Source organism: Megalobrama amblycephala, linkage group LG2 (assembly GCF_018812025.1).
Source record: "Megalobrama amblycephala isolate DHTTF-2021 linkage group LG2, ASM1881202v1, whole genome shotgun sequence".
Taxonomy (NCBI): Eukaryota; Metazoa; Chordata; class Actinopteri; order Cypriniformes; family Xenocyprididae; genus Megalobrama; species Megalobrama amblycephala.
This window is the reverse complement of record NC_063045.1, coordinates 47,663,498-47,777,464: the sequence shown is the minus strand read 5'-3', so window position 1 is coordinate 47,777,464 and position 113,967 is coordinate 47,663,498. Positions and strand designations below refer to the sequence as shown.

At 37.3% G+C, this 113,967-nt stretch overlaps 5 protein-coding genes across 26 annotated transcripts in view; 2 read left to right on the top strand and 3 right to left on the bottom strand.

Annotated features, from left to right (window-relative positions):
- Nucleotides 1–5,134: 5,134 nt before the first annotated feature.
- Nucleotides 5,135–18,543, top strand: rfc3 (replication factor C (activator 1) 3). Of its 4 annotated transcripts, none has more exons than XM_048181631.1 (10): nucleotides 5,135–5,314; nucleotides 5,997–6,089; nucleotides 14,446–14,583; nucleotides 14,668–14,735; nucleotides 14,819–14,916; nucleotides 15,055–15,236; nucleotides 15,678–15,814; nucleotides 15,947–16,045; nucleotides 17,814–17,883; nucleotides 18,277–18,543. In XM_048181631.1, the coding sequence occupies exons 2-10, from the start codon at nucleotides 6,042–6,044 to the stop codon at nucleotides 18,466–18,468; spliced, it is 1,032 nt and encodes a 343-aa protein (XP_048037588.1). In that variant the 5' UTR covers nucleotides 5,135–5,314; nucleotides 5,997–6,041; the 3' UTR covers nucleotides 18,469–18,543. The 4 variants fall into 4 exon arrangements, with proteins under 4 accessions (XP_048037588.1, XP_048037589.1, XP_048037587.1 ...); XM_048181630.1 differs by lacking the exons at nucleotides 5,135–5,314; nucleotides 5,997–6,089 and adding exons at nucleotides 13,758–13,830; nucleotides 13,975–14,170; XM_048181632.1 differs by lacking the exon at nucleotides 5,997–6,089 and having other exon boundaries at nucleotides 5,138–5,314.
- Nucleotides 18,544–18,668: 125 nt separating this feature from the next.
- kl (klotho) lies at nucleotides 18,669–29,069 on the bottom strand. 3 transcript variants are annotated; one of them, XM_048181572.1, is made up of 8 exons: nucleotides 28,934–29,069; nucleotides 26,966–27,102; nucleotides 25,584–25,747; nucleotides 24,801–25,485; nucleotides 22,236–22,746; nucleotides 21,807–22,075; nucleotides 20,056–21,181; nucleotides 18,669–19,335 (listed from the first exon to the last, which is right to left on the bottom strand). In XM_048181572.1, the coding sequence occupies exons 3-8, from the start codon at nucleotides 25,628–25,630 to the stop codon at nucleotides 18,995–18,997; spliced, it is 2,979 nt and encodes a 992-aa protein (XP_048037529.1). In that variant the 5' UTR covers nucleotides 25,631–25,747; nucleotides 26,966–27,102; nucleotides 28,934–29,069; the 3' UTR covers nucleotides 18,669–18,994. The 3 variants fall into 3 exon arrangements, with proteins under 3 accessions (XP_048037529.1, XP_048037531.1, XP_048037530.1); XM_048181574.1 differs by having other exon boundaries at nucleotides 24,801–25,519; nucleotides 25,584–27,102; XM_048181573.1 differs by having other exon boundaries at nucleotides 25,584–27,102.
- On the top strand, nucleotides 29,059–30,954 carry zar1l (zygote arrest 1-like). The gene is made up of 4 exons (XM_048181641.1): nucleotides 29,059–29,690; nucleotides 30,034–30,126; nucleotides 30,539–30,613; nucleotides 30,684–30,954. Exons 1-4 carry the CDS (start codon nucleotides 29,076–29,078, stop codon nucleotides 30,825–30,827), a joined length of 927 nt encoding a protein of 308 aa, XP_048037598.1. The 5' UTR covers nucleotides 29,059–29,075; the 3' UTR covers nucleotides 30,828–30,954.
- Nucleotides 30,955–31,340: 386 nt separating this feature from the next.
- Nucleotides 31,341–100,116, bottom strand: fryb (furry homolog b (Drosophila)). Of its 15 annotated transcripts, none has more exons than XM_048181533.1 (64): nucleotides 99,821–100,116; nucleotides 99,041–99,100; nucleotides 76,652–76,842; nucleotides 74,339–74,392; nucleotides 73,190–73,329; nucleotides 71,869–71,959; nucleotides 71,497–71,576; nucleotides 71,218–71,298; nucleotides 68,064–68,232; nucleotides 67,638–67,730; nucleotides 67,320–67,418; nucleotides 65,478–65,579; nucleotides 64,192–64,295; nucleotides 63,898–64,006; nucleotides 63,648–63,734; nucleotides 63,253–63,424; nucleotides 63,011–63,143; nucleotides 62,675–62,782; nucleotides 62,337–62,571; nucleotides 62,015–62,200; nucleotides 61,107–61,193; nucleotides 60,641–60,900; nucleotides 60,321–60,510; nucleotides 60,110–60,234; nucleotides 58,494–58,551; nucleotides 58,239–58,330; nucleotides 57,887–58,059; nucleotides 56,175–56,335; nucleotides 55,485–55,595; nucleotides 54,963–55,117; nucleotides 54,774–54,873; nucleotides 54,332–54,503; nucleotides 53,844–54,100; nucleotides 53,422–53,568; nucleotides 53,161–53,329; nucleotides 52,599–52,689; nucleotides 52,330–52,412; nucleotides 51,185–51,335; nucleotides 49,926–50,029; nucleotides 47,920–48,105; nucleotides 46,727–46,928; nucleotides 46,043–46,194; nucleotides 45,745–45,932; nucleotides 45,526–45,620; nucleotides 43,641–44,254; nucleotides 43,249–43,346; nucleotides 42,569–42,745; nucleotides 42,309–42,449; nucleotides 42,032–42,214; nucleotides 40,759–40,923; nucleotides 40,508–40,582; nucleotides 40,019–40,186; nucleotides 39,255–39,263; nucleotides 38,533–38,730; nucleotides 38,247–38,393; nucleotides 37,911–38,071; nucleotides 37,606–37,816; nucleotides 36,859–37,008; nucleotides 36,668–36,766; nucleotides 36,226–36,309; nucleotides 35,431–35,460; nucleotides 34,825–34,935; nucleotides 34,322–34,524; nucleotides 31,341–32,778 (listed from the first exon to the last, which is right to left on the bottom strand). In XM_048181533.1, the coding sequence occupies exons 1-64, from the start codon at nucleotides 99,882–99,884 to the stop codon at nucleotides 32,520–32,522; spliced, it is 9,150 nt and encodes a 3,049-aa protein (XP_048037490.1). In that variant the 5' UTR covers nucleotides 99,885–100,116; the 3' UTR covers nucleotides 31,341–32,519. The 15 variants fall into 15 exon arrangements, with proteins under 15 accessions (XP_048037490.1, XP_048037494.1, XP_048037496.1 ...); XM_048181537.1 differs by lacking the exon at nucleotides 99,821–100,116 and adding an exon at nucleotides 99,643–99,793; XM_048181539.1 differs by lacking the exons at nucleotides 99,041–99,100; nucleotides 99,821–100,116 and adding exons at nucleotides 77,133–77,305; nucleotides 78,374–78,728.
- Nucleotides 100,117–102,441: 2,325 nt separating this feature from the next.
- The window catches only part of LOC125262735 (relaxin receptor 2-like), a 22,050-nt gene continuing 10,524 nt past the window's right edge, over nucleotides 102,442–113,967 (bottom strand). For all 3 annotated transcript variants that reach the window (XM_048181601.1, XM_048181603.1, XM_048181602.1), the window contains exons 3-10: nucleotides 112,554–112,625; nucleotides 112,327–112,398; nucleotides 111,678–111,749; nucleotides 111,504–111,575; nucleotides 111,180–111,409; nucleotides 107,755–108,165; nucleotides 105,604–105,822; nucleotides 102,442–103,499 (exon numbers count right to left, since the gene is read on the bottom strand). In XM_048181601.1, the coding sequence (XP_048037558.1) occupies nucleotides 103,234–103,499; nucleotides 105,604–105,822; nucleotides 107,755–108,165; nucleotides 111,180–111,409; nucleotides 111,504–111,575; nucleotides 111,678–111,749; nucleotides 112,327–112,398; nucleotides 112,554–112,625 (1,414 nt within the window). In that variant the 3' untranslated portion in view covers nucleotides 102,442–103,233. The remainder of the gene's footprint in view (nucleotides 103,500–105,603; nucleotides 105,823–107,754; nucleotides 108,166–111,179; nucleotides 111,410–111,503; nucleotides 111,576–111,677; nucleotides 111,750–112,326; nucleotides 112,399–112,553; nucleotides 112,626–113,967) is intronic.

The window sequence follows — 113,967 nt, the reverse complement described above, 5'->3', positions numbered from 1 at the left end:
ATGGTCCCCCGAGAAAATTTTGATTTCCTTGGTGTACATATATGCATTTTAAGACGTTTTAAGGCCAACAAATTGGATAACAATAGCTTTAAAACCACGTCAACAAATACATACATGCATGCACAAATTTGAGGCAGCTTTAATCGCATGTTTGGTAATTTCATGACTTCATTTACATTTTACGACGGTGCATGCCCGTAGTTTCTTTAGCGCTTTATTTAAGCTATAATAAAGTAATATGCAGCGCGCGCCGGCGCATTTGCTCGAGCAATTCTTGGGTTCATGCTTCGAGCGCAGTAGGCTATAGCCTAACGGCTGATTGGAGTTTTACTGGCATAGCCTGACAACATCTCATCTGACCACAGTTCACTGTTGCTCAACTGAAGAAACCTTTTCCGCGCTCGTTTGACTTGCGCCTGGCGCTGAGGCGAAGTCGGAATGCGCGTCTGAAAAGTGTCCTGTTTGTTGTGGTCGTAAAAAGAGACAGTTCTATATAAACTAAGCGTTTGACTTGGCGATGTTTTAAAAAATATTTTTATTTTTGGTATTTTTTATGCTCTGTTAGTGGTTTGTGGAGTAGCATCACCTGAGGGGGATTAGACAAATGCTGAATTAGAGACGGTAAAAGTGAGTGAGTCCAATATCATTGGTCTTAAAAAGTGGGTGGGTCTTGTCCCACCCATACAATGGTTCCGACGCCCATGTACAGACATAGGCTAACACTCTCACATAGGCATCGTAAATCAATATACTAATTATTCCAGATAATTTACCTCAAGCGGTCTGCTTTGAAGTTCTCAGAGGAATAAGACGCGCACCGAAGCATTTCCATTGGCTCCAGTCTGCCGGTATTGGCCAATCACAAAAGTCGATATTGCACAGCCAATATCACTGAATATCCCACTATGTTTTATTATTATAATTACGCTACGTTTATATGGCTATTATATTGTAGACTATTGAGTGGATAAAATATAGAAATCCTTTTAATTAAAACAATATATATATATATATATAACCCCTACCACATCATTCAGAGGCGATGCTTCTTCACCGTTGCTTTGAAAAAGTGTATTGCGAGAACTCTCTCTGAACTGCACGCGCGGCACACACACACGTCCAGCTACAATAATGTATCATATTAATTTGAAACAGCAACCCAGAATATTTGTCACAAGAATTGATTAAAACAATGATGACAATAATCACATTAAAAAAAAAAAAAAAAAAAAAAAAAATTCTGGACCTTTGGCAGTGAGGGGGGGTTCGTTCGAACCACCCGAACCCCCCCTGCCTACGGGCATGTGTATATACAGTGAAGGAGGTAGTTGGTGTTGACAAATTTTAACTCACCTGAAGTCTCTGAAATCTTGACGCGTGCCGTTTTCAGTGGTATGGTGGTGTAACTTTGCACAAACCTAGAAAACCAAAAACACACAAGTGTATAACCAACAGTGGATGAAGAAAAGAGAAAGTCAAGTCTGAGTGCAGTTATCTGAGGAGACATCACGCAACTTGCATTTCAACTCAACTGAAGTTACGTTAAGTGTTGAAGCTCACTCTTCAGTAAGTATCCTTCAGTAAATATTCAGCCTGCAAATAAAGAAAGATTGAAAAAGTTTACTAATCGTAGTTAAAGCTACTGCTAGTTTATTCACAGGTTCTCAAACCTGTCCTGGAGGAGCAGCAGCCCTGAACTTGTATGTCTCCCTATATCTGACACTTCCAGTCTCTAGAAATGAGCTCATGAGTTGAATCAGGTGTGATAGATATAAATTAGATATTAAAGGAATATAAATATATTTATATTTTACTTTAATTTTTTTTGGTAGCTGCTTTTGCCATTGATCATTTTTTAATGATCTTTGGCCACGTAGGCTACACACTACAGCTAAATTCGGTTGTCAGTTCACCTTTTAGTGCTTAATCGCGTTCTGTACACACACAGTTCAGTAAAATACGAGAGTGACATCCGCATTCTACAACCGTATTAACTCCCGAAAAATACAGGTAGTGACAACCGCATTTACAGAAATTCTATGCAGTGTATACGGAACCAAACTGACCAACTAGTTGTTAATGACGTTTACGTGCACCGGTAACGCGTGTCTCTCGTGTATGCGCGGCGAATCACAGGGAAAGCACAAGCCTATCCAAATGCTTTATGCTGAAAATCGCGATTCATGTTTGCTCACTTTAATAACTCCATAAACCCGTTTGCTTTATGAGACGAGCTTAAACAACAAGCCCAAAAACGCTTATAGTGAGTGACCATGGCAACACAGAAAGAGCGCGCGCTGTGTGAAACAGGCTGTCCAAGCATAAAACACGACGCCTCCGTCGACAGTGTTAGTGTGTTTAAATTGCTGAAAATAACGAGTGTTTTGTCACTTTAATATTACTTTGGTCACGAATGAAATGAAAAGAATGAACACAGAATGAAAGCCGCGCACTGTGTTAAAGTTAGCCTATAAAAGCATAAACAAAACACGACGCCTCCGTCGACTGTGTTAGTGTGTTTAATTTGCTGAAAATAACGAGTGTTTTGTCACTTTAATATTACTTTGGTCACGATAACAGATACCAAACACGAGAGACGCCAGAACGTCACTATGGTTTCCAAGCTGTCAATCATCGCATTTTCGAGAGTGAGTCGTGTTCCGTACACACATGTAATGATAATTTAGGGGATTCACTCCCGCATTTAAATGCGGTTGTCACTCCTGAAACATACAGTGTGTACGTGGCCTTTAATGCCAGGCATTTCCCCCCCTTTTTTTTAGGTTTATTTTTTTACAGTGTACATTGTCTCAGTAAACAAGATGCTGCAAAGAACAGAATAAGAACCAAATCCTTTGCACACCTTCCCAGAAATTATGATATTTATGTCTATAAGGCCCTGTACACACTGTAAGTTTCAGTGACAACCGCATTTAAATGCAGGAGTGAATCCCCTAAATTATCAGTACATGTGTGTACGGAACACGACTCACTCTCGAAAATGCGATGATTGACAGCTTGGAAACCATAGTGACGTTCTGGCGTCTCTCGTGTTTGGTATCTGTTATCGTGACCAAAGTAATATTACAGTGACAAAACACTCGTTATTTTCAGCAAATTAAGGCATCTTTACACAGAAAAAGCGGCACAGAAACCAACTCTGAAGCGGCATAAAATCACAAAAATGTGCATTTACAGACTGTTTAATGCTCCTCTGAGGCGGCATAAATGCATTTACACAGGAATTAAAATCGCGGGAAACAATGCTTTGAACATAAGTATTTCAAAACTAACAGTTTTAACAAAATTAATTTAAAAATAATTAAATAATAAACAATGAAATATAACTCGAAATAAAAATAAAAAAAAACGAAAATTTAAAGTAGTAGGCTAAACTGCGTGCTATATCTCACGCTTTGATGTTTGTCATAATAAAAATTGTTACAGTTGGAACATGCAACAAAAAATTATTCATTATTACACCGGGTAGTTCACAACGGGATTAAAAGAGGTCGAACAATTTTTTTTCAAAGAGACAGAAACAACAAATGATGCTAGCATTTGCGTGTATCAGGCAGCAGCAGATCACCAGACCGTCGTGTGTGGGTGAAATATCGTCCTCAAGGAGATGATTTTTGGAAGATAATATAACAGTACACAATCAAAGTGACGCCGATTGTGTTAAGCATTTATCTTATCTGAGAGAAATGTAGCAGCGCGTTGATCTGACAGTCTCTTCATAGGAAGATTACAAACGGCGAAAGCCAATTTATGACACACGACGATTCTCTGCTGTTATTTTGGTGGTTTGCTTCACAATGTGAGTACAGGACTCTTTTACTTCAATGCCCTTGTTGGAAGACATTATTTTTATTATTTGCCCTAAGTTATATGTTTCATCTCCTGCTTCTTGAATCTCGCGCTGCCTAAACTGACTGGAATGCTTTTGGTTGTCATGACAATGACGTAGTTTAGAGCGGCTATATTTCGCGTTCATTTACACTGAACCAGAACAGTATCAGACTCGCCTTTGATACCAGGGGCTGAGGTGGGTCAGACCCGGCGTATTTTAGGTCTTCTTTAACACGGCATTGCCTCTTTACACTGAATTCTGAGCAGATACAGACCCGCTTCAGAGCAGCCATAAATCGGCTGTGTAAAAATGCCTTTAAACACACTAACACAGTCGACTGGAACGGGTGTTTTGTTTATGCTTGTACAGCCTGTTTCACACAGAGCGCGCTCTATCTGTGTTGCCATGGTCACTCATAAGCGTTTTTGGGCTTGTTTAAGCTCGTCTCATAAAGCAAACGGGTTTGTTGAGTCATTAAAGTGGGCAGAAACGATTCGCGGTATTTTGGTCTTATTTTAAGCATAAAGCATTTGGATTTATTTAGGTTTATTATGGGCTTATTCTTGTTCGCTGATTTTTCTAGCAAGATCTGGCAACTCGAATGAGAAAAGGCTCGCGCTTTCCCTGCGATTCACCGCGCATACAGAAGAGAGACACATCTCCGATGAAGGTTAAAAAACGTACACACTGCATTGAATTTCTGTAAATGTGGTTGTCACTACCTGCATTTTTCGGGAGTTAATTCGGTTGTAGGATTTCACTCCAGTATTTTTCTGAACTGTGTGCACAGAACGAGATTAAGCACTAAAAGGTGAACTGACACTAAAAGGTGAACTGTACGTGGCCTCAAATGACTTCTTAAGAAAAAAAAATGTAGGGCGGCACTTGATTTTGTGCATCAGGAATTGATTGGATTGTTGTTAGGTTGTGGTTTGCTATTGCTGTGAGATCATTTGAGCAACAGGTTGTCCTGCCCTCGCATCAGTAAACAAATCCGAAGAGAAGAGATGTTGCTGCAAAAGGAAGGGGAATTTATTTTGATTAAAGATTACGAGGGCACATGAATTTTAAAAAATTGATGTAGGCTAATGATGCAGATGAATAAATCATTTACACTTTGGACAAAAGTGTTAATTAATTGATAATTGACTTCAGGTAATCAGACCCATTGCCACAGGTGTATGGAATCAAGCACCTAGCCATGCAGTCTGCATTTACAAACATTTGTGAAAAAAGGGTTGTTCTGAAGTGCTCATTGAATTCAAATATGGTCCTGTGATAGGATGTCACCTTTGCAATAAGTCAGTTATTCATTCCTGAAATTTCATCCCTGCTAGATATTTTAAGGTCAACTGTAAGTGAAATTATTGGAAAGTGGAAGTGTTTAGGAGCAGCAGCAACTCAGCCACAAAGGAGAAGACCACGTAAAGTCACGGAGAGTTTTGGCATTCCATTGACTTTGTAAGTAGAATCTTTTTATGTTCTAAATAAAAGTCCAAAATGTACACAACACGAAATAAATAACAATGTAAATAAATCACAAGGTCATGAAAACTCATTCCATGTAAGCTCTCACCACAGTTTTTGAGCTGATATTAGTGTGTGCTTTAAAAAATGTATTTAGTTACCACTTGTAGCATGCTATGGGTTCAGATGTATTTTAAATGGTATCTAAATACATTTTTTAAATGCAGAGATAGTATATTAAAAGCACATTTTAGTTCATATTTCATGGTGTCTCAAAATAGCACAGTTGAGCACACAAAACTGAGATGTTTTTAAGATTATCTTAAGAAGTACTAAAGAATATTTTTTTAGTATATAAAGTACAAAATTAGTGTGCAAAAAAACTTTAAGTACATTATAGAAATTTACTTTTTTTCACCTGGGGTACCAACATATTCATAAACCAGCTTGAAGTTCCAATGGGCCAGTATAATACTGTGCACAATCAGACCACTTCGTGGTCGACTCAGAGGGTACTTTACAGCTAAACATGCATGGTTTATACTGGTGACAATGGACTAATTTAAAATCTTGAACAGTTTTATAATAGCCGAGAAAAAAAAGTGGAAGCATTTCTGTTGTGTTGTGGCTTGATTCCACAGTGTTGTTGATTTATATTTGCTTTTTTTAATTTTAGTCGTGTTGTGCAAAACTGGTCCACCTTTCTGTTATTTCTGCTATTATGAGTGCCTCGACCATGCATAGGCGAAGACTCAAAAGTTTGGGATCGGTAAGATTTTTAATGTTTTTAAAAGAAGTTTTGTCCGCTCACCAAGGGTGCATTTACTTAATTAAAAATACAGTAAAAACTGTAATATTGTGAAATATTATTACAATTTAAAATGACTTTTCTATTTGGAAAATATTTTAAAATGTAATTTATTCTTGTGTTGGCAAAGCTGAATTTTCTGCATCGTTAGTCCAGTCTTCAGTGTCACATCCTTCAGAAATTATTCTAATATGTCAATTTGCTGCTCAAAAAACATTTATTGTTTACAATTGTACAAAATATTTGTGTACAATATATATATATTTTTTTCAGGATTCTTTGATGAATAGAAAGTTCAAAAGAACAGTGTTTATTTGAAATCTAACCTTTTGTAACATATGAATGTCTTTACTGTCACTTTTGATTGATTTAATGCATCCTTGCTGAATAAAAGTATTAATTTCTTTTCAAAAAAATAAAAATTCTTACTGACCCCAAACTTTTGAATGGTAGTGTAAAATGTTACAAAAGCTTTGTATTTTAGATAAATTCTGTTCTTTTGAACTTTCTATTCATCAAGGAATCCTGAAAGAAAAAAAAGTACACAACTGTTTTCAACATTGATGATGATAATAATAACAAATATTTCTTGAGGAACTAATCATCATATTAGAATGATTTCTGAAGGATCATGTGACACTGAAGACTGGTGTAATGATGCTGAAAATTCAGCTTTGCCAACACGAGAATAAATTACTTGTATATAAATCAGAAATGTGTGAACTTCATTTGGTGACAGTACAGTGTATTACAGTGAAGTTATTGAATTTAATTTCCATAATAGTCAAGTTATGGAATTATTTTCATATAAAAAAAAAAAAAAAAAAATAAGTGTTGTAGTTTTACTATCAGGGCATCAGTGATGTGAGAGCTGAATTTGGTGACGGTACAGTGTATTACAGTGAAGTTATTGACTGTTTTTGTAGTATTCGCTTTTCGGGTTTTGCACTTTGCAGATGGTCCCTTGGAATCTGTCTCTCAGCCGTCCGCACATAGAGACTTATGTATTTTGTCCACCGAGGAGGAAAGCTGATTTTGAGGAAAATTGGTTTGTAGCTGCCTCTCTACATTACTACGATAGAAAAGAGGCGTTATTGTGTAGTAACAGCGTTTAGCTCAGAAGTTATTGAATCTGTGAATATGCGGCCAACTTTACTTAAGTCTTCAACTTGTAGACAACACCATCAGCTTCTCTTTCCACAACAAACACAGTCACAGCTGCCAAAGTACAACTAAAGGCCTGGGACACACTGACTAGACTATTTTCAAATCTTAACACATTTTAAAACTGTGGGAGACCACAGACATGACAGTTTCAGCCGATTTTTTTTTTTAGCATTATAATCCTCTGAACGAACACTAGATGATTCAACCGGACCGCCACACCACACACCTGTTGATCGCGAGATCAAACGTGACTTAGAAGAAAAACAAATGGAGGACAAACGTTGTTGTCAGCACGCTTCTGTAACACGTTGTGCTTTACAATGAAAAATAAAATAACATGGGTGGTTTTCTTTCTCAATACTACACTTTCGTGGAATGTTTGTGGCTGCCAAGCACGCAACATCCGGTAGGTGACGCTTGCTCTCATTGGCTATCGTGGTTATCACGTCAGCGGCAGCCCGCTCATTTTGAGATCTGGGACGTTCAGTCTCTTTTGGGAGCATAGTAGTGACATCACACAATAGAGGATTTTTTTTGGACAAAAAATCGTTTGCGATAAGCCTCGAATCTAGCCATTCGAGGTATGCAATATTCATAATGTAATATATCACATTATATTTTGCAGTACATATTCCCTTATATTTTTGCGACATACGAGGTCTATGAAGCCCTGCATACCCACTGAAGCTAAGCAGGTTTGAGCCCGGTCTATATCTGGGTGGGAGACCTCCCCCAAACTGGGCTCATAAAATCTTCATGTGCGTGGATAGGCATGCGCGAGGCGAGTGCTCTGTAAAAGAATGTGTATATGCGCATGCGCATATAGTCTTTCTTTACAAAGTGACATCGCCAACTACTTCTCTGGCATGCGTAATACAGAATTTTAGTCGTTTGCATGGATCCATGTGAATGGGGATTTTTGATAATGTTGTCATCTGTACAAAGAAAAAACAGTTTTTAGTACATAGTTGTCGTGTAAACATACCTTTAGTGTTAGTTTTTCTCTTGCTGCTGAAATTGTGTTAACTGTGGCACAAATAGCAAGGGAAAAAGTAATGTTGACAAGATGATGATGAAGAGGTTGTCATCTAGTCATCTCATCTTACAGTGTTTTTTTTTTTTTTTTTAATTTTTTTTTTTTTTTTATGTAGATGTAATGCAGTTAATTTCAACTTAATAATAGTCTGTTATAGAATACATCACAGCATCAAGCATGTCACCATTGTTGAGATTTGTATTCAACGTAAGCGGTTATAATAGAGTTGGAAAAGCTGTTTGAGCAGCCTTGCAGCGGTCAACCTGAAGCTTTCTGCACACCCACTGAAGCTAAGCAGGGTTGAGCCCAGTCTCTATCTGGGTAGCTGCAGGAAGAGGTGTTAGAAAGGCCAGCAGGTCTGATCAACCTGTAGGCTGAGTGGGTCCTAATGCCCCGGTACAGTCGCAATAAGCTGTACTGTATAAAGGGTGTCACCCTGGTGTAAAATAGTCCACACATCACATACTGCCCAAAGCCCCCGTACAGTCGCCATAAACTGTACTGATAAAAGGGTTAAAATAAACCCCAGAAAATAAGGGGTGTAACCCTGGGGCACAAAATCCCTACATTATTTTTATATCACAAATAGTTCTTACAACTTACATGGAAGCCCTATATATATTTTCTTTCATTACTACTTTTAATGATTTTGAAAGAACTCTCATATGCTCATCAAGCCTAGATTTATTTGACTAAAAATACAGAAAAAAAGTAATATTGTGAAATATTATTACAATTTAAAATAAAGTTTTTCTTTTTTAATATACTTTAAAATACTTTAGAATTTTCAGAAAAGCTGAATTTTAATCAGCCATTACTCCAGTGTCACATGATCCTTCAGAAATCATTCTAATATGCTGATTTATTACCAGTGCTGGAAACACTTGTGCTGTTTAATATTTTTTGGAACCTGTGATAATTTTTTTTCAGGATTTGTATTTATTTTTTTGTAGGAGGAGTAGGTTTTGTATGGTAGGAAATGGCAAATTTGGTATTTTAGAACCCTGCATAAGCCAACAAATCTAACAATGTGTTAAATGACAATATGCTGAATTTTTCATATGCTATAAGCATTTTCATCATTTTCATTATATCTCTTAATCACTAGGGTGTTATGTGCTATACAAGAACGGATTGGCCGATCATATATTTTAATAACTTTTTGCCTGGAGTGGGAGTAGATGCTACATAGCAAATTTTGTGCAAATTGGACAAACGCTCTAGAAGTTAGAAAAAGTAGTTTTTTTGGAAAATTCAAAATGGTAGAAAATTTTTAATGATGGAAATGACATCATAGCATTCAAATCAGCATGAGCCATGGAATCAGAGGAAAAAATAATTTTGTTTCTAGGAATTAACGCGTCAAAAGCATAAACATGAGTGAATCTTTGAACTGTTGGTGGCGCTAGAGGGTTTGAGGTAGAGACTCCAAATTTGCTATGGTAACATTTCAGACTGTCCTCTATCTGTGGCCTTTTTTTAAAAAAAAAAAAAAATTACCATTGTTCTATGGGCTGCCATAGACTCAAGAGCGGAAGAATAATATTAAGAAAACTAACAATTTAGTCCCTTCGGTGCTTGACCTCTAATTATAATAATAAAACACTAATCCTCACATTACTAAAAGTGTATATGTGTATTTGATTGTCAAAATATTTGGTATTTGAACAAAATCTCATGGAGATATATTCACATTTCATTTTCACAACACATTTTACAAAAAGACATTCAGAGATTATCATTTTTTCTGTTGTAAGTATAAACCCTCTGGGTTCTACTCGCACACCCTCTTGAACCCAGCATGGGCCCCTGCTCCTTTGATCGCTACAGTGAAAGCGCCCTTTATGGTCCAGTCGCGGTGCCCCCGTTTGTTGAAAACTGTTCACACTGCGCAGACATTCCACGACCCGACAAACACTGATTAAACAAGTTCAGTTGGGTGAAAACAGACTCCGACCAACGCCAACAGGGGTATTCCAGCTAACAGGAACGTTTCCATAACTTTCACTAACGTTATATAACAGTTTTGTAAATGTTAGAAAAACATTTCTAAAATAATGTTTCAGGAACATTGTTATAATATTTTCATAGTTAATAGTTAGATAATGTTGAGAGGAAACATTCTTAGAACAACATTGTTGGAACGTTCTTACCATGTTATTTGTACTTGACTGATGTTCTCATAATGCAAAACGTTGCAAAAACGTTACTCATAACAACGTTCTTGAAACGTCTTTATCATGTTATTTGTACTTGACTGATGTTTTTGTAATGTTGAGCAAAAATGTTACTCATAACAACGTTCTTGAAACGTCTTTAAATTTGTACCCTTGAGATTTGTACCTTAAGAGACCAGTTTTGTACCTTTATTTAACAGTACAAAAATGGACCCTTCAAAAAGGGTACAAAATTGGCTTTGACGGTACAATCGTTGAAATATTCCGTAAAATAAATGTCTCTTAAAAATACAGTAATTTTCTGTTAATAAAATACAATTCATAACCGTAATTTTACATAAAATCTTCTGTATTTTCTTTAGCTTTTTAATACAAATAACCAGTCTTAACTGCAAAAGAATGTTTATTATTAGTTTTTTTATTTGATAAAAAGCCAAAAACAGTTTTAAAACTAGTAATGGTTTCAATTGCAGCAGTATACTTAATATAACAATACATCAACATTACAAATGAAAAAAAAAAAAGTTAGTTGAATAATAATTAAACAGTCTGCCTTCAAAACCTGACCATTGGTCGACAGATGAATTACAAGGAGTCATTAAAAAACAAACAATTAAACAAAGCAGGAAAAAGGTACATACATGTACCTTGAGGTCCAATAATAAGCCCTATGGGGTATGTTAGTGTAGATTGTACCTTGGGGGACAGAAATGGACTCCTACTGTACCCCTATTTCTGACAGTGTACTCCATAGGGCTTATTATTGGACCTCAAGGTACATGTTTGTACCTTTTTGAGGGTCAAAAAGGTACATATATGTTCCCAAGCATTAAAAGGTACATATATGTACCGTTTCTTTTAAAGGTTAAGGTACAATATCAAGAGACAGCCTCTGCTAAGCCATTTTTTTTTTTTTTTTTTTTTTTTAAAGTTGTTGTTTAAAGATTTTATTGATATATAAATTATATAAATGATATATAAATGAGATATACCATTAAAGATTTTAATGATATATAAAGTTGTTGTTTAAAGATTTTAATGATATATCAAAAAAGAAAAAGAAAAAGGCTTAGCAGAGGCTGTCCATCTTGCCGGGTGTTAAAAAGTAACACTGAAGCGGTGTTAAAGTTAATGAGATAATTGATTGATGATTGAGTGATGATTGACAATTAGTGGTGACACCTTTTGTTAATAAGCAGAATCATTGAAGGAAAGAGAGAAAAAAGGTGTTAATTAATGTTTTATAGAATGTTTCATTTCAGAGGTCAGCGTTTGCTTTAGTTGGGCTCTTGATTCTTTACCTTTTATTAATAATTTTTCTCTGGCTGCTCCAATTTTGTGTTTGTAAAGTACATTTGTTATGGCTAGAGAAAATATGATCTGGTCACAATATAATTTGATGATGATTTTATCATCATGCAATGGCCTGATGTCATTTAGAGTCTGAAACTCTGACTGTGTGCTTGATGTGTAGCTTTAGTATTAATGATTGGAGTCCTCTGATTTTACAGCTTAAGATCCAACAGCTGTATGACTTTTTCTTTTTTTTAAGAATAATACATTATGCACTGAAGCTTCAGTGTTTAAACACACACAGACATCAAGAATCAGCATATGATTCTCAAGAACGGTGACGATAAATAAATACAAAATACTGACAAACAGATCAACTCTGAACATCACAAAACAAGCTACAACAAAACAACAGAAAAATAAAAGCAAACATGAACAATCTACGAAAATTACAGGACAATTCAGCTGCATAATTTATTCATGCAGCAATGCATGATGGGAGCCATAGATGAGTTTTGATTGGTGGCTCACTGCAACATGAAGCACTTTGTTTGATTGTCACCATTGTTGAGGGTCATAAGCTGATTCTTGATGTCTGTGTGTGTTTCCAAAAAAAAAAAAAAAAAAAAAAAACCTTCAGATTATAAAAACTCTGCTGGATCTCAAGCGGAAACAGAGATTTACTATAAAGAAATAATATAACATCTATATCACCAGTTAATGCTGGGTGTCACCAATGAATCTGGCCAATTCACAATGAGAAAACACAACCATTATGACTGTGCTACCCAAAGCATTATAAACTTAAATTGATCAACTTTGGCTCACAACACTTTTGGGAAACACAGCTCAGATCATAGTTTCTAGTCATAACAAATGTGCTCTACAAACACAAAGTTGGAGCAGCCAGAAATAAATTAATGTTAATAAATAGAGTCAAGAGCCCAACTAAAGGAAATGCTTTTCACCATCATGGTGACTTCAAATTAAACTTTCATTAAAACATTAACATCTAAACATCTGTTAATTCTCAAGAACTTTTGTTGATGTATGACAGAAATAAAATCAAACTGGTTAATATTAAAGTGTAATAATGTTTAATGGCTGGAAGTCAGTTGTAGTTGTTGTGTCTCTCTTTTTCTCTTGTTGTTTCTTCAGCGATTCTGCTTATTAACATCAGGTGTCACCACTAATTGTCAATCACCACTCAATCATCAATCAATAATCTCATTAATTTTTAACACCCGGCAAGATGGACTCCTATGGAATGTTTAAAAATGTTTAAAATGAAATGTTGTAAAATGTGAAAATGAAAAGGATTTAATAAATTCTGATTTTAATTCAGCGTGTGTGGGTGTGTGTAAAATATATATGTCATTATAGTCAACAATTGTACCCTGTCAAAGCCAATTTTGTACCCTTTTTGAAGGGTCAATTTTTGCACTGTTAAATAAAGGTACAAAATTGTCATCAAAGGTACAAAACTGGTCTCTTAAGGTACAAATTTGTACCCTTGAGGGTACAGCCCCAGTGACAAGCCATTGTACCCCTAAAGGTACAATTATGTACTTTATTTTCTGAGAGTGTATAGTGCATGGCAGTTGAGTGCATTAGAAGCAAGGAGTGAACAAAATGAAGTGAAGGATTCAGACAGTGGTGAATCACGTCAGAGGATTTCAACACTATCTGATCATCTTTTAACTTTGCTTGTATGGTTGGTTTTAATGCAGTTATAACTGTCCAAACAAAATCTAATATTAAAAAGTCAATGGTCAAGAGCTCAACTAAAACAAACCCTGACCTCGATGATGGTAACTTAAAAATTGTGATTTTCTCCTTTGGGGATTCTACTTGTTATCATCAGGTGTCTTCAATAATGGTCAATCATCACTCAATTAATCACTTATTTATCTCATTAATGCTTCAGTGGGTGGAATAAAAATATGGCAGGACCCCTGCACTACCCACCTCTGACCATATCATTACGGGCATCATTATAAAGCTCATGAGATATTGTCAACATTTTAAAGTATATCCATACCAATCCAATGTGTCACATAATTCTTGAAGGATTTATGTCGTGAATTCGTTTGTTCTACACTGTAAAAAGAGCGCAGCAATGTATTGAGGTTTACGAAACGCGAAATCACTTGTCCTTCTTTGCTCCCTGTAGTTGCCGTTCTGACAGCGCGCTGCGCGGGTTTATGCTTCGCGGGAGCAGCCAGGAGGCTCACAATAACATCTCATTTTCTCAACGATATTCTCATCATTCAGATTGAAAAATGAGTTTATGGGTGGATAAATACAGACCAACGTCCTTGGCCAAACTCGATTACCACAAGGAGCAAGCAAACCATCTGAAAAATCTGGTAAAATAGCATAAACTATATAGAAAGCGAACTGGTGTTTATGACAGACTCAAATCACGTCAAACAACTAAACGTGAATTATATTTTACCAACATGTGCATCATTGCGCTCTCTAGCTGAATAAATCATTTAACGTTAATTTGCTTCTATATAATTGCAGTAACAATAGTTTACAATAGCGGTGATATGAACTGAAGTGCGCTTCACATATTAATAATGTTGTCTAAAATAATTAATTAGATAATATAATGGTCCCTCACGGTTTCATTATACAGGTCCAGTGTGGGGATTTTCCACACTTGTTGGTTTATGGACCGTCTGGTGCTGGTAAGAAAACACGGATCATGTGTCTGCTCAGAGAGTTGTATGGACCCGGTGTCGAGAAACTCAGGATTGAACACCAGTCCATCACGGTATTAAAAAACAAAAGATGCTTTGAAAACCTACTAATTATATAGTTTACTACAGTATTAACTGTTCATGTTTTTCTCTTGTAGACTCCATCTAAAAAGAAGCTTGAAATCAACACTATTGCCAGCAACTATCATCTAGAGGTGAATCCAAGGTAAAAAAAAAAAAAAAAAAAATCCACTTTGTATGTTTGGAGTCTTCACTAGCAGATCCTCATGTCTGATCTGTTTTCCTCAGTGATGCTGGGAACAGTGACCGTGTGGTCATTCAGGAGCTGATAAAAACTGTCGCCCAGTCTCAGCAGATTCAGTCCAGTGCTCAGAGGGAGTTCAAAGGTTCGGCTTTGTTCTTTTTGGGTTAGATCATTAATCTGAATCAGCTGAACGGCTAAAAGCTGAGTTTGGATATGATAACCTTTTATTAATGATCCCGCACATTTACAACAATCATGGCAATGATAAATCTATTCACAGTGGTGCTGCTGACGGAGGTGGACCGTCTCACTAAAGATGCCCAGCATGCCTTGCGGCGCACGATGGAGAAGTACATGTCCACTTGTCGACTGATCCTTTGCTGTAACTCCACCTCAAAAGTGATTGGCCCCATCAGGAGCAGGTGTCTGGCTGTGAGAGTCCCCCTGCCAAGTGTGGAAGAGGTGAGATTGCAGAAAGATTTTTTTTTTTTTTTTTGAAAGGAAATTAATACTTTTATTCAGCAAGGATGCATTAAGTTGATCAAAAGTGACAGTAAAGATGTTTACAATGTTATTCTATATAAATGCTGTTTATATTGATCTAAGAATCCTGGAAAAATGTATCAAGGTTTCCACAAAAATATTAAGCAGCTCAGCTCTTTTATGTTACTTGAGCACCAAATCAGCACATTAGAATGTTTTCTGAAGGATCATGTGACACTGAAGACTGGAGTAATAATGCTGAAAATTCTGTTTTGCCATCATAGGAATAAATTAACTTTAAAACATTTGTCATATTGTGAAGTAATATTACTGTTTTTACTGTATTTTTGATCATATATTTTAAATTAAATGGGTTTTGCCTTACATCTGAAAACAACCCAACCTTCTTTATCTTCTCAGGTGTGCAGTGTTCTGTCAGGCGTTTGCAGGAAGGAGGGGCTGCTGCTTCCTCCTGAACTGGCCAGACAGATCGCTGAGAAATCTGGCCGTAACCTCCGTAAAGCCCTGCTGATGTGTGAAGCCTGCAGAGTTCAACAGTGAGAGTCTTCGCTTTAACCAGAATAAAGATACTGTGATATTTACCAGTGATAAATAAAACGTGAAGAATTGTAATTCACCTGAAGTGCATGCATTGTATTTTATCTGTTCCCGAATTTACTTTCCTGCAGGTATCCATTCTCTCCAGACCAGGACATCCCTGAGACAGACTGGGAGGTGTACCTCAGAGAGACCGCTAATGCTATAGTCAGCCAGCAAAGCCCTCAAAGGTCACAACATGCATAAATACAAGCAAAATTTTCTGCCAGTGCTGATGAAAACACAGGACCTAAAAAGCAATATAAAGTCAAACCAAAAATTCAGACACTAGATATAATTTTTTTATATATATTTTTTTACTAGTGGGTGCAGGACACTATAGTTAATTTATGTGAGGATAGCAAAATAAACTGTGACACATTATACCCAAAAATTCTTCATACAGTGGACTACTAGTAAAATTGATAAAGATTTGGGACCAAAAATTCAGACACTTCAGACACTTCTTAAAGGTGTTATAGAGGATGTTTTCGACGACTGAGAAACCAAAGACTGTTAGTGAGTTTCTGAAATGAGCGCATGCGTAAGAACAGCCCCCCTCCTTCACAGCTCATTTCGAGGGAACGCCTCCCAAAACTCGTGCACGAGTATTGGAACACGAGTGTTTACCACCGGCATTCACTGCGTTGTGTTAGTGGATTCATTATGTCGGACTCACCGCAGGTAACTCATAATCTGCAGTTGTTACTCCCGTCTGCTGACAAAAACATTGCATGCGGCACCTGTGGAAAGTTACTGGAACGCGCACGTCTCTCACAAGGAACGTCACGGCAGTGATTGACAAGCCAGAGGGCCAATCGTTTACGCGATCATCGATTGGCTGATGTTTTTAAGGCCCTACCTCGTGCACAGATGATGTATATTAATATTATTCCTTTCAGTGCACCTAATAAATAGTCTTTTATCAGTTAGTAAAGACAGTTTCAAGTAATATTGCAAAAATGTATAAAACCATCCTCTATAACACCTTTTAAGTGTTATCTGACATTATCAAAGTTTAATTTTTTTCTGACACAGTTCAACTCTGAGTTCTTGTCATGTTTTATTACCATTTTTTTTTAACTATAGCAAATAAACTGATAATGTGTCAAATGTTGAAGGTGTCTGAATAAGGTTTGGTTTGACTGTATGTTAAAGGTGCTAAAGAGGATGTTTTGTTTTATACATTTTTGCAATATTACTTGAAACTGTGTTTACTAACTGATAAAAGACTTTATTAGGTGCACTGAAAGGAATAATATATATATATCATCTGTGCACGAGGTAAGGCCTTAAAAACATCAGCCAATCGTTTAGGCTTGTCAATCACTGCCGTGACATTCCTTGTGAGAGACGTGCGCGGATTGGCCCTCTGGCTTGTCAATCACTGCCATGACATTCCTTGTGAGAGACGAGCGTGGCTGTGCGCTCCAGTAACTTTCCACACTCCACAGGTGGCGCACATACAATGTTTTTGTCAGGAGACAGGAGTAACAACTGCAGATTATGAGTTACCTGCGGTGAGTCCGACATAATGAATCCACTAACACAACACAGCGAATGCCGGTGGTAAACACTCGTGTTCCAATACGAGTGTTTACGAGTTTTGGGAGGCGTTCCCTCGAAAGAGGGGGGGTGTTCTTACGCATGCGCTCATTTCAAAAACTCAGTAACAGTCTTTGGTTTCTCAGTCGACGAAAAGATCCTCTTTAGCACCTTTAATAACTATCAACATTCATCTTTGTGAGCATGACTTGTCAAAGTCCTTTTTAGGGTTAAGAAAAGAAAATCATTCACTTCTTTGGTAATTCAGCTATTTGATTTCTTTACATCATGATAACTTAATAATTAACTTACCGGGCTACATAAACCTAAGTTTTAATTTTTTATTTTTTATTCTAAGCAGGATAATTGAGATGTTTGCAAATGGCTAAAAACTAAACTGTTTTAATTTTGCAGACTTTTGGAGGTTCGGGCACGATTGTATGAACTTCTAACTCACTGCATCCCACCAGAAGTCATCATGAAGGTACAGCTGCTTATTTTCAGCATTTAAAAACATTAACATGAACTAACAATGAGCAATACATTTGTTACTGTATTTACTAATCTTTGTTAACGTTAGTTAATGAAAACAGTTGTTCATTGTTTTCATGTTAGTTCACAGTGCATTAACTAATGTTAACAAGATTTTAATAACGTATTAGTAAATGCTGAAATTAACATTAACAAAGATTAATAAATGCTATTTATTAATTTAGTTATTCATTATTAGTTCATGTTAACTAATGTAGTTAACTAATGAACCTTTATTGTAAAGTGTTATCAAAAATATTTTATACTGCGAAATCTATGCTAAATTACAGCTTGATTTGGTGCACAATCACTGCATCAACACTGTTTCTTTGCATTGGTATTCCAGGGCCTGGTGACAGAGTTGCTAAGTAACTGTGATGGACACCTGAAGGCAGAGGTGGCTCAGATGGCGGCGTACTACGAGCACAGACTGCAGCTAGGCAGCAAAGCAATCTACCACCTGGAGGCTTTTGTAGCTAAATTCATGGCCATCTACAAGAAGTTTATGGAAGATGGACTTGACAACTTTATGTTCTGAGCTATTGTAGCCTAAAATGAATAAGATATATTAGACAACTGTTTGTTTTTCATAATAAAAGCTATTTAAAATGTTTTGGGACTGTTATTGTTATTTTCTGTACCTCTTTGGGGAACTTAGAACTGTATGAAATTAGCAGAAAATTGACAACAAAGCAAAAATATAAAGAAAACTGCACATGAATATTACAAAGCTCCAAAGATTTTTGAATTGCAACATTTATTTAATATATCTGACAATGACATCACCTATACTAAACATAGTAACGTTCTCTTTAACTTTTTTTTTTTTAACCTGCGTGCAAAAAAACTTGACTGAATAATGCAAATATCTTACTTTTTACAAATAAATAGAGTTTTTACATGATAATGCTGAAATTAAATAATTGGCTAGGTCTTCCTGGCTCATGTAGTGTTCATTGAGAAATACCAGAGAGTGAAAAGCAGTGATACACTATAGGCTGTCATAAACGAACCATTAAGACAAATAAATTAAAAGAATAAGAGTCCACTGGAACCATTTTCCTTCACTTTTTGGTGGCTATTTTGTGCCTCTTGACTGCGTAGTAGATAATAAGGCACACTGTGATCAGCATGCAAGAGCTCACTAGAGAGAGAAAGCCAACGACAGGCTGCTTGGTGAGGATATAACGGCCAGAGCTGTGCACTGGAGCATGGGGACACTGTTGCTGAGATGTGCTTGTGGCAGGGAAGCCATTGTGGCGGATGATGTTTTTGTAATGGGCCAGTGAAGATTTCAGAATGACTTCCTCCTGCACGTGACCATACATGCCAAAGCCTGGGTCCCACTGGTCGCTGAACGCGTATGCAAAATAGCCTTTCAGATTGACTCCATCTAGCGTATATGCTAAAAAACAAATCAGAGGTTAGAATACGAGTAAAGTGAATTCATGACGTAACTATAAAGCGAATTCAGATGACAAGGTAAATAAGGCCTTGCCAGTGTTTTGAGAATAGTAAACAAATATTTTTCCAAATCTCAGATGAAGAGCGGCTCGCTAGTTTTCCTAAGGTAAGCAAACTGTTTCCCTAGTTTTCTGTTTAATAATTAAGCTGCTGCATGTGGATGTGTGTGTACAGCCTGAGCTTTGTGCCTCTAAATAGAAACGGCATAGATTTGAGTCATCAGAACTTATCCAAGTGGGTTACTGTACTAGGAAACTTAAACTAATCAAACAATTAGATGTTGAAAAATTCGACATCTACGACACCCAACCGATATTTTAAAAATGTATGAAATATATAATCTATAAAATGACACTGAATAATACAAATAATGAGTTTGATTACACTTAATATAATTAATATTAATGATTCACATTTCCTTTGATTATAATTTTAATAAAATGTATATGCAATTTATAATAAAAGCACAACCTAATTAGGAATAAATTATTAATTTTAAAATTCATTATAATACAATATTTCTGTGCTTGTTTCTTTGATCAGTTAATCAATGTACAGTATTTGAATATCATTTTAATTCAGTTAAGTGACTGAGAGACAATCAAGATCTGTATGAGCCACCCTATTGAAAGCCAACACATAACATTATATGGTTTCTTACCTTTCAAGGCCTCATTAATGTAGTTGTAAAGGTAGTAGACACGCAAGCTATCCTTAAACCTAGCAGTGTCCTCTTGAACGCCATTGGCCATCACATAAATGGGAACCCCTTTGTATCGAGAGTTAACCCAGTTCAGTGCCTTGCGAAGACCCCAGGGGACCACAGGAGAGTTGCGTCTTGGAGACATGATCCAGGTCACATCAGATATCAGCTGAACCTGCAACTTGTCCTTGAAGGTGTATTTGTCTTCCACTCCATCATATACCATTGAGGTAGTAAAATGGCTGATGGCGAAGAAATCGTAGGTTCCTTTTACCAACAGTTGATCCTCTTTGCTGAACGTCGGTAAGTGGTAGTTGAAGAGATCGATATTGTTTCGCTGTTGGAGCCAGCTACGCATCACCTCTGGGTAATCACCTCTACCGAAGATGGGCTCCGCAAACCAGCCGACTCTAAAGTCCAGGACTCGGTTTGCAGGTGCTACATCCTCCTTGCTGAATGAAAACGCAGGTTCGACCCAGTCCATATGAAGAACCAGTGACGCGTTACCGCCTTGGGTTCTGCGAAACTCTCTATCGTAGACGTGCCAAGCTAACGCGTGTGCACGAAGCAGCTGGTGGCCCACGGCGTATTCAAGATCCTCTTCGTTAGGCTCATTCAGGGTGATCCACAGTTTGACATGAGTTCCTAGTCGCTGGAAACACAACCTGGCATAGTCTGCAAAGGCCTGGACTGTCTCCTCGCTCTGCCAGCCCCCACCAGCCTCCATGGATGCCGGTAGACTGGATAGTTTCCCTGTGTGGTGCCAAAGGGTCACAACAGGGGTTACGTTAACCTTTTGTAGCTCACTGACAAAGCAATGGTAGTATCTTAGCAGTGTTTCGTTAGCATCAGACACCCGGCCTGTTGGGATGATGGAGGACCAGTTGAGGGAGAAGTGGAAGTGTGAGACTTGCATACGGCGCACATCAGACACCTGCTGGAGGATGCTGCCGTAGTCGGCGCAGTGACGTGTCCTGTGCATAGGGGGCGCCTGCACACCAGGGACCTTTTTCAACTCTCCGTTACCAGAAATGTTCCATATATAAACGCTAGGGTCAGCAAACTGGGTAGGTGTAGTGTCGACCTTAAAACAGGATCAGAAGACATCCAGATGATATTAGATACAAAATTGTAAAAGTAAAAAAAAAGAATAAATGCAAATGATGTTTATCAATGTCTGGCAAAGGTCAAAGGCTAAAGCTAAATGCATCATATGATCTACACAGAATCTAAGTTCTGTAAAATTGACCTTTGAATGGGACAAACAAGAACAATCAAGTAAGATTGATTTGCTGGGCTGCACTTTACAAAGTAAGGCCATTTTCTACTTTTTGATGAAATGTGTGCAGTTATTTGTAATCTGAAGTTAACTATCACAATTTGTTTATTTAAAAATGGACTATGTGCATTAATAAACATTCAAATAAATGAAAATGTACCCAAGTTAGCAAAAGAAGCTAATATATACACACACACATACATATATATGTGTGTATTTGTGTGTGTATTAATAATATAAATAATATGAAATATTACTATAAAATACAAATTTTATATATAGCATGCATATACACACACATATATACAATTATTAATAGTTTTATTTCATATTATATAATATGTAATCTAATAAAAATCTGTAATTTAGATAAATACATAAAAAATAAATAAATAATTGTTTAAACATGACAACCAAGGGCAAGCTGTACCTGTATGGAGTTGGCAGCAACTCCCCAGGCAAAGTCACATGGAAAGACGCCCTGTGCAGGGCGGTTCTCGGGAAGCTGAGGAAAGCCATTCTTCTCTATTAGTTTGCTATAGAAAGTGGCAGATGTTTTCGGCTCTCTCTTAAGATCAGGAGTGTTGAAATCCACAAAGAATAGCCCCCGTCGTATTCCATATTCACGGTACCACTCGTACCCATCCAGCAGAGACCAGGCTGTGTAGCCAATCACATTTACTCTATCAAAGCGGATTGCTATAAAGAGAAGAAGACTGTTGAAAATAGCAGTGCTAAATGATAGTTGGAACACAATGTAAATGTTTCTTTGAAAATTAAAGTTATTATAATCTCAAAATGGCTATATGGTACAGTATACTGATTGATATGTTCCATTATCCTCAGTTTATGCATGTACCTTTCAGAGTCTCCATAATAAAGCGCTTCAGGTAATACATATGCTTGGCATCCTTTGTTTTCATGTTGCCACTTCCATACCATCCGCTTTCCACTACAAAAATTGGAGGATTGTTGTACTCGGCACGGACCCAGTACAGCAGCATCCTTAAACCTAGATCTTCTGTCTGGCCAAAGCGCAGACTGTCGTTGATCAGCTGAAAACTAAGAGCGGGTCCGTGAGACAGGGCAAAGAAGTCCGCTGTTCCATTAACATACATGCTCTCAGCCTCTGTGAAGGATGGCAGTCTATGGGTCAAATTGTGTTTCATGCAGGGTGGATAGTCTCCATCCACAAATAACGGACGGGCGAACCAGCCGAGCACGAAGTCCAGAGAACACTGGCAGGCTCTGCGGTTCTCCTGCCTGGTTCTGCTAGGCTTGATCCAATGGGAGGCCAGAGCCATAGACACTAGCCCACCCTGACTGGAACGATACCGCTCGTCATACAAGTGCCAGGCTGCAGCATGAGCCTAGACGGCAACACAGGCCCAAAAGAAAATATATGGCTATACATTATATTTGAAAAACATATACTGTATACAGCACTTTGAACTTCACTGCGTTCCAAATTATTATGCAAGAGACAAATCAGTAAGATTTCTGTACAATAAACATTCAGATTTTAGTTTTTCTAAGAAAATGTTTGTTCGTTTATTTATCCATGTCTTTTTAGATAACTGGAATCAATCTCAGACAAAATAATTTGCCAGATCTATGGAAACCCTACTTAGAGGTTGTTCCACATTATTAAGCAAGTCACAGTTCTCATGCAATATGGGAAGGAAGAAAGATCTTTCTGAAGATGAAAAGCATGAAATGGTCCAATTTTGTGCAAAAGGCATGAAAACATCTAATATTGTGTGAAACTGAATGGAGATTATCGAATTATCATAAGATTTGTGAGTGATTTAGAGCACAGCAGAACTCGGTCAGATAAAGGCTTATTAATGAAAGTTCCTGTAAAAAAAAATTAATTGTATTAAAAGGGCAGCTATAAAAAAGCCAGTGTTGAGCAGCAAACAGGTATTTGAAGCTTCTGGTGTCTCTGGAGTCTTGAGAACCTCACCATGCAGGCTGGCAGTTGTGCGTAAAGATGCATTTCAGCCACTCCAAACCAAACCTCACAAAGAGAAACATTTACAGTGGGTTTAGAAATACATGAAGACTCATTTTTAAATAGTTTTATATACTGACTAATGCCGTACTACAATGCATGGTCTAAATGGATGGATTTCTGGATGGTTGGTGAATGGCCACCACGTTCCAACAAGACTGCGACGTCAGCAAGGAGCTGGTGATTTGGGCTGGAATACTGGGAAGTGAAATGGAGGGTATTAAAATGACTTTTTCAAGATATGTGGAGTTCATAACTGGCCATTTTCAGCTATGGTATAAAAAGGAGGATAGTGCATAGTACAATGCACTATTGCACAATGCACTACGCACTATCCCATGCTGCAATAAAACACCACAGCAATAAAACTGTTTGAAAATGTATTTCTACACCCACTGTAAATGTTTCTCTTTGTTAGGTTTGGTTAGTGGTGTCTAAAAAGCATCTTTACACACAACTGCCAGTCTGCATGGTGAGGTTCTCAAGACTCCAGAGACACCAGCAGCTTCAAATACCTGTTTGCTGCTCAACACTGGCTTTTTTTATAGCTGCCCTTTTAATACAATTAATTTTGACAGGAACTTTCCTCAATAAGCCGTTATCTGACCGAGTTCTGCTGTGCTCTAAATCACTCACAAATCTTATGATAATTCGATAATCTCCATTCAGTTTCACACAATATTAGATGTTTTCATGCCTTTTGCACAAAATTGGACCATTTCATGCTTTTCATCTTCAGAAAGATCTTTCTTCCTTCCCATATTGCATGAGAACTGTGACTTGCTTAATAATGTGGAACAACCTCTAAGTAGGGTTTCCATAGATCTGGCAAATTATTTTGTCTGAGATTCATTCCAGTTATCTAAAAAGACATGGATAAATAAACAAACAAACATTTTCTTAGAAAAACTAAAATCTGAATGTTTATTGTACTGAAATCTTACTGATATGTCAATTGCATAATAATTTGGAACGCAGTCTACATAAATTGAACCAACATAATAATAAAAAAAAGTTAACAATATCATCCTAGCTTTGAACAGTTACCAGATCTCAATCCAATAGCGCACCTCTGCAATACAGACCACAATTTCTGAGGAGTGTTTCCAGCACCTTGCTAAATCTATGCTACAAATGAAGGCAAATATGAAGGCAAAAGGGGGTCCAAGGTGTAGCTAATAAAGTGGCCTTGAGTGTGTGTGTGTGTGTGTGTATATATTTCTGAAAATATGTGAATTGTTGAACGTGATGCTAATATATATATATATATATACACACACACACACACACAGACATAAAATTATACATATATAGATGTGTGCAATTTTGTCTGCACTCATTTTTGTATCTATACATTTGTTTATTAGATAAATAAATAACTTAAACATTTGAATATGTGGCTCTAATTACCTTCAGAAGATTGTGTCCCACTCTGAAAGGCAAATCGGAGTCATTTTTGATACCAGGTGCCACAACCCCAGTTCCATATCCATGCCAGGCCACAACAAAAGGATTGTCAATGGTAATCCAAAATTTCACATCTGATCCAAATGTTTTAAAACAAAAATCTGCATATTCTCTGAATAGTTCCACCATAACCGAATTGCTCCAGCCTCCAAAGAGGGTTTGCAAACTGTCTGGCAGGTCCCAATGATATAAAGTCACAACAGGCTGCACTTTAATATCCTTCAAACCTCGAATTAGACTTTTATAATATTCCACACCTTTTTCATTGTAACTTTCTTTGGTGCCGTTGGAGAAAATGCGTGGCCAGGACAGAGAAAACCGGTAGTGACTGACTCCAAGTTGCTGCAGGGCTCGGAGGTCTCCCGGGATGTTGTGATAACTGTCACTGCCTACGTCGCCTCTGGACACACGGGTCCCTCCGCGAGTAAAAGTGTCCCAGATAGACTTACCCTTCCCGTCTTTTTCCCAGGCTCCCTCAACTGAATATGCAGCGGTGCCGACAGCCCACATAAACTTGTCGGGGAAAATGTCATAAAGGAAGGCTTTGTCACCGGGATATGGAAGTTTGCTAAATCTATCCCATGTGTGCAGTCCTGCGCCTGGATCGGCTGTTGTCCACTGTAGCTGACTGAACAATACGAGCACCAAAACAATCCATGCAACTGTCATGGTGTCAGAGAACTGGACAACTTTCCAAATGTTAAACAAGTGAGTCGTGTCCCTTACCTCACTCCGAGTTGCTTGCAACTGCGGTATAACGCACCTGGCCCCATCTGGTCCCGTTTTTGTCCTCTCAGGAAATCTATCAATTATTACCCAGGCACTTGACGGGTAAATAGGTATCCAAGCGCTGCGCAATTCCAGCCTCCATAATAACACATTTCCTCCTGCTAGTGTATGATAGGGCAAATATGATTATAAAAACAACAAAAAAACAATTTGATTTCTCCAGTGGCTCTAAATGACAAATGAATATCTTTTAAGACTGAAAAACCTATATGAATGAATCATATATTACAGGAATACTGATCACCTAGTTATCCATTAATCCAAATAGGTTATTCAATGACTTTCAATGACAAACAATTTATGAATGAAATACATCTACAGTACATTACATTAATGTTAACAGCCCATACTTTGTACAATGTATTAGAAAATACATAAGCAGAATTTTTAAAATACTTCAGACAGTCAGTTCTCATCTATATAATTTTGTTTTGGATGCTTTTGCACAGATTGAACTGCATGTTGTGGGAGTGCTTCAAACAGGTGTGTTTTTAATAGCTAGACCTTGATTACGTAATATAATGTAATATGTAGTAGGAAACAGATTTGTGCATTTAATTGAATTACATGTGTAATATATCAGAATGCATACATGAAAAAAGTCTCTCCATCTGGAAGGCTAATGGTAATGTCCTGAACGGACCCAGAAGGAAAAATTGCCATTGTAATACATTAATGCCAATAATATGTTCCCCCGAGATTGTTTTATTAGCTTTAAACCAGCCATTGGGGTCTCTGAAGGGGCCATGTTCACTTTATATGGGCTATTTGCCTGTCTGACTCAAGCAAAACATCAATATTACAGTAGCATTGACCACATTGAATTCATTGAAATAATTTATTACTTCGATAAGCATGAAATTATTTTTATTGCAACTATCTGCTGCTCTCTATAATCACAATATTATTTTTCGATACCTAAATATAACAAAATGTTATTTCTCAACACCTATTCTACCTCATCACACCCATGTGAGGGGAAAATCAGTGGTGTGAGTCTTGTGTTTCCCCGCAGGGCTTGTTTGTCAGTCACCTGTTAAAGGTCAGTTTTATTTGAATTTATGTTGAATGGCGACGCATGATGTATTTTCCATTTCAGAGTGAATTGCAATAGTGTGTTCCACTGTCATTAAAGTTCTGAAAGGTTATATAAAAATATTTCATCCCATATAGATGAATTATAAATAGAGATTGGTTAGAAAGAGAAGACAGAAGAGGAGAAGGAGGGCAAACAAATCCAAACAATGCAATATATGATGTAAATGTATGATGCTTTCAGCTGGAGTAAAAACAATACACCCACTGAGCATTGAACTTACTTAAATATGGAAGAGTGAATGTTCGTGTATAAAATGTGTCAGGTCTTCCTCTGTACGGGGTGGTGGTAATCCAAATGGGATCAATGGGATCACTTTTGTGCCTAGATCAAGGGCAAGTTGATCCAACAGGACTGTCCCTGAAATAAAAGTTGCTTTGGTTGAGACAATGTCTGCTAAATGGCTACTACTACTAACAGTGCTTGAAGACATCCCAGTTATATTTTTATCGTAAATCACATCATTTTACACTGTGCAGCAAACAAGCGATCCATACTTTCTTTCATTTAATAATAAAATGAAAAGGTTCTTGACAAAAAAACTGAACAATCTAAAACAGAACAAAATCCTCAGCATAAGAAACACACTTATGTTGCATTAGACCAGTAATGCAAACTAGACTGAACAGCTTAAACTATAGTGAACCTAGAATTTAAGACCTTTAGTAAACCTTTAGTTTAGTTCTCGTTGTTTGCCTTTCATAAACTGAAGCATAACAGAGGCTTTTATAACCCTCCACTTATTTGAATGCCTAGCAACATACCTCACAAATTATTTCTGCTCTTCAAATCTCGACTCACAGTCAGTAAAAGAAAAGACTATTCTGTACTCGGTTTGACAATTATAATCACCTTAGTTTTTAATAAAATATATTTTTATAAACATATATTCATAGTTTTATAAACATTTATTCATAGATAATATTTTAATTTATTCATTACTTCACAAACATTTATATTTTTGTGATAAATTTTTAAAAGTGCAAATATTCAGAGGTGTCTCAATTATTATGAGGTCATAAAAATGGCATAACATATATACAATGATTTAAAAACAAAAATAAAATGAATGAAATAGTAAATTTGTGTTACATTCTAATGGTTGTCTCCATTTAAAGCTGCAGTCCACGATTTTTCCTCTTTGTCGCCATCTCTGTTTGAAACTTGCAATTGCAGTCATATGTGGAACAGTTATCTGTACGTGCAGATAACCACAGCTTGTCAGCGCGGATGAATCTAATGCTTGCTGTCAGTCACCGCACCGGTGTGGATACTGTACTTCAGAATCACAGATTCTACATCTTGAAAGTATGACCAATATAAGAATTTTCACTGGAAAATATCATCTGAACAAGTAAGTAACATTTCTGCCACTTTTGTTCTGACCAACTGAGGAAAAAAGCATTAGGCCTACAATAAATCACGCAGCCAATGATGATTAAATCTAACGATCGCTTAGCTCGGATCATGCCAAACCGTGCAAATTATTATTACTGTTATATTGTTCTCAAATTGTTAATGTTAACAACATCAGCATTGCGTGACTATGTGTATTTAGTGTATATTAGCGTTACCTGTAGATTTCAATTTCTGTATCCACTCCACAGTCCAAAGTCTTTTGCTTTTTGACTAGGGGTGAATCTCCAATTGTCACTGATGATTGTCATTTGGATCTTTCTGGATTACAATCCGCCATCAAAATGATAAGTTTAATTATTTCAGATGCTGTGAGAACAGGCTATAAATGATCCACTACCAGCAGCATCCTCACATGATAAAACCGACTAGCCTGGACTCCTTTTTTCTGTTTACGGACGTAACGTAATGACGCAAAGATGAAATGCTGCATGCTCGAATTTCCCGCGGAAATCCACCATGTTGCTTTTATTATAAAACATTATTACAAGCTTACCATTGTGAATTGAGCTAAGATAATGAGATAGTTTTGAACACTGGCTGGTTATGTACTTGCTCAAAAAATTATTATGGATCATTTTTAACCAAAAAAAAGTTAGGGACTGCAGCTTTAATTTCAATGTAAAAACCTTGCTATTTTAAAAATAATGGCAGGTGAAATTGTGGAACCTGTGTTGTCATTGCTTGACTTATCATGTAAACTACTGTACACAACTGCATTTTCAACTCGTGCTAAATATAAATATAAAAGGGGGGAAAGAGATCATTACCTTACCTTATGCTAATGCATCACATCCGTACCGTTTTGCTAAGCCACGCCCACACGTGATCGATGCTAATTAGGTCGCGCCAATTAAGGCGTGAACTAAGGGAGATCATAAATATTCAGCAAGGCCTTTGCTAATGATCATACCACAATGGAAGAGTTTCTCATCCCACCTTACAACTGTGGAGGGTATCCTGGCTATTTCCCCTTTTATCCCGGCACCGCGAAATTTAAACACCAAAACTGGAATAAAAAGGGAAACAATTTGTATGTTGCGCCAGATGCCCCCGATTATTTTGATGTTTACAAACGCGCGCAGTTAAAAGCCATATTATCTCAGGTTAACCCGAACCTGACCCCGCGCCTCCGCAAGGCCAACACTAGAGAGTTCGGTGTGCAGGTAAACCCAAAGGTAGATGCCATTGTCCAGTGCTCACTTGGCCCCAAAACGTTGTTTTATCGCGGTGATAAATGGGACTCACCGAGGACGCCGTCCATCAGCCCTCTGAAAGACACTCTGCCCAGCACACCTGTCAACTCCGTACGCTTCTCCCGCCCCGTCGCCATCTACTCCCCCGTCTTCGACCGCAGGATTTTCTCCTTATCCACGACTGCCGGTGAAAGTAAGGACGATGGAGGGGATGAGAGCAATAAGACGGACAGTGAGACGGACGACGACGAGAAGTGTGAACAGGATGAAACCACGCGCAACGAATCACGGCAGGAGAAGTCGTTGATTCAGCGAAATAAACGGTCTAACTTTCAGGTGTGTTAAGGGGGGGAAAGCTTTACCATGGCAACCACAGTTTCTGCAGTGAGGTTAGGTGACTTTTAGGTTAGTAATTAATTGTAGGTAGTCTTAAATTTTTTTTATTTTTTTTTTCCAACTTGAAACTTGCAAAAGCGAATAAAATGCGGTTCTTCACAATATTTAAAAGTTTTCCTTTACGAACCACCCCTCCTTCCTTTATGGAACAAATGAATATGTAATGAGGTTAACGCTGAAGCAATTTGATTGGTTGTCGGTTTCTTAATTGGGGTGTGTGTGTGGAGATTTTTTATTTTTTATTTTTTTATTTATTAATAATTTCTAACTTATTCTTATTTAGTTTCTGGAGCAGAAATACGGATTTTATCACTGCAGTAAGTGCAATATTCGATGGGAAAGTGCATTTGTGTGGTGCATCTCGGGAACCTCCAAGGTAAATTGCAGTGACTTTTTTTTTTTTTTTTTTTTTTTTTAAATAAACCTTTTAAAGGGATCGTTCACACAAATGAATTCTGCCGCTTACTCACCCTCAAGTATTTCTAAACCTGTATGAATTTCTTTTGTTCTGCTGAACACAAAGGAAGACATTTGGAAGAATGTCAGTAACCAAACAGATCTTGCCATAGTATTTTTCTTCCTATGGTAGTCAATGGGGGGCGAGATCTGTCTGATTACTGACATTCTTCCAAATGTTTTCCTTTGTATTCAGCAGAACAATTTTTATACAGGTTTGAAACTACTTGAGGTTGAGTGGATCAGAAGAAGAGTAGAACAGAATTTTAACTTTTGGGTGAACTATCCCTTTAAACTTGAGGTTTAAACCTAATTTGCCATCATTCCCACAGGTGTACTTCAAACAGCACTGCAGGAAGTGCCAGGCTGGACTGAATCCATATAGGGTGGAATCCATTCAGTGCCAGGTGTGAGTTGTTGATAGTAATAGTGCATTTTTAAAGCCGTTTGTGCAGTTTGACAGAGTTGTTTCACCAGGTTTGCTGCAAGACTCGCTGCTGCTGTGAACGGAAGCAGAGGCACATTGACCTGCGCCGTCCTCACCGTCAGGATCTGTGTGGCCGCTGCAAGGGCAAAGGCCTTTCCTGTGACACCATCTACAGTTTCAAGTACATAGTCTAAATGTTCAGGTGTATAATGTGTTTTAGAATCTACATTGGTGGCCCAAGTGATGTATTGGGTGGGATGTTATATTTTTGTATTCCTATGAATGTGTAAATTTATAAACTAATAAAGTATTGCAGCAGAATACCAGTGTCTGTGTGACTGTTTCTGCTTTGTGAATGACTTGGTTCACCCCAAAATTAAAATGGTTATATACTTGTTCTCATTTTGTTCCAAACTTGTATAATGTTCTTCTGCAGAACACAAGATATGACCAATGTTTCAACCGTTTTTTGCCATGCAATGATAGTCATTGGGTCCAAAACACCACTTTCACTCTTCACACAAATTTTTTTTTTTTTTTTTTTTTTTTGGCAATTTTTGCACAAGATTATGCATGTCTGAAACCCTACAGTATGAATAAGTGGCCTATGCAAGCATTAAGTGTTGTGTGTGTGTGTGTTTTTTTTTTTTTTTTTTTTTTTTTTTTTTTTTCTCTTTATTGAAATGAACAGCAAACTGGAGAATCTCAACATGAAGAAAGCACAATTTATTTCACAAAAGCTTTAAGTATTTACATAGTGGAAGGGGGGGGGGGGGATTCTCAAAGATACTTTACAATGTGCAATCTGTCTAGGCATGCACTAGTGACAGACTAATCTCCATGTGATGCATCCCTTTTCCACTTTATACAAATATCATTTTAATAAAATACAACTTTCAATAAATACAACTCAAAAGTAAATACAATGATGCATGCTTGGCAACTTGAATCGACAAAGAACAATTTCAAAAACTATGTTCAACACACTGATTTCTTAAATACAAATTTAGTCTTAAGGTGAGCCTGTGTATGGCCGAGCGCAGGATGACGATTGAAAAACAGCCAAACAATCTTGTATCAGCACTTGAAGTAGAATCAGCTTCAGCAGTAGCTTGGTTGTATGAACAAATCACTGAATGTCAGCCTGTTTGCGTGTGTCTGTGCAGGTGCGGAGGCTGATATTTAGCGGTACGCAGGTGATGGACAGGTTCACAAAGACACAACCTCTCAGCTTTAAACAGTTACAAATATTGTGATAAAGACAGAAGACGTACACATAGTATCCTTTGTCTTTTCTTCAGTTGTGCGGCATGTCCTGTTCGCTTTTAAGGACATTCTTGAACAGTTACAGTAGAAAGGCATCCGTTTCAATGATCCATCATTGCACATTCCCCATGTTAACAAACAAACCAAGCAGAAGTTCTCACTCGGGTGCTTCCTTTCCAAAAATGCAGCATTTCTCAGTAGCAAACAGGATTTTTTTTTTCTCCTCATGATTTACGACACGAAACGTCTACGTAGTGCAATAATTAAAAGATGCGTTTGAGTGACTCAATCTAAGGAATCTCGCAGGAGCAGCTCCGTTTCTCCGTTATTGCTGCACATTTGAGGACCTGAGGACACGTTCACTCTCAGGAGCCCCTTCCTATTTAGTACAGTCAAGGATGCTCGTGCAAGTTTCCCTAAGAAGGGCACAAGTTTATGAGTTACACCCTCAAAAGGGCGGCAGCACTCCCAAACGTCACACTGGATCTGGCCTGGAGCGGGTGGCAGGAGTGGAGGATTGTGGGATGAGGGCTGGTGCAGGAGAGGTTGGGTGACTATGGAGGGATCCAGTGGTCGGGGGGTCCAGGCCAGGGCTGGTCTGGGGTGCCGCAGGCTTCCTGTCAGAGACTCACGCCGGACACGCTGGAGTCTAGGAGGCTGGATGAGATCACCTGGTACCCCTGAGCGCGGCGGATCATGTCCCGGATCTCTCCGTTGAGCTCCATGATCTTTGTGCAGACCTCGGACATGTCCTTGTTTGAGCCAACCAGTGCGAAGGTGCCAGTCTGGCCCAGAGTCTGGTGCCGGAAGTAGACGTTGAGGAGAGTCTGGATCTCGTCCTCTGAGCCGCCCCCGAAAATGTCATTCGGCCACATTCGTCTAAAAACGAGAGGAAAGTTATGTAACAGTACTAAAATTTCAATACCAGTAAAATGTCATGCTTCTCAACTTACATGCTAATATACACGCCAGTGCTATTGTTAGTGAAAATGAAAACATTTTCAGTAACTGAAATAAAAATACATACTAAACTAAATACATTTTCATGACTCCAAATCTAACTACTAAAATAAAATTAAAATGGCCACAAATAAATTTGTTTTTGATACATGGCATATGAAAATTAAAACAATTACAACCCACCCAATTTTAACATTGTTAAAATTAAAAATATTTTTATAAATGCTACCAGTTTGTGCATTAACTTCATTTTCAGTATTTTAAGATTGATGAACTAAAATACAAACTTAAAACTAATGATGGAGTGAAAACTAACTAAAACTAAATTGAAAAGACACAGTGACTACGTTTACATGGACAGCAGTAATCCGATATTAACACGATTAAGACAATACTCTGATTAAGAAAGGACCATGTAAACAGCAATGTTTTATTACCTTAATCCGACTAAAGTCATACTCGAAGTAAACACAAATCGAATTAAGACAGGTGGAGTATTCCTATTTTAGTCGCATTATTGGAGTGCATTGTAGACATGTACACACCTTAATCACACTATTAACGTCATGTGGCAGTTTTCGCCGCACTTTGCTACAGGACACATACCGTTTTGACGGCAAACGAGAGCAAGCTTCAAGCAAGAAGCCACAAATCAAATTCCTCTCACCTCATCTCTCATCCAGAACCTCTGAGTTTGTCGTGGTGGCATGAATGAAAGTTGCCGAATTAAAGTACAGGAGGCCTGTTGCTGGAGAATTTGTATGAGAGGGAAAATAAATAGTAGCCTAGGCTAAATCGTGCGAACGGTTTACTAATTTGTTCCCTCAATTTATAAATCATGCGCATATCATTTATAAATCGAGGGAATTTAATTAGTAAATCGTGCACACAATTTATTTATTTTTTCTTGCATGTCATGTGCAGGGCTCCGTATCTATTTGCACGTATATTGCATGTCAAATAATTAACTGCACTTGAAGCTTTTGTAAGATTCAAAATGAAACACCCAAAACTGTATATAGCACAAACTGTGTGGTGATAAATGAAATTCTGTAGAGAACGTCGGACGGCGTGCCGTGGGGACGTAATGACGTTTGCCCTTAATCGATCTATGTTATATAACATGTAAAACGGGAACATGAAAGGAATATTTTAAAGGCAACTCATGTAAACACCTTAATCATAATATTGTCTTAATCAGAATAAGGTCAGTAATTAGATTACTGCTGTCCATGTAAACGTAGTCATTGATAAATAGTATAGAAGTAAAACTAAGTTAAAAATTCTAAACTATAATAATCTTGGAACACACTCTATTAATATTAAGCATCTGAAAAATGCACATAACCATATGTTTTTATTGTTGGGTGTGTGCAAAGTATTTTAGATTTTATTTCTTCATGCTTGTCTTTACTACCTAATTAACAGAGTTTTGTCTCTCCCTAGCGGTGACATAGCTCACCTGCACTCTTGAGTGTAGCGAATGGCCATAGAGAACTCGTTGTTGTTCAAGCACTCCAGGATGGCCTGTACAGCTGCCTCTGAGCTGGGGAAGATGGGCTGGGAGCCGTGCCTTTGCCGGTCCTCTAGATCACCAGCTAATGAGGCTTCAGCTAGCCGCAGGCAATTTTTCAGATCGCTCAATTCCCGAGACATGTTCCACAGCTACAGAATGAGAGCGCATGATCAACATTAACATTACAAGTCAACCAGCTAGTGGCTCATTTATTATATATATATATATATATATATATATATATATATATATATAACATAAATTGTTTGTTTTGCTGGCCGATACGATTTGATTTACTATTTAAATTCTACAAAGTTTGTTTAGATTTAATTCAGGCTCATTTAAATAATGCTCACATTACAGAACATATTAGAATCAATTCTAATTCAAATTAAATCAAGCAAAAAGAGAAATGATCATGAGGTGTATCAGTGGGGTCACAGGTGTACCTCTGGCACAGAGCTGATGGTGTTCACTTGTCCTATGAGTTTACAATAGGACTGAAACAGCAGAAGGAGCTGGAAGTGAAGTTTGTACAGTCGCTGACACAACTCCAATTGCTGTGGACGATACAAATACATTGGTAACATGATATAATAAAGGAATCACACATATGAACAGCCACAGAGAAGAAAAACAAACAAACAAAAAAACAACAACTCAAACTTTCATCACTGAGTGTGTTTACATGCACAAAAAATGCTCATAACAATCAAAAATTAATTTGTTTTAAGAAAACCACGTGTACATTTTTAAATGATTTATTACTTCTGCTGTCTTGAAGAACACTTTACATGATCTTAAAAGTGTTCTTACTAAGCATAAGCTTAAGTAACATCATGCATGTAAACACTCGCTGGCAGGTAAACTGAACTGAATGCATGTCCTAAACTATAAAGCTGTAAACACAGATCACTCACTCTAACAGATGAACAAGAAAGAGAACAGTTCTTAGTTTCAAAACTTACAGCCAGAGTTTCCATTTGCTGCAGAGTAAGCATGTCATAAAAGAGGAAAGAGTTGAGAAGGGAGAAACAGACAGCATTAATACCCACCATGCAAACTGTGAGACTGAATATGCGCCACTGTGCTCAGAAATCCCATCCACATAATTAGAAGATTAGTGCCAGTCGCATTCAACCCAACAACCCAACCCATAGAAATCATGCAGAGGATGACAAGAAGAAGACGCACAGAGTGAGGAAATATTACATAAATGTTGCATTGCATACACTACCGTTTAAAAGTTTGGGGTCAGTACAATTTTTAAAAGAAACGAATGCTTCTATTCAGCAAGGATGCATTAAATAGACCAAAAGTGACAGTAAAGACATTTATAATGTTACAAAAGACTTATTTTTCACATAAATGACGTTTTTGAACTTTTGAGCTTTCTATTCATCAAAGAATCCAGGGGGAAAAAATGTATCATAGTTTACACAAAAATATTAAGCAGCACAACTGTTTACAACATTGATAATAAAAATAAATGTGTTTTTTTTAAGCAGCAAATCAACATATTATAATGATGCCAACAGAAGAATAAATTACATTTCAAAACATATTAAAACAGAAAACAGTTCTTTTGAATTGTAATATTTCACAATATCCCTGTTTTTACTGTATGTAGCCTTGGTGACCACAAGAGACTTATTTCAAACACATTCAAAAATAATACCACCCCTAAAGTCTTGAACATATATGGGCGTATATGGTCACAAGACCCACTGAACAACATAACATGTACAGGTCTAGCAGAAATGATTGTGTACATATTATGAAAGTGGTTTCATGTAAACAGTGGCATGATGAAAGATCTCATTTTAAAGAGCACAGACGGCTGTTTTTACCTTCTCCTCAGAGTCTCCAGGCTGACAGGTGATCACACCATCATCAGGATACCTCGGAAATGTGGCCTTACAGTTCTGCAACCACTGTTGAAAGAGGAGAGGAAGCGGATGTTCTTGACTAAATTCAAAACAGCTGACTCACAATCAAAATGCAAGTAGATTTGTACAAAACCCGTCACCATGATGCTGTGGTGCCAAGCAGTTCTTCATGATTTTAAGTATATCACTAAGCTGTTACTAAGATCTTTAGGTACCTCTTTACATGTAAATTGATGGGATTTTTTCCCCCCGGTTCATAATGCATCATGCGAAAATTGTAAGTATTGGGAAACCTCTACTCAATAAGTCTCATTCACATCTGTAGCACAAACGATTTTAGAAACTCTATGAAGCTGCTTTTAGTGCTTCTGCATGAGTAGCTTGGTGGGTTAGAATGACTTACTGAGACAGCGGCTTCCTCCCGGGTGTTATACGTGTCCAGATACTCCTGAAGCTCAAGAACACTGAACTTCATCTTTTCTAGAAGCCCATATGAAACAATCTACAAGAGGACAGAAGGTATAAAAGACAACATGGTATAAACATACTTTCTGACTAATTTAAAAGTGCACTCAACTTGGAATATTCACTGACCGTTTCTGCGTCAACATACAGTGTGGGACAGTCTGAGCATAAGGCCAACATCTCTGATGACCGGACAAATTTTGACCCAATTCCCCTCAGGCTGTCTCCAAGGTAACTGGCAGCATCGTTGGTCAGGGAGCAGAACTTATTTTGAATGTTCTGTAGAGGGAAATGCATTTTAACAATGCTAATTGTTATAAATACTTCTGGACTTCTAATTAACTAGTGTTTCCAGTTAATTACCTAGACTCTGGTGGCCTGTCACAATCTAATCTGTCCCGTCACAGATTCATAATGAACTGTAAATATTTTTCTACTTCTTATAATAACATAAAAGGTCTGTAAGATTGTGTTTTCCACCAAAATAAAAGCTTGAGGGTTTAACTCTTGCAAGTGAGAAATTAAGACAAAAGTATCGCAATTTTTCTACTGTAAAGTAAAAGAATAACATATTACAAAAATTACTTTTAATTTAAATGTATTTTACAGTGCAGTTGTATTACAAAAGTAATATATTACTTTTTTGGTATCATAATAATGATAATATAATGGTATTATTATTATTATTATTATATCCTAATAGTTTGGCTTCCTATAACACCAGTGCGAATATAACGTGAACTCAGACGCTGAAAAGAAGGACAGAGGTCCACCCCCTCCAAGTCTTACAAAATCATGTGGGAAACACTGAATTAGCTATTATGAACCAAAATGTTCAAACAGGACTGCTTTGTGTACGTATAAGGGTGACGTTACCTGAAACATTGCAGAGAAAATGTGGAAAGTGTAGACGGCGCAAGACCCATCTGTATCACACATCAGCTGGTTAATGTGACTCCGCCAGGCTTCTTCGGCATCGTCACACACCGTGGGCTGAAATGCTGCCAAGATGGCAGAGAAAAATGGGGAGGGTGGAGGAGGAAAGCCCAGCTCATCCAGATCATCTCGGTCCTCCCCAAAATGGTAGCTAAGGAATCCAGAAGAAAGGATGTTACCCTTAAATAACCATGCCAGTTAGCAGTTGTCTAATGCTATAAAACTGCACTGTAATCAGTATTAACCTGGGCAGGGAGTTTGGGTTCTGGTTTATTCCAGCTCGGTTTTGTTCTGCAGGAAGGTCCAGATTAGTGCTAGAGCCGCAGTCAAACCTCATTGGCAGCTCATTCACACTGAATGGCAGGTCGTCCTCTTGGACATTTGACTCCTCGTCTTCTGGTAAAACCTGTGAAGATGGGAGAAGATCATTATTGATCTTCATTATTAATCAGTAATTCAGTCTCACAAATGTGCCAGCAATAATTGTAAACTGCATGCTGAAGCAGATTTCATTTCGCTTAAAGGTTTGGTGCTATTTGGACTCTTTGAAGAAGTTTTGATGGGCTAAATTTTAAACATACAGGTGGCATGATGTGGTCATCTGGTAGCGATGTTCCCAAGCAGGGTGTTGCTGCGTTGAGGGAATTTGGGTCAGCTGATGTGGTGTCATAGGAAGTGGACAGAGAGTCTGTATGATTGGTGTCCTCTGAGGGGGAAAGGTTCATGGTCTGAAATCAGAAAATTCCCAGCTTTAGAAAACTACCATTAGGCTAAAACAAAAACATAGATAGATAGATAGATAGATAGATAGATAGATAGATAGATAGATAGATAGATAGATAGATAGATAGAAACTGTAGTACATACTAGTTGAGAGTGGGATAGGCTTTGGCTGGTGGAATTGGACTCTTCCTCTGAGGAGTCATCAGAGTCTTGCTGGGGGTCGTGTAGGCCGATGCAGGGGGTAATGTCGGAGTGCTGGCTCTCCTCCAGGAGCTCAGTCAGGTCTGTGCTGTCCAGAGAGCGTCGACGCACTCCCCAGTTAAAGTTATCCATACTCTCACCCTATTAAAACAAACACCCAGCACTGATTTAACAGCTTTTTTTTCTAGCATGAGCTGATGTTGGGAATGCACCACTCTGGCCTTCTTTGGCCCCAGGAGTAGACATAACACACTTCTAATTAATCATGCAAAAATGAGCACATGCAGACATACAAAAAATACAATAGAACAATAAAAAAAACACTAGTAACCTCCTTTGTGGTCCAGGTGAAACAAAGCAAAACAAAACACAAAGGAAAGCTGATTTTAAGGATCTTAGACCTGCAGGTTTCAATTATCTGAATTATCTGAATTTTAATAGTTTTCTAACTAATGATTGGAATGAGATGCTGCTAACATGCACTTCAATTGTATGTAATATGACTTTCATGAATTTAACACATAAAAAAACATCTAATCACAGCAGCCTATGACAGATGAGAGTCTACATGACTGACACACATCATTTTCAAAGTGACTCTGAGCAGGTATGAAAACAACATCTCTGCCATTCTCTATGTCACATGCTTACACAGCTGTTCTTACCTGCAGCTCCTATTGGCAGCACAGGAGAGAAAGAGAGAGAGTGTTAGCTACATGGTGAGAAAGTCCAGAGGAAAAGCAATGGGCACATTAGTCAGGCAGACTGTTATCAGAGCAAAAGAGTTATTTCATTATCCAGAGAGAACATGAAAGAAATAACTGAAGGAAAAGGAAAGAAAGTTAAAATGAACTGGGATTTTGTTAGTAGGGAGGGGAATTGTAACTTTGAAATCAACATCTTTTGAGTTCTATATAACTAAAATATATACACACTACACCGTGCAAAAGTTTAGGTTCAGTAAGATCTCTTATGCTCACCAAGGCTGCATTTATTTGATCAAAAATACAGTAAAACAGTAATATTATGAAACAATTTAAAATAACTATTTTCCATTTTAATATATTTTAAAATGTAATTTATTCCTGTGATGGCAAAGCTGAATTTTCAGCAGCCATTGCTCCAGTCTTCAGTGACACATGATCCTTCAGAAATCATTCTAATATTTCTTACTAATATCACAGTTTAAAAAAGTTGTTCTGCTTAATATATAAACATGATGCAATTTTTTTCAGGATTCTTTGATGAATACAAAGTTCAAAAGAACAGCTAACTTTTTTAACGTTATAAATGTCTTTACTGACACTTTTGATCAATTGAATGCAAATAAAAGTGCTCATGTATTATTATTTTTTTTTTTAAATCTTTCAGATCCCAAAACTTTTCAGTGGTAGTGTATGTATTTTTAAAGGAAAAGTGTTCAACTGACCTCTCCATCTTCCAGCTCTACGTCCAGGAAGTCAAAGTCTCTGAAGACTCTGAACTGCTGCTCTGATGTGGTATCATCCAGGGTGTCCTCCCGGGTCCCATCCTCAGAGGACACCTGACTGGGCTGATGCTCCATGAGGTCCAGATCACCACAGGATGAGAAGATCACCTGAAACAAATAAACATGACAGTGGAGTCAGCGTGGAATCTGAGTATGCAATTAAGGCATCATGCAATGGTCCCATTACTAAGATGCCTTATAAGCCTTACAGGCTTATTTCTTCATTTGTTATAACATTATATGCATGATAATTAGGACTTTAATTAATATGAAATAATCACAGATTTAATCTATTATTAATCTATCTAGAATCTATCATTCTATAAGACTAAAGTGATAAGTATCATATAAAGCTTAATCCTTATAATAATAAAAAATGTATGGTTGTCTACATAGAGTGTCTTCCCAGGAATGACAGTGAGGACTTACAGACGGGTTCTTGGTGAGGCCAACTTCCTGTCCGCAGAGTGACAGAACATTCACCAGCTTCTCTCTCGTTCGCTTCTGGGAAACAAAAGGAAATTACCAGCTGAAAAAGCCGACTCTGACAGAAGCATTAAGATCATCAAGATTTTCATAGCATCACAGTAAACATTAAAAGACAAGAACCCAGCCCAAAGAAATAAAAATTTCCCTCCTTCATACCATGACTAATATGAACAGCATAAAATGTTGGTCACCTGTGATGATTGTGGCCGTTTCCAGCTGACTGGCACCAGGACGGTATTTGAGTTGGACCCTGAAGAAGTAGAGGACGTGCTACGGGTCACTGCTATCACACGAGCTTTCCCATCTCTCCCTCCAGATCCCTGCAGGTCATCATATCTGCGGCCAATGACCGGTGTCTGGACACAAACACATGCATAAAATACATATTTCACTTATTAAAAACAAACATATATTACAATAAAGGCTGAACATGGACACATAACTCCGACACAAACATAAGCACACCAGCACAACAACAGGTCCTGAGCAGTTTGGAGACACTCACAGACTTACACTACCCATGAGTCACAGCCTTCCTGTAGATAAAGAAGCACATACGGAAAAACAGCCTAATTGCTGGAGTCCTTATCAGTGTGCACCCACTCCATCTGGACAGGATATCACTGCTTCCATCAGGGTGGACAAGAGGTAAAGACTCAATTCTAGGAACTCAGAGGGTTTCCTGTAGTTGCGCATGAAGCCACAAGAGGGCAATCATACACAAAGTTGGCTCTAAGGAGGTCTTTGTTATAACTGGAGAAACAGCACTTCAGGTGGTTCCTGCGCCAGCTAAACAACTGCATTTGCGATGAATGGGAATGCAAACAGATAGCTTTCTACAGGTATTACAGATTTCCTTGTTTCAGATCAGATGTCATATTAATGTCAAGCAGAATCAGACTCTGAAATTGACCATTATTATTGGACAACCCAAGATTGTTTAAGCTTTAAGTTATTTGACCTATTCAGTGTCAAAATTCACACAAAAAACAGTCACTTTCCCTGAAGTTGTCCTAAAAGATCACTTCCTGACATTAGGTTGCAGAAGAAACCCTCAGAGAGGTGGGGTCTTAATCACATCCACCCTCACTTTATTCTGAGAGGTTATTAATCACAAATGCAGTCAAAACACATCTCTCCGAACTTCCGTTGACTATTATCCCAATATCGCCATCTGAAAGCGAACTGAGAACTTGAGTGACTTCCCTTTAGCCAAAAATGTACCAAAAACAAAAGGAAAACCGGCTGCGCCTTCATGGGATCTGATAACAAACGTATGCTCAAAAACAACAACATGGCCACACCTCAAGAGGTGAATGAGTCAGAGAACCTGTTGCGTGTAACTGCACTGAAAACTGATATTTTCTAAAGCATAAATGCTTTTTGTGCCTGCAGCAAACCAAAAAACCCCATGCATTTCAACAATTGAACAACAAAATATATTGTGCACACTATGTAAAGTACCTCGGATATGTCAAAATGGAATTCCAGTGTCTTTCCTGGCAAGGCTTTAGATGAGCCATCCCACATCATACGGCTAACCTCCAGGTGGGCTAGATCGCCATGGGCGTAGGATGGCAGGGATAGGCTGGCTGAGCGGGAAACGACCAGCTTCAAAATGTTCAGAGCTTCTTTCCAGTGAACCGTCTATAGAGGACACACGCATATTGGTACGACAAATCAGATCGAAATTCTTACCAGATTAATCCTAATTCAAGTGGTTCAGCAGAAAGGATCTCACCTGTACAAATTTCTCAATGGTCTTTAACACCTCTACATTGAAAGGTTTGACCTGAATTCCTGCCAAATCCATGTGGCTAAGCAGACTGTAGATGATCTGCAGCAGGGGCTGTTGCATGCTGGGTAATCCTTTATCTAGCAGCTATGAAGAGAGGTCAGCTGGTTTTAAAATGGTGTTCTTCACATATAGTATAAGCAGCACCATATCTGCCATTTCGTAACTTATACTTGAGGATATTTAAGCCTGTCAGGACAGCTCACCTCAGCCATGTATGTCACCAGACTAAGCGTGATGTCAGAGAAAGCCTCGTGCAGGTAGCGACAGACCACATTAACCCACGAGAAGGGGTCTCTGGTGTAGGAACGAGTCTTATATAGGGTCATTACATGAGCCAGGTGAGATAGTTTAGTGTTCTTGTCTTTCTCCTCTAGACACACCTAGAATACACACCACACCATAAACACATAAATACAGGTGTTATTGTGTTTAAAAAAAAAATATTATTAGTATACACAGACAACTACTGAAATTAGCTCATATATTTCCTTATTTTTATAATGTTTTTGTTTTACTTCATTTTTTATGTATTTAAACATTTGGGAGCTCATGTTATTTTTATACTTGTATGATGTAATATTATTAATAATTAGTTTTTTGTGGCCAATTGTTTATCACATACACACAGAATGTATTCTACTACTGACTGACACTTTGTTGATCAAAATAAGACACTAGAAATATGCACACTAGCTGAGATTTTATAGTAAATACGTAATAGTTTTCCTGTTACAACAAAACAAACACTTATGAATTGGGATATAATGCAGGATTAGGTGTTGAGAATGGATCAAGTTTGTCTTAACATTTAGGTGTAAATGTCAATGAAGTGCGGGGTGTGTTTTATAGTAGGATTGTGTAAAGAAAAGAAGGCAGGGCAGACCTGTGCGATCCTCTCAGCACTTTCTTTACAAAACTGTGTAGGGCTACCGAAGTGTTGCACCAAGTGAGGCAGCAGACAAAGCACATTCAAAGGAAAACCTGAGTAGACAGAAAATAAAACATGCAATTATGTTAAAGATCAGAAAACTTGCTAAATATCACAGACATTTAAAAGAAAAAAAGATCTAGAGGCATATCAGTTTGAGCAGCCTTCATTCAAAATCGTCTTAACCCTTTCACAAGATTTTGATACAAAATTAAGCTTGGGACAAGACACTTTTTTTTGCTCAAACTAGCCTAGTTTAAACACTAATTATTTGTCGTTTAGCAACTTTAGACCTACAGTATATAAAGTTTTAAGATGCTGTCACTACAAATATCCACTCTACCCACCTATAGCCTGTGATGTGTCCACCACTGGCACTCGTGAAACAGGTGTAAGCTGACAGAACAACTGAAGCGTAAGATCATTTGTAGCTGGAGAAGTGAATCCCTTTAGGAGCAGCTGCTGCAACCCGGAAAAGCCACTCCACCTCAGCTGAGCCTGGAGCTTCTCTAGTCTCTCCCTGTTCTCCTGCAGATCCAACGGAACCCGTGCCAGCAGTTTGTGAACCAGCCTCAATGACATCTGGTACTCGAATTCAAAGTCCGACTCCATGAGCGACACCGCCACCCAAAAGATGGTGGCGAGCAGGTTGGCTGGGTGACTGGAGTGGGACGGGTCGGTGATAACACTTGTGTCAGCACGGGTGGAGTTGGAGGACGTGCTGCGGGCCGATCGAGCGAGACCCTGTTGGGTACAGGCTTGGATGCGGTCTAACGTGGCACTGCGAGGAGGGTTGGAGGAAGAGTTTTCCCCGCTTTCGCCAAACTTTTTAGGGACGGAGTAACTGCGCTGGTGCCTGTTCCGCTCATTAGTCCCACCCTCTTGGTGCAGGTTCAGCTGCCCTGTGCTCTTACGGTTTGGGTTAAGTTTCCCGCTCACCAGGAAGTCTGGCGATGAATCTCTGTATTTGGAAGAGACATAGATAAAGAAAAACAGATGGTTAATTTGTTCATGTTTTTTTTCTCTGAATATATTGTTATGTATACTACCATTCAAAAGTTTGGTTTCAGTAAGATTTTTTTAAAGGTCCCATTTTTCGTGTTTTTTTGAAGCTTTGATTGTGTTTATAGTGTGCAATATAACATGTGTTCATGTTTCACGTGTAAAAAAACACAGTATTTTTCACATAATTTACTTATCTGTATACCGCCGTTTCCACTGTCATAAAAACGGGCTGGTGACTTCCTTGTTCTATGAAGTCCCTCCTTCAGAAATACGTAACGAGTTCTGATTGTGCCAGCGGTTCCTGTGTTGTGATTCGACAGCGCACCTTGCCCGGAAAGGTCACGCCTCTTACCATAATGTGGAGATGCATGCGCTCAGTGGATTATAATTTTCGGGAACCGAGTTAAACATAAATTGTAACCATTGATCTCTAAGTACAGCGTCCCTGGGAAGGCCAAACAAAGGTGATTGGACTGCGGGATGAAAATAACAGCGTTTCGACGACATGGTGACAAACACACTCTACAAACGCAACTCTTGCTCTTATCAGTGGGAGCGCAACAAGACCACGCCCCCTTTTTTGTGTATTCCTGTGGGCGGAGGTTAGTCAAAAAACTGTTTTAGTGACGTCATTAAAGAAGGAAGTAGAGGGATGTAGTCCAAACTGGCCGTTCGATGTAGGCGACTTCTGTTAAATAAAATATCTCGCTTGGCATTGAACTTTGAGCTTTAAAATTGTACAGATTTTATTTATACTCTAACAACAACATTACACACTAACTAAAGTTTGAAACATGGGATCACGAAGAACGGGACCTTTAATGTTTTTGAAAGAAATCTCGGCCACCAAAGATGCATTTAATTGATCAAAAATAGAGTTAAACAGTAATATTGTGAAATATTATTACAATTTAAAATAGCTGCTCTGATTTTTTATGGAAACTGTGACATTTTTTCAGAATTCTTTGATTAATAGAAAGTTCAAAAGAACAGCATTTATTAAAAACATTTAGAAAAATTAGCATTTCTGTAACTATGTTAAAGTCTTATGTTCAATTTATTGCATTTAATGCATCTTTGCTGAATAACTGTCTTAATTTCTTTTCTTTTTTTTTTTTTTTTAAAAAAAAACCTTACTAATTATAAACTTTTCAACAGTAGTGTAGTTATAAAATATTTTTAGGTTGAAATAGTAGGAAAGCATAAAGTACACCATGAAATTCTAACCTTGTCAAAGCTGCCATAAGTTCACTGTTGTTCAGACATTCAGCTAAATTATCCACAACAGACTCCAGAGTAAGTAAAATCTCCATGACGTAACCCTGGAAAGCAAAATAACGGTAAAAACTACAGCAATAAGAAAAATAAGAGCATACAGAAATATTTGACCAGCAAATGCATTTATTGCATAGATGTTATTTAACAGTCTGGTTGATGGATACACACCTGAACTTCATCCCCGTGCTCCCCCACAACCTCCACGAGGCGTGAAAGCAGGTCGGACACAGCGTGGGCAGAGAGGGGCTGTCTCAGGGCTCGGAAGATCTGGAACGAGCGTCCAGCGTAATGGCGAGAGGAGCTGCAGAGGGCCGTCTGCAAAGCAACGTCGCTCAGCTGATGCTCTAGATGGAAATCTGACACATGACAGAAACACTTATCAACCGAACACCGTGGCACTGTAATGAATAAGGTATTTCATTCTGTCAACATGAAACATAAATGCACTAAAATGTTTGGTAATTACCTGATTTGGACTCCTTGAACACAGAGACCACATGCCGTAGGAAGTTGGTGAGCTGCTCTGCGCTCTTAGAGTTGGGGTTCTTCGGCGTGATGTCTTCGTGGCACCAAAGCGGTCCGAAAGCCCTGAGTAAGGACAGGACAGTACTCCATGCACTGTACCACCACAACCACCACCAAAATCACAAATACATGAACTACTACTCTCTAACTGCCTGATTTACTGACGCTGGAAAATGCCCAAAAGTTTTGCTGAAGAAAAAATGCAAACAACATGTGAATGACATATTTATCAAAGTGTGTGAATTTAAAATGTAAAATAATTCAAATAAATGTAATTTTTTTTTTAGTAAACTAATTTAAGTAATTAGAATAATTTTAAATATTAATTAATAATTTATAATATTTATAATAAAAAAATTAAATAAATAAAAAAACATTTTCTTCTTTGGCCACTAGGGGATGTGTGAGCTTGTAATATAATAAAATAGTTGATGCACCATCCATTTTTGTCTTGTCATACTGATAAACATATTTATATGCATTCTAGATCAGCGTCTAACTCCTCATTTATATCAGGCTTGTGTGTATTTTTTTTAAAAAAATGTATGGGAAAAAAACTCTGATTTGTGTTTTAATCTATTTTCATCCACGTATATTGAAACAACTGCTATAAATTGCCACATACCTGGTGGTGAGGAACTCAATGAGCTTGTTGGTTTTCTCATCTGATTCTGTGGAGGACTCGTCCAGCTCCTCCAGGTCAGCTGTAATTTGTGGCAGGTTTCCAATGCTTCCTCCCAGGCTCACACTGGAGGAGGTGGAGGACGAGCTTAGACCAGAATCCGCCACTGGTGACGCTTGCCACTCTCGCAGGAAGTCGAACCCCCCTGTTTAGACATGAGTGTGGTTTAGTGATGTAATGCAAGCAGGTTATAAATCGTGTTGCAAAACTGTATGTGCTTAACATGTTTTTGTTTTCCATTTTCTGATTATTGTGCCTGTGGCCTAGTTTCAAAATTGGTTTCACAATTCGCCTGTAGTCTTCGTTGCAGGTCTGTAACATTAGCATATCAACCACACTTATCTAAAAAATGCCAGGTGTATTCCAAGCTTTAATTGTTAGCAGTGACTTTTCACATGTGTGTCTATTCAGATATCAGTTAAAAAAGGTGGGGGGGGCGACATCAGTGACATGCAGGATGAAAGATTAAATGCTATAAAAACCTCAGTCATAATGCAAACTGGGACTTGGCATAGTGTCTGGCCTAATTACCTCCATCTCAGTCTCTTCTATAGTAAGAAAGACAAACAGCTGCCAAAAATACTTTGAATTCTATGCCAAAGAAAGTTAAATCCTAACCCTTGGGGTTTTGTTTGATAATAGTTACCTACTTCCTCATTGTAAATTCAAGCTGTGAAGGAAATGTAGGTGAATCCTATACTCAGTGGTTCACACTGACTGCTCTGTGCTGCAGGTGATGTGACAAAATAGGTCAGTTGAGTTTTAGGTAAGGTTTTTGTGCATTGATTATGCTGTGCAGGTTGGCAGGAATGGAATGTTTTTGTACAGTTGCTGTATTTAAACCAAGGAATAGTGGGTAAAGAAACAATGGCTGCACCCAGGAATATTTCACGGGTTGTTCTTCATAGATCATGTTTGATTTGAGTGTCCACTTTGATTTGAGCACAGTTATCTTTTCTGAAACTGATTTTTTTTTTTCTTATGGGAACCGAAACAAAACTTCTAGCAAGAAATTGGAATTGGTTTTGTTCCATGGTATGAAGAAACTGTCTGTGAAAGTTTATTTCTGTTGGTGGAGTCTTTTTGTGTCATGCTGTATTTAAAGCATGGGATTCTGGGTTGAGAAGTGATTGTACCTGAGTAGGAGTATTCGGGCTGGTAGCTGGATTTAACGGTGAGGGTCTTGTTGTCACCGATCTCTCTGGTTAGTAACAGGACAGAGGCGATGACCTGGAAATTGTTGTTGCAGGAGAGGGCGATGAGGAGATGCAGGAGTAACCTCTTGCTGTGCTCAAACACCTCCGGCCTGTAATGATCCAAACCTGAGAGGACAGAGATGCAAAGGTAAATGAACTGAACTGATTTGAGCTGAATAGTACAGAAGCCAGTGAAGCGGATAGGAATGAAACACATTCTGAACATGAACTAAATTACTTTCAAAGGGTGTTCCCACTGTTGTACGGTTGCATAATGTGGATAACACAACATGTTTCCAAGGAGCAGCACAGAACACAAAACAGGGCTCTGTGCAATAAAGCATACTTGTAATATAGTCTAAGTGTTCAGGAAGTTTTTTAAAATAATGTTTCAGACCTACCATGAGCACAGAAGATATATTTTTCTGTAATTTGTGATTTTAAGTTAATTTTAAAAAATGATGCTTAATTGCCGATTTACATATTAAGAACTACCCCTATCACTACCACAAACACAAACTTCATGATTTGATTCGATTCCGATTCAATACGATTTGATTCAATATTGATTATTTTGGATATATATCAGATACAGTACATGGCAAATTTTCTCAAGGAAAAAAAATCTCTCAAATAATGCTGTAAAGTATGAAATATACATAGAGTCAGTTGGTACTGCAGTACTGTCATATTGAAGGTTAAAATTAACTGATTTGTATACAAACAAATTACAGTCAAGGACGTTTTTATAATAATTAAGTTATAATACTAACTTTACAACTACATAATCATTTCTACAGCATTCTACTTCGTTTTTGAAATATAAACATTTAAATGGTGGCTGTCATAAAAACTTGATTTATTCAAACATGCATTGAGTACTGAAGAACATTATATGGTGAATATATTTAGCAAAGTGCTCTTTTCTCATTTTTCTAGCTGACTAACAAGTTTATGGTTCTTCTGAGATGAATGTGACGTTACGTGACACATTGTTTACAAGCTGTTTTATTGACGTCTTTCCGTGGTTGAAATACTGATTAAGTGATTACATGACACATGATACAGATTTCCATGAGTACTCTATCTTTTAACATATCTTCAGATATTTATTTCGCACTGTAACTGGTATTAAAGTGGAGGAGATGATCAGTTCATGTGCGCCTCGCGCTGCTGCTTCTCTTGAACTGAGGCACTACAGTGATCTGTCACGCCACATTAAATAGCGCCAAAACTGTATTTGTTTTTTGAATTTCGTGATACAATGGAAATAATTTTGACATCTGGGACTTTGTTTCATATTGAAAGTAACAAAGCACAAAGACTATTGTGATTTATTGGATGGGAAGCGTGCTACAATGTTCCGTTCATTCATCAACTGAAAATAGGATAATCAATTCTTGGGATTTAGGAATCAGTATCGGTTCGTAAAAATGAGAATCGATTAAAAGCGAGAAATCTATATTTTTTTACCCAGCCCTGATATATCTGTACACACAGGCCGTGGAGAAAGTGAACAGTCACTATTGTGCTCTATATGGATGAAAAACAAAATATCACAGGCATGCCTCTAGTCAAAAGACATAAAGAGAAAAACGTTGTTGGCAGGAGGTGCTGATGACATCAAGAGTCTAAGAGAGATAAGCCATGAGTAGATGGCATTTCGCCAGCCCTCTCTTTCTTTCCTTCTCCTCCTCATTTTCCATCACAGACATTTTTCACATTTCTGACATTGTTGTGCTGTGTTACCCAGACAGACTGCTGGGGTGAATTATGGTGGAGAATGCGGGCACTATATAGACCAGACAAAAGATGTGCGTTCTCACAGCGAGACACCCAGACACAAACTCACACTCCTAATTTATAGCTAAAAATAGTAAACACTAGATAAGGTGTTCCCCCACATTTTAATAACATTCAAAAAAAGAGATACAAAGAGTGCTTACCTAGGAAGAGAGCATGAAGAAGCAGTGGCAGGTGTAGGGCCCAGTCTTCTCTCACGCTGTGGTCCACCACCATCTCCGTCATGAAGATCACAGCTATATTGCACCTGTCAGCACACGCACACAAGAACACAGCAAGAACAGTGTTAAGACAAAAATCACACTGCACCAACACACAGAGAACGACAGTCACCAGATTACAGTATGTCACATCTCAGATTCCAAGACTGAATCAAACGATTCAACATGTTTAATCAGCAAAAAAGAGAGCTGATAGTCGCCGACAGGGGTAACACACTCATCTGACAAAACTTGATCAAGAATCTGTTGCCATTTGTCGGTGCAGTGTGAATTGGCCTTTACATCCGCTGAGAGATGGACATATTCAATAACTGCAGCCTTCAAATTACTTTTACATTTCACAATCTTTGCAAACAAATATTGTCCACTATTTCCTGTCCTCTCTTCACTATTGCATCTATAAAGATGGTAAAAAGGGCCTAAAATGAAGGTGTATGGGGTCAGGGAGAGCTGTGACTATGACTCACCTAATTAAATTTAAGATTCATTAAATTATAGACTGGTATAGACAGATGGGCTCTTCATTTGGCTAGTGCATAACCAGACAGAATACAGAGATGGTAGTTGCCTTTTTTTAGCAGATATTCCTGTTATGCAATTCTACTCATATTTTCAATAACTCATGAGTTTTGATGTATATCTTCCTGTTCAGATGTCAGCGTGAGTCTACACAGATCTGATTAACTTGACAGGTGGTTTATAAAAATCTCAAACACGTTGATGTACCACCCTCTGATGCATGCCTGCCCGTCCATTCCTCCCTCCTGAAAAATCACTGAACGTCATAAGGATGCTGGTAAGAATCACTGTTGTCATGGTAATGGAACAACAGTTCCTTTCTTGTAAACAAAACAGAGCTGAGGGTGACTGCTGTAAAATGCTAGAGCAAACTAACACAAGTGAGTTTTATGGGATTGGGTAAATAAAATTCATCCACTGGACATGAACAAAAGCTACTCTGTAAGGATGACTTTATTGTGTGAATCATGTATGTCTGTGTAAATGTTTTCCAAGTAATGTATATGTGAGGCGGTTTTGTGGGAGGGTTGTAAAAGTTGAAACACAAAAGGGACAAAATGACCTTGAACATTTAAGACCTTTCATAAATCTTCTGTCTGAATAAGTCTGACTTCATTAAAATGCAAAGGAATCCAAGAGTAGATTAAAAGCTTGGGCAGTACCTGTGAAGGGGTCCCCGTGGTGTGATGGTCTCGGGCAGGTAGTCCACAAGCGGAGCCCAACAGCCTCCATTTACGGGCATGGGAAGAGGCTGAGGTCTGTTACTCTCTAATACACTGATCAGCCAGGCGGCATATGGAGGCAGAGGGTCATCTGTCAACACACACAATTGGCATCAAAAAATCATCTAGAGATCATCGTAACATAAGAGTGTTCAGTGACCCTAACATGAACAGGTAAACACATTTAAATCAGTTTAGCACCACTATACAACATTTGGCCATAGAATGCTGTGATTGACAGAATCAGAAACATTAGTTTTTAATGTGTTTAGTTTCACACAGTGAACATTAAACATGTAGTTGAATAAACTGAATCTGAGTTTCTATAATTAAAATCAATCAGGAAACATATCTAAAATCCATCCTGGAAATTTCTCCTATCATATAGTATTATATAATATTATTTTATCATTATATTCATTTTAAGGAAACGTAATAATTATAAATAAACCAACAATCATTAAAACAATAATAAATAATACATTGATTTTAAATAATAAATTAAAGAGAAATTTCAGTCTGTCACTTCATATGACCATCTGGTGTGAGGAGTCGATTTAAAGCACATCATCCAATCAGCTAATCATTTATCTCCATTAGAGCTGACATGTTGCCTCCCGTCCATCAGCTGTCATGACAGGTATGCAGAGAGGACAAAAGCTGTCGGCTCCCACACCCATATCACAAATGCGCGTGCACAACTTGCTGACATGGCACATACGTGAAAGTACATACAAACAAAGCATGCAATGTGACCTTAATTTCAGTACCGAATTCCTTAATACGGAGGCTTAATGCCCTAGTGAGCATGTATTATTGGTATATACAGTATGTACCAAATGGTAAGTCACATGTACAGATATCAGCTGTTAGAAATCTACAGCTGTAAAACAATGAGTATAAATGTATCCTCAGTTTTATGCGTCAGTGAGTGGATTGACAGCTGTGAACCATCTGTTGCTCTGTTCTTGTAATGTAGGGGATTACTGACAGTAACATATAAAGTCTGAAGGTGCACAGAGGGCTTGTGAATCAAAAAGTCATCCATAACTATGTCCATAATACAGGTCAGATGAAGAACTTACTCTTCTCCTCATCGTAAGAACCTCCCGAGCTGTTGCTGTAACGTGATTCCAGACGGTTATGAGCCCGGGCTGCATTGCTCAACCTGAGTAAACGTGTGGACAAAACACATGTTAGGGAACATAGAATGCACATGCATCCTAAAATGCATATTGTCTTAACATGTGGTCACTGGCTGTTTAACAACCTAGTAGCTACCTACTTTTAAAAAAATCTTAATTAAAAAAAAAAAAAAAAAAAAAAAATCTCAGTTGCATAAAGAAAGATGCACCTCTCTTCGTTCTCTCTGACGATCTTTGCCTCATCCGTCTCCTGGAAGTTTTCTTGCCCGGCCACTACTGTATTACTGCTAGATGTTGTGCCTTTCCAAACAAACAAACAAATAAAATAAAAAAATTACCATTATTAAGTCAGAACCATACATTTGGTTAAGAGATTCACAGCATTGGATACAACCCACAAAGCCACAAAACTGTCACTGCTCAACTGCTAGTCACTGCTAGAACTACATTAATGTTGAAACAAACGTATTTGTTAATTTATAGAATAGTGCATCCAATAATTTATTAATTTATTTTTTTTATTTTTTATAGACCATTATTCTAAAAGTTGCATAGCATTTAAAAATAAGTAATTTCCTGTACACCTGTTCCAAAGTTGTTCTTAAAAATGTGAAGATTTAAAAATTAAATTAAAAATGTCACCAGGCCAAGTAAAAATCGGTACTACTAGCAGACATAAACCCTATTGTTGAGTTTCGTATCCTGTGGATAACCAGTAGTAATGGTAAAATCAACTAGGCATCTCCGAGTTGGGGATCATATGTGCCTCACCTGAGGCCACGACGGAAGTCTTGTTGCTGGCAGCAAAGCGGTAGAACGGTGGGTTGTCACAGTGTAGAACCACTGGGTTTACTGGGTCTGTCTGTTGAAGCTCAAAGAGCAGCTCCTCCATGGTCTGAATGGTGTTATTCCGACACAGATATATCACCACTTTCTTAATCTAAAAACAGTTAGAGACAAATTTAGATCATTAAACAGATCTAATAAAATGACCATGAGGGTTAAGAGTGTCTGTATTTGTGTTTTCCTTACATATGGCAGCAGGGTGGTGTCACTGCTGACTCCGCATAAGCTTATGAGGAACTGCAGCGTTATTCTCAAGTTGTTACTCCACTTGTCATTGGCCACAAGAGCATTCCAGGCGTTCTCCATCTCAGGACCTGGGACTTCGTCTCCATACTGATGAAAAACCAACAACAATAATATCTTAATATCTTAGTTGATTGTCGAACCTTTAAAGGGTACACTTTTACAGCACTGTATTTTTTTCCCAGAGTTATTTTAGGCAACAATTCTGGCATAAAGAATAATCATAATTTAGTTTTCTTTTCCAACTCAACTCCTTGCAGACAAACAATTGAGATATTAAAGAAATCAAATTTGTGACTTTTCTTTCGTATGGATCGAGTCATCACCACAACTGGTATTTACGCAATAGCCGCAGAGCCTCTTACCTTTGCTGTCATGAACATGAGGTTGTTTAGGACCAGTGAGGTAGCCTGCAGAGAGCCCCAGCCATTGCCCTTAAGCCTGTGGGTGATTCCCAGGTTGTCGCCCTGCTCACGGGCCTCTTCCTCCGGGGTGCATGGGCTGGAGGTGGGGGGGAGCAATCCTGTGTCCACCAGCTCTATGTTGTTCAGCCACGGCAGCAGGTAGGTCAGCATAATCTGTCTGCCGTTAGGGTGAGTGGTAGGGAACCTTTGGCTGACCTCTGCATGTGAGAAATGATTGTGGAGAAAAAAATGAGCAGGCAGGTTTAGCACAAGGCCAAAAGTTGAGCTGCAGTACAATAACTGAGCATGCTTGACCAGGCCCATTCTTTTGCACGTAGGTGTTTATTTGCTTTTAGTGGGGCAACAGTTTGGTGACACATCCAAACGTGGCTAAGAGGTATTCCTTGAAAAGCATGAGAAAGTGTGTCACACATACACGCACACCCTACCTGAGAAGAGAGGCAGGGTGAGTTCAGGATACATGCAGGCCAGCTGGTTTGAGAGCTGGAAGAGAGAGACGCTGTATAGCGGCGGTAAAGGACCGTGTGTGCCATACAGGATATTTCCTGTTTTCTGCCCTACAATCCTCTTTGAGTAAACAGACAACTTGGACTCCAGAACCTGAGCAACAAAGAAAATAGAAATAGAAAATACAACTGTATGTCACTGTTTCCCACAAAAATTGTGATTATGAATTAACAGCTTCCATGGGGTTGGTAATTTATTCATTTTTAGAATGAAAACTTGTGTAAACATTACTTTCTAACATATATAAAAATATGCAGCAATAAATAAATAAATACATCTTTCAGCCACTGAAAATACAGGAAACGCGAGTAATAATCTGAACTGTTGGCTTGAATGAACCAGCACAAAAAAGATTAAAAATACCTGCATGAGCTGCATGGATATCTCGTAAATCTCTCTGCTCGTGTCAGATGACTTAAAGAGCACCAGATTCAAAAGGGTCACAATGTCACATGGATAATTCCTGAAAAAGAATTATGATGTGAAATATGACAACAAAATATTTGAAATTTCATTAAGAGTAACCAAGGCAACGATGAATGTTCTAATTACCTGCTACCACACACAGTAGCAATAGCTTTGAAGCATCCTGAAGCAAGCTGGTATGATCCAGTGAAGCAGCGATCTACAGCCCAGTTAAACAGATTCACCTGATCTGGGTTTAGTTCCAGGAGCAAGATGACAACCTCACAGCCAAGCCGGTGCACCTTCAGTCCAGACCAATGATATAAACATTAGTGTTTAAAGTGTGCTTTTCCCATAACCAAATCCGAATTAAAGTTATTCCATCCTGCTAGTAATTTAACTTTAATTGCAGGCCTAAACAAATAAGATTACTCATTATTTGAATAGTTGACAATCCAGAACCAATAAAGTCAACAAAGCAGAAAAGCATATAAATCAAAATATGTCAGGATTGGCGTATGAAGTTTTAACGATAGGCATTAAGCCTGATGCAGGTATTAAAAGCAGCTATAAAATTTAAACAGGAAGTCTGTTCCACATCAACAAGTTAAGACAAGGACTATAGCTGACACCTAACTAGCAATAGAAAAAGAGTGAGTGCATGCATACCCGGAGATCATGGCAGGCTAAGATATTGTCCAGCCACTTGTAGAGGTATCCGTCTGTAGAAAGTCCCACGTTATCGAACACAGGGCCACAACACAATACCGCTGACATAGCCTGAGGACAAGCCGTGTACACACACAAACACAACATTACATCAAAGGAAATCTCATATCAGCACTCAATGATTTGGAGCATGTGCACAAACCACAATTCCGACCCATTTTAACATGAATCGTCATCACGAGAATAAAATTACACAGTTCTCTCAAACTTTATACACAAGCTTCTTCTGTCTAACAGTTCTGTCTAAAAAAAAAAAAAAAAATAGATCAGAGCTTCTAGTACCTGCCAAATTCATGCCTGTTTGGACAAAGAGGGAACAGAGAGCTTGGGGAATTTTCTGTGTACAGTAACTTCTGTATACAGCATACAGGTACTTTCCAGATTGGATTTCAAATGTTTCCACTTGATTTAGTGGCGCTAACATGATTGTATCATTTCTTCCTTCCACTGACTTGAGCCAAAGAGACAAAAGGCACTGAACTGTGATGGCAAATTCTCAACAATTCAAAACGTGATCTGTTCTCTTAAATTACGAGATATTTATATATGCCAAGTATGAGGGAATAAAGTCTTGTTTGATAAAATGACTCTAAGAGACGTCAATAGCAGATTTTTTTTATCAAGGTTTACCTTCAAAGCGCAATACTGGTAGCGTGTAATCTGGTGGTTACGGTCACTGTATCGGTCCAGAGGTGTGAACATGACACTGAAGGGTCCGGCCCACTGGCTGAAGAGAATGAAGAGGTGATGCCTCAAGCTCTGCTGGGGGAACAATAACCGCCTGTTGTGGACTAAAAAGAAAAACACAAATGAGACTTGAGTAACTAATATGCTTTGATGTTTTGTTTGTTTTTTTTTTGCTCTCACACAATAATGAATCTATCCCATCTCAAAACAAAATGTACTTAGATCATAAAATCTGTTTGATCTAATCTACATTTATTTCGAAAATACAGTAAAAACAGTAATATTGTGAAATATTATTACAATTTAAAATAACTGTTAATTTACTTTAAAATGTAATGTATTCCTGTGATGACAAGGCTGAATGAATTTTCAGCAGACAGTCTTTACACCAGTCTTGTGTCACATGATTTTTTTTAGAAATCATTCTAATATGTTGATTTAGTGGTCAAGAAACATTTCTTATGATTATCAATGTTGAAAACAGTTGTGCTGCTTAATTTTGCACATCTGCAAAGTGAAAAAATAGCAAAAAAGTGAAAAGTGTCTTAAAAACAGACCAAAGAGCAGACGTTTCAGCTCACTCTTTCTGAAGAAAGTTGTTTTTAAGACACTTTTCACTTTTTTGAAGTTTTTTTGGTGATTTTTGTGACAGACCCTTGCTTTGGTCTAACTGTATGTTTTTCAGTTTGCGGACAATTTTGGTTTCTTCGATTAATAGAAAGTTAAAAAAAAAGCAGCATTTATTTATTTATTTATTTTTAGCATTTAGAAATCTTTTGTACCAGTACAAATGTCTTTACTCTCACTTTTGGTCAATTTAATGCACCCTTGCTGAATAAAATTGAATGAATTACCTTGATATGGTATCAAATAATGGTAGTTTATGTGTATAATAAATATTGAATTAAATGTAATTATAATTAGTTTAATAAGTTTAATATTAAAGTATAATAACTATTATAATTTATAATAAAAATTTGATTGAATCAACTACATTAAATTACACAAAAAAATTAAGGGTCAAGTAAAAATAGCTCTTTAAAGTATCATCTGTGTACATTTGTCCATTTATTTTGTAAAGGTAAACATAAACTCCCATTTTAACAGGTAAAGACTGTTATATTTATTTATATAAAATGCTAATATTCATCACATATTTTACAGGATGTGAACATACTGAACAGCCCTGCATCACAACCAGCTTTTGATTTGAGAGCTGGCTGTGACGCTGTGTTTTTGGTGGGCTTGCGTAGGCTGCTTGTATGTCAGAGGGGATGTTGTGTTTTACTGGTCTGAGGGTTTTCTTGGTCAGTCAGCACGTATTAATCAGAGCCAGCACAGTTCTATTCATAGCTCTGCTTCTGGGTCTTTAATAAGTGACTCACTCAGTGTTAGAGCCTATTGAGCCTTTGAAAGGGTGGTATGTTTGGATAACCTTAGACACCAAGACCCATGCATCAATGGCTCTATTACATCAGCTAAAATAACTCACCTGCTCTCATTTGGTATTCAGGAGTACACTTTGGAGTATTCTGAGTATTCATTATACATTGGGAATGATCTTTAAGATTCTAATGGAGAAGACTGTTCTGACTAAAACAATAAAACTGGGATATTCAAAGTATATGGTCTATGTTTTTAATGTATAATCTTACCTGGAACACACTGGATGAGGTTGGCCACCATTCCACTGAAATGAGCTCTCATGTCTTTCAAAATATCCAGCTCTTTGTCATTCTCTGCTTCTAAGAGCATCCGGGTCAGATCAACATACTCCAGGAAAAGGGCTCCTAGAGCCAGAGAATCTCGCTCCAACGCCCCATTAGTACTGCAGAGAAGAACAGAGTAAAACAGGTGCACAAGGGATTTTTACAAGACTTTCTCTTTCATCTTTAATTCAACCGAGGTCAAAGACTCGCTTTGTTGTGAAAGAAGATCAGTTTAAAAAGTTAAACCCTGGATTTGATTTCATAAGTCCACAAAACCAGTCAGTGGGACCAAGTTCACCTGTCACTGATGACCCCTGAGTCAGCAAGAAGCTCAAAGATACGCAGCAGCTGCAGCCGGAGCAGATCTCTCCGCTCTCTACGCTTCTTATTCTACAGAAACAGAAATAGAGAAAGACACAGAGAGAGATCTTTTAAATCTAAAAATATAAATACTACTGTGCACGAGCACTGCCAATGCACTATGGTTCCCACAGTACACATTATGTTATCTATGGAGTTTCCAAATTCAGCTGCATTTGGACAGAGCTCTCACCTCAGGCCTCCTCTCCAGAGCTTCTTTCATTAGAGGATGGAGTTCTTCCACCAGCTCCCTAATCAAACACACACACACAGAACAATCATAAGAAACCCACAGAATAAAAGCAACATAAATATTCCTGGAGTAAATAAGACTTTATCCTGCAATAAATGTAATTATGTTGCTATGAATTAATATCTGACATAAAATGTCAAAATTAAAATCCATATGTCTAGGGGTTAAGGCACATTAAATAACCAGTGTTATTTTAGTATTTTTATATACTATTATAGTATTTTTTTAATGTTTTGAATTAGCCTAATGTTTACATTTTATTTCAGCTTTTTTCCAATTACAGAAAATGATTTTAAAGGTGCCATTGAATGAAAAATTTAATTTACCTCGACATAACAAGAGTTCAGTACATGGAAATGACATACAGTGAGTCTCAAACTCCATTGTTTCCTCCTTCTTGTGTAAATCTCATTTGTTTAAAAGACTGTTACGTAACAGTCGGGATCATTAATATGTACGCCCCCAATATTTGCATATGCCAGCCCATGTTCAAGGCATTACACAAGGGCAGCCAGTATTAACGTCTGGATCTGTGCACAGCTGAATCATCAGACTAGGTAAGCAAGCAAGAACAATAGCGAAAAATGGCAGATGGAGCAATAATAACTGACATGATCCATGATATCATGATATTTTTAGTGATATTTGTGAATTGTCTTTCTAAATGTTTCGTTAGCATGTTGCTAATGTACTGTTAAATGTGGTTAAAGTTACCATCGTTTCTTAATGTATTCACGGAGACAAAATAGCCATCGCTATTTTCATTATTAAACACTTGCAGACTGTATAATTCATAAGCACAACTTCATTCTTTATAAATCTCTCCAACAGTGTAGAATTAGCCGTTAGCCACAGAGCACAGCCTCAAACTCATTCAGAATCAAATGTAAACATCCAAATAAATACTCACAGGAATCGATGCATGCATGTAGCATGAATGACGAACACTTTGTAAAGATCCATTTTGAGGGTTATATGAGCTGTGTGAACTTTGTTTATACTGGTTAAGGCAGTCGAGAGCTCGGGGGCGGGGAGCGCGAGATTTAAAGGGGCCGCACACTGAATCGGTGCATATATAATTATGGCTCAAAATAGGCAGTTAAAAAATGAATAAAGAAAAATCTATGGGGTATTTTGAGCTGAAATTTCACAGACACGTTCAGGGGACACCTTAGACTTATATTACATCTTGTTAAAACTGGTTCTAGGGCACCTTTAATAGTTTTAGTTGACAATAATAGCTTCGGTGAACCACTAGTAGTCCTATAGTACCTGTAGATATCTATCCACTTCTAAGTAACGGCACACATCAGAATGGAATGACAGTCATCTCTGCTATTTTGTTTGACACACACATTACTTGCTGCTCTTTTCATTCGCTGTTCTCAAACACCTTGCATTTTTGTGCCAAAACACCAGTGTAGCTGCCAGAGTGCTTTGATAAATCTGCTGTAAAACTGCCCTGGTTTAGAAAATAACCCATGACTCTGAAAATCAGATGTTTTAGGAGTAAAATTATGCTAAATAGCTCATTAAGTATTTATTAAAAACAATACCTGAACACAAGGGAATTTGTTCGCCCAAAGCCGAGGACCAGAGACTCTGTGATCTCTAAACTCTCCGATCTCATGAGGGGAACCAGCTGTTTCAGGAGCCATGCCACTGATGGTGTGCCAATCACCTGATCAGAAACACATACAGGTACTCATGACATCACAGTTTTTTAATTTTCCAAATCACCACTTTCCTACTATGGCCACAACATACCTTGTTATCATACGTAACACTGCCATCAGGTGTAGTAGCCATGATCTCAGGTGTGGAGGCTCTCAGGTGACCCGGACTCATGATGCTGGGTTTGGCAACACCGAGGCACAATATCAGGTAATTCCTCCACAGCGTCACATAGCCATCGGCCGGGCCTGGCGTGCTGGTCTTTTTGGCGTAAACAGGACTGCTGCAAATTTGTACCAGAGAAAGGGACATTTGTGAAAGTCTGTTTTCCCCCCAGTATTCGCGAACAAAATAAAACAAAAACTACTATAAATGGCAAGTTTTAAGAGTAAAGTCGAGATAGAAAAACTCACTTTGGGTCAACAAGTGGCATAAGCAGCTGTAGGCGTGTGAAGGCGTAGGGCCAGGCGTAGCTGAGCGCCGTCGAGCAGTGTTTGGGGAGGTGCTCTGGCCTAAGGAAGCTATAGAGGCAGAGCACCCAGGGATCCTTCACCGACTGGGCGAAGATCCACACGTGAGAGGGACTCTTTACATCATAGTGGCTGTTAACCAGGCGAGCGTTCCACTCTACCAGCCACTGCAGGTCCACGTGATGACTCATGGGCAGTGTGGCCTTCACAGAATACAGACTTTAATAGCTGAACTTGAGCAACATTCATGAGTGTTATGACTCTAAAGACAGACATTTTGCAACTGAATTCTATAAAAGCCTTGTGGCACAAATCAATTTTATGCAAGTAGAGGTCAATACTGAGAATGACACAAATATATGGATACACAAACAGAAACTCATCCGGCGGGTTAATAGGGAATGCTTACAGAGTCAGAGACAGCCACATGGACGAAACTATCCAGCACGCTTGGGGCCAGTTGGTCCATAACGTCAATCATAGACTTATCATCATCCTGAGAGCAGAATCACATGACAGTTATAAAGCTTGTGTTGTACTAACAGGTCTAGTACTGATTAGTATTGCATTTGATATCCACTCCATGTACATGTATGTTTATGATGAATTCTATGGTCACATGACATCAAACTCAATACAATCAGTCAATAAGCTTTACTTCCAACCTAATGTTTGGTTATCATCTGTGTTTAAAATTATATCCAAGTATGAAAGTAATTTCTCCAAATTAGTTCTCTTTCTTTTCTTTTCTTCAATTTTTTTTTTGTAATATATTTTTCCAAGAAATTGTACTCTGTTCAATTCTATCCTTTTCTATTCTGTCTCTTTCTATTCTATTGTATTTGTTCTAATTGTTTTTTTTATTCTGTTGTATTATCTATTTTATTGTCTTTTTCTATTCTATCTTACTCTTTTCTATTGTTTTTTTATTATATGCTATCTTTCTCTTTTCTTTTCTATTATGTTGTCTTCCATTCTATTATATTCTATTTCATTATATTCTGTCTTTTTCTATTTAATATTATTCTATTCTATGCTATTTTCCTCTTTTCTTTACGATTTTGTCTTTTTCTATTCTATGCTCTCCTTTTCTTTACTATTCTGTCTTTTTCTATTCTACCTTTTTCTATTATATTCTGTCTGTTTTCTATTCTATGTTATCTTTTTCTTTATAATTTTGTCAGATAATATTATATTATATTCTGTCTTTTTCTATTATATCTTATTTGCCTCTTCCTTGTTCTACGTAATTCCATTTAGTTTAGTTTAGCTTCTTTTCCTGGCATAATCTGCTATAGTCCCAGCAGCCTGTCTCACCTCGGCTTGTCCGATGGTTGTAAACAGGCAGCGTATCTCTCGGAGGACAGACACAGCCAGTTTTCGAGTGCTGGTCTGGCAGGAGCACAACAGCAGCAGGGCTAGACCCTCCACAGCGTGCAGCACCGTGGAGTGAGGACTGCGCTCGGGCGGCAGTCTGGAGCTCCCGCTGCTCTGAGATCCCATCTGAGGTCAGCAAATATATACACATACACATGATCATGCACACAGCTCCCAAGAGCCATTTACACTGACTAGGTGTATATAGCCAGTAAAGAGAAAAATTTAATGCAAAACATCGAGCGGCACATCATGCTGATACCTCCGCCGAGCGTTTTCCAGGCGCCTGTATCGCCAGCCTCCACTGTGTCAGGAAATGCAGCAGCAGTTTAACGGAAGAGTCCTGCAAGCCCTGCTGCGTGTCCTGCACCTCACGCAGCAGGAAGTTAGTGTACCCGAACAGCACGTCCTCTCGCCAATCGGAGAAGTCCAGCAGCAGACTCTGCAGGGAATTCTGGGCAATGAGTCTGAGTTCATCATCCATGTGGACCGTTAGCCTGCAGAACGCAAAAAGATAAACAATCAATGACATTTACAGCTTCCCTTTCGTTTTTATTGCACAGTGTATTGTTTAGACAAAGGGTACATGGTGAACCTCACCTGGCCAAGAGATCGATGAGCTCAATTTTTGACAGGCCATCTGGCAGGATACGGGGAATGGCCGCAACACACGTCCGGAACAAGTCAATCTTCGGTTTTCTCTCACCCCTGACCCGAGAGAAGGGATGAGTTATGAAAAATAAACAATGAGAGAGACAGAGAAAAGAGAAACACAAGGAAATAGAAAAAAAAAAGAGAATGTCAAACTGTCTAAACAGGGTGTGTGTTTGCTGAACATGACTCATATGTCGTCTGGCTGTGAGCTTTTCCTTCACCCACTCATGTTGCGCTTGAAGATAAATAATAGTTGGAGACAGGCCAGAAAAAGCTGCTTACGTGATCATGTCTTCAGGTTCCTTGTTGAGCATCTGGGCGTTGGTGAGCATCATGCAGCGGCCCACCTCTTTATCCAAGTGCCTCAGGATGTTATCAATGGCTTTCCTGACCTGGGAGTAATATAGTGCCATACCTGCAGGGAACAGCATAAACAACCCAGACTATGAAAAACTGCAAAAAGAACAACACTGACAAATAGAAACACATACAGGCAGGTGTTTGCAATAGCTAATTGCCCTGACCTATAAGTTTTGCTTCCTCCTCAGTTAGAGTTTTGCTGAGGTAGGTTTTTTTCTTCTTCAGTGTGTTCCCAGAAGGCAAAGTAGCCCCTGTGTTTGGCATGGGTGGTTCACCATCTTTCTGCTGCAGGTTATCAGCTATGACGAGGAACGCTCTCAGAGCGATGTTCATTCTCTGGACATACATCAGAAAATAAACAAAATATGTATTTCCTTATCGCAAGATCTTGGGTTGAATGTGCTTGTATGGGTTTACTTGGCAAAACAATTTTTTCAAACACAATTCTATAATTATAATACTTCTTTGTTTGTTTTGTTTAGAGCATTTTAGGTAGTATTTATAATGAGCTTTATATAAAATCATCAGAATATTTGAAGTAAACATGTGTGAGCATTACCTCTGGGTTTAAACTGAAAGCTTTGGCTGATTTTCCAACACTCAGCAAATCACATATTATTTCTTTCATCGCAAAATCCAGTCTTTCCTATAGCCAGAAGAGAAACAAAAATAGTGTTAAATGATAAAGCTATCATTTCTGTGACAACAGTTTAAAAGTGCAGGACCAGAAAAAGGCACAAGAAAACATGTGGAATATTTCTTATATGCGTATCAGATGTCAATAGGTGTATGTGAGAGTAGTGTCAAACCTGGGCAATGAACTGAATTATCTTGACAAAGATATTGAGGGGCATGTCTCTGGGAACAACGCTCCGTGAACCCTTAGGGAACAGTGTTGATATGATTGAGGTGAGGCGGCTGGAATGGATAAAAAGATAAAATGTCTTATTAATGGATGTCAAACATCAGAACCAACATTATTATTTTCTTATTCCTTATCATTACCGTCAGTGCAAAGCATTTGAAATATCCATTATATTTCTTATATTAGAAATATATTTCTTAAATTGTGGTTTGTATGTTTTCATTTTTCAATACGCTACCTTTGTGTTGCAGTGTTGCTTTCACATTTAATTCGGATCATGTAGACCCACAGCAGCCGATAGAGAGATTCAAGTGCCACCCGGGCCATTTTGTGGTCTTTGTTCTGAAAGAAGAACACTTTGTTGTAATTTCCTGTTATGTTCCTGTGATACATCTCATAAATTATGATCACCAAATGTGTGCATTTTGTATACTTCTGTACAATTTCCATTAATTCCACAATTTTCACCAGTTTCTACCAGTTCCAATAAAATTCTCCAATAAAAAATATGTAAACATCTTTAAAACAAGATAAATTTACTTGAGAATATATGAAAATGGTAACTAATAATAATTTCAGTAATTGGCATAAATCTAACAAAAAAAATCTAACAAATTGTAGTGAGGTTTATGCTGAAAACAAGAAAATTCAATAAATATTTTTTACATAAGAAAGAAATATATAATTTATAATTAAAATATATTTATTTATTTTTTATATTTATATTTATTTATAATATTATATATATCTTCTTATAATGATGTTTAGATATTTTTACCGGCAAGACAAACATATTGTTTAAGAAAATGATTTTTCTTTCATGTTTGGTGTTTCTTGGCTTTGGTGTTCAATTTCCTTTGACTCTTGACCAAATGTGGGCACTGCAGGCAAACAGGATCTTTTTCCTACAGGTCAAAACCTTAATTACATAACAAGTCAGCAGCTCTCAGACTGCAGCAGACTGCTGCAAGTACAACATGAAGACTGACTGAGAGATAACAGAAATCAGATAAAGCTGAAATCTCCACAGAGTGATCCTGGATCTTATTAAACATCATTGCCAGAGGGTCTCTCAGTCCTGCACATCATGGTTGTCTTTATTATGCACCTCCTTTCTGTTGCCCAGACTCATTTCATTTATTCTTTCTACCTCTCTCACACCCCCACACAGGTAAAGAGACTGAAGTGCTGAGTACAAAATGTACAATGAGATGTTACAGCTAATGATAAAGGATTCTCCTGTCCTACCGGCCTCCCCTTCAAGCAAACAAAACATTCCTGCAATCTGCTGCCCTCCCTCTGCATTTCACACATTTTTAACCACTATTTGCTTGTAACTGCTGCCACTTTAAATATTTGTGGACTTGACTGATGGGCTCCACTGGTTAAAAGAACTTGCAATCACATGATGCTTACACAACCCCCTTGCACAACAAAAACTGCATTCCTTTTTGCATGTGATCTGCTGTTAAATGCTGATCTATAAATGATATATCATACAAGCTTTGTAGATCTCAGACTCACTTTCAGGTTGGACAAGCAGTTGTTGAGAAAGACGTGCCATCTGTTTAGAAAGATTTGCTTCTGGCTCACACACAGAAGACACGTTACCAACGGATACAGAGCCTAAGAAAGAAAACAAGCAAGTCAATGGTTACATTATATTTGCTTAAAAAGAATTATGTAATTCAATGACTGAACAAAGACAGTGAAACACTCTAGAACAGAAAAATATTCAAACTTTCTTTCCCCATGACCCAGTAAGACATTTTGTGTTTACTCGAGAACATAACCATGCTATATGCTACATTTGCAACATATTTGAGTTAATATCTTTTCTCTTTGTGTATAAAACAATTTCAACACACATATTCTTATATAAATCAATATTATTTTTTTTAAATCAACATTTTAACTAAAATGACCATTTTGACATGCTTATAATCTTGCATGATATGTTCAAAATGATAAAATGTATTCCATGATATTATAAAGCCTGGTAACCACAATTCCAATCAAAAATACCATAGTTCTTTCTTTTTTTTTTTTTTTACTACTAATGAAACTGTGGAAACTTAAAGGATTAGTCCACTTTTAAATACACTTTTCCTGATAAATTTACTCACCCCCATGTCATCCAAGATGTTCATGTCTTTCTTTCGTCAGTCGAAAAGAAATGAAGGTTTTTGAGGAAAACATTCCAGGATTATTCTCCTTACAGTGGATTTCAACGGCTACCAACAGGTTAAAGGTCAAAATTACAGTTTCAGTGCAGCTTCAAGGGCTTTAAACGATACCAGATGAGTAATAAGGGTCTTATCTAGCGAATCGATCGGTCATTTTCAAAAAAAATACCGCCTTGAACGTACTTTCCGCTTCCGCATTCTTCATAACGCTTACGCTGAATGTCCTACGCCTTCCCTATTCAAGTTACGGAAAAAAAACGAAACTGCCGCCACTTTCGTTCCGTAAGTAGAATAGGGAAGGCGTAGAACATTCAGCGTAAGCGTTATGAAGAATGCGGAAGCGGAAAGTACGTTCAAGGCGATATTTTCTTTATAAAGCATAAACGATTGTATTTTTTTCGAAAATGACCGATCGATTCGCTAGATAAGACCCTTATTACTCATCTGGTATTGTTTAAAGCCCTTGAAGCTGCACTGAAACTGTAATTTTGACCTTCAATCTGTTGGTAGCCATTGAAATCCACTATAAGGAGAAAAATCCTGGAAAGTTTTCCTCAAAAACCTTCCTTTCTTTTCGACTGACGAAAGAAAGACATGAACATCTTGGATGACATGGGGTGAGTAAATTTATCAGGAAAAGTGTATTTAAAAGTGGACTAATCCTTTAAGACATAGACGGCTTAAAGGAGATATGCATTTAATATTTTTTATAACGTAAAAATTATTGCAGCTACTGTGTTAGTTTGCAGAAACTATGTTGCTAAGGAAATGCCTGAGCATTTGCTCTTAGTAATTTCATTTAATCTAACTTATTAAAAAATTGCAAATTATATAGGTATTTTGGGGTTGGGACCCAAACCTTAAGAAGCATCGCTCTCAAAAAAAAAAGCACTTTCCTGTCACAATAATTTTGCACTTGAGTTGTTATCTTTCGGCTGGATTGTAAAATATTTATATGGCAAACAAATCAACTGAAATTTTTAACAAGGGCGTCAAAATGCACAACACACACGGCTATTGTGTGCCACTGGTGGGTAATGTGTAAAATCAAAAGTTGTTATGTTAAGTCGTGAAAAATATTTAGAGATGGGGTATTTGAAACATGTCAGCTATGAGCCAATTACTGTAGATGCATCTCCCTCTACTGCTCTCAAGCGTGAAAAATGAGAGCAAGACTTGCCAGAGAGTGTTTCTTCCTGGATGACAGGTCTAAAGTTGTGTCATAGAGGGTTTCCACAAAATTCCTCAAACAGGGCACGTTCACCTCATTCTTCACCGTCTGAAGAGAAACATCACATCAAGAGTGAATTACAGTTTGGACAGGAAACACATTATTACGTTATTTAAATGTATATTTGGCAAACCTTTCTTACTCAAACAAATTACAATTTAGTGAATGAATAAAAATAAACATTTAAATGTTTAAAATATTTAAATATTCAAATTTTATGTTGGCAGTGTTTACTGCAGCAGATCTATCTCAGACACCTGTACTTACTGCGGCTACAGGGACGAGAATCTCTACAAAGAGTCCAGCCAGAGAATGTTTAATGTCCTTATCTTTCACCTCCAAGAAATACTGAGCACACTCCTATAAACATATAACAGTATAAATATTTTTAAATACTAAGAGATTTTTGGTAGCACTTTATTTTACAGTCCTGTTTCACATGTACATACTATATACTTATTGTAGTAATTACAATAACTGAGTAATAACTAGGTACTAGTCCTGAACCTACTCCTAAACCTAATTTTAACCCATGTAGTTCCCTTATATTGTTCAGTACTTTCTTGGAAAGTACACTGCAAGTACATTGAAAGTGCATGTACTGTAAAATAAAGTGCAACCGATTATTTTTATAATTATGTACATTGTTTTTCAAACGAAGTAGAACATTTGAGTAATTGTTGCATTGTGTACCTGCATAAACTGGAAAGATGCTTCGAAATCTTCCACTGGGTACATCTTAATGCGGAAGAACTTGACCCCCATAATGAGGCTGATAGTACTTTGGACCGCATATGGGCTCTGCTCTTTCTGCCTGAGCTCCTTCAACTCTGAGATGAACTTCTTCCTCACTGCAGGAAACCTGGGAAGATTGGGAGAGAGGGATTCATTTTTATAAAAAAAATAATAATAATAAAAATAATTTTTAAAAGATATCACAATACAGCACAGTTTTGGTTTGAATCCCATCATTTTGAACTGGCTTGTGAGATTTAAAGGTGCCCTTGATTCAAAAATTGAATTTACCTTGGCATAGTTAAATAACAAGAGTTCAGTACATGTAAAAGACATACAGTGAGTCTCAAACTCCATTGTTTCCTCCTTCTTATGTAAATCTCATTTGTTTAAAAGACCTCCGAAGAACAGGCGAATCTCAACATAACACCGACTGTTGCGTAACAGTCGGGGCGTACGCCCCAATATTTGCATATGCCAGCCGATGTTCCCAACATTATGAAAGGGATTACATGTCTGGATGTGCACAGCTGAATCATCAGACTAGGTAAGCAAGCAAGAACAATAGCGAAAAATGGCAGATGGAGCGATAATAACTGACATGATTCATGATAACATGATATTTTTAGTGATATTTGTAAATTGTCTTTCTAAATGTTTCGTTAGCATGTTGCTAATGTACTGTTAAATGTGGTTAAAGTTACCATCGTTTCTTACTGTATTCAAGGAGACAAGAGCCGTCGCTATTTTCATTTTTAAACACTTGCAGTCTGTATAATGCATAAATACAACTTCATTCTTTCTAAATCTCTCCAACAGTGTTTAATGTTAGCTTTAGCCACTGAGCACTATCAAACTCATTCATAACCAAATGTAAACATCAAAATAAACACTGTACTTGCGCGATTAGACATGCTGCATGACGAACACTTTGTAAAGATCCATTTTGAGGGTTATATTAGCTGTGTGAACTTTTTTTATGTTGTTTAAGGCAAGCGCGAGCTCTTGGGGTGTGGAGCATGAGATTTAAAGGGCCACACACCCTGAATCGGCTCATTTATAATGATGCCCCAAAATAGGCAGTTAAAAAAATGAATTAAAAAAAATTTTGAGCTGAAACTTCACAGACACATTCAGGGGACACCTTAGATTTATATTACATCTTTTTTTAAAAAAGTTATAGGGCACCTTTAACAGTAAGCTTGTGCTTGCTTACCTATATTTGCATAATATATCTTATAATAAATAAATTGGTTACAATGTTCCACATTTGTAAGTCATACTGGATAAAATGATCTCCTAAACGAATATATGTAAATGTAAGCTGAAGCTGAAAGATGGTATACAAAAATGTGTCCTGTCTGAAAGCATCCCACGTATTCTTTGGGCAGATTTTCTTTGCACAAAAACTCAATTTACAATTCACTCAACTGAAAAAACAAAAAACACTTGGATGTTTCTTGTACACATGTGTTTTAGGGAGTGTTTGTGTGTTTGTGAGTTCGCTCTGACAGAGAAAGAGATCTTCAGCCCTATATATAGAAAGGCATCTGGAGGGGGAATAGGAAGGCATCTCTCTCCGTGTTTCTCTGCAAGCCTTAATGTTTGTTTTAGGTGAGCTACAAACTAACTGGCTACTTTCACAGAGAAATAAAGAATCCTTGTCTATACTATTTGCACTGTACACGCTGTTTGGCAGAATTATGCTATTTATCTTGTACTGTACTGGGGTGATGAAACACAGACCCATGTATGTCTAGCATTTCATTTGACTTTAACAGACAAATGTAGACACCAGAATTTCAAGACTTCCTTATTATACGTACAGCCACAAATACATTTTTCACACTATTAAATATGGAAAGAGGCCATTACTGTCAGGACTAGAGCTCTCATACTGATAGGGAGAAACTCCATCTTTGTGTGACACTGATGAAGCTCCCTGTGAACATGACGAGACGTCTCGTCTATCAGCGTAATGGCTTCCCATTAGTGCTTCATCTAACACTAGACACTCTGTCACAGGAAGAAGAATGCCGCCATCATTTTAAGCTCGAAACCAGGTCGCTGGCTTCAACAGGAATCATGGAGCCATCCATTTAGGGTTTAAGTGAGGTGGGAATTTTATTGTGAATGGAAGTGGTTTTGCTTCAGGATCCAGATTTTGCATTGGACTTCAAAGTCGTGACCCAACACATTACCAATCAAAAATATACTTAAAGGGATAGTTCACCCAAAAATGAAAATTTGATGTTTATCTGCTTACCCCCAGGGCATCCAAGATGTAGGTGACTTTGTTTCTTCAGTAGAACACAAATGATGATTTTTAACTCCAACCGTTGCTATCTGTCAGCTGTATAATGTGGGTCAATGGGAACTTCTTTTATAAGAGTAAATAAAACTTGCTTAGACAAATCCAAATTAAACCCTTTGGCTCATGACGACACATTGATGTACTAAGACATGAAACGATCGGTTTGTGTGAGAAACCGAACAGTATTTTTATCATTTTTTACCTCTAAAACACCACTATGTTCAACTGCGTTCAGCACTCGCTTAGTGAGGTCTGATCGCGCTCTGACAATGACAGTGATGTCTAGCACTCATTGAAGTATAAGCGCGAGACATCGCTGCCATTGTCAGAGCGCGATCAGACCTCACTAAGTGAATGCTGAACGCAGTTGGACATGGTGGTGTTTTAGAGGTAAAAAATGATAAATATGATAAATACTGTTCGGTTTCTCACATAAACCGATCGTTTCGTGTCTTAGGACATCAATGTGTTGTCATGAGCCACAGGGTTTAATTAGGATTTGTCTAAGCAAGTTTTATTTACTCTTATAAAAGAAGTTCCCATTGACCCACATTATACAGCTGACAGATGGCAACGGTTGGAGTTAAAAATCATCATTTGTGTTCTACTGAAGAAACAAAGTCACCTACATCTTGGATGCCCTGGGGGTAAGCAGATAAATATCACATTTTCATTTTTGGGTGAACTATCCCTTTAATATCAGATGGTTTTACTAGTCCAAAATCCCACTCCACATATACAGTATAAATATGAACCATTAAATAAGTTCTTGGCTGTTTTTGCTGCTTCATAATTTACCTGGACTGGGCCACGACACCGACAACCTCTGCATACAGATCAGCCACTATGTGCATGTTGGTCGTGTTGGGCCCAAGGTACCTGCAGGACAGAAAAATATCATAATTCTTCCTGTCCTTTGGTAGAATCCAATCACACTTACACTTACAGTGAACACACATGATTTAGTGAAAATCAAAATGATGTAAGATGCGATTTAGGCTGATTTACTAATGCAAACACATGCATGAAAATAATGGCTTATGGTGGATGGAGGAAATAATTTCAATGGATCATTACCCCTCTTTGTACTTGAAATGTTTGAATGCCAGGTTAATGACTTCCTGAATGAGGCCATCCAGAAGAGGATGGAGAGGGATCTACAAACAGAAAAGAGACTGGATAAGTAAGAGGAATATAAATTAAATAAAAGAAAAAAATAAAAGAAAAATTATTTATCTATTAGTTATATAGCTATATAAGGAAAATTAAATACAAACATTTAAAGGATTAAAACAAATTTAATTAGTATCAATTATAAATATAAATGGTCAAATGGTTAAATTATGACAATACAAATTCCAACCTGAAAAAAAAAAAAAAAATATAAATATTTATTGAAATTTATTTCAGTGCAGGTTTCAGTTTACTTGTCATTCAATCATAACCTACCTGTTTTAAAACCTCAATAAGCACAAGTGAGAACATGAAATCTATTGCCAAGTCTCTCCTTTCCATCAGATAATCTTTCTGCTGTTCATCACTGAAAGAGAGATGGAATGAGAAGAAATTGAGTAAATTGCATTTTGATTTAACAACCACTGCTTGCTTAAGTCAATAATATAAGCATGCTTCTGAGTTCTGTGCAATGAGAGCTTCTGAAATCCTCTATGGTCTGTTTTTGATTCTGAAGCACTGATTCATTCAAACCTAACTGCCAATAGCCTTATTTGATTAAGTTCCATGGACATGAGATCCCATATCCCTGCTGAGGAATTCCTGCCTTGCATTTACCACTAATTTGTGGCAAAGAATTTAAGCAAAGAAAATGCGACTCATTTCTAAAATACACTGATATTATAACACTATTATAAAAGTAGGCTTGCATAAAACAGCCGATCATCACAGCTCTTTAGCTATTACTGAGCTGCTGCACAGTGCACTGCAGTAGAGATTGTATTTCATCAGATGAAAGCAAGGCTTCCTGATGACAGCCATCAATTACAAGCTCCCTTCCACACTAGATCACACATGCATAAACACACAAATATACACTTGCACAGAACACCATAAACACGCTTATGCAACAGACATTAAATCAGATTATATTGAGACCTGTGGAAATGAGACGAGCAAATACTTGACCTTCTGTGCTCTAGTTTTATCTAAAGTTTGCACTACAGACAAGGTAGAAACTGACTACACTTTTTGCCTGACGACAATGGCAATTAAGTAGGGACGCACAAAAATTCTGGACCGAAACCGAAATTCAGGATGCACTCAGAATGACCGAAAAACCGAAATTAAATAACAAATTATCGAAATAACAAAAATCATATAGCTAGAACTGAGTTGTAAACATTTAAATTGCACATAGTTTTTATGTCAACTTTTTAGTAATAAAATTGTTTCTACTCCAGTTTGTTGGTGAAATATAAACATTTAAACGACAATAAACTGCAATAACTTGTTTTCATGACATACATTAAATAATGAAGACATCACTAACAGATTAAGTAAAAATATAAGGAATATGTAAAACAGTGAACACAGTCAAAACGTGCCATTGGAGAAGCGCTAATTAAACGTTTATTTCGGTCACTGATTTCGGCCCTCCAAATAGCTGTTTCAAAAGTTAGTTATCAATACGCTATATGCGAGTCTTATTTTGTCTGAGGAGAGTTCACACACTCCTAATGGCATTCCAGTTAATATTTTCTAGTTTAAAAATTGTTTAGAAATGTAACTTTAAATGTGGGCAAAGGGAACTCACTTTTTGGACTTTGTGTTTGCACGTGGCCGGTACTCATGGGACTCATCTTCCAAACCGTTCTGTCTCTTATACCAGTCAAACAGTGTCCGCAGGATGGAGGGAAGACAATATTCAGCAAGAGAGCTCATAGTGCTGATCAGCTGTGGAGAAACAGGAAGTAATTTCAGAAAATTGTTCTGTTTTGTCACAGCACTAATTGTACAGCTCAAAATGCAATGTGATTTAACTGAGGCTACACATGGAATGGAATATTAGCGTGCTGTGTACTGTATAGTTTAAACTGTACACCACCTATTTTATAAAAATAGCATGTGAAACAGTATGCAGTTTCCATCAATTATCAACAGGAGTAATTTATGCAGGCTGGAAATTTGCATGCTGTGCACATTGCGTAATTAAAAAAAAGTGGGTAGTATGGTGTGCTGAACATAGCCTGAATGTGTCAAATGAAAGAACCTGCACTGCAAGATGCATGTAATTATGCAATAACACAGTCCATTAATGACACAATTATGACATGGTCCCAAAACATGCCTGTTCTTCTCCTACATACTCAAAAGTATGTAATTTTTCTTCACAAAAAGTGTACAAACTTTTAGGGCATAGTATAAGTAGGCAAACTGAGATGCAGCTTAAGTGAAATGTTACTATGGCTGGAATTTGAGTAATCAGAAAACAGCCAGAATTAAGATCTAGGGAGCTGATGTGGTCATACAGGCTGGGCTAAACCAAATAAAGGAAAGGAGGGGTGTCTGGGCAGAGCTGGCTTGGTATTCCCCCCAACTACTGTGAGACGTTCAAGAACACACGCACATTCAGGCTGCTTAAGAATTCAATACAGAAGGGTAAAGTCAGGACAGCACAGCACCAGCTACAGGAATGCTATTCTTAGAGTCTGACTGATGATGACTAAAAATTAGTCTACCAATAGAGAAGGACAGAAAAAGTTGGATAGTATGAGAGCAGATCATTCATTCTTTTTCATTCTTTTTCAACATTACTTTATCATTTCTGGGGCTATCAACTGATTGTGGAAAGAAAAAACAAAACCATGTCTCAAAGCCATAATTGTTTCACTGTCAGCATGTATCAGGTAGGATAAAAGTCTTAAATGTCAGGAAGGATGTGGAAAATGTCATTTAATCTCACCTGATCAAATTGCGGGTCTTCTCCTCTTTGTAGAGATTTGGTGAGGGGCTTTTCCTGCAGAACATCAAAAGGAACTTAAGAGGCATAGATCATTGGCTGCAGATTCCCAGCTGGAAAACAATCTTTCTTTTGTAATGCGTGAACTTGAAAAGTCCAGATAAAACATATAACCAAAGCCTAGGGGTGGGTTATATCACCAAAATCTTATATCGCGATATGAGTAATTTTATTTCACGGTAACGAATATATATCCTGATATGGTTATTTTTGCTTTAAATATGGTTTTTATGATATCAACATTTTTGATACTATTAAAATTTCATAATTCTTGTCACCAATTTCAATAGCACAAAAATGAACTAATACTAGCCTAAGTAAAAAAAAACTCTTAAGCTTACAGAAGACAAGTAAACAGTCAGTGATAAAATAATAACAAAGAAACTAATTACAAGCAATAGGACAACAAACTACAATAGAACAAAGACATAAATTAAATAGACCTACTTGAAAATCTTCAAGCACTATAAATACTACATAAATTCTGTAAAGTAATCAAATGTATGAAAAACACTGCATAGTCTTCACTGTGTTACAAAAAGTTACAAAAGTGATTCAGTCAAAAGCAGTGAGAGATGTTCTCTTTTTTGTTGTTTGATTAACTTGATTAATGCCATCACTTTAAGATCGAGAGAGCATTTTCTCTCTCAACTGTTAACGTTCACTTAAGACATAAATGACTGTGTTTATGAGGATACTTGCAAAGACGGGTATTTTAACACGCAAGTATGTGTATTTAATCATTCAAGCCCAATTACACAGCAAAAACTCAGTTCTGTTTCAGTTTTTGAGCAGCGGCTTTATGTGCGCGTGTCTCTCAGAAAGTCTCTCAGCGCGTGCATATAGCGATATTTATATTTCGCAGCTTATTGCGCTTCGATGGTTTAAAATCATTGTTTTCAAACCACAATGCTTAAAAAAACATGTAAACGATAAGCTTTTGTAACCATGCAGCACAGCAACACCATGTGAGTGTAACTGCGAAACCTGTTGACATGTTAAATATTTTGGCTAATTTTGATCAGGTGTTCAGCAGCCAATAAAAATGTAGTACTTTCAGCTTTGTTGAACACATTATTAAAATTTTTGCATTAAAATCAGTGTAGGAAATACAAAAAATCTTGTCTTGCTGTGAGCATTATCAGTGGCTTCAACAATCAGTGAAGACTCTGATGCTAAAACAACTGTAATCCTCTGAAACTGAACTCTAAACAGGACTAAACTTAATCTGAAGATGTCAAAGCTTTAATGTGGATAGAGCACAAGCATGGGAAAGTGGGCCAAAGAGCCAAGAGAACAACTTAACTGGGGCTGGGTCTGGAGGTCAAATCAAGTGATTAACCTTATAACACGCAGACACACCCGTGGACACACTCACACGCTTTCAGACTGACGAAGATATACAGGGTCACATGAAAGGGCAAAGAAGAGCAGGGATTCTACAAACAGGTTGATGTCTAGGTCATGGCTTGTGTTCTGCTTCTAAAGTTACTGATTTCTAGCATAATTGAAATTTGAGTTTTCTAGATGTTAATCGGATGCAAAGTTACTGCTGTGATCAATAAATTGAGAACTGTACATTGCTGGAGGTTGACTGGAAAATGCACTTTCTGATAAAACTCAGCATCTCAACCGTGATGACAAACTCATGAATACGGAATTAATTCACTTAATGCACACACTGTTTGGCATGGTATGCATTCAGAGATGGGTGTGCTGAAAGCTTTGACTGCTTTTCATACAGAGTAGACGAACCCCATTCCTGTCCACTTAAACCCACACTCCAGCATAATGGAATTACAATGATACAGAGAGACCAGGCAACCTGAGCCACTGCAGCAAAAACAGACACAGTATCTTACGGCTATTAGTGCAGTTTGAAGATATATTGTGAAGTATTAACGTTCGATTCCTGCCAGCTAAAGCAATTACAAATGAAACCCACAGCAGAGTCATTAATAACTTGTGTGCCAGCCAGGGCTGTTAGATATCTCTCTTGCTCTGTCTAACTGATTTAGACAGCATACTGTACACTTCCTGTTTTTCCAGACTACTCAACATACCAGAGAATCAGCAAAAAACAAGGCGTAAAAAACCTCAAACCCAACTGTGACTTGTGGCAACTGCTTGTAATATGGGCTGGATGTTATTTACTTGCATTTGAGGTCTTGTGCCTTAGATGATCTGCATGTCATCATAAACTTTGTCTTGTTTTGAAAAATGTCTGACAAATATTTAAAAAAATAGGTCTCTTACCAGTGGTTCTGCCATGATGATGCGTATTTTGCGTTCAGACAGGGTGGTGAAGTTGGCGAACAAACTTTTGAGGACATACTCGCCCGGTTTGCTCTCGGGGTCCACGGTAACCGGCATGGTGGCAACAGGACCTTTCCTCTCACCCGGAGCGCTGCTCACTTGGGGGAGGGGGCGCTTTCCTACGGGGGATGCTGGGAAAGGACAAAAAATACAAGATTAGTTTATCTTATTAGCAGTTCAATTGTTGTGCTAATTGTATGACTTGATGGGCAGTGCACAAGTTCTGACATGTGTAATACTGGTGACCTGAGTTTGAATCCAGCTTGGGTCACTTTCTAATCCCACACAGAGGCAAAAATGTCTGAACAATCAAATGCTTTGAGATGGAATTGTTTTGTCAGATTAGCACATTTAAAAACATGACAAAAAATTGAAAGTGGTGCTGTCAATGTTAGGGTCTGAGTCTATGCCTTGAAAGTACCATCTCACAGTCGGCCAGGGCTAGAGCAGCTGGTGTTTTCATTTTTGGCAAGACCATGTCATCGCTCCCAAAAGAGGGAGGAGGTCAGCCGGCTGGCCGGGGCCGGGGGAGCCCACGTCATGTGGCTGCAGGGGCTTCGAGCATGTGCTCCTCTTAGAATAGACCCCTGCAACCTCAAAAGTCACAAGCAGAAAAACGAATGGAAAAATGTAATCTTCCCAACAGCAATATGAGCAGTTTAAAGAGACGTGCAGTCACTTAAAGCAAGGCAATTGCCTTAAAATGATGATTGCCTAAGCACTTTTATCAACAGTTAGAGATTAAGGCTGTTAAAAGACTGTTAAAGGGGTCTCTCATGAACATGCTTTTGCTCATTTAAAACTAAAGCAATTCATGTCACAACACTGATGCACTGCTGCTGCAATAACAACAAACAAGCAGCATCAAAGTAGAGACACAATCCAAATAACACTTTTTTAATTTTAAATGTCATCTAGATTTTTCAGTTTTCGAAGAATAAGTGAATGATGTACATGCAAAACTTGTTGCACAACAACACAATACAATATTACAGTGTTGTAAATGTTTGCTACTGTATGTGGTTGTGGTCTCTATGATATGCTGGTTTTTAGATATAGTATAGAAAATGCTTCTGTATGTCAGGTAATGCACTGTATGTCAGGCTGATGTTTTGCGAACTAAATTTCCCCTCGTAGACCTCAGTACCTGAATAGTTTAAACTTCACACCATGTTAATGGGAGTTCATGACCTGACACCAGGGTTTCACTGCTCAGGTCAACAAGTGAACATTGGCAGAATGACAGTTACTTCAGTGTGCTAAATGACATAGATACAAACTATCTAGATGGAAACCTGAATATTTAGCGACTGTTGAATCATCAAACAATACTAAAACAGAAGTCAATTGCAAATTTATTCATGTTCGATTTAAAATTGCTACATATGGTTGACTTGACAGTCATCTGCAGATAACATTAACGTCAACGTTATTTATGGGCAGACAGCGGACATCAGTTGACACCTCCGAAGTTGCTGTCGAGCCTGAGCAGTTTAAACTGAAGGAGAGGAGTTGCTGAAAAGGAATTGTGAAATATTTCGTTCACTTCTTGAGCCTTGAACACACTACCAGGAATCCACAGAATGCAACCTCCTTACAGCAAGCGTAGAGAACAAGAACAACACCCACACACCCGCAGACCTTTCACTCAGTGGCACCTACCAAGGCCCTTGATGAAGCTGATGACGCTGGCCCGACTCCACCGTACGGGAGAAAGCTCCATGGTGCGGCCACGTCAGTTCCAGTAATCCGACACAAAACTAGCCCTTTACCACCACCAGAGCTCCATACTTCCCATCTGTCTTCCCGTCCTGTCTTTGTGGACCTGCACCATGCTGGCAGCCCTATCAAACAGCCATGAACTTGGGATAGCTGGGATTTGCTCTTGGAGTTATGGGAGTTGGAGAACGCAAGTTCAAGGAACACACCCTTCCTGTGTCTAGCTCCTCATAGACTTTTGACAGAAGCAAGCCCTAACTGAGGAGAAGGTCAAGCTGGAATTCTAGCAAAGCCAAGAGAGAGAGTTTGAGAGAGAGAAATAGAGAGAGGGTAGGAGGGACTATATGGTGCTATATTTAACCTCAGCACTGACACACACTATTCTAACATATTCATTCCTTTTTACTGTGAGCACAAATGAATGATTATGATTCAAAACATGCATACATACAAGATTTAAAAATTATAAAAAGCATTATATTCTAAAAAAGCATTAGAATGCCTTCTATGATATCATAATGGTGCTACGATGGCATCATAAAACCCATTATGACATCATAATGACATTTATGATGGTATCACTGGGTTTCCCTGAAATTCATTGTGACACATTGCAGTGAAATCCAATCATTTTATCACAGTATTTCCAGTGAAATCCAGTGATGATATCCTAATGCTATTTATGACATCACTAGATTTCACTGTAATGCAGCAAATGTCATCATAATGCAATGATGACATCATCACTGGATTTCACTGCAATGAATTCCGGTTATGATGTCAGAATTGCACTGTGATGTCATTCACTGCATTACAGTGAAATCCATTGATGATGTCATAAATTGCAAATAATATTGTTCACTGGATTCCACTGCATTATGATGGCATTCACAGCATTCCAGTAAAATTCAGTGAAATCTAGTGATGATGCTTCAATGGGCATTATGATAACATATAACTTCCAATGAAAACATCATAATGTCCATTATAACAGCATCATTGGGTGGATATTATGTCATCACAAAAAACATACAGTGGAACTATCTTAATTTGAGTCACAAAGACTGACTTATGAACTGTCTCTTTCTGTCCAAAAGACCCAAAAAAGCATTATAAAAAAAATATTATTTATGAATGTTTTTTTTGTTTGTTTTTTTTTTCAAATGAGGACATTCCCAGATGTCACCAAAGGGGCCAAATTTAGCTAAGGAAACACAGTTGTCCCTAAACTACAGCAAAGTAGGCCTACATATATACACATAATAATTGTGAATCAGTGCAAGGCAAGCCCAGACACACCATCATCTGTATAATGACTACCATACGGTCCGAACAATTGCTCGGAAATACAGTACGATGCATTAATCGCACTTACTCTTGATAATGAGCAGTTTTAAGTGCGCATTAAAAAGAAAGCAGCACTTTATTTATCAATATAATCATAAAGCCTCACTTCTCCATTCATCTGTTTTTCTTTATCTAGCCTTGATTATTTGTTGCTCCATCTCAGTTTGTACACAAGCTAATTCACAGCAGGTTGACCCTATATAAACAAGGATTGATCTGACAGAAAAGACAGGGCATCTGGAAAGAGTAACAAGTGATAGGGAATGAAAGTGATGGTTTAAGGAGAAAGAGGGCATGCAGAAAAAGAGATCAGGGAAAGGGATTTGAGTGGATTTGCTTGAGTGAGTTAGCAGACTGTTATCTGGCCACCTGTTCTACTTCACACAGAGATTGAGCAGCATGTCTAAAACACATGGGAACAAATTAACAGCCACTGTACAGCAACACTGTTCCTTTGTACAAGAAAAATGCATCTTTATCACCTTTAGCTGATAGTTCTACCACTGCTGACAATGCAAGTTAGAGATCCCTCAAACACACACAAACACACTCGCAGCACAGAACAGTGTGTATTTGAAGGTGTCATTTGTGAGGTTGAGACCTGGCCTACACAGTTTAAACTTTCAATTCAATTCAATTCACATTTATTTGTATAGCGCTTTCCACAATACATACAGTTTCTTAACGAGCTAACATTTCCTACCCCAATGACATGAATCATTTCGCACCAGACTTATCACACAGTGCCTTTGATGTCAAATTCTATTCACTTCCTGATTTGATTTGACATTCAAATTGAAATATCTGTCCTATTTTGTTAATGTTTAATAATCAGTGAAATAAACAGATTAATCAATGATCAAAATAGTTGTTAAATGACGCTGTAGATCCATTTAATCTAAACTACTAACTAGTATATGGAATTATTCGGGTACGTTGCGTTCCTCCTTTTCTCGCCCATATACAACAACAACACTTATACAAATCACACCCCATATTCCACTCAGCACTTGTATAAGATCAGTGATGTAAATCTGTCTTACATCATCAGAGATATATGATGTCACTGTCACCATCATCGTCTTTATGTACATCATTCGAGGCAGAGAATAACCTTGAAATTGTGCACTCTCACACACAGTGATGTTTGCACACTGAGAGACAGTGACATGCTCAAACACTGCACGTGATGAAAAACAACAGCACAAATCCTCCTGATCACGTCACGAGCCCCTTTGGTCTGCAGTCATTACATAACGCAACCTCTCCAGCCAAACACTAATGAACCGGACACACGCACATATATTTAACATCATCAAGTAACATCCTCTACATGCGTATATATTGGATAACTAAAGTCAATAATCTCATTCAAAAGCAGGATGTAAACATCCCAGAGAGAACTGAACAATTTAAGACTCCTGATAAAGTTGATATGAAATGGATGGGGTTTAGATTTCATCACTAGCACACTAAGGCATATAAAACTTGAGGAAAAGATCCAAAAAAGCTCTTCAGCAGAACATAAACAACTGTGTCCTACAGAAGGGTCAACACACAAATGCAGCTGCATCTCACATGGATGCAGAACATTGCGTGTGTGTGCTGAGTTTGTACTCACTGCTGCCCCAGGATTTCAGCAAAGACTTGATGCTGATCTCAAAAAAGCCTGAGTCCTGCTGGCTGGCCATAGCTGGGTAGCAGGTCTCGGTCGCCGTAGCGACACGGAGATGAGAGTCCAGGCAGAGAGATGAAGAGAGAGAGAGAAAGGCCGCTTTACAGCTCCATACGCTGCAGCACTGCCTTTCCCTACGTGTCCTGTGTCAGCTCTGAGCACCAACTGTTCTCTCTCCTCTACATCTCTTTCCTGCCCCCTCCCTCCCTTAAACTCTCTCATCAGCCGCTCTCACTCTCTCTCGCTCTGCATTAAGAGGATTGGCTCCCAGAGAGAGAATGAAATAGAGAGAGAGAGAGAGAGTGCTGCTGTTTGTGTTGTCCAGCCTCCCTTAAAGGACATTAAGAAAAGGGGAGGGGTGAGGGGTTTGTTTGTTTGTTTACCGCAGTATTCCCTGAGCAGATCGGTACGACCGTACCTCAATGTTCTTGTTTGCCATCCTGACAATTTGCTAAAATGTAAATTTGGTCTCTGTAGGATGACACTGCAGAGATTGCAAGTTGATTCGCTGATGCTTTCATTCTGAATGTCTTTCAGCAAATCAGCTTGCAATGTATCTGGCTGCCATAAAAACGACACACATTTGCTGATGCTCCATATTGTATACAGTATTTTAAAGGCACAATATGTCATTTTTGGCTCTAGAGGTCGCTTATTCAAAACAAAGGCATAGCTTTATGATGCCTTGATTTCGTGGAATCATGGGAGGTTTTGTCTTCAGATCTACAGTCTGTGGAAAAGAATCCGATGAGTCTTGGGGAGAAATCATATTCATGGATAAGCTAATGTATTAAAGATTTATTAACATTACTGTAGCATGAAGCAGGCTGTGGCTGGACAAGGCCGCAGGATCGATTGATAATGAGAGACGAGCACAACATGGCTCGAGAGCAGTGGAGCTTTTATTATGTAGCAGACGAGCGCTTCCGCTTCTTCCGGTCATGTGTATGTGGGGTAAGCAGCGCTGTTTTAACATATTAGATACATTTGTGTGTTGAAAGATGTTATAATGCTACTCTGTGAATTCACTCAGGGGCTACTATGAGACACTGCATACTGCAGTAAGCTAGATCGATATTAGGCATGATAAAACATGGTACTCGCAATCAAGAAATCTATAAATGTATCCAAACAGTTGCTCACCTGTCTAATAAAACACATCATATATTAAAGCGACTTTGGTGTTTCCATGGTTTCTACGGAATTCGAAGGTAACGCGGGTATGATGTCATTGATAGGCAACGCACAGACACGGTGCGTGTCCTGGTTAAAATTTCTCTGGATTTAAACATTCTTAGAAATATTTGGGATAATGTAAGTACTAGGGGTGTGACGAGACAGGTATCTCACGAGACGAGACGAGACGAGACGAGACAAGATTTTTACACACTATTTTTAAGAAATCCTCAATGGCGAAATACATGACTAGAAAAAATATTCTGCAGGTGTATTTGAAATGTTTTAACTAATCATCTTGTAATGAATGTAATTTCAGTTCTACTTTCTGAGTATGAATTATCACATGCAGTAAAAGACAACAACACTCAAGTACTGTAAAAGGTTTTGCCACAAACTCAACTGACTGACTTCTCTTCTGTATGATTTCAGTCTCTTCAGATCTTACTGTACATGATTTATGAGCTTCTACAACTTTTGACCTCCTAACTGAGCTCTTTTCCACAAACTGATCATAGAAATAAAAACAGTATATATAAAAATGGTAACACTTTACAATAAGGTCTCATTTATTAACATTAATTAACCAACATCAACTAACAATTTTTTATTAATAACTAACAGTATTTATTAATGTTTGTTTATGTTAGTTAATAAAAATAGTCATTCATTGTTAGTTCATGATAGTTCATTAACTAATGTTAAAAAATGAAACCTTATTGTTTGTGCTTAATAAGATTAAGAGAAAACTGTTATTCGTTTTTATGGTAACACTTTACAATAAGTGCAACCATAATCGCACTCGCAATATTCAAAGTGCAAATAAGACCAAATTTTTCTTTGATACGAGATGGTTACAATTACACTGCCCAGCCTAAAATAGCTTTCATATTGAGAGATATTTGCATTCCTCAGGGAGCCGCTTTCAAAATGCGGGGTATTGAAATCGCGTTTGAATGCGCGATCGCGTTTACTTTCACTTTCACGATCGCGCGTAACTCTGTGATTATGGAGCGGAGGTGACCGTTATCCAACTGAATTAAAGGTGCTAAAGAGGATGTTTTGTTTTATACATTTTTGCAATATTACTTGAAACTGTCTTTACTAACTGATAAAAGACTATTTATTAGGTGCACTGAAAGGAATAATATTAATATACATCATCTGTGCACGAGGTAGGGCCTTAAAAACATCAGACAATCGTTTACGCGATCATCACGTAAACGATTGGCCCTCTGGCTTGTCAATCACTGCCATGACGTTCCTTGTGAGAGACGAGCGCGGCTGCGCGCTCCAGTAACTTTCCACACTCCACAGGCGCCGCATGCAATGTTTTTGTCAGGAGACAGGAATAACAACTGCAGATTATGAGTTACCTGCGGTGAGTCCGACATAATGAATCCACTAACACAACACAGCGAATGCCGGTGGTAAACAAACACTCGTGTTCCAATACTCGTGCACGAGTTTTGGGAGGCGTTCCCTTGAAATGAGCTGTGAAGGAGGGGGGTTGTTCTTACGCATGCGCTCATTTCAAAAACAGTCTTTGGTTTCTCAGTCGACGAAAAGATCCTCTTTAGCACCTTTAAATGTTTTTTATTTAAATACAAAGCCAAACGACAGTGGAGGCGTAATGTAAACGTAGTGGTGGCATTTTCTTTCCAAATCATCCTATCACTCTGTCATGGCAATATCACAAGACTACTTTTCGCCTCGACGAGAAATCTCGTCACATTTTAGTCTCGTGACACGAGATCTCGTCACACCCCTAGTAAGTACACAAGTCAACAAAATATATAACACTATTCTAGTGGTTTTTGGATATTTTAATCCAAAAATCTTACATATTGTGCCATTGATATTTTTATATTAAAAATTTATATTTATTTAATAATACTGTTTAATATTTTATTTTAGCATTAGTATATTAATATTAATGACTTTAATATTATACGCACAGTTACATTTTATAGCAGGTGGTGGAGGTGGAGGGCAACAGCCTGTCACTCATGGATCATGTGATCCTGTGTGTTCACTGTGCATGAGTAGATGACAAGTGAGTGTTTGGGAATGGGATTACATCGTCACACCATCTGCTGGCTGACAGCAGCACTGCAGCAATACACTGGAAGTTCATTCAAGACACATTGAAACTGAAAGTATTGTGCAGCTTTCTAAAGCAAAAATGTGGTTGAATACTGCACTGCTGAACATTTAATTTAACTCATGCGGAAGGCGCAACAGTTCACATTATGACATCATTGTCTTCTGTGTCTGTTAGGCTTTTTTAAATTCCCATGATAGTGATGTCACCACTGGGCAATGCCCCAGAAGGACAAAAGGCCACTGAAAGCTATGCTTCAAAATAATAAACAAATCAAAACCATTCCACATTATACACCTCAATCAAATTAAAACACACCTTTTGCTTTTCACATTTAAAAAAGAAAAGAGAGACAAAGAAGCGAGGGAGGGGACTAGAGCTGTATTTGAACCTGGAGGGCTGGTCTGATCATTTTGTATCATGTAAATGTATGGCCAGAGATTCCTAGACTATGGCGTCATGTACAAATCTACATGTGTAGCTGTACTTACAAGACTGTAGAGAAAAGAATTTGTATAAGTAAAAGTATTCATTTCTTTTTTTTTAAAAATACCCCCACACATTTGGACAGTAGCATATGATTAGTAGAATTCAACAAAAGCATCTTATTTACAAAACACTCTGAGAACGGAACAAGCAAAGCACTGTGTTGCGTTAATGGTTGATACACATCAGTAAAGGAATGTGATGCTAATATCACAGATGTTCACTCACGGCAGACAAAACATAAGAGCTGTGGAAGAATGACAGTAAATAGTTTCCATGTGAAAGCAGTTGCATTTAATTTTTGTTAACAGCAGTTGGGGAGTTACCAAACATGTTCTCCTCAATGCTCTTTATCTTTCCAGAAATTCTTGTTGTTTTTCTTTTTTGTTCTTTTGCCCTGCTTATATCACTAACCCTAAATATGAGCAACTGTAATAGTTATGCTTACCTTAGCAAACATACAGTACGTTTACACCAAATGAACAATTTTGCCTCTGGAAGGAGTGGTGTGTTGTATATGACAACTTGACTGACAGAGCATGTAATTACTGCAGTATATCATAGCTCTCAGCAAAAGGTTTGGAGGAAGATCATTCACATTCTGTCACATCCAAATAAATGTGAAATCGCTTTAAATTGCTTATAAAATTGATATTTTATTTTAATGTTACTCATTGCATATGGCAGCTGCAGCTTGCTTAATATGCAGAGAGCCATAAAAACGTCCTATTTATGACAAAGCTCCGGTAAACACTGCCAGTATTTATAAACAGTGAAGTGGTGAAATAAATCAGCGCAAAACGAATTGTGTTTGCGCTGAAAAAGTTTGGAAATGTGCTGTTTGCGGTGGCTTGAATTGAGGAGTGTCTGGGTCTCTTGAGGGTTTTACTGCTACTGTGGAGTCTTCCCAGCTGACACTGAGCTCTCCCAGCTGCCCCGGGCACATCTCCACAACAGCTGGGGTCACACCCACCACTTCCACCACACAGAAACGCTCTCACGGTTTCATCTGGTGAGCTGCTTCAAAGAAATCACTTAAAAGAACAGCTTACTGTCCAACTGAAAAAAATAAATGATCACAAAATACAAATTTTAAGGTGTTTTCCAGTTAATTTTTTCTGGAATACAATTTAACGATTTGATTGAAGTCATCAATCTCTCACCCTCATGTTGATCCAAATATGTAAAAGTTTCATTCATCTTTGAAACACAAATGAAGATATTTTTAATGAAATCTGAGAGATTTTGTCCCTGTATTGTCAGTCCATGCAACTATGTCGCTTCAAAAAGTTTATAAAGAGAGTAGTTTAGTCCAAATTTTCTGAGGAGACACAATCACTTCATATGATGAATGGATTGCATTTAGGCTTTTATTCAATTCATGTAGATTAGTTTTATGATCTCATTATGAAATTTTTGAGGCATCAAAGTGGTAGTTGCGTGGACTGTCAATGGATAAATGGAAATCTCTCATTTGTGTTGTCGAAGATGAACAAAAGTCTTATGGGTTGGGTTAATTTTAATTTTAATTTTAATTTTTGGGTGAACTAAACCCTTTAAATTGTATTAATCAAAAATGATGTCTAATCAATTCAATTAATAAAACTTTAACAATTTAATAATTTATTAAAATTTTAACAATAGTTCCCAGTAAAATATTTTTCTTTTTATTTTATTTTTTTAAAGTTCTTTTTCTGATTAAATACATATATTATCAAAAACAGTTGTAATCAAATGCATGCATAAAACTTTATCAATGTAATTAATCTTTTAAAATGTAATCAAATGAAATTTGAACAATTCTTTTCATTTTTTGGCAGAGGTATACTGTTTAAATTACAACATGGATGAAAAATTGCAGAACGTGCAGAATTCATATTCACTTTGCAGTTTAATGTTCATATCACAATTTGATTTCTTGTTCAGCTTTTTTTTTTTATTTATTCATCCAAGTTTGGCTAAAATTTGTGATTTTTTTTTTTTTTTTTAATCCATTTTTATGACCACGTTTTTTCATATTGCAGATATTGTAGGGCCCTAACTGAACCCTCTTGACTTCCATTGTATGGACAAAATATGCTGAATTGATTTTTAAACATGATAAAATGGTAAAATATGTATGGTGTATGTTTGTTTTACTGTGTTGCTTGTTTTGACATTCCTAGCAAACTGTCCATGATTTTATTCTCTGCTACGAGAGCTTCACAGCAGTCATGCTCGGATAATCTTTACAAGAAACCCCCAGAATTCCAAGCATTTGGAGCGTCAGGCAGCTTCTGCCAGCTGTTAGACTCTGGCACAGGGATCACTGACTCATAACTACCCAGTGACAGGGATCCTGTTAACATGATACTAGTTCCGTGTCAGTGCTGGCAAGCACACTGGCTTCTAAAACCCATGATCTAATTGGGCTGTTTCCAATAAAAGTCAATGAGGGGTCAAGATGCTAAAATTAAATAAGGAAAACCAAGAGAGACTCCTTCAAATGTTACTTGCGGACATTCTTCAAAACAAATCTTTGATCAACAAGAGGGTGAGTAAATGATTTTTACATTAATTGCGGTACAGGATTTAGGATTCAGAATTCAGGATATTCTAGAAATCGAACTAAAACTCCCTCTTTGTGTTCAGCTGGCTTCTCCTCTGACAAAAGGTCTCTTCAGCCAACCATCAGTGAGGCTTCTGTGAGGGTTCATGGTCTTTCAGGCATCCAACACACCTGTTCAGTACAGCTCTGAAAAACCAATCATGGGAGACACATGTGCCCACTCAGCAGAAACCCCTAATATATACTCCCTTTTTTAGCTTTGGAGAGGAAAGGACAAGATAATTTAGCACCAGATAAAACACAGGACATCATTACCACACTTCACACCACAGATCAAACCTTTGAAACAACTAAATTGTTTATTATTCCCATGTCTTCAAAATCTATCCACTTTCCCTCTAAAGTCTCCCTGCCTCTAAAGTCTCTCTCTTCTCTCAATCTGTTTATTTGTTTTAAATCTTTTTGGTTTCCTTTGTTTTGTTTCAAATCAATGCTGTTTTTTTTTTTACTTTCTGAAAAAAGTACAATGGTTTCTACAAAAATATTAAAGGTGCCCTAGAACCAGTTTTTACAAGATGTGATATAAGTCTATGGTGTCCCCTGAATGTGTCTGTGAAGTTTCAGCTCAAAATACCCCATAGATTTTTTTTAATAAATTTTTTTAACTGCCTATTTTGGGGCATCTTTAACTATGCACCGATTCAGGCTGCGGCTCCTTTAAATCGCGCGCTCCCTGCAAAATCGTGTGCATTTACAAAGTTCACACAGCTAATATAACCCTCAAATGGATCTTTACAAGATGTTCATCATGCATACTGCATGCATGCATCGGATCATGTGAGTATAGTATTTATTTGGATGTTTACATTTGATTCTGAATGAGTTTGATAGTGCTCCGTGGCTAAAGCTAACATTACACACTGTTGGAGAGATTTATAAAGAATGAAGTTGTGTTTATGCATTATACAGACTGCAAGTGTTTAAAAATGAAAATAGCGACGACTCTCTTGTCTCTGTGAATACAGTAAGAAACGATGGTAACTTTAACCACATTTAACAGTACATTAGCAACATGCTAACGAAACATTTAGAAAGACAATTCACAAATATCACTAAAAATATCATGTAATCATGGATCATGTCAGTTATTATTGCTCCATCTGCCATTTTTCACTATTGTTCATGCTTGCTTACTTAGTCTGATGATTCAGCTGTGCACATCCAGACGTTAATACTGGCTGCCCTTGTGTGATGCCTTGAACATGAGCTGGCATATGCAAATTTGGGGTCATACATATTAATGATCCTGACTTTTACGTAACAGTCGGTGTTATGTTGAGATTCGCCTGTTCTTCTGAGGTCTTTTAAACAAATGAGATTTATATAAGAAGGAGGAAGCAATGGAGTTTGAAACTCAAAGTATGTCTTTTCCACTTGTTATTCAACTATGCCAAGCTAAATTTAATTTTTGATTCTAGGGCAACTTTAAGCAGTGCAACTGTTTTCAACATTGATAATAAGAAATGAGCATAAAATCAGCATATAAGAATGATTTCTGAAGAATAATCAAAAGATAATAAAATGGAAAACAGTTACACTGTAACTGTAAAAACATATGTTTCTATGACTTATTTCACAATAATACTGTTTTCAATATTATTTCTGATTAAATAAATGCAGCCTTGCAGAGCATGAAAGTGTTATTTCAAAAACATCAAACTTTTGAACGGTAGTGTGTCACTATTTTTTACTCTGTCTACAACGTCTAAATAAAATATTGCATGTGAACAAAGTCACTTTAACTTTTCTTTTGTTTTCTTTGCCTTTTCCACTATACGTTGTCTTTGTATACGGACCATCCCAGCTGTGGTTCTGGAAGATTTGAGATGCTGGTTTAACTAAGGTCTAATTAAAACCCAAAATGATCTCTTTCCTGATGTTGATGCTATCTCTCATCATTCACATCCACCCTTCCCCTATTCCATCATCACTCACGTAGGCACAGTTGACTCGCCAGATTGACGTCCCAACTGAAGTCCCTTAAGATCATTAACTCTTTCCCCACCAGCATTGTTTAAGAAAAGTTGCCACCCACCGCCAGCATTTTGATCATTTTCAAAAAACTTCCATGGCAGCCAGAATATTTTGTTGTATGAATGTGGGTAAGTTTTATTTAAAAAAAAAAAAAGCAATATTTTGAACAAAAAACAGAGAAAATCATGTGTTTTTTTCACCCAAAGACTACAACGTGCATAATCAATTCTTTTATGGCTTGTTTTTGCTTCTTTTTTTCAAGTGTTTTGATTTGGAGATTCTGTCCCCTTTAAGGCGTTGCGTAATAGCACCCCCTACAGTATAACAGTGAAAATACGGAAAGCCGGAAAATTCCGTCAATGGCGGGGAAGCGCTGTCTCATAAATTATGAAAAATTCCGTCAACGGTGGGGAAATGTTTTCTCATAATTGACAAAAAAAAAATCCATCAATGGTAGGAAAAAAGTTACCTGTGTGGCCATGGTCCTGTCAACTCTTTTTTTGTCTCTAACTACAAATCAAAGTCCACAATGAACATTTCAGGGTGGAGGTAACATTTTATGTCTTCTCAAAACCTGACTCTAATAACGTGAAAAGAAATTAAGTACGATACCACTACAACCAGCCACAAGTTTCAAGGGAATTCCCGCCCCCACAGTGATCTCTAGCTGAAGGCTATACTAGAAAGTCTTAAAACAGTATCTGAATGACATCATAGTGTTGTGTCACAAAGTTTCACGCGATGAGCTGTACCACTGAGACAAATTGCAGGCTTTCAACTGACAAAGAAAAAATACCAGAAACACAAGTTTGATGTCTTGTGTGTGAGGTAAAGATGGGAGTCTATGCCTTGGCTGGACATAAAAGTCAAATCTAATTAAATCGCACACCATGAAGGATGACTCGCGTGTCATAACACATCAAGATATTAAAGACAGCGGTGTGCCTGACTACCAAAGCAAAACCTGAGCGGTACCTTCTTTGATGATGGTGGGTCTTTTTCTCGGCTGGATCTTCCTGAACTTCCCTTTAAAGTCTGCTGGAGTGAACATATGCATGGAGAGACTAGCCATCTGGACCAAAACAATCCCATCCTGGCTCTGAGTTTCACAAGGGTTCGGTTTACCATCCACCAGAACTCCTGTACTGTTGACATCCTCCACGGACATATCCGACACAGATGACAAAAAGAGGTACCGCTTTCACCTGCTACGGATCAGCATGGATACGGATCTCCAGAGAAGCTCCTCTCAGTTCTGTCTGTCTCTTCTTTTGTGTTTTTTTTGTCCCTCTTTCCTCTGTATTAGGTACATGAGCTTTTAAGTGTGAAGTCAATCAGAGAGGGATAATGCTCTCTGTCTGCTCTCACAGGTCCAGGCTGTTTAGCCAGTTACAGTAACACGCCTGAATGGGGCAGGTGTTGGATTACTCAAGACGGACACGCCTCTTTTGTGAGAGAGAGGGTGGAGATTTTGAAAGTAAAGGAGGAGAGACAGGGCAAGTGAAGAGTGTGACTGTGTACAGTGTTTATTTTAATGGGAATCAGATTGAGTGTTTTAAAAACACTGTCATTTGGGGGATAGAAAGCAACCTATCAAAATGACCTGCCTCTGGTTTGTATTAACTTGTTTTATGTTTTGAGTCTGAGGTGTTTTCAAAACGGTTGTCAAGGCATCATGTCCCCCAAGTTTGATTCCCAAGTGCTATGTGCCTGACAAAACAAACACATCATTTATAGGTTGTTTTTTAATAATGTCAGAAGGAATGGACAAATGTGGAGTCTTTGGGTGAGGGTGTTTATTTGGACCACCTTTTAATGACATTAAGCTAACAAATAACCACACTGTTTACTGACCTGCAGGCGTTGCTGATTTTATAGAGTAACCTTTTTGAAGGCCAACATGGAACAACTACCTTATTCTCTGAGTCTCTCCCTCCGAGTGGCCCTGGCTGAAAGTGCTGATGAAAAAGAAAGAAAAAGAAACAGAGACACTGACCACTCCTTCTGAGAACACAAAACAGCCCTTTTCTTCAATAAACAACATTTTGATGCAAATCCAAAAAGGGTCAGCGTCTCTTCCCAAGGGCCGTCTCAGCCATCTCAGAGCTGCAGAACTGAAGGCTACTCTGTCTTTATGCCGGCAAAAAATAGTTTTTGGGGGAAATAAAGTCAAACACAGACTGGCTGTATAATAATTTCCAAGTCAAAACTTGAATACAAAGTCAAACTCTGACTTCCAGACATATATCTAGAGTAGAGCTGCATGATTAAACGTTAAAAGTTTGCAATCTCATTCCTAAATGACAACGATTCTCCTGTGTCTATTAAACAACAAATTGACAAAATCACACCGTAAAATTCAAATCTACCTTATTATTTGTCAGTTATCAGTTATCATTTGTAGGTATGAAACAGCTTCATAAATAGTCTTTTCAACCACACAGTATCGTTATTTCTGTGTTATAAATATTCATATTAACACAGAAGAACTGGGATAAAAGTTTATAGTTCGAATATAAACACTGATGTCTACGGTAGTGATCAAAATAGAGCAAATCACTTACTTTTGAAGTAACTCGGCACTTCAAATAAAGATTATATCGAATACATCTTTATGCCACTATAATTTGTCATTAAATCATTCATTCAAGAGATTCGTTCAAAACACTGATTCATCCAGCAATGAAACAAGTGAAATTACTGAATCTTTCATTCAAACCGATTTTTTAAAATAATTCAGATCATTAAACAATTTAAACAGACTGCAACAATTAACATTTTATCAGAACCTCTAGTAAATTACGCTATTTTGTTTAGTTGTTCTGCACCGTGTCTACAACGTAAACAGCGTAGGAGGATGACAGGGAAGAAAATATATTGTTGAATAAATCATGTGTATTGTTGAATAAGTCATGTGGACTATTTTAACAATGTCCCTTGACCTTGAATGTGGAAATTACGTTGCTTTCTCTTGGGGATCAGAAACCTCTCACATTTCATCAAAAATGTTCAAACAATCACATTATTTCAGAAAATTAAAAAATCTAGTTTTCAAGTTACAAATTAGTAAAGGGCTCCAACAAAATCTGCATTTTTTAAAAGCTAAATGACACAAAAACAATCTGAATGTAAAATGACATGTGACCTGGACACACCCAAATGTTCATGTTTACAGTTAATCTATTGACAATCTATTGACCACACTTATGAACAACACACAAATAAACTCTAAAAATACACATATGAAACCACGAAAAAGCATGAAAACTCATCATCCCATCCTTCAAAAATGTGTCGTCTATATGTAACACAGATAAAAATACAAAAGTACTGCAAATATCACTGGCCTACCCGAAAATAGCACACCTAATTGGTGCAGCCTAATTACTGGAGATAACCTAGAACTCCAGACTCCCCACACAGACACACACACACACACACACAATCGTGATCACCACATCAAGGCAGGGTTTGTGTTCATGTACTCGCAGTGATCTTCAGATATCACATTCCTCAGATGGCAGTTAGGACTGGTCTGCCAGGAGAGTGACGCCACATGCTGTCCGGCAAGAAAGGCATTCTGAGACACTGTCATGTGACTTCTTGGAGTTAATTGTCAATATTTACAAATTTTGACAAGTTGGTTTAGTCTTGTTTTCTCTTTGTTTGGGTGATCTTTTGTAGACATCAACTGATTTTGAGCCGTCCACTGGCTCTTCATCTCAAGCGCACTTTGAAATGCTCTTCTATTGATTTGATCTCTCAACAATTTATGCATTAGCAGTGTCATGTTTCAAAAGCTCTTCAGTTAAAGTGCCCTATAAAGGAATGTGGAACTGTTATTTAGGAATTGTGAAAATGGTATGAAATCTTGATTGAAGATCTAAAGAGAGTCAAAAACACAAAACAGAGATTTTTGTTTTTAGAAAAGAGAAAAGGATGTAGCGATTTTTGCTTGACATAAAGGGGCAACAACTCAAAAAAAAGCTAGTTCTCATTACAAACATTTCTATAAAGAATTGTGAGGGAAATTAAGTGTGAGGCTGCCCTCTAGAGTTTAGTAGAGGTACAGTTCATTGGTTTATCTCAAACTAATTTTTATAAATATGATATCAAAATAACTTCAACCAAGGATAATGTTAAGAAGCTAAATTTCAGCAAAAAATATTGTCCCTCTTACATTATAATTTTACATAACACATGTTAATGTAATTAATAAACTGTATTCAACCATTTAAAAGTTTGGGGTCAGTAAGATTTTTTTTATGTTTTGAAAGAAGCCTCTTATGCTCACCAAGACTGAATTTATTTGACCAAAAATACAGTAAAAACAGTAAAATATTATTACAACTTAAAAAAGCTATCTATTTAAATACATTTTAAAATGAAATTTATTCCTGTCATGGCAAAGCTGAATTTTCAGCAGCTATTCCTTCTGTTTTCATTGCCACATGATTTTCAGAATTCAATCATTCAAATATGCTGATTTGGTGCTCAAGAAACATTATTTATTATTATCAATGTTGAAAACAGTTGTGCTGCTTCATACTTTTGTGGAAACTGATACATTTTTTTTTTAGGATTCTTTGATGAATATAGCTGTTCAAAAAGCATTTATTTGAAAGAGAAGCATTATAAATATCTTTTGAAGCATTATAAATATCTTTACTGTCACGTTTGATCCATTTAATGCATTCTTGTATTAATTTATTTTATGATTGTGTACACTAAAGATTATTATTTTTATAGCATAAAGTATGTAAAAGCATTCAAATTGTAGCATGTTATTTTAGGCCAAGCATAAAATGCAACACTCAACAGTGTCACTTATCCATCAGTCTATCCACCAAGGGATCATTTTAAAACAGTACACTATAAGATGTCTCTAAAAAGTATTATGGTAACACCTTAGAACTTTACATGATTCATTCATTAGCTAACATAAGCTCATAATAACTAATGAGCAATATATTTGTACAGCATTTATTAATCTTACATATATACAAAATGCAAAAATATAATTGTATATTTCCCATCCATCCATCATTCTCCAAACCTCTTATCCTGTGTAGGTTCAGACAGATACAACTGATTTGAAATTAATATTGAAATCATCTAGAATCACTTGTTTACTTAGAACAATTTTTCATACAGGTTAACTAATATTAACAAATGAAACATTATAGCAACGTGTTACTGAAATTTAATATTTTTATAAATAAAAAAATTTATTTTGCCACAATTCTGTTTTTTGGGTAGCTGAGGAGATCACAGAAAGTGATCTACACTAGTGTCAGTGAATAGGTGTACATCACTTTGATCGCTGAGTCTGAGAAACCATCAAAAAAAAAACCAAAGAGATAAATGATTTGAGATAAGTGATGTGAAGACGGATGGAGATAGAGATGAGAGAACAATGCAGTGTTGCTATGGCTATGTCCTTTTTTTGCAGCTCTTACTCCCCAGTTAATAATTCATGACTTGAGCTTTGAAAAACAGCCAGAGTGAGAGGAGAGACATACGTAATATTGAAACAGCAGGTGAAACAGTGAAGTGACTCTTGACTAAAAATTGGTCACCATAGCATAGCACAGTGGCTTGTTTCAAATGCATTTCACTTGTGTTTCTAAAACTACCTGTCAGAAGCTGTTATATAAAATCCTGTAAGCACCCACTAACCTACACACAATAACCAAGACCATCTCTCTAAGATTACATAATGTCTGTGTGGGCTGTGCATCACACATTCAGTCAAGTCTCTTGTGCGCTTGTACAATATACCACTAATATGAACAGAATGAAAAACAATTGGATTTGCATTTCCTGAAGAAAATACCAGTGCTTGCAAAGCAGCAATCACAATTATTTATGCAAACAAGATGATGTCATCAATTTTGTTTAGATTTTGAATGAAAAAATTCTAACAATTCATTAAAAGGACAGTTCACTCTAAAATGAAAATTAAGTCGTCATTTACTCAACCTGGTGTTGTTCTAATGTAATATGCTCTTCTTTCTTTTTTGGACCACAAAAGGAGAATTTAAAAAAAAAAAAAAAGTCCCACTTGCGTTCGTCCATCTAATGGCAGTTAATAGCAACCAGCATCAAGCAAAAGTATCACAGAACAATCCCATGCGACACACGCTATATATTCCAAGTGTTCTGGTGGTACACGATAGGGTTTGTTGAAAAACAAACTAAAATTTAGTTTAGAATTTAACAAAAAAATCCTGACCTTGGCTGTTTGTCTTCTTGTGTTCATGAGACTCTAGTGCCACAGTTCACTCCGTCTCATCCAGAAAAAGCACACAAGCTATGAGAAATCAAGATTAACAAAAACGCGAAATGAAATACAATCCATGTACCTTCTTCTCTGAGGTGAATATATCCGTTGTGTTCGTCGAAACAGGAAGTTATCACGTTCACATGTCTGTCATTCTGAGTGTTATCAGACAAAAAGAGTTCCGGACTGGAGATATATAACTCAGTAAATTAAAGTACACTGATACTTTTTTTTTTTTTTTTTGCTTTCTAGGTATTGAATTTCGTGTTGCATACTTATTAATTTTGATTTCTCTCAACTTTTTTTGGGCCATAGTCGTGCACAGAAGACCAACGGCCAAGGTCAGAATTTTTGTTAAATTACACATTAAATGTTTTTTCACCAAACCCTATCATATACCCCCAGAACACTTGGAATATACAGTATGGTGCGTGTCACGTAAGATCATTCTGTGATACTTTTGCATCTTTACTGAACCCTTGTGTGTCCTTATGGACATTTTTATCCTTTTCAGTTTTTTTTTTTATCATTTTGCCTGTGTTAATGCCAACTGCATACATTTTGGCTCAGGTGTGCATTTTTATTGCCATTTAACTATTTCACCCCATTTCCTTTAATAAATCTATTTCAGGACCTTAAGGACAAAAACGTCCCCTTTGAAACCCATTAAAACTGCAGTTTCCCAGGGCCATTTAACTATAAAATGATGCAATCTTTGTTAATAGGCTTTCATTCTGTTGGCAAGGCTTCAAAATTAAAATTTTTACCAAATGGTGCCATTTTCTCAGGTTTGACCTATAAAGCAAATACTTGCTTTATTCCTGTTTTCTGCTTCTGCATATTATAGAGCCAAGTGGATAAATTATGCAGCTACAATTGTGCGGGTGTGTTGGTATGGATGTCAGAGTGTGGCTTATATGTGTGTATTAAAAAAATTGTGTGTGTTTTTGTGATTTATGATTACACAAATTTGTATAATGACATGGGTATTACACTGGTATTACGACGTAAACTTGAAATATGAAAACATTTCATAAGTCCTCATATTTAAAATAGCTTTAAAAACATACTAAACAATGTTTTATTAAACATGTAAAAATGCAGAATGTTTTCTGTAGGTTTAGGGGTAGGGGTAGTGTAAAGGGATAGAATGTACAGTTTGTACAGTATAAAAACCATTACGTCTATGGATGTCCTCACTTTGATAGCAAAACAAACCTGTGTGTGTTTGTAATATTTGAGAGAGAAAAACTCTATGGTACTGCAAAATCACAAATCCAACCACTGTGTGTACCAGCGGAGATTTGCTGGCATCTAATGGGGAAAATTTGGTACTGCAGCCAAAACAGAATTTTACTGAAAGCTCATTTTTTGAGATATCAACCTCAAATTTGGAACACAACTTATTTAGATTTATGGCTTTGATTTTCTAGCAGTTTTAGAGTTCAACATGTTTCATAAAATATATATTTTATATAAATAATGTTCATAAACCATTTTCATAAACTTATACTTCTATAACTTTTTTCTTATTTCACTTTGTAAACTTTTTTTTACTTCAACAATAATCTGCCAAGGGTCTGCTTTAAAATGAGACCAAACTTTGGTATGTGCTCCCAAGTTTCACATTTTTTGACAGTTTTTGGACATGGACATTTTTGTCCTCTTTGGACCTATATGTGTAACTTTTTTTTTTTTAATTGATGCTGGTTGCTTTTCACTGACATTATATGGACGAGCATGAGCGGGACATTTAAAAATAAATATATACAATTCTCCTTTTGTGGTCCAAAAAAAAAAGAAGAAGAAGAAATAAAAAGAAGGGTATACAGCAACAGGGTGAGCAAATGATGACTTAATTTTCATTTTAGGGTGAACTATCCCTTTAATTTAATGGGAAATTTGAAGTTAGGAAACAAAAATACAAGGCAACCTTAAGCCAAAATTATCTACAATCTGCAGATATTACAAATTCTGATCCACAGAGCATGTCTTTGTCATGAGAACACAAACACATCTGGATCATTTGGATATGTTTTTACAGATTCATAATATGCCAAACCATCGTACTGGCTAAAATATGTCCTTTAATATTTAATCATGCATATAATATGGTTTCCACTGTGAAAATAAAACCAAGGTTATCTTCACTAAATGCAGATGAGCCATATGACTCAATTACAACATCAAACCATCTACTGTACGATAAACACGCCCACACACCGACAAACAAACCGCAACTCAGTGCAACCTAAAATCCAATGAACTATTTGAAAGACTTATGCAAGCTATTAAACATATTGAATCAGCATATATTTTACAAATGATTAAAAAAACATTTCAAGCTTCACAAATGGTTTCAGCAACTGAATGTAAATATTTACAAACCCTCAAGTAAACACACATGGCTCAGAGCAATGAAATGAGCAAAGATGGCTGTCCGCTTTTGTCTGAACTGCACGTATTGAATAAAGCACAGGCGCAAAGTTGTTCCTGCCTAGTGAAAATGGATAGACTCAAAACAATCCTCACTTGAACCTGTACCAAAACAACAACTAGAGAGAGAAAAACCTGACACACAGTAACAAAATACACTTTTATACACTATAAAATACTATTTTTTTTTCCTCTTTTAGTCCAGTTTTTCCATTTATTATTATGTAATTAGCATAACAAATTCACATGGTCACTGTCAAAATTTGCTTATTTTGTTAGTGACAAAAATAATGCAAGTATGCAAGTATTTTTCGAAATCAATATATTTTTAATTAGATTTTGAATCCTTGATGTTCAATGGAGCTTCAGACTTTTGGACCCTTTTGAAGCCCACAAATTTCAAGTACGAGTGGTTCATTAGTATTAGCTACTCAGAACTTAAATAGCATACAATACATAAACACTAACATGAATACAGTAATTAAATAATGACAAAAAAAAAAAAATCTGTCACGACTCACCCTGTTTAGACAAAGGAGGATGCGATTGTTGCCATGCAGAATACAAAATCATCCAATTTCCTGAAGGAAAAACACAATATCAGTGATGCTTGATAGTGATGATCCGTATCAAAAGTAGATGTGTCTCAAAACCGCGTGAGCTGCACATTTTTTAAAATATTTAAGTCACGCGCAGAATTTCAGTGTATCGCAGGCGCGTTCGACAAAAGCAGCACGCGCCCGTGATGCCCAAAAATGCTGTCTATGTAGGCAGCACACTCGGTTTTGAGCACAGCCACTATTACATTGTTGTCATAATCACAGCAGACATCGCTCTCCATTACAGCTATATGTAAATTACATTTATTCCGCTTCGTGAACCCAGAACACCGATGGCAACCATTTAGACGGCATAAATTATTTCTAATTATGCAAGGGACAGTTTGAAGCCAAATCTGTTGTGCTGTGTTTGTGTTATCAACAGACAAACAAACACAATCTGTGCTGGTGGTCTGGCCTCCTCAAGGTTTCTCCGTCAATTTAAGGCGGTTTCACAAATGAAAGCTCACTGGAATGGACACAGGATTTCAAGCCCTCAAAACATTGAGCAAAAAACACCATACCTTGTGTGTTTGTGTTTAGCAGTTTATATGTTCATATCTTTATCCAAGCGTCGTCGCGGAATTCTGCTATTTTCACTACATTAGTCTGGAGTCTCCTCGCATCGACTGACAGAAAAAGACGGCCACTGAGGATGGCGCGACTCCGCCCATAGCGACAAATCAGATTGCAGATATTTACCGAAGGGAGAAATGGAGATCGCTGATTGGCTGAGACGCACGTCCGTCTGTTTCTTTCCATCCATTAGTTTCTGGAGCGCCTGGAAGGATGCTGCTGGATACTGACAGGTGCACAGTCTCAAACAACACAATTAAAAGGCATCAAACGCAATATTTATCTTTAAAAGAGCACAATTTCATTAAAACTGACTGGGAATTTACTCTTCCAATGCAGTCTAAAAACATGTTTTAATGTTTAATTTAATTGTGTAGTACAAATGGTATAAAAAAAACTGATTATCAGAACTTACAATTATCTTTGGTTAATGTCTGTCCTACCTGTTAATGTTCACAGCATAAGCAAAAATGTACACTACCTGTCAAACGTCCTGAATAATTAAAAATGTTCTTATATTAAAGCTGCAGTCCGTAACTTTTTTTTGGTTAAAAATGATCCAAAATCAATTTTTGAGCAAGTACATAACCAGCCAGTGTTCAAAACTATCTAATTATTTTGTCTCGATTCTCAACGGTAAGCTTGTAATAATGTTTTATAATAAGAGTGACATGGTGGATTTCCGCGGGAAATTCGAGCATGCAGCAGTTCATCTGTGCGTCATTACGTCACGTCCGTAAACAGAAAGGAAGGAGTCCCGTCCAGGCTAGTCGGTTTTATCACATGAGGATGCTGCTGGTAGTGGATCATTTATAGCCTTTTCTCACAGCAGCTGGAATAATTAAATTTATCATTTTGATGGCAGATTGTAATCCAGAAAGATCCAAATCATCACAATCATCAGTGACAACTGGAGATTCACCCGTAGTCAAAAAGCAAAAGACTTTGAACTGTGGAGTGGCTACTTGAAATCTACAGGTAACGCTAATACACACTAAATACACATAGTCACGCAATGCTGATGTTGTTAACATTAACAATTTGAGAACAATATAACAGTAATAATAATTTGCACGGTTTGGCATGATCCGAGCTAAGCGATCGTTAGATTTAATCATCATTGGCTGCGTGATTTATTGTAGGCCTAATGCTTTTTTCCTCAGTTGGTCAGAACAAAAGTGTCAGACAAGTTACTTACTTGTTCAGATGATATTTTCCAGTGAAAATTCTTATATTGATCATACTTTCAAGACGTAGAATCTGTGATTCTGAAGTGCAGTATCCACACCGGTGCGGTGACTGACAGCAAGCATTAGATTCATCCGCACTGACGAGCTGTGGTTATCTGCACGTACAGATAACTGTTCCACATATGACTGCAATTGCAGGTCTCAAACAGAGATGGCGACAAAGAGGAAAAATTTCGGACTGCAGCTTTAAAGGTGCTAAAGAGGATCTTTTCGTCGACTGAGAAACTAAAGCCTGTTACTGAGTTTTTGAAATGAGCGCATGCGTAAGAACAACCCCCCTCTTTCGAGGGAACGCCTCCCAAAACTCGTAAACACTCGTATTGGAACACGAGTGTTTACCACCGGCATTCGCTGTGTTGTGTTTGTGGATTCATTATGTTGGACTCACCGCAGGTAACTCATAATCTGCAGTTGTTACTCCTGTCTCCTGACAAAAACATTGCATGCGGCGCCTGTAGAGTGTGGAGAGTTACTGGAGCGCACAGCCACGCTCGTCTCTCACAAGGAACGTCATAGCAGTGATTGACAAGCCAGAGGGTCAATCGTTTACGCGATGATCGCGTAAACGATTGGCTGATGTTTTTAAGGCCCTACCTCGTGCACAGATGATGTATATTAATATTATTCCTTTCAGTGCACCTAATAAATAATCTTGTATCAGTTAGTAAAGACAGTTTCAAGTAATATTGCAAAAATGTATAAAACAAAACATCCTCTTTAGCACCTTTAAGTCTCACCTAGGCTGCATTTATTTGATCAAAGATACAGTAAAACAGTGAAATATTATTACAATTTAAAAATAACTGATAATGAAAAATATTTTAAAATGTAATATATATGCTTATCAGTTATTATCAATTATTATTGGTAATTGATTTTTTTTTCAAACCATTTTTTTTTTCAAGATTCTTTGATGAATAGAAGATTCAATGAACAACATTTATTTGGGAAATACATTTTTTGTAAACTTTTGATCAGTTTAATGGGTCTTTGCTAAATAAAAGTATTAATTTCTTTCTTTTTTTAATCTTAGTTACATTAATTTTTTGAATGGCATTGTATAATGGTTTCCACAAAAATATGCAGCCAAAACTGTTTTCAACATAATAATAGGTGTTTCTTGAGCAGCAAATCAGCATGAATGATTTCTGAAGGATCATGTGGCACTGATGATGCTGAAAATTCAGCTTTGCTATCACAGGAATAGATTATATTTTGAAATATATTCAAATAGAAAACAAATAAATGCAGCCTTGGTGAGCATAAGAGACTTCTTTAAAAAAAAAAAAAAAAAAAAAACACACACACACACACACACACACATATAAACCTAATTATTCCAAACTTTTCATTGTACAATCAAGGCTTTAAATGAAAGATCACTCATTTGAGGTGTATATTGTCTTTTATGATAAATTATTAACAATCAACAGGCTTTTTTACATACAGTGATTTAAGTAAGAAAATCCTTGACACTATCATCAATACTGTAGATGGTCAAATTGTCAATTTTATATTGCTTGACACATTCCATGAGACTTCGGACTATGAACATATTTACATCTGACTTTGAATGTTTGTTTACATATCTTGAGATGCGTAGAAAAATCGAACTTATAAATAGTCTACATGAGTATAAAAATGCATCGTTGTTTAAAAATGACAAAGAACAAACAAAAACAACATTTCTGTTATATTATACAGATGAATGCTATGGACCTCTTTATCTTGATGCTTTTGTTCAGTCAGCAGCCATCTACTTTGTTGACCAAGAAACTGTGAGGCATTTCCCTTTAATAACCTTTTTCTCTGAAATGGCAAAGCAAGCATAAAAACCCTTTTGCTGTACATTACAATTAACTTCTCAAATTCAATCTCCAAATCCACGACATATCAAACATCTCCGCAAACAAATGTACACATTTTCCTTCATAGAAATGATGCTCTGCAGTAAATACTGACAGTCATCTGCACTGTTTTTGTAGTCTTCTTTAAAATCTTTTGAGAAAATCAACAAGCCCAGCTCAAGGGCTAAGGGCCAGACATGGCGTTTAGGGTGGAAATGGATGCTGGAGGGGATCAAGGCTCTAGATGAACCGTTCACAAATGTTTCTCCTAATGGAGAGCTAGAGTCACGTGACTAAAAAGAGCACTCCATATTGGAACAATGAATCAACAGTGCCATCCTTTCACTTAAATTGTTCCAGGAAAGACCATCATTCTCCTTTCTGAACATAGATAATGATTATGATAGGCCTACACTTTGATGCCTTTTACTCATTGGCTCTTTCACCCATATTGGTTATCCATGTATGCCAAAGACGGTCGTGGCAAGGAAACTTTTGCAGGGTATTCTGCATTTCGAGAGGTCTCCATGTAGATAGTGGAGCTGGTGAGACTCTTACGGTCTTTCTTTGACGCGGAGTGTCGCTGCCAGCGGCACAGGAGAAGCTCCACCTGCTCTCTGAAGAAGCTGGTGGTCAGGGTGTAGAGGATGGGGTTAAGGGCGCTGTTGATTGGAAGAATGAAAATCACCATCCAGGAGTTTATTGTCCCTGCAGAGATAAAGACAACAGAAGAATCATCTTAAATTCAGGATTTGTGACACACTTGGCTAGAGATAACTGGGTCATTTTCAGGAACCAGTGTCATTTTTGCACGAAAGAGAAAAAAAAAAAGGATCTTTTTTGGTAACACTTTACTTGAAGGGGTGTGCATAAGACTGACATGACACCTTCATAATCATGACATGACACGTCATGAATATGAAGGAGGTTTTATGAATGTTTATGACAACTGTCATTAAGTGTCATTCGCTCAGTTATGTCATTTTTAATGCAAAGATGACATTGTTTGAGATGTCCGAGTTATGACAACTTGACATCATTTAGCTTTATGGGTTAACATTACATTAAACTGTCATGTGGTTGGTTTTGACATTGGCTGTCATGAGGCCATTATAATAGTGTCATAAATATGTATCTTGAGCTCAAGTACAGTGGTACAAATTGAACTTGTCATTAAAATATCATTAAGTGACAATACCCTGACAAATAATTTTATAACAGCGTCATGACTATTTTTCATTTTTTTTTTTCCCTTAAGTTTCCTCCAACAGAAGGTCAGATAATAGACAATTTCAAATTTCGTAAAAAAGATGACACTGTTATAAGATAATGGTAACACTTTATTTTAGGGTCTTTTAACTAGTTGCTTATTACTATTAGCATTCATATGGCTAAAATAATGGCTATTTATTAGTACTTATTAAGCACATATTAATGCCTTATTCTGCATGACCTTATTCTACATTCTTAATCCTACCCAATACCTAAACCTAACAATTAACTATAATAAGCAGTAAATTAAGAGTTTATTGAGGGAAAAGTCATAGTTAATCGTTTATATATGTGTTCCCTATACTGAAATGTTACCAAAATAATGTAATGTAATGTTAACCCATAAAGCTAATTAGTTTTTTTTAAGTTTGATAATTAATCTGCTATGTCATGTTTATGACAGGTTATGATGTTTTGCTAATGTCAAGTTGTCATGACAAAGACACTGACAGGTTATGATGTATTGGTTTATGTCACGTTGTCGTAACAAAGACATCTCAAACAATGTCATCTTTGCATTAAAAATGACATAATTGAGCGAATGACATTTAATGACAGTTGTCATAAACATGCATAAAACCTCCTTCATATTCATGACACGTGTCATGTCAAGATTATGAAGGTGTCATGTCAGTCTTATGCACACCCCTTCAAGTAAAGTGTTACCTCTTTTGGTAGTTATAATTTCATTTGAAAATGTTACTGCTAAACCTTTATTAACGTTTATAAAATGTAACTTTTTTAATTTATTTTAAAGTCATTGTTAGGCCTAAAATACCAGGGTCATAACAGTCGTAAATATGTGGCTAAAACCTGAAAAAATACCAATAGTTATTTCTTATTACTATATTATCCACCTTATTTTCTGTGAATGAGACTTCTGATTCATTAGCTGCTATAGGTGAAAAAGTAGAAGAATAACAAAGTGCAGCTCTAAAACTATTTGAGCTACAGACCAGTTTATAATTATGACAATACATTAAATTTATTTGGTAAGAAATACCAGTTTGCAATATCAAGCAGCATAACGAGCTGTTTTGTACAGCTAAAAATAACTGGAAGGGGTTGAGACTGAAAGCCTCAACACATTCAGTTTACAAATGGCTGGCTGTTCTTACTTTAAAAATAAAGTGGGTAACTAACCACAGAGAACAACATTATTTCAAACCCATCACAGTAAGTTTGAAATCTTGAATTCTTTATTTGAAAATATGACTCAAATTAGTAAATTCTGGCTGCATCACAGTGCCTTATTTTAAATTACTATTGTGCCAACTGTCTTACATTTAAAATGTTATGGGGTTGAAGATTCATGCAGAATTGTCTAATAACAACTTAGCTAACTATTTACAGTCAGAATTCATGAACAATATTTTTCTGTAAAAACTGGATTACTATGTTTTTCTCTATAAAAGAGCAGTGTATATATGTGTAATCGTAATTAAATACTGATAAAGACCGTTAGAGAAACATGACTCATTTGAGAAACATGTTTTAACTATGTGGTCAAAAAATGATGCTGCAGAAATACACAACATACCTGGAATCTCAACTTTTAGAAGAGAGAGAGTTTTGACCAAAAATATGGGTATCCAGCAGAGGGCGTCAGAGAATACAATAAAGAAAAATCGGTTGGCCACAGCCACATCCTTGTGTAGCCGACTGCGCACATCTGTGGCATTGATGCCAGTTTTATAGATGGAACAGAACATACTGAAATAGCAAACGACAATCACCAAGAACGCCACCAGATTAAGACCTGGGAATACATAAGACACAAATATATCAGTATATGCGCATGAAGAGTGACACAGGAAAATATTAAGCAGGACTGAACATACAGAATTTAAAAATTACAGTCATGTGAAAACGTTAGGACACCCTACTGAATTCCATGATTTTCCATATCAGAACATAATATAAAATCATCTGGTCCTTGGCAGGTCTTAAAATTTGGGAAATAAAACCAAAGGCCAAAATGGAAAAACAATGGGTGACCAAGTAAGTAGCAGTCAGGCACTGTTATTAACCCTTTAGAACCTGAAGATAAAAGGTTTTCACTTTTTTTCTTTCTTTTTTATAAATTATAAAATTCTAACACAATGTGCTAAATTCTTCAAGTGCAATGTGACATTTTTTTTCAGAAAACAATTGGCTTTCAATAAATTACAGTTCTTGACAATAAATATGTATGGTGAGTTCGTAAATAGAATTTTAAATAGACAAATTTTGATTTACATGTCTTTTTGTGACACTGGGTTGCACAGTTTTCATTCAGGATTTTTCATACAGGCACACATATACACATGCACGCATATACAAATGTGACCCTGGACCACAAAACCATAAGGGTCAATTTTCTGAAAATGAGTTTTAATCATCATCTGAAGAATAAATACGTTTTCCATTGATGTATGGTTTGTTAGTATAGTCCAATATTTGGCTGAGATACAACTATTTGAATATTTGGAATCTGGTGGTGCAAAAAAATCTAAATATTGAGAAATTCGCCATTAAAGTTGTCCAAATGAAGACCTTAGCAATGCATATCCACTCACAAAAACAATTTTTATATATATATTTACGGTAGGAAATTTGCTAAATATCTTCAAGGACCCATATTTTGACCCATACTATGCATTGTTTTCCACTACTACAAATATACCCGTGCTGCTTATGGTCCAGGGTCACATATGCATATAGATCATCAGCAAGTGTGACCGACTCTATAAAAGCAGAAGTTTTGGCAGTTTGCTGGTCTGGAGCCTTCAGGTGTGTGTTAACACAATGCAAGTAGGAAAGACATCAGCAATGATCTTAAAGAAGCAATTGCTGCTGCCATCAATCTGGGAAGGGTTATACAGTCATTTCCAAACAATGAAGGACAATGAAGTCCATTTAGTACAATAGATTATTGTACAAATGGAAGACATTCAAGACAGTTGGCAATCTTCACAGGAGTGGACATCCCAGCAAATTCACCCTAAGATCAGGCTGTGTAATGCTCAAAGAAATTGCAGACAACCCAAGAACTACACCTCCGACTTTAGCCATAATCCACAGTGCCAAGTTTGGTGAAAACTAAGCATATCAGCACAAATGCCTCATAGTCAAGCATGCTGGTGGAAGGGTGATGATTCTGGGCTTGTTTTGCCACAGGACCTGGGCATCTCACAGTCATTGAGTTGACCATGAACTCCTCTGCATACCAAAGTATTCTAGAATCAAATGTAAAACAATCTGTCCAACAGCTCCAGAAGCCAGACCTCATCCTGACTGAAATGCTGTGGCAAGAGCTGTGCATAGACAAATGCCTACAAACCTCAATAAGCTGGAGCAACATTGTAAAGAAGAAGAGCGGGCAAAAATTCCTCTAGAATGATGTGATAAAGTCATAAGTAAATGGTTACTAATGGTGGATCTATAAGCAAATGAATCATAGGGTGTCCTTAGTTTGTCACCCATCTTGGCTTTATTTGTGTTAAATAAATAATGGTATGGTGTAATATATCATGTGAAGTTGTTCATCTGAGGTTTTATTTTCCAAATTTTAAGACCTGTCAAGGATTTTTTATTATGTCCTGATACGAAAAACCATGGAATTCAATGGGGTATTCTAACTTTTTCGCAATACTGTGCATACATATATTATATATATATATCAAAAAAGTGAAGAAGAGAGATATCGAACCAAGAAATATCCCAGTGGAATATCCCTTGGCTGTTGGTTTCTCCAGCCTATCAGAATGCAGAGGGAAACAAACTCCATTTCGCCCATAATAGTTCCCAAACAGGTCTTCATTTAGTAGGGGAACAGCTGCTATGACAAATCCCAGAATCCAGATGAAGGTGAGAGCCAACACTGTCTGCAGCTTCCCTGGCCGCAGATGGCTAAAGGGGAAAACGATAACTAGGAATTTTTCTAGTGTCAAGTAGGTGAGGAGGAGTACAGATACTTCAGAGGAGAGCATGGCAAGAAAGCCAACTGTTCGGCATTCCACACTTTCCATCCAGATAAGAGCGTTCCGGTTATATTCGCCACGGAATTTCAAATCAAATATTCCCAGGAAGAAGAGATAGACTCCCATCAGACAGTCAGCAACTGGAAAACATTAAAGCAATTTTTTTTTCAAAACTTTAAGCATGGCCTAGGTTCCTTAAGCATGATGTGATACAGTACTTAATATCTTCATAAATTAAAAAACAAAACAAAACTGTAGGCTTCTGCAAATAAACATAACGCTAAATTTGTTTCAATAAGTGCCAGCCAGTGGAAAATGGGCTCCCCTCGCCGATGCTTGGTTTCTTATTCACCAAAGTTCTTCAGGCCTCATTTCATTACTTTAGAAAGAAAGACAACATCTGCATTGATTATGAGATTGCTATTCCTGGATTCAGGGTTCTTATACCCTCTAGTTGCAGACTAATTAAATTGATTTAAAACAATAGTGACTAGCTCCTGCTCCATCAGTTTGTGCAGTGGATGTTAATATCCACAGAGCAAATTCTGTTCCTTACTACCAATGTAAAAACAAAGACACAAGTGGTCAGAAGTGGCATGAAGTTGCTTGTCATTTTATTTTAGGCATTTCCCAAAGGATGTGTGAAATATTTGACAGCTGCTCATTTCCTGGCTGTCCCACAAGTCAGACAGTAAATTTAAGAATTCTCCAGCTGTCAAAAAAGATTATGAGAAAAGGGAATGTGTTTTAGTAATAATGTATGAACGCATCCTTCTTCCTTACAGTTTGATGGAATGCATCATGAATCAGAGCCAGGCGATGGTACCACCATCTTGTTATAGCAGGCGATCTTTGATTGTTGCATCATGGTAAAGGTGAGCAGAGGGATGATATTAAAGTCAGTGAACAGCAGAAGGTAAAGGCCAAGCTCATTTTCCCACCCTGAATATAATTGTCTTGACACACTGCTGTAGCTGAGATTAACAGACAGAAAGTAACTGAGAATGTGTCACCAGCTATATATAATTATATATATATGAAGAGTTCATTTGCAAAAACCGATAAAAAAAAAAAAAAATTAAAAATGAACTAAGTTCTGTGCATTATTCTCCATATATAGCACGTTCTGTACCCTAAATCCATTTTGTCAGAAAAGCCGGTATTGTCCACTGTCAGCCATCGCAAGTTCACGTTTTACAGCAGAAGCCAACAAGCACCCTTGTTGTTTGTGTACAGAAACCGATAAGTCCGTTTTAGCGAATCAGCGCACAGTATTCAGGTCAGATGACAAGGCTTCTAGTCACTTCAAACAGACGCGCTAGCTGAGGGAAGTTTTGTCATAGGTGACTAAAAGTGATCGAGGATTTATAATGTTGACTCCTGTAAGTCCTTGTACACCATACAAGACTTACATGCTTAAACCTTGGTGGTTCTTTTGCGTGCGTGTGCGCGCGCACGTGTGTGTGTGTGAGAGTGTACTTGTGTGCCGATCTGTTAGTGTGTGTGTGCGCGTTTGTGTGTACACGTGTGTTTGAGTGTGTTTTAAATGCAATAACAAAGCAATTACTTGGGTTTTGTTTAACTCTGAAACATGTAATGTGGAGTTATCTGCTTTTGCTAAAAAACAAACTTTTAACATATATAAAAAACATACTTCCTATGAACTTTAATTTTTTAATTTACCTGTATTTTTTAGAGTTATTATTACTTAATCAAAACAACCCAACTGCAGTTTGATTGATATTCTTGGAATGCACAACAAAAAAAAACATGATTTGTGAGAATTAATAAAAATGGAGTTATCTGTTTTTGCAAATAAACTCTTAATATGTTGACTTAATTTTAGCAAAAGATGGTTTAGCTAAAGAACAGACAGATGGCCAGTAATATAATCTTACCAAGTTTCACATCAAATTGTGAATGCACAGGAAAAGCATAAAATTACAATTTTCAAGATATTATGTCTGTCCCTATTGTATGCATGTCGGTAAAACTGGAGTATTGGGTGGGTGGTTGGGGGGATTAGGCATCTATTCATGTTCTCATATTTATGTCTGAAAAAAAAAATACATCCGTCACAGATTTTATTGTTATTGTTCAGTACATCGTGATCGGACTGAGGAACAGTCTGTAACTATACCCTTTAAATAAGTTAAAAATGGCACACAATGTTCAAACAAGCATATGAAGACAAACAAACTGTCACTCTCTTAATAGGATTATAGATGCACGCATAAATGCTTGGAAACGAACAATCAAACACGCACAAGGATATACATAGTCACAAAAGCAAACCAAATCATAATAGGCTTTACTGAGAGCTTCCATTATTCAAATAAATTGTTACCCTTACCCTTGTTACCCTTGGCTTTTCCACTAATACCCCCATTCATGAAGGCCTTAGCATTACTGGGTATATTTTCTCTCCAGGAAAATCCTTTTTTGTTGCTGTTGTTGTAGAATGTTCAGCCAAACATTTTTGGAGCAATTTCAATTCGGCCATGTGGACTTTTATGAGGCTGTTACAGACAGATGACAACTCTGTGTGTGTGTGCGTGCGCGCGTGTGCGCATTTTTGTGACATATCAGGATTCAGGACAAATTTGTATAATGACATGGGTATGACAAAGGTATTACAAGGAGAGGATGACCGTCCTATGAGGACATTACCCCAAGTCCCCATTTTTCAAAAGGCTTATAAATCATAAATGAGTTTTTGTGAGAAAGTAAAAGTGTGCAGAATGGGTAGTGTATGGGGATAGAAAATACGGTTTGTACAGTATAAAAACCATTACGCCTAAGGAATGTCCTCACAATTCACAAAAACAAACACGTGTGTGTGTGTTTGTGCAGCTAACTCCGAGTTGTAACAAGTAATTATTGGATAATAATAGTGATAATAATAACAACAACAGCAACAACTAATAATAATAACTAATTTTGTTATTGATTATTCTGGTCTTTGTGCTGTACACTTCATATATTTTTTTTAAATAATTACTTTTTTATTTTTATCCAATGTATGAAATGTTCAGTACAAAGATCAGACTAATCAACAATGAAGTTAGTTCCTTTGTTATTTTATTATTATAAAACATTTTTGCACACAATGTATTTATTAATTAAATACTAAAAATAGTTCCAGCCTACTCACAACACAGGACTTTGATGCAGGCTGCATGCAGGTTGTTCTCAGCTCTAATGAAGGAGCGCATTCCGATAACAAAGAGATTCCCAAAGCAGGTAAAGAAGGCCATCACCCAGACGGACACCCGCAGAACCACGCTGGCTAACAGGTCTTCAACTGATGAAATTCCATCTGTGTTAGGTTTACATTTCCGAACATGTGGGGCATACGAACAATACTGAAAATCCTTAAAATATCTAGAAAACACAGATATAAACAAATAACAGATTACAATCTGAACATCCTGCTTCTGCAGATTATTACACAGACCACACAATGAGAGGTACGTACATGTGGGACAGGTTCCCCATTGGAAGAAACATCTTGGTGGTTATATTAGGAATTTCAAGGCCTTCCAGACTCCTGTTAAACACAAATGAATGTTGTATTTCATCTGACACCTACTAAAAAGGACTTAAAATGCATTCTTTTCAAAGGCAGAGAGCATGCAGTGCCGATACTTACAGAGACTCAAGTTGGACCAGGTGATCGAAGTGACTGGCATGAATACGGAGTGCAGGATTATGGGATATGTTGCTGCAAACATTAATTGGACTATGTCAGCCTGAAATTATCATTCTGATTATTTAATGATCACATTTCAAATCTTTCCCCTCAAATTTTTCTCTTGCCAGCCAACAACAGTTGCTAGTTACCAGGAGTCGTCAAGCTCCATAAAGGACAAGAAACACTCATACGCTATTTTCCAAGTCTTCTGAAGACCATCAATTTTTTTGGCATCAATAATGGCATCCACATTTTTTATGAATGCAGATGTGCGCTACAGACAAGCTTAAATTTACGTCTGTTCCTTGCAAAACACTACCATATGGCTTCAAAGGCATATATCTGAATACAGACTACTTTTGTGGTGCTTTTTACAGCCCCCAAATATAGACTTGTTTGTTCCATGGAAGAAATAGCAGCACAAAGTTTTGGAAGGACATGCGGGTGAGTGAATAATGACAGAATTTTTCCTCTTTGGGTAAAATGTCCATTTAAAAATGTTATTTCATCGTATTGTGTCAATCATGGTGCTCTTTATTGCATTGCATGCACCATCCAATTCAACACTTTTGAAATAAACGATGTGACTGATATTTGCATGACTCACAGTTTCTGCAGATATTTTAAAGTCTTGAAAGTGTTTTTAGGAAGATCGGAAAGTCTGTTGTAAGACAAATCTCTAAAAAACAAGAAGTTGAAACAAACAACAATCAGATGAGTGAAATTCATGTGCATACAAAGACACCAATTCAAGACATCAATTATAATGTGTGTACAGAACATTATTAGTCTCAAATCAGAAGATGGTGCATTCAGATTATGTGCAGTACTCACAGTTCAACCAAAGATCCAAGAGAATGAAACGTGCTTTCTGGAAGGATCTTGATTTTATTGTCATGCAGTGATCTGGGCATATAAAATGAGAGAGCAACTTAATGTTACTTTCCAATGAGACTAAACTACAACATTTTCACTTGTGTAGAAAGCCTCTAAGGACAGCCACTGTCCCGTGAAACAGCTAGATGATAACGAAACCCTTCTGCTTTTTGCCACATTTTCCATCTTATTTTTCTGGCAAGGGCAAGCTGACCTGTTTGCAGAGATACCATCTCTGCCTCAACGTCTCATTTAAGGTATGTCTGACACTTCCCCACATCTATTACAAAAGAGAATAGCACGTCTTAATAATAAACTAATAGAGCCTTGAGAAAATGTCTGGAAGGGGTATTGTTGTCGCTGTCAGAGACTTCAGTCTGTCCGAATAAGGCAAATTCTTTCTGTCATCACACTGTTCCTATAGGAGACATCTTTTTTCATTTTCAACAGTTTTAGGGGGAAAACACCAAGGCTGCAAATGAGTCAGATTCACAGCTTCTCTCTGAGAAACTGGGATTAGATTCCTCTATTTGTATACTTAAAATGTGATCTGCCACAAATGAGTCAGCCCATAGATAAACGTCCCGAGGTATTGATTAACTAGTGCAAAAGTTATGGGAGTTAGATCCCTATTTCCCAGGTAATATCAGTTGCATCAAACTCTGTTACTTTGCCCAAAGCAAAACGAGAAGGAGAATAGAAAGTCTGTTTAAAACAAAAAATAAAATAAAAAAATTGGCAGATGTACTGTATCTCTGAATTGGAGACCTTTCAGCATATTCTTCAGTGAAATGCTACATCTTAGGCCCAGTCCAGAAATACAAATTTGAGCACAGCTCATTTTTAATCTGTGTTAGAATTGTAATGATTGCAAGGTTTGCTATGGTAATTACAAGAATTAACATCAAATTAACTGAAATATAAGGTCACTGTATTTAAAGTTAGGGTAGGCAATTTTTTTATAAACATCCTGATAGCAATCAATAATGGAAATGGTCTAAATATTTAAAAAGTACATATACATTATATTGCCAAAAGCTTTAGGATGCCTGCCTTTACGTGCACATGAACTTTAATTACATCCTATTCTTAATCTGTAGGGTTTAATATGGAGTTGGCCCACCCTTTGCAGCTATAACAGCTTCAACTCTTCTGGGAAGGCTTTCCACAAGGTTTAGGAGTGTGTTTATGGGAATTTTTTGGGCATTTGTGAGGTCAGGCACTGATGTTGGCGAGAAGGCTTGGCTCTCAGTCTCCGCTCTAATTCATCCCAAAGGTGTTCTATCAGATTGAGGTCAGTACTCTGTGCAGGCCAGTCAAGTTCCTCCACATCCGCACATCCATGTCTTTATGGACCTTGCTTTGAAATCAA

Excerpts from the sequence above, each read along its gene's own strand:
- rfc3 (XM_048181630.1), top strand. The coding sequence starts at position 14,084 with ATGAGTTTATGGGTGGATAAATACAGACCAACGTCCTTGGCCAAACTC. Across the intron at positions 14,736-14,818 it reads CATCTAGAGGTGAATCCAAG|TGATGCTGGGAACAGTGACC; the intron begins GTAAAAAAAAAA and ends TGTTTTCCTCAG. Across the intron at positions 14,917-15,054 it reads TGCTCAGAGGGAGTTCAAAG|TGGTGCTGCTGACGGAGGTG; the intron begins GTTCGGCTTTGT and ends ATCTATTCACAG.
- fryb (XM_048181526.1), bottom strand. The coding sequence starts at position 90,968 with ATGTCCGTGGAGGATGTCAACAGTACAGGAGTTCTGGTGGATGGTAAA. Across the intron at positions 60,235-60,320 it reads GTGTTACGTATGATAACAAG|GTGATTGGCACACCATCAGT; the intron begins GTATGTTGTGGC and ends GTTTCTGATCAG. Across the intron at positions 55,596-56,174 it reads ACCAGTATTGCGCTTTGAAG|GCTATGTCAGCGGTATTGTG; the intron begins GTAAACCTTGAT and ends GCTTGTCCTCAG.
- kl (XM_048181573.1), bottom strand. The coding sequence starts at position 25,630 with ATGGGGCCAGGTGCGTTATACCGCAGTTGCAAGCAACTCGGAGTGAG. Across the intron at positions 22,076-22,235 it reads TATTATGGAGACTCTGAAAG|CAATCCGCTTTGATAGAGTA; the intron begins GTACATGCATAA and ends TTCTCTTTATAG. Across the intron at positions 21,182-21,806 it reads TTGCTGCCAACTCCATACAG|GTCGACACTACACCTACCCA; the intron begins GTACAGCTTGCC and ends TCCTGTTTTAAG.
- zar1l (XM_048181641.1), top strand. The coding sequence starts at position 29,076 with ATGGAAGAGTTTCTCATCCCACCTTACAACTGTGGAGGGTATCCTGGC. Across the intron at positions 29,691-30,033 it reads ATAAACGGTCTAACTTTCAG|TTTCTGGAGCAGAAATACGG; the intron begins GTGTGTTAAGGG and ends ATTCTTATTTAG. Across the intron at positions 30,614-30,683 it reads TGGAATCCATTCAGTGCCAG|GTTTGCTGCAAGACTCGCTG; the intron begins GTGTGAGTTGTT and ends TTGTTTCACCAG.